Source organism: Prinia subflava, chromosome 3, assembly GCF_021018805.1.
Source record: "Prinia subflava isolate CZ2003 ecotype Zambia chromosome 3, Cam_Psub_1.2, whole genome shotgun sequence".
In the NCBI taxonomy this organism is placed as follows: Eukaryota; Metazoa; Chordata; class Aves; order Passeriformes; family Cisticolidae; genus Prinia; species Prinia subflava.
The window spans coordinates 101,048,105-101,192,283 of NC_086249.1; the positions used below are offsets into that span (position 1 = coordinate 101,048,105).

Below are 144,179 nucleotides of genomic sequence, written 5' to 3' on the forward strand. Positions count from 1 at the left end.
ATTTGTAGCAGTTAGAGCCATTCATTTTCAGGCTTACTTTAGACTTGACATCAGAACTTCTGCATGCACATGCAAAAGGGACCTCAAATCATCTGCAATACACCTATGAGCCAACACTGTCCAGCTTCACTTTTCCCCTTATCCACGCACATTTCTATTGAAATTAGTTTGGGGTTTGAAATACCACTGCAATTCAGCTGAACTCATCTCAAACTGTTAAACAGGGCCAGGTACAACGTGCCCCCTTCCCAGGCAAAGGCACGTCTCACTGCTGTGGGATTGGCAGGCGGCAAGTGAAACGAGAGAGATTGATTAAAATTGGCATTTCTGAAACTCCTGCAGCTCCCAGGCACCAGGCTGCTGCAGAGAAAGGGCAGCGTTTGTCAGAGATTATAGACCAGTTCCCATCCTGCTTTAATGCCCTTTCTGACAATCAGACCAATTTCCCTGTTTAAACATTAAACATTTAGTTTAAATATTAAACAGCCAGGCATTCTTCTTAAACCAATTTTGAAACAGAATGGGACCGAATTTATCACCACTGACAACTCCCCAAGCGAGCTGCTGCTGGTATTAAAGCCATGAGGATGAAGCACCAGGGAAACCCCTCTTTCTAAGCAGAGCCCTCACCAGGCTGGGGAGTGGGAAAGCCTTTGGACACCTTCCCTCAGCAGGGGTGCTCAGTGCCCCGGTTTTTGAAGGAAGAACTTTGCACTCCCTTGGCAGAAGTGAGAAATGTTCTGTCCTCTTTAAATACAGGGGGAGATGGGAGAGGCTGAGGTCCACACCAAGTGTGGGAACTTAATTGCATGACACGCCTGGGAAATGGGAAAACCTTAGGTGAAAGGGGTGCTGGAAGTAAAACAAGGACCAGAGCAAGCCCTGTGAGAAGGAGTAGCAGAGTAATACTCCATACTAGCAGTGAAATAAGAAGCACCACTGAGCACATAGATCAAGTGGTCCAAAATAAGCAAGCAGCGATGACACGTGTGAGAAGATCTGCCTCTTGTTAATCAAGTTGCTGTGTTTGCTTACAAATAGCTAGCAGCTTTTCCCAAGCCCTGAGGATGGAAAAACACTCCTGGGAGACTCTCCCTCCTCCTTTCTGGCCCACTCCTCTTGGCTGCAGCTCCTGCCTGCAAAGGGTGACACGGTTGTTCCCTCCTGGCTGCCATCAACCAGCCCACGGGGACAGGGACCCTGAAATAGGGTGGGCAGGAGATGCAGGAGAAGAGCCACTGGGTTGAACAAGCAGCTTGTTTTTGTCAGAGGCTAATTGGAATGAGATGGTCTTTAAGGGCCCTTCCAACCCAAAACATTCTATTACTATGTGAAAATCCATTCTGGGGAAGCAAGAGATTGCTGCCTTCACTTGGTCTCTTTGCTAGTCGTTCAGCAGCAGTACTCTTCAATTCACATTTCATGCAGCCCCCAGGTTTATACCTGATCTCTTTTCCCAGGATAGAACATACCCTCCCAACTACTGGCAAAATTAGCATTATATATTTGAACAAAAATACCACCCAGGGTGATGTGCAAACACAGTCTGAACACCTCAATATCCAGGTTTCTCACCAGTTGTTTCCCATGTCCCACTGACCAGGTTCTGATACCTTATAGCAAGGGCTTCCCTCAACCAGAAACTGTGGCTGGGGTCAAGCTGGGCACTGGTTTTACACTCTCTGCACAGAGTTCAGCCCAGCTCCAAAGATAGAAAAACAGACAAGACAGAGAGTCCTCTACTGTGGAAACATGGCTGTAGTCAGTTCTCTTCCTTGTGGGCTGTCTCTCCCCTGCAAGAGTTGCTTTTCACACACACATAGAGAAAGGAAATCTCATCTTGGTGAAAATCCAGGAGGGGAAATCAAATGTGCTCTTTGTGAGTGAACTGTAACTTTTTATTTTCCCACTCAGCTCCTGCACTTGGCAACAAATGCTTTGGGCTCCAGCTGCAATTCCTATTCTGCTCTTTATTTGTAGCTCTTGGCTCTCCAGGTTCTGTTCCCAGCTCCTTGCTCTCTTTGTTTTGGTTTTTTTGACTCATCTTACATATCAGAGACAGAATAACCCAAGACACATAGAAGGAGCAGGGAAAAAGCTTCCCAAGTGAGAGCCCATTACAGATGAGAGAGGGAAGCTTTAGCAGTGGTGCTGGCACCTTGCTGGCTGCCAGAGGAGGTCAGCAGTGCCTTCAAGCCACACATCTCTTCTTCCAGAGTCTCAGGGATGTGGTCTATAATGAACAGATCAGATAGGGACATGAATTTGCACTGCCTCTAACCTTACCAAGCACAAGAAAATATAAGGCAGCTGCCCTTTGCCATCTGTATCTTCCCACAGTTCTCCTTTATGAAATATGCCTGCCACTCACAGTGCAAGAGGACATCTGTCACTTGAGATGGGGTTGGAAATGAAGCAAAGGATGTAATTATTGCTTGTGTTGGCATTTGGACTTCCATGACCAGATCATTCACTTGAAAACTCCTGGGATTATAGCCTGAGCCCCATCATTTTCATCAAAACCTTGGTTAAATCCTGGACACTTGGCTGAATTCCAAAAGGCAGAGGCTGGCATTTGATGAGCATTTCTGTCAGCAGACACCAGCTGCAAGGCCAGCTCAGCAGCATGGCACAGCAGGGCTCAAGCCTGAAATAAAGGCTGCCATCTTCTGGACTACCCCATAGAAGTATTTATTTTATCATCTCACAAAAAAAAAAAAAAAAAAAAAAAAAAAAAAAAAAAAAAAAAAAAAAAAAAGTGGCAGGAGCTTCACACTTCTGTTTTCAGAAAGGTCTCTGTGGGCTTTTCTGCACTGGTGTTTACCCTTCCTGTCAAACTCTGGAAGAGAAGCTTCCACTAAAGGAAAATGATGCAAGTCCCCAGCTTTAAGCATAAGTTCTCATCCATTTCCAAGCTCATACATGCCACACTGGAGGAAGCAGAGAAAGGCAGGCTCCATCTCTGCAGCCTCTGCCTCCTGGCTCTGGCCAGACCCTGGCAGAAATCAGGGCAGTGAAACAGCTGAGGCACCACGGCCCTGTCAGCACTGCAAAAGTTCCTCCAAAGGGCAACTCGAGTCCTTTCCGCTGCTTGGCAGTAAAAGGAGCTGGAGGAGAAGTGTGAGCACAGATCCTGAATGCACCTGGACATTCTCCTTCTCAAAGATGAGAGTTTCTGTGGGGGCAATTTGCTTTTCAGGGACGGATAGAGGTGCTGGCTCAAATACGCATACCCTGAAAAACTGCTCTGGCCAAACTCCATCTCATAAGGAATTATTGGGAAATAATTTAGTTTCTAATTCAGTTAAATATTCTTGTTCCACTTTGGATGGAATTGGCAAGTGGAGGCTGGAGTAATGTCTTCCCTTGATCTTGATTATGTACAAGCATGCATTTCAATTGTTTAAGATAATGACTGCACAGCCCGATGGGACACCTCCCTGCCTCAGACCTGGAATAGAAGTTTCCACATCTGAAATTATAATGTAATTTCTGCTAAATGCAACACCGCTGTGCAAAGTGTCTTCTTACAGCTTGGAGCATATGCAAATTGGGCACAGCCTGAGGGCTGACAAGGATGCCTCAGTGCATTATTGATATGTTTCCTTTCCCCTGCTCCTTCCCAGCCAAGCACCAGAGCATATTCAAGTGCAGTGTTAAATCCCAGTAGGCGGAGGGGCAAACAGAGCCACTTGACAAACCAAATCATCCAAAGGCTGCAGTTTCTGCTGGGTACCACTTCTTCAAGTGCTTCTTGGGGTCTCTGCTGCTGCAGGGAAATGACACTCAGAGAAATTCCCCCTCTCAAAGATACTACTAAAGTTCAATGACATTATGCCCTTGAGCAGGTGAGGCTGGTCTGTGTTTGCTCAGCCCCTTTCTGCTGTAGGTCAGGTGAATGGATCACTTAGATTTGGATGAGGCTTTTTCTGCCCCACAAAGCTGGAGGGATGGTGGGAAGGACTCTACAGAGCCTGTAGATGTCAGAGTAAATGGAGCTGGATGGATATGGACTATTTTGTAGAGCCGTTCTACTAAGAAAGGATTAGAAACATTGCTATCAGAAAATTCACTGTGCACACAGCAAACACCAGCCCTGGAAGAAAGCTAATACCCTTTGCTTCTAAATTAAAAACAGCATCTCACCTTCTGTCAAAACAGAGTGGGGTGAGACCAGCTTGGACTCAAAGCAGCTTGGTTTGCCTGTTTCAGCAGTGCCAGGAAGAATGGAAAACTGGGATGAGCCAGCATGGCACTGGGCACAGTCCCAGTGGATGAAGCAGAGTGTGTTTCACAGGTATTTTGACATCAGGAAAGACATGGACCTGCTGGAGTGGGTCCAGGGAAGGGTCACTGAGATGATCACAGGACAGGACCACCTCCCCTGTAAGAAGAGAGAATTGGGGCTGTTCAGCCTGGGGAAGAGAAGGCTCTGGGGAGACCTCAGAGAACCTTCCAGTACATAAAAGGGCTGGAAAGAGACTTTTTAGCAGGGCTTGTTGTGATAGAAGAAAGGGGTTAAAACTAACAGAAAGTAGATTTAGATTGGATATAAGGTGAAACAGTGGAACTGGTTGCCCAGGAAGTTGTAGATGACCCATTCCTGGAAATGCTCAAGACCAGGCTGGGTGAGGCTCTGAGCACCCTGGTCGAGTTGAAGATATTCCTGCTCATGGCAGGGGGTTTGGACTAATGACCTAGAAAGATCCCCTTTCTACATCCCCTCCAACCCAAACTATTCTATGATTATTTTTTAAATTACTTTTGAGCTTTTTTCTAGCCTAGCTTCAGAATAGCTTATTGCTACTGACTGTACAAACCATGCACACTAAAATCAACTTCCAAAGCCTCTTACTCAGCTGTATTTTTTTACAGCTTATCTTGGCACTCAGCTGCTAACCGAAGGCTTTTCCACCAAACACTGTTAATACTATGACTAGAATATCATGGCTCTGTTCCCAATGACAAACAAATTCATCTATAACCTGCCAGGGTAAAGGACAGCTGTGTATTAACACATTATATGTGCAGCTACCTATTAACATGCAACACATTAACTTGCAAGGAACCCACATCACCCCTGGTGCATTTCTGCAAAGCTAAATGCCCCAAAAAGTATCTAATTGCCATCAGCAGTTGGTGGGAGGTAGAAGCTGCCTAGTTTGGTACCCAAAGGTCATCTGTGCCGCAGGGCAGGGCTGGTTTGGGACATGTTTCCCTTGGGCCTCTGGAAGAGCTGCCTCCTCTTGGGGCAGCAGCTGGAGGCTGAATAAGGTGCCCTTGAATGTCTGAGAGGCACAAGGCAGCTGAGTTTTAGCTCATGAATTGTCCTCTAGGTGGGTAAATATGTGCTCTTTGCAGAAAAAGTGAAGTGCAAGTAAATTCCATCCAATGACTGAATTTCAAAATCCCATCCATCCCTCCTACATGGACACAGAGAGAGGAGGACATGTCCACAGGAGTCCTACAGTACCTGCATGTGTTGAAACACCAGATAAGGAGCCCCCTTCCACACCCACACCACGGAGCATGACCAACCTGAAAGAAATTTTGTGTTTTTTCCAGCAGATACCAAACTGTACTTTGGTTCTACCATCTGAGGGCAGTTTTACCTATCATTCTTGGCTGTTTTCTTTTTGTTGTTTTGTTCTTGTTTTTGTTTTTGTTTTTGAGGCAGTTTCACAGGCTCAGGGAGAATTTATCCTGTCTTGAGCCAGAAGGCAAAACTCATCAGTCCCTCCAACATTTTGGGATTTGCTCCAGATGAGCAATTGGTGTAATTACACAAGACAAGAAGAAAAAATTATCCTCAGCTCTTGCAGCAGCACTGAGCTTTGCATGATTTAGCCAAATAATTTGCACACACATCCTATCCTCTTCTAAACAATGAGTGGGATTTCTAAGTGGTTTCTCATTAAATCATATTTGTATCTTTTATAGATGTTAAACAAAATGGATTTCTTCTGTATTAATCTGTCCACATTAATTTTCTGTACGCTGGACTGATGGAAATAATGAAGTACCCCTTGGCTGACACAGTCTCTTTGAAATGCACACTGAAAGCTTTGTAAATAACTAAATTAATAATAATACCATTTCAGGTATGTCCTCTGAGATGCTCCAGGATATGTCTGAACAACAGGTTAAAGATGTAGGTCAAATCTGACTCCACTTTCCACCCCTCACCTCTGTGAATTACATATTTAACTATTTAACAATTATCATTAAAATCCACATCTATCACACAACTTACACTCACATCAACAAAATCAACCAAAGCAAGACAAAAAATCCCCACAAAAAAAATCAAAATAACATCATCACAACACAAAACAAAAGTTGGCAATTCACACAAAACCCACCCCTTGTGCCCTCACCATGATTACAGCAAAAATTCACCATGAATATTCTACTCCCTAACATTGTTCAGTCCATGTTTTCCCCAAACTTTCACAATTGCCATCCTTATCTCAAAATCATCATGATCCCAGGTTTCAGCACCAAAAACACTGTGGTGGGTTGACCCTAGCTGGGTGCCAGACACCCACTGAAGTCACTCTGTCACTCCCCTCTTCAACTGGACAGGGGAGAGAAAATATAACAAAGGGTTCATGAGTGAAGATAAAGACAGAAAGAGATCACTCATCAAATACCATCATGGGCAAAACAGGCTGAACTTGGAGATATTGATTGAACTTATTAACAATGAAATCAGAGCAGGACAATGAGAAGCAAAAACAAATTGTAAAAAACACCTTCCTCCCACCCCTCCCTCCTGCCCAGCTCTCCTCCTCCCCGCAGTGGCACAGGGAGATGTGGAATGGGGTTTATGGTCAGTTCATCACACGCTGCTCCTGCCACTGCCCAGGGACAGGAGTCCTTCCCTGCCCAGGGTGGGATCCCTCCCACAGGAGACAGCTCTCCATGAATTTCTGCACTGAGTCCATCCCACAGGCAACAGTTCTCCATAAATTGCTTCACTATGGGTTATTCTTCCACGGGGTCAGTCCTTCAGGCACAGCCTGCTGCAGTGTGGGTCCCCCACAGGGTCACAACCTGCTCCAGGGTGGGCTCCTCTCTGCACAGGTCTGCAGGTCCCTGCCAGGACCCTGCTGCAGCACAGGCATCCCAGGGGTTCACAGCCCCCTCTCAGCATCCCCTGCTCCATTTTGGGTCTCCTCCAGGGGCTGCAGGTGATCTCTGCCCCCTGTGCCCTCCAGGGGCTGCAGGGCACAGCCACCCCCCCACGGCCTCACCACGGGCTGCAGGGGAATCTCAGCTCCAGCCCTGGAGCAGCTCCTGCCCTCCCTGGGCACTGACCTTGGTGTCTGCAGGAGAATCTCAGCTCAGCCCTGGAGCAGCTCCTGCCCTCCCTGGGCACTGACCTTGGTGTCTGCAGGGGAATCTCAGCCCTGGAGCAGCTCCTGCCCTCCCTGGGCACTGACCTTGGTGTCTGCAGGGGAATCTCAGCTCAGCCCTGGAGCAGCTCCTGCCCTCCCTGGGCACTCACCTTGGTGTCTGCAGGGCTGCTCCTCTCACATCTTCTCACCCTGCTCTTCTCTGGCTGCTGTTACATCTGCACAATAACTTTTTTTCCTTCTTGAATTTGTTATCCCAGAGGTGTTTCCACCTTTTGTAACTGGCCCAGCCCTGGCCAGCAGCAGGTCCATCCTGGAGCTGTCAGAAATCTGCTCTGCTGGACATAGGGGAAACTTCCAGAAGCTTCTCACAGAAACCACCCCTGTAGCTCCCCTGCTTCCAAAACCAGGCCATGCAACCCCAATACAGGAGCAATGTTTTAGAGTCATAACCACTTGCTGGCTGCTTTGAGGGCTGTGAAATGCATTGCTGGTTCTGACACGTTTCTTAGGGGACAGATGCTTTAGGGAGTGTGTGAAGGATTAGTTGAGGGTGTTTGCTTTCATTGTATTTGTGCTCCTTTATAACTTGTAATGCTGAAAGTTAAGCCTACATAAGGAGCACTGCACATTTTAGATGTTTTTCACATGGATGGTTACACTTTCTCCAGTATTCATGGCCAACAGTTTTTGCAACACAGATCCCTTCCTAGGAGAAAACTGGTTCTTCAATTCCATTATCTCTAGCACTGACACTGAGCTAGTGGGTGAAATGAAGTGATTTTGCTCTCCCTTTTCTTCTAGGGTTTTCATGTTTACATCACACAGTATTTGGCACAAGGTCTGTTTCTTTTTATGTTCAATTTGAGCCACCTGCCCTACAGTAGTAAAAACTAATTCTTGAGTGTAAGAGAGTTGGTCATGTATTCTACTACCAATTGGAGTTTGATTTTTTTTGTTATAATTGTGTATTTAAGGCGCTGAGTGGGATTTTTTGCATTTTTGTTTTGTGAGGTTGCTTGGGTGTTTTGTATTTTTTTCTTTTATACTCTCCACTTGTTTACAGAACTTTCTTCAAGAAAAGCTGAAGTTACAGGTTTCAGTATGAAATGCAAAATGCTGTGTTAGTAATACCATTACAACCAAGTCAAAAGGGGCTTCCACAAAAGAAAAGGCTCAAACAACACACGTGACATGACAATATTTATTGATTCTAATTAAGGTTAAAAAAATTTCACAGCTGTCAGATAAAAATATCTGCAGAGCCTATTGAAAAGGGAGCTGAAGAAGGAAACCAAGGGAGACAGTCACCACAGAGGCACTTTAGAAAATGCTACGGTTATAAAAGGCACAAATTCATCACACACACAGCATATATATTCCTGCAAAGTGAAGTCACTCTTTTTAATTTTTTTTTTCCAAAACACAGAGGCAGGGCACCACTGAGCACTGACCTGCACATGACCACAGCAGACACGCTATAAGCGGCAGTCCACGACAACGCCTAAAGGAATTCACTGGAGAGACACTTGGAAAGCACAGAGGCTGCTTTGGCCCTCTCATTTTTACAATCTGTTCTTTAACAGAAGGAAGATCAAGGTGATCTTAAGGTGGTGGAGACAGGAGAGGGAATGTTAGTTCATTTGAACACAGGTCAGGTTTATTAGTGAATATTTGTCACCTGTGATTTGAGGGGGTTTGCTTCTTGCCCAAGAGCAGTGGCAGGTCTAATATTTAATCTTGACTCCCTAGTACTTCCGGAGGTCATACAACTTCTTCTTCCTCAAAAATATGTCTCAAAAAGGGGGAAAAAATCCTAAAATTTCTGCACATCTGTAAAGCCTACTTCAGTGAAACAACAGGCCCACTGTGGACACAGAAAGATTTATTTAAGCCCCATAGTTTCTTGTCCAGGCCATGGGTTCCAGTGATGGACAATGGTCAGAGAGGTACCTAATTACTTGATTAATGTCTTTGTATTGAGGGCAGGTATTCTATTTGGAATCAAGGTCTGCACTGGGGAAAAAAATGCACAAATTAAAGGGAAGACAAAGGGGCTGCCTCAGATTGCTCACATCCTTGTTACTGTTGAGTAGTTTGTACAGTTAGATTTCAAGTACTTTGGTTAACACAGATTTCTATGTCATGACCTGTCATTCTTTGCAATGTACAGTGGCTATCAGAACAGTGTACAAGAAAGTAAATGTCTTTTTTTGTCTTTTTTCTTTTTTTTTTGTAAACTCTTAAGAGCATTACAAAATATGCATGGTAACACAGTTCAGTTTGTAAGAGACAAATACAATTATTTTCATGGTTGTTCCCATAGTACATTTTACAAAGCTGGTAAACTCTTGGAACTTTCATGATAGCAGTTGTCTCATCAAATCTGTTAATAAAATAATACAGCATGACTGGTTATCCATTAAAACAGACTTCATTCCTCTTTTCAAGGGGTTAGCATGAATTTTAATTTCAAAAATGTAAGCCAGTGCTAACAGCTCCCTCTACCCACAGGGAAGCAGCTTGATTCTCTACCTCCATTTGTCAAGTCCCTCACCACGCTGACATCCATGCACACGAGGTGCCACGTATTCCTTTTGTGTGGAAAATGTTGAGAAAACAGCAGCAAATCCTTTTTTTAATCCCAGAGTGGTGGTAAGGTCCACAGCACAATCACAGCAAGACACGGCTGTAAAGACAGAGAGAGCTTCCCTAAAGCTTTGGCAGTCTGCAAGGAAGAAGACAGAGACTTTAGTGTTGATACAGATGGCACAATTCAGACCTCCCAGCTCCAACAGGATTTAGTTAGAAATGAACCTACATCTCTTTTGAGATTCCCTGTCTCACCCACTTTATTTGTGGCAGGATAAGATGAGAAATGCTTTGTAGGATTGCTTTGTTTATTTTCCATCTTTCTTTCGCTTTGAAATGAAGGAAGGTTTATAAGTATACAAATTTTTCAATTTTTTTTAATTGGCTAATCTCATGAAAAGCTTAGGTCATAATTTTGTTCAGTTCTAACTACCCAATTTCTGGTTTTGATTGGAATTTCTTCCCCTGTGGCACACAACATGATCTTGTTAAACTGGGAAAAATTTCTGCCAGATTCAGGAGCAAAGAAGAGAGAAATGCATTTTAGATGTGAATAAAACTGATTTATCCTCATTAGTTTCATGAATTTGCTCCCCTTTAGAGAATGTGGAGTATTTCTAGGGCAGAAGCAGGACCTGAATTCCAAACAGTTATGGCAGAAAAATCATCTGCAAATACAGCAACTCTTTATATGCAATGTATGTATTCACCGTCTAGCACTTACAAATATTGGGGCCAAGACTTTAAAAATGTCTTCCCAAATTTAGGTCCCTGTGTTTATTTCTGGCCTGAAAATTGTGTGAGCTTCAAAAGCTCTGAACTTTCCATTCAGCTTTCAGTTCCTAATTCATTTAGTAAATAAATCACAGGGAGAGAAAGCCATGTAGAAGCTCTCTGCAGTAGGCAAACATCCCAGCAAATTAGAACTCGATGTGATACAACAAGAAGGCCATATGTACACTGCTGCACTCTTCCTCTGCCTTAAAGATCTTTATGCCTGAAAAGTTCCCCCATGCATTTTAAAAGGCTGTTATGAGGCTATTCATTTGTGATAAAATCCAAGCTGCTGCTACAAGATGATGTTTAACCAGCACATCAAGTTAAAAAGAACAAAACCTAAGGGGCAGCAAGCGAGGTGCTGCTCACAGATATTACAGCTTTCCAAGCAGTTCAGTAAATTTCCATGGGACTATTTGGAGAACGAAGTACTGCTCTACACAAGCAAGATCAGATGTTAGCCCAAAAAGTCTGCCTGAGACTGGTGATACAGCTCCTCCACCGTCTGCTCACACCAGTTGCTGAATTTATTATTATACTTCCCTCCATGGCTCTTTACTGCAATCCAATATTTTTACATATAAATTGCTGCTCGTTGGAGAGAGAAGTGTAGCAAACAGGCTCTGAAAAATTCCAGACATCTCCAACTTCATGTGCACTAGATCTTGTACTCATTCATACCTGTGTTTTCCAGTTTCATCTTGTACACAGGTAACACAGCAGAAATATCTAGAACAAGGTACCAACATGCTGGCAAGCAGGCACTGAGGTTTTGGTGGGTGGATTTTTTTTACTTTTCCCCCTCACTCCTGCATAGTGCCTTCTTTATATCTTCTCTTTTTATTTTTTCCCCATTGTTTGAACAGTACCAAGCTAAGGAGAGCAGAGGCACTTGCTTGTGACTCTTGAATCCACAGTTCTCTTTGATCTCACTATCATTTAGATCCCTGATTAATTACAAAAGTGCATAGTCAGTGCAACACAGCACAGCAGGCAGAAGTGGAAGTGCTAATCCCATCAATGTGGTTGTTAGGAAAGACAAAACTTTGAATATGTAAATCTGTGTTCAGCATGAAGCAAGAGTCTGGGGGCAGATAAGTTTGGGGTTTCTTTGTTTTGTTTTGTTTGTTTTTGTTTTATTTTGTTTGTTTAATGTTAACACTACATTTTCAAGGCCATTGTGCCCTAGCAGGCAAGAGACAGACTCAAGGTGCTTACAGGGACAGACTCCACTGGACAGGAGCTCTGCTGTGCCAGGCTGTTGTGAACACATCTGGGGAGCCTGAAATTCTGCCAAACCCAGCAGAACTATTGTCCTTTAGCTCACAGCAGGACATAAATGCCACTGGAAATGCCAGCATCCTGTGGTTGCACTTGCAAAGTTCACATGGATTGAAATTTAAATAATAATTGAATAAAAATTTGAAAATTAAACAATAATTGAAATAAATTTAACTTGGCTTGCCCCTTAGGTGCTCCCTGGGCTCTGGACATCTGAGTAATAAATGAAAACACTAAGTTTCTTACCAGTAACTGGCATGAACTAGCTGATTGTTCTGTAAGCTGTGGATTTCTTTTCTCAGTCTACCACACAGGGAGGCAGAAATCCTTTGTTTACAACTAGAGATTTTGTTGTACAGTACAAATAGGGCCTGTGGGGACTTGGAGTTCAGGGTCTGGTTCTGACATAAGAGTAAAACCAAGCAGAAATCTCATCAGAATAGGCTTTAAAGAGGTATTTTGTCACTTCTGTTCTGAGATCTGGATCAAAATCTCAAGGTGACAACATTTGGCACCCCAGAAATTCAACAACCAAAAGGTTGCTGCTAGAAGTAGGCCTGGGCTCTAGGGGTTCTTCTTCAATATGGATCCCTCTATTATATCCTTTCCCTCCAGTGTATTTTCTCTACTGTTTTCACCTCTTCCTCAGATTTTGGAGACAGAAAAGTCCATGACAAAATAAAAAAAAAAAGAAAATGCCTCAGTTGTGAGGCTTTGAGTTGGCACCTTTTTTCAGTTTCGAAGCAGCAGTCCCCTTTTGTAGGCAAATAACCCAGCTGCAGCCACAGAGGTGAAGAAAGTGGAAAATCCAAGCAGCTTCAGCAGTCCTGGCACAGATGGCAAGTTCCTCTCCCAGAAGGTTGTAGTGATGGGCAAAGCTGGCACATCCTGTGGGGAGAGCATCCATTACCCACATAACATCTTCTCTGTGAGAGAAGGGATATAAATTGAGAGATTCTTGCAGCAGGAACAGAACTGGGCTGAAGTGGTTATAGCTTATCAAAAAGCACTATATCCAGATTTTCTGCTCAGTTAAAGGGAAGAACATACACAGGGAAAGGATTCACAGCCCAGTTAGGAAATGCAGCTCTTTCCAATCCTGCCTTAGAGACTTGTCAGATGGGTTTCTATCCTCTTCCTTCTTTAGGGAAGGGCAATTTTGGTGAATAAGGGAAAGTTTATTGTGGTTTGGTTTAGTGAATTTACATAAAAACAGAGAAAAAAATTATCTCATCAGCAAAACAGGAGAAAAACCCCTCAGTCCATTTTATCTACATAAATACTTACGACTGATTCAGGTTCTGGCTTCCAAATTTCACTGTCTGGGATTTTCCTCATAGCAAACAGTATCTGAAAATAAATAACATTCTCAATAAGTACAATTCAAGACAGAAAAAAAAAGCTGGCTTCAATTGTTGTTTAAAAATGGCAGGATGACTGAGCACATGAATCACAGTGTATTCAAATTTTACAAGAAAACTCAACCTTTCACAACTTATTTCTGGGGAGGGCTGATATTTAATAACACACTCCTCCTCGTGGAACATAGAAACAGTAACAGAAAAATCTCTTTATGCTTAGTTAGTCCATACAAGGTATTGGAATTCAGCCAGTCCCAGGGGAACAGGATAATGTAATTATGACTAAGAGTTATGCAGACACTCATGGCAAAGTGAGGCATGAAGACACCAGCTACAAGGAACAGCTTGTTTTGTAAATTTTATCATGATGTAGGAAGAGGAACAGCATCCTGGGAGTGATGAGAGACCACTACTTTCAGATAGAGAAAAGCAACTTTAAATAAAAAACCTTAGCAATGGGAAAGTTACCATTCAAAGTATCAAAGACAGCAGAGATCAGTAGGATAGCAAAGACTATTTGAAATCATACTCAGGGAAGACAGCAAGATTAGCTTCTTCTACAGTGAAATAAAATGGAGATGGTGATAATAATGTTTTTTCTGTTCCAGGCACTTGTAGATTTAACATCTTTCACGAGGGGCTTTTAGTGTAGACAAGATTCATGGACCCTGTCAACTCTTCAATGCAGGAGAGTGAGAAGCACTGAATTTTTAACATATTTTCCTTTCATAAGTAAATAAGAAAAGGAAAACATCAAAAATGTTACCTCTCAAGTACACTTTTCTACTCCTCTGCTGAGGCCCATGGAGGCTCTGCTGTAATGTCCTTACTTTAGAGAGACCATGAGGCCTCTGGTGCTTTTCAGGAGCACCTTAGGTGTAACTTTCTCAAACGGGATAATTTATGAACAACTGATCTCTGTCCCTTAGGGCAGGGCTATGGGCTAGATGAACTCTTCATATTCCTTCCAGGAATTTGTGTTCCTTGACTAGTTTTTAGCCACAAGGTTCCCTTCATCTCATAAAACAAAGATTGAATTTCTTTTGCTGCTCCATAAACTGTAATGTTCCTGAAAATACTCTGGGAATTGGCATTTTCTCAGAAGAAAAATATCTAAGTCCTTGTTTAGTGACCCTGTGTTAAGGCTGTCTCAGTGGACCATCACTGTTGGAAATATTAAGAAAGGGCCTGGCTTGTTGTGCAGAGCTACAGGACTGAGCTGTTCCCATGCTCCAACAGCCAGGATCTCTCAGCAGGATGATTAACAGATTTGGGAGAGAAATGACTGGGGGAGAATTTGGGATTTCTGTAAAATAAGAGAGAATTTAATCCTAGAAACAAGGTGAGAGTTTGACAAAATAGCCAGAGCCCTTCCTAACATTCCAAATCCAAGTGCAAAACCTTCATCCTTTTTGAAGTCAATCCCCTTTGCAGGGATCTTCATCAAGATCCAGAACACCTGAAGCTGTCAACACTCAGTTTTCATTTCCACTCCAACCACAAGATCTTTCATTTTCCAGAGGACATTTTCCAGTGTCCCCTGAGCACCTGTACCTCTCTGGCTGCTCTTTCTCCAGCCTGGACAGCCCCCTCCATGTACCCACTCCACTCAGTGGCTGTCTCTGTGCCAGCAAAGTAGATCCTGCCCACAGGCTGCCGAATGATCCTGGAGGGGGACAAGCAAAAAGTCACATCAGCTGCATCTGGAAAGAACTGAAATAGCTGGGTTAATGTTGGAATGAAAGTGTTTTAAATGACAGCAAGCACCTGAAGATAGCAGTGGGTGAGTGGAGCTGGAGGACAAGTCTGGGTTGTATTTAATTTCTTACAGTGAACACGCTAGTGTTCACATTTTTTAAATGTTTACACTGTTCATAGGTGAAAATGACAACTATAAGTGAAAAGGACAACTATTTTGAGATGAGACTTACACTATCTCACAGTTTCAGCCCATGGTGTAAGTACCAGTGCCAGGTATTACTGGCACAGTGCAGCATTTTGAAATATATTCCCATGATATTTGAAGCAGTAAGTAAAAAACCAAAAAGCATTGTTTTAACTTTATTTTTGCCAGAATCTGCAATAATTACCATTTTAATTACTTCAAATACTAAGGCTTCCATAAGCTCTTTGTTACAACTGCTTTATTGCTCTAACTTACTTTCAAATTATATGATTAAACTTCAAAAGTATGGCTCTTTTACCACATTAAAACCTGTGTATCTAAATCAAATCACCAGTCTGAAGTAAGTCTTTTTCTTCTTGATAAATCTTATTTTCATGCCAAAAACTTAAGTGGGAGAGGACTGTGTACAACAGCACACAGATCATTATATTAAGCTTCCACTGCTAAAAAGAAAGGAATGGTCCAAAGAAATCACTCATTACCATCAGTGTCATCAAGAACTAACTCTCTGTCAGTATTTTTAAATCACCAGCTAAAGGCTGAAATGGTTACACTGATCTCAAATACCCAAAGCCATTTTTGTAAGCAGAATGTGGAAGATTCCCAACTCCCTTCCCAGACCCTCCTCAGCTGAACTCACCAAATAACAGGAGTGGATAAACCCCCCTAATGATCCTGTACTCATCCATCATAAAGCCCAACGGAGACAAGGGGAAGCTTATCCCATCTGTTTGAAACATCCCCCAGTGATCTTAAAGGTATAAAGCAAACAGTGACAGAGGATTTATGAGCCTTTCTGAGGATATTTATTAACTTGGTCTTATCTTACCACTCCAAAGCCCACTATAAATAGACACTGTACCTTCCATACTGAGTCATGATGCCTGGTGGGAAGTAGGCTGTGTAGCAGCCCCCAGAATACTGCTCTTCACACCAGTTCTTCTCTTCATAATGCACAGGCTGTAAAAGAGAGATTAATTCACTCAGGGAAAGGACAAAGTCTCGAGGAAGTTAATAACAGAACTGAGGAGAGAGCAGAGAAGAACAGCTTATCATTTGTTGCATGTCAACGTTTGACAAGATGAGCACATTTAACAAGTCTCTTAATGCAGCATGAATGCAACACAATAAGCCCTATTTTTTTAAAAATAGGAATACACTGTCTAAAAAACTAGTTAATCTGGCCATTGTAGAGCATAATCCTCTTAATCTGTCAATGTTAATTTACGCTTTGTGCACAAATTTAGGCTTTGAGCCATGCAAACCAAAATTAACCTCTGGTGTATACAGTTGTAATACTTGTAATTGGGTACAAATATATACTGTTAAAAATGCAAAGTGTGGCACTTGCATGGTTCTGTGTACAGCATTGTTGTGTTGAAAGTCATGTATTCTCCAGATTGGTGCCTACAACTCTTAACCCTGTAAATTTGTTCTTAAAAGTAGAAGCAGCATTAATCACGTAATCTAAGCGTGAGATCACACAAACCCCAACAGTCATTTATCTTTACAGGGAAGAGAAGGCAAGGGAAAGGCAAAAGAAAAACAACCCAGCACATGCAGCAGTGGATCTTAACAACTGGTAAGAGAGAAGACACAACACAGACAGAGAGGGAAAGCAAGCCTGTCACGTGTGACAGCAGCTGAGGTTTATGGTGGCAAGCACTGGGAATCCCACCCATGGAGCTGGACAAGAATATATCAACAAAAACATCTTGTAATGCTTCATTAATGTTCATAAAGCTCGTTCTTATCCTCACTGTCAAACCCAAGGCTTGCCAGGATCTTCTGTCCACTCCTCTAGTGAGGGCAGCAAGTGCTCCCACAGCACTTTTCCAAAAAGTACCTTTTCTCACAGTACCTCTTCCAAAGGTACCTTTTCCAGAGATTTTGTGCTTACGTGTAAAGCTTCCTCTGATCCCAGAACCTTTGCATAGAGCTCACACAGCCTCGTCTTCCTGCAAGAGAAAAGCAACAGAAGACTTCAGTGTGAGGAAAGAGAAAATAAATCACTTCCAATATACCCTGCTTCTAAGAGGACAAGTATGGTATCTGCTTGAATTTGAGGTTCCAGCTTTTTAGGATCCCTCCCAATTCATCAGCCTCTGGATCACTAGAAACAACCCAAGTTCCTGTGCTGAGTATGTGCTGACTTCCAGCAGTTTTGAAAGCTGTTCTCTTAAGATAACTCCAACAGCCCAAACCCCCAAATTATCCAAATAGTGTCCAGGCTGTCAGAAAAAAAAGTAGTAAGGCATTACACTTTTTTGTCTTGGCACATATTCTAACTTACAGTTTGTCCCTACAAAAATGCGGGTCTCGATATACTGTGGCTCTCAGGGAATCAGTACTTAATTTCTGCTTATATAAAATTTCCTCCTGTTTTAAGTTTATTAGTCTATAAATCATTGAATAGACTTCATTCTGTAGCAACCCCCAAGTGCAATTGAATTTGTTCCTACAAGCCCTTGGGTCTTACTTTTAGCCACGCTGCACCAATTCCCAAAAGCAAGAGGATCAGGATGAAATAACAATTATGGAAAACAAAGACAGCTCTGAAAAGACATTTACTTCTGGAAGAAAATCCAGTGCTCCTCAAAAAGCCATGCTGGGCACAGAAACACAGGAGTCCCAGCTCTGTGACTGTGAGGGCTGCCCTTTCAGCTACAAAAGCACACAAGGAAACCACACATAATTGCTGTAAGAAGCAACCCAGCTCTACAGGAGCCCAGCTATACCCAGCTGAACCCAAAGAATGCTATGGAAAGAGGATGAAGAGAAACAGGATGACTTGAAGGGGCTCAGAGGTGTCCTCACATGCAGGTTGGAGCTTGAGCAAGAAAGTGGAGGTTGCTGCAGTTGAGGAAGAGCCGTGGCCCTGGGGTGGTTTTGCTGTTGGCAGGTGTCAAGCCCAGCAGCAGCAGGGGAAGGAAACAGCCCCTTCCTTTTGCCCTGGGGCAGAGGACAAGGGTCATCCTGCTGCAGAAGCAGTGAGGGGCCAGGAAGGCTCAGAGAGCCCCAGGACCTGAAAATGAACATTCCTGTGCAGTCAGGGGTGACACAAAGCTACCAACAGCCCTAAGGAAAAGGATGACTTCTCAATTTCTCCATAAGTGAGGTGAGCACTGTGCCCTGCAGACAACCAGCACCTGCCCAGTGTCTGAACAGAACAAAGCCATTTTAACAGCAGGAGCCAGCCAAGCCTCTGCTGAGGTCTGCCCACCAGCTCCCACAAATGCCATCAATTCCTCCTTTCAGGGCAGGCCACAAACACCACAGGGCTCCACAGGAAAGTGAATTATCACATTGGGACTCATCTGCTTCTACTCCTCCCAGCACCATGGCAGGGATGAGAAAGACCCCTCTGGACCTGCCTGTGCCCTGTCCTTTCTCCACAATGACTGGCAGACCCTCCAGGGAGCCTGGAGATGGCAGACCAGTGACTGGTAGGTATTGTCACTTGTGGCCAAGTGCAGGGCTCCACAAAGGTGCAAGTTCACAGCTGTGTGCTAAGAACATTGCAAACACAGATTAGCTACTTTAAGAGAGCTGTGCAAAGAAAAATATTAAGCTTCAGGTCAAGGGCTTATTCAGACTCTTAAGAAATGTAGATATTGGAAGGAATTATTCATTAGTAATAGGATCTTTTTTGACAAGAAAAAAAAAAACCAAACACCAAACAAGCAGTTTCTAAAGGATTGAATTGTATCAACATAAATCAGTCATTGAGGACATTACCCCTAATAAGAGCAATCTTTGCATCTTGCTGGTGTCTCTGCAAGATCTGCACTTTGTGTCCTAGAGAAGTTTAAAGAAATTCTTATTAATGGACTTACGGTTAATACTAGCATGGAACATAACTGCACTACACGGAATATGCAGTGAGTAAAATCCTCATTTCTTGGCTTTGGGCTCAGCTGTGAAATTGCTCTAAGCACTAAATAAGAGGAATGTTATGCCTGGAGCTACCAAGGCAGGGTCCTGCTGAGAGTCACACTGTGCCCAGTGTGGAAGAAGTGCAATGCAGACACTCAGCTCTTCTCCTGTCTCTGACTCCACAGCAGTGTGTGATGCCAGGGCTTCACTGCACAGCTCTGAAAGGCAGGGCACAATCTCACCACTGGTCCCTGACCTGGGAAAACCAGATGGGAGGAAGCAGTGAAATTTACTGCCTTCAGTCTGGCTTAGCTGTAAGATTTCCATCCTCTCCCACAGCTTCCAAGGCATGATTTGGGATAGCTGCCACAGACTCTACCTTCTACTGGGAGAGCCCAGGTTGTGTTGGTAGGTGAGCACAGCATCTCAGCACGGTACACCCTCTGCAGGGTGTCAGAAGAAGCCTGTGCTCAGGAGAGACCCCTCCCTGCAGCACCACAGCCCTCATCTAAATTATACAAACTGGTTGCACCCTGGGTGTACACTGGGAGAAGGTCTGGGTTCATGTTCTGCCTTCTCCTGGACCCCAGATTCCACAGGAAGGAGAGCTGTGCTCTTGGGGAGGACAGGATCTGCAGTGCAGCCCAGCAGGTTCCTGCCTTCTCTGGCTGTGGCCAAACCTCCTGGAGCCAAGGGTACCCCTGCACCAGGGGACAGCCAGCATATTTCACAACCATTCTTTACCAAAGCAAAGTCCCTCCTAGTCTAAGGTTTATTTGGCAAAAGAGTTCAAAACTCATACAAAACTTGGCTGTTGGCAGCAGCAGAGTCAGATAATTGTGCCAGTGCTTTTAATGCCCAGGGAAAAGGATGGTGCCTTGCAAACAGCCAGGACAGACCCTAATTTCACAGAAAGAAAAGCTGTTCTCAAACACTGCAAACACCCAGTTGTATCGAGGGCACTCACACACAGTGTAAGACACCCTTTGGTGTTTGGGATGGCTCAAAATTCTGGGCACACTGGGTTTCACAATACCTATGTGACTTTTATCATCTGGCACCTGCTGAGCCTCAGGGATTGGCCATTCCTGCCAAAATTAAAAGGGCTCTGTGGTACCAGGCTGTCATTTGAAAAGACTGGGACATAAACAGCTCCACTTAGACCCATTATCCACAGGCAGCCAGACTGAGATGCATCTTCTCTAGTTAGACCAGCTATTACAGTAAAAATGTTTACTTGGGCACAGTGTTCCTTTATCATACTTTAAAATCAAATGTATTTTCTCCCTGTTAAACCAAGGCTCTCCTCACAATCCACAGTTTCTACTTGCAGCTTTCATTTGATCAGATACAGCGAGTCAGTGAGATGGAAAATAAAAAATCATCACTTTATAAATTCTATTTTAGTAATACACCAAAGAGCACTACTCTGTGCAGAGATTTGTTTCAAGAAGACAGTAAAATGACCTTTATCTGTGCCTGAAGGACATTTTTTTCCCCATACTAAGGGTGCAGAGACAGAGGCAGCCTTCTGACCCCTTTGTGATGCTGAAGCTTGCTCACAACAGCTACAGGTTCAAGTTGCACTAAGTTACAGACACTGAAAGGATCCTCCAGGGTGAGCAGAAAATGAAGATAAAATCAAACCCAGAGGCCAAAGCTTTCCCTTCTGACAAGCTTCCCAAGAGCTCAGGGCACCTGTAAGAAGCCAGGTGGGCAGCAGTGGGGGAAGGAGGCTGGTCCTGGACACTTTCCAGCAGAATATCTACACTGCTTTCATATTCAGCACCTTACAGCTGCTCCTTGGCAAGAGTCACATAAACTGAGAAGCCTCGTGGGAAAGTAAGAACCAGGACCAGAGAGTTTCCAAAGGGCAAGAGCTATGTGGGAATTCCATGGGTCCTTCATATAAAACCAAGCAAGGCATCTTTTTCCTTAATGTCTGCCTACTGGCACAAGGTTACAGACAACTTCCTTCAAATCAGGGCATTTTTTTTCCTGCTCTGGTCATTTATAACAAAATTTTCACTGGAATTCCACACAGATTTCCAGGGTTTTGTACTCACCTTTCTTCTTTCGTGAGACCTGTCAGTCTTCTGCACTTCCGAGCAAGAATGAAGCTGTAAGGAACACAAACAATTTACTCCCATTATGCTGCTGCATTTCCTGCATTATTTAAAATGCCAAGAACTTATGATGAGATGCTGTGATTCACAGTCATAGCTTTAGGGTCTCTAATAAAAACATCCATTTCACCTCTCTGATAATGCTCTACCTGCTGCTTGCAGGACTCATTTAGGAAGAAGCCACTCTGAAATTCATGTTAGAATATTTGCATGAGCTATTTCCCAATTACTTTAATTTTATACAGCCTTGGGTGCAGACATATAGCAATGACACAAAACCTGGGATTGAGCTGGAAATCACTTTTTAATAAAACTTTTAAGACTGATCATATTCTCTGGTTGCTAAAATAACCAGAACAAAATAAAATTTAATTCTAGAAAACAAATTTTCATTTAAAGAACTAAAGTACTTGGAGAAAATTTCACATTTTTGCAATCAGCCTCTTTTTTCTTTCCTTTCCTCTTCTCCAAGTTTGTACTTTGCCACACACAGAGAAAAAAGATAACAGTGATAAAAAGTAGAAAGAGAGAATTAAATTTTTTAAATTAGCAATGAAATCATAGAGGAAAAATTTGAAGTAAAACAATCATAGAACATCACCATGCACTGAGAAACTCAACTTTTAATTATTTTTTAAGTATTTTCTTTAAAATTACCAGGTTTTCCACTTCAATTGTTGCCTCTAGGACAAAATAAAAAGCATTAACACTTCCTTTGTCCCTTACCCTATTATGGCAGGAAAGCTGCCATCAGGCTTAGTGTCATCAAGTGTTAAACCAATTGGAGCATCCTCATCTTCAATGATCATGGTACCACAATACCCTGGCAAGAACAACGTGGAAAAGCAGTCACAATCCATGAATCAAAACACAGGAGCTTCCAAGAAGTTGTAAAATACTCAGGCACCTCCTGCTGATTGATCCCAAGACTAATAGCCAGAACATGACAGGATCCAGAACCCTCAAGTGCATTTACAAAGATGAGTGGTAGATGGTATTTGTAGGCAAACAGACGTGGGCTCACTCTAGCCAATAATGAGAAGTGGATGTTACTGCATTGCTGTTTGCTTTGGATTCAGTAAATTCCAGAAGAGGAGTCATGATGGAAGCATTCAGCATGTAAGAGGAGCCCAGAATGACCAGCCCAGCTGGGGATGTCTGTGTGAAGACACCTTCCATTATTGCTGACCAGCCCATCCAGAAAGCAGAATTTTTGCAGACCCTTCCATCACACATCACTTGTACATTGACATCCCTGTACAAGTGAGGGAGGCTCATCTCATACCCAGGTGTCACTCAAGGAGAGGACAACAGAACAACCAAGGCAATCAGAAACAAATTCTCCATTCATGACCACCTCCTTATTTATTCCCTCATCCACCCTCTCCTCCCACCCAATCCACCAGGTTTCTCTCACAGGGGAAGGCAAAAATGGCATAGAAGAATATGAAGTCTCCTTCTAATCCTTAGCATGCTCTGAACAAAGAGTCTGTTCTGCTGCCAGGTACTCTCTTCCCTCTCTGTCACCCCTATTCCTTTCAATTAAAATGCAGTACCCTTCTTCCTCCAGAAAGTTTCCTTGTAGTACACGATGCACTTGATGACTGAGCCCATGGGGATTCTGTTGATGAGCTGGTTCCTCAGCGGGGGCAAAGGTGGGTTGAAATGAATCTTCAAAGAAAGAGCTGGGGGAATGGCACTGATCACATATTTGCCCTGGAAAAGAAATTATCCATAAGCCAAATACGTTCTTCCCTACTTCAGCCCAAGTACACTGCTCTAATGGTCTCAGCAGACATCTGGGGAGGCTGCAGGGTGTATCTTGTGAAGCAATTTTGGCATTTAGCACAAGAATCGCACAACTAAACCCTCAAAAAGTCCTGCTCATTAAATAACAAACAATCATTACACAAACAGCCATCTGTTCAAATGATGGGCAGCTGCCCTTCCCCTGGTGTTGAAAAGAAAGCACTGTGCTCCAAGAGTCCACTTGTCTCTGTTACAACTTGGAAGCAAGGCTTGCAAGTGTTTTTCACTGGAAGTTTGTTGCTAAATTACATTTTACACCTTACAATTACCCTCTAATTCAGAAGGTAACTGAACACAAAGAGATGACAGGAAAGGAAAAGTCTGAATACACACTTTGCTTTTAGGCATCACTTTAAAGCTCCTACACCGCTTCAGGACACTGAGAACACGCGACTTTCTGTCACAGTCACTTAAACCTCTGCTGCATTTTTGTACGGGGCTTTGGAGAGCTCAAAAAGGAAAAGCTAGAGGTTTTGTAGCCACCACTAATGGTTTCTCACTGGCCATGCCATCACCTCGTAGAGCTCGTGGTCCAGGGTCTCCACGACGACGCTGTCCCCCGACTGGTCGATGCGCACCACCGGCTTCCTGAGCCTCACCCGCGTGCCCAGGCGCTCCATCATCCTCTCACTGATCTGCCCAGAGCCCCCAACAAACTTCCTCTCCTGGAACACAGGCATGACAGCCCAGCAGAGCAGGGCTTGTGGAGCATGCTCCATGACAAGCATTTCTCATCGCCTTCAAAGCAAACTTCCATCGTTATCAAAACATTTTTGGTGATTTTGGCAGTCTCACCTGGAAATGCACCCACTTGATTTTCCCTCAGCTTCTCAAATCCCGCCCACATCTGACCACCATTTGAACTCTAGTCAAAACTAAAAGTAATAGTAACCTCGTAAGAAAATCCTTTCTCCAAATGTGATCTCCAAAAAGATTCTACAGGCCTGTGAGAATAAGCAAGACTTCTGAGAAGTGCTTAAACCTTCAAACCCTTCTCTGAGTTCATCCCTGCAGAGCTCTGTGTGTCAGAAGCAGGAAACCTGACCTCCATAATAAATAACAAGGTGTAGGAAGTAACAGAGCTCACATCAAAAATGTCTGATGCAGTACGTAATTCAACCCAACTTAAACTCAAATCATCTCTAACACAGTACAGAATTCAAATACTATTTAATTAAACATATTTAACTCAAATTATCTACAATAATTGCTTATCTATGCATATTTATGCATTTTGAAATGGTTAATATATTTGCATTTTTATTTATGATTAAATAATTAGCATTTCTAAAAATACATCCATTTCTGATACAATTAGGGAAATTTTCACTTCTCAAGTAGAAAACTGTTTAACAGAGTCTTTACTTTCTTCAAATGCAGAAGGAGCTCTAATGTACCAGATTGCAAACATTTCAAAGCAACACCATATTTCAGCAAGGGTGTTCTTTTTCTTTAGATTGATTTTAAAATCTTAATGGTGTTAATGCTCAGGAATTTGCATCTTAGGAACCCAGCTCTGGGCTACATTTTCAGGATTAACTTGCAGCTGACATTGCCATCTCCATTAAGTGCTTCTGCAGTGGCAAGGATGGCTTCACCCTCATGACAGAAATAAGCATAAGTAAACTTCTCTCTTTTCAATGTGGATAATAAAAGCACATGTTTTAATCTGTACCCAAAAAAAAGCCAGATACAAATCTTCTGATCCCTGGGGCAATGCCTTCAGTAGCGTGCAATCTTCAACACCAATTTTGCAAGATCCAGAACAAAGAGTAAATTAATAAAACTAGTCATCAGTGTGCTACTGGCTCAAAAGTCATGGATGTGTCTGGACTAAAGTAAACCAGCAAAAGAATGGAGTTAAACCAGGGCCTGCCAAGAGCTGCAGGAGGTGGTGGCTGACAGTACCTGTCCCCCGTTGGTGGTTGAGAATATTCTTGCTGTGCCCCCACACTGCTTCACGTACCACAGAAACCAAAGGGCAGAGACCTCGTGGGGTTCAGAAGTGACATCCACATTCACAAACAGAGTTGCAAAACTCTTGGCAGCTCTGCAACAAAGACAAGAAAGTTAGTTAATTTAAAAACAGAACAATGCTGACAAGATTGTTCTTGAGTAGGCAGGAGTGTCTCTTTGGCAACCTTTTCTTTCACTGTGGGGGCAAAGGATTCCTTAATTCCAGCTAAAGTAAGGAATTGCCAATTCCTTTTATGCAATATTTTTCAAGCAATTCTGCAAAAAAAACCAAAAAAATTAATGAAACACTCCTGTATTCCAGACAAATTGGGGCATTGAGAGACACAAAACCCCTAGATTATATCACTTTATACTTCTAATGCAAAGTCAGCCTGTTATCCTAGCCTCAGGACTGAGCACAGCAAGCCCTCCTGTCTTCACTGGACTCCAAAACCACCCTGTCCTCAGTTCCTGGGTTACACTCCAGATCTGCATCTCTGTCTGCCCCTGCTGAATGCCTGTCCCCTCAAGAACACAGCACAGAGATCATTCAAAATCCCTCATTAAAAAAAAAATTAATTTTTAAAAATTAGGGGTCTTTTCTAAGCAAATTATCTATTGTCTGAAGATCTATGGATTAGTCAGCATCCATTCCCTGCCCAATCCTCTGCTGTGCTCAGGCAGAGTTTTGCAACACAACAAGGAAAGAAATGTAAGTAGGAAGCCATAGCAGAAGAGACAGCTTTCATGCCACAGTCTGGGAAGAAAAAAGAAAGGAAAGGATACTTCTGGCAGCTCAACTCAGTATTTTAAAGTGTCCTGGTGTCCAGTGGCAATGAACACAGAAGCAGAAAGTTGTCATGTGTCTGAAAAAGGATCACTGCTTTATGTCCTGTAACCTGTTCTTTCATAGCAGCTGTACTGTAAATTACTGTACAAGCCTGCACAAGATTTTGGGGTGCACTAAGACAGAGGCAATTAAGGCTCAGAGAAATATCCCTCCTGTTATAAATAAATGCCTCCCTCTGCCTTCACTCTGAGGAAGAGTTTAAAGAGACATGAACAGGACCAGAAGATGCTCAGTTTAACTGCATTGTAACTGATAGGGATGAAGATTCTATAGATACTTCACATGTAAGGCACCAAAGCCAGTGCAGAATTCACTTCTGGTCACTTCTTTTTTTTCTTCAGTCTTCAGACTTCCAAAAAAAAGTAACTCCAACATGAGTTGAGCTCTAGACCTATATAGAAAAAGGCATCTTCCTTCTTTCCTAAAAATGCAAAGTCCCACTGAAGTACAAAGCTGATCCATTTTCAGAAAAATGGGTTCATTCTGAATTCATTCTTGACGGCCAAAAATAATACAGAAATTTTTTGTAAGTTTTTGTTAGTTTTTTACCTGTATAAATACATACTGTAATATACACTCAACTCTATGAGATATTTTGCCTAATGTATATGTATTTTTTAATATTTTATAAGCAGATGCTGTTACATGGTGGTTACATTCTACCAGATTCTGCCACCTTCTCCTATTGCTTTTCAGTTCCTGATGTTTTATCTAGAAATGGCAGTATGATTTCAACCAAGAGCATTCAGGATATTTTCCTGCATGCAGCCCTAGCCAAAAGCAAACCTGTACAGTCTGTTGGATAAGAGGAAAGAGTAGAAGATTGCCCTTCTGGATCATTACCTTCCAGGGTGGGAAGTTTCTGCAGCATGTTACCTCAATCTCGAACAAACCAAGCAAATCAAGCCAAGATGCACATATAAAATCTGAAAAGCATCTTCAGCTTATGCCAATATTCAGGTAAAATGTCAAGTCTTATCCCATCAGAGCTGGAAAAAACATGACTGTAGCCACATGAGCTACTGGATGCTGAGTGAGCACCAGAGTGGGTGTTCTGCTCACGTGCACAGCTCCTCACCCTGTCTGAGGCTCAGGCAGCCAGCACAGCTGTCAGCACACATTCCCCTTTGGTTTTACTCAATATGGGCCATGGTACAAATGGGAAAGGTTTTCTGTGTACCTCTGTGCAATTGGCACTGTGGTGAAAGCAAAACTGTGAACCACAAGATTCCAAGTTTTTGGACAACAGCCTGCTGACCCTTAACAATCATTGAACTACAGAATGGTGAAAGAACTTAAAGTGTCCTTTATCCCTTCCAATCTCCCCGTCATGGCCATAGACCTTCCACTAGACCAGGGGGCTTCCAGCCTGCCCTTGGACACTTCCAGGGATGGGGCAGCCACAGCTTCTCTGGGCAACCTCTGCCAGGGCCTTATCACCCTCGTGGTAAAAAATTCTTCCAAATATCAAATTTAACCCTGCCTCTTTCAGTGTAAAGCCAGAACCCCTTGTCCTATTGCTAATGCTTTGCTCACAGTCCCTCTGCAGCTCTCTTGTAGCCCCTTTAGGCACTGGAAGGTGCTCTAAAGTCTCTCTGGAGTCTTTATCTTCTCCAGGCTGAGCAATCCTCTCAGCCTGGCCTCACAGCAGAGGTGCTCCAGCCCTCAGATCATCTCTGTGGCCTCATCTGGACTCACTCCAACAGGCCCAACACAAACAACAAAGGCCATGTTGCTCTCTAGAGGCTGCCTGAAGCCATAAAAATGCCCCATAAAAATATCAATGACAGCACCAGTGGGCACTAACAGGTTTCTTCACCAAGCTCCAGCTCTTGGCAGCCACGTGTCAGATACTCAGTAATTCTGAAGGGGTTGCTGTAGAAATCAATCTGCTCTACAGCAACCAGGATTAATGGGCTTTTTTTTTTTTCCCTTCACTGAGAAGAAAAACAAGCAAGCTGCTGTTGAATGGCAAGTAAAGAAAAATTGCTTTGGTGTATACATAAAAACAGGAATCAGTTTCTGTTTCCCTTAGTGGTATATAGTGCAACAATAGAATGATGAGTGCTGAAGTGATTTAGTGCTACTGGAAGACAAATGTTATCTTTATAGCACTCTGGTAAAATCAGCTGGTCCAGCACAGAATAAATGTGTATTGTTCCATCAAGAGTTTGATTCAAAAACCTGCTATAACCATAACATTTTTCTCTGGAAGTCTAAACACACAGTAAAGAGCAGGAAAGTGCACATAACAGATTAGTGTACTATCCATCTTTTCAGGAATACCTCTCCCCAAATTTATTTTATTTTTATTTTTATTTTTGTCTAAAAGTTAGGGAAATAAAATAGAATCTACTGAGTGTGCTGGCAGGTGTCGTGGTCCATTATTACAGGAGTTTGTCACCCTTTTTTTTAAAAAAGGGCTGTATTTTAGTGACAGCTATATCTGTTTGCAAAGCAGTAATGCCTATTTGGAGCTCTAAGGTATATAAATATAAGCCATTATATCTCATACTAAAAAGTTTCTTACTTCGTCCAGCATATTTTATCTATGAAATCTTGCATAGTCATTTTGTCCCATTCTTCTGCACGTGGAGCCTTCCATGGAGCCTCATTGGGAATCTAAAGAGACATAAAGAAAAGAATTTATCAGCAAGTGAATGAGTGACAAAGAAATACAAATAATCTCATCTTTAAATGCTAATTCAGCCTGCAAATTTCTGGCAGGTAACACAGTGAACTTAACAGAGAATGCTTTGAGGGGAGAGCGGTTGTTTGTTTGCTTGTTTTAATTTTTTTTTTTTAGATTGAAGAATAGAGAACAATTTTAGAGCTAAGAAATGTCTCTAAGTTATTCCATATTTCTCACATTTATCTAGACAAGTAGGAGAAACCTCTTCTCAAAATTTAGAGCTCAGTCAACGGAAAACTGGTAACAAACTAGAACAGAGAAGTTGAATTTCAAGGTAGAAAAGGGCAAATGTTTCAGTTCTGCAAGCTTCTTAAAATATTACTTAGCAGGAAAAGCAGTAAAAATCAATCTCAGGCATAAACCTTGACATTCCCATAACCAGAAAAACAAAGGGATGGGTGCAGACAGCCTCAGCAGCACAGGATTCACAAGAGCTGGCCAGGAGGCCACTCTCAGACGTGCTCTGGCCACCAAAACGTGTGGCTGCTCTTGCCAGCACTGGGTTTGCCCAAGGCAGAGCACCTCTGCCTGTGTGCACCCCAATCCCTCCCCTCTGCCCTCCCAGAGACAAGCTGGGCTGATTCAGCTGCAGTGCCTCTTGCCATACCTCCTTTCCCATTTCATCCATGGTCCTCCATAGGTTGTTGTAGTCCAGGTAGGCCAAGGGATTCCACATAGGAGGGAATGCGCCTTTAAAGGGGTAAGATTTACCCTACAAGACAAAAAACAAACAAAAACATCATTAAAAAGCCCCAAAAGATAACCATAATCATGGGTCCATGCGTGGGAGGTGGCACTAAAAGATTGAGTGTTCACAGAAAGCACAAATTTAATCAATCCACATGACAGCTTCTGATGGGTCACTGTGTGTGTGTGCAGGACACAGGACAAGAGACACCAAATGAAACACAGGAGGTTCCTCCTGAACACCAGGAAATGCTTTTTTACCATGAGGGGCCCTGAGCACTGGCACTGATTGCCCACAGAGGCTGTGGTGTCTTCCATGCTCAGAGATGCTCAATGGTTACCTGAACACTGTCCTGGGAAATCAGCTCTGGGTGGTTATTCTGTTATTCTGCATGTGCAATTTGCACAAAATACACACAGCTGAAATAGCAAGTCAGACTTCAGCAAGTCAGTGAAGAGCTGCTGCTTTACCTTCAAAGGACCTGGCACTTCTGGGCAACCAAACTAACACCCTGCAGCACAGTCACTGAGATCAGGCCCAAAAAATGAGATCAAAAAGCATTGTTTGAGTGAGTTGAAAAATTGGCAATTTGCTACTGAAAAGGATTTATACATATATTTTATTTATTTATTTATTTATTTATTTATTTATTTGAATTATTTTCCCCTACTATTTTTCCGTGAAACTGCTTAACTGTTAATTGCATTAGCTGTTTGGGTTTTTTTGGTTTTTTTTTTCAAAATCAGACAGAAATAGTTGTGGTAAGCTTTATTATACACTAAATCATAGCTCAGAGACCTTCCTGGGGAAAAAAGAAAAGGTCTCAGCTAACCTAAAAATTACCAATCCTGCAGAAAATGTAGCATTTACTAATTAGACTTACTCTTGCAGCCCGAGACCCCTAGCTGTAAATTAGAGTGGGACAGTGTGACCAATACCAATGTCCTAATTACATCATTACATATTTAATAATCAGGTTTTTTTGTATCTAAATCTCCATTACTAGATGTTCAGAAAGTCTTGCTTAATTAAGAGTGGAAGACAATGGGTAATTTGTAGAGCTGTTTTATTTACATGGGATTTCCCTGGCTGATGTTATGGATGGCAGCCTAATAGCTTTAAATACTCACAAAGAAAGACTCATTAGCAATATGTGAGTACTTGTTTTTTTCACAATGCATTCTAGAGTCCATAAGATAGGTAAATAATAATGGTCATATTGCCATTATTGCCTGCCACAGTTGATTTTTCAAAATTTATATGAAATTATGTATTTAAGTGTGCATTGCATGAGCATGGATGTCAAACAGTAGAAGTAACTTTTAACAGTTATTTGATGCAGTGCCACATCAATTCATCACTAAAAAACTATATACAGTGGCTTAACAAAATTGTACTGCACCAAGATTTAATATTTATAACCAGGTAACAACAACAACAACAGTGTCTTTTTGAAGAGAAGTATCCAAAGACCACTTACTCACAGAAATGTCAGGCCTGATTTGATTTAGCCTCTTTATTAATACTGTGAAAGAAGGGACAGAGAGCATATTATTCAAATCTGCAGTGTCTTCAAGTACCAGAAGATACAGTAAAAGGGCACAAAGGGATCCTGAAAGACTCAAAACTTAGTCTGGAAATAACAAAATGAGATGTAACTTTGAAAAATGCTGGCAAATAACTTTGAGGACTTTTAGTTCAAAGAGAAGGATGTTCAGAAATCAGTAAGAAGAAAATCAAACTTATGAATAAGAGAAAATTAGTTTACAAAACTCCCAAACAGGTCAGAGAAAGAAGAAGAAGAAGAAACTGGTGTCCACCTAGTCTTTATGGACAGAAGACTAATGGAATCCTTGTCAAAAACATCAAGGCAATGAAACTTAGGAAGAAAGCAAAATGGAGAGAAAAAACATTTAATTCTTTGGTAAATGGGTAAGAAGTAGCTACAAGGCAACAGTTTAATTCTGCAGTTCTTTGGAGGATAAAATATGGTTTTTACAATGCCAAAATCAAATTTTTGGAAGTTTTCAATCAGAAGTTCTGTCACAGCCAGAGTAGATCTCCAGTCACTTCATGTGCCAGAGGCACCAAGGTTGAAAACCTAGCACTCCCAATTTAAGGATGGACATTATGGCACAGGTTCACCCAGAAAATGGAGGGTTGTCTTTATTTTTTTTCATTCAATATGAAATAAAAATGCCTTTCTACTTCTTTTGTGCTCAACTGTATGAAACTATTGGAATCAGGAAAACAAAAACTGTAATCAGGAAAATATATCCCTGTAGATGGAGATGAACAGTAAATGTCTGCTTCATCAGGCATGAACATCTGGGTGTTATCATGGAATCTCTTCACATGGAATCAATTTACACTGGGCACACATCAATTCATACTTGGCTGCCAAAGGGCTGTGAGAGAGGAGCAAAACCTCTCACACCAAGGGCCTTCCTGTCCCAGGTGATAACATCTGAACCATGTTGGAAATTACCTTTCAGATATTTGGGGCACATTAAAATTCCACAACTGGCCCCATGGCCTCATGAAGTGAGTTTTATTGTGGCTTCTTTTGAACTCTGGAGCCTTCACTAGTGTCAGCATCCTGTAAATATTCCAAAATCCAGAGCTCATCAGTTTGGTTTCAAGTACCTGCTATTTCCCAAATTTAGGTTTATGAAACAATCCTACTGCCGTGCTCAAGAAAACCAGGACAGCATCAGAATGGGTTATTCTAATTATTGATTTTATTCTGAGCTTCCTGGTCTGCCAGAGGCAACCCTAACCCAGTTATCCTCTCTGAGTTAACTCAAGTCTTATGAATTCCCAGCGGTGCTTCCTCCTGAGTGCACGGCTGAGACACACAAACCATATTTCTGTTTTACTGCTCTCCTATCTCACTGCGTTTGAACTGCCAAAAGGAAAATCCTGGGTATGTCTCTTGTGTAGGAATCTGGGGTGGTAAGTCTCCTAAAGAACAGGAACAAACTTCTACCTGAAAAAAATAAAAACAGTCATCAAAGTTAGCGAGTTTCCTGTGAAAGTCACTTTCAAGGGCTCCTAAGGCATCTCTTAAGGCCTGATCCTTATTTCTTGCACAAACAAAACTCCAGGAGCTGTCAATCAGAATTCTGTTTGAGAAGAGACTGCCAGACTAGGCTGTACATAGAAACAAAAATAGCAGCAGCAAAGAAAGACTACAGATGGCTCTGAGTGGTTACCAACAAACCAAAACATTTCAGCTTCACTTGTGCTGAATTTGCATTTTTGCAAACACAAAAACCTTTTTGATATTTAGGCAAAATTTGGTTGTTTGCTGGGGATAGCACTCTCTGTGCCTCTTGGGGGTGTGTAATCTCTAGAAAATAACAAGGCACTTGCATGCCCCAAGATGCACAGAACATTTCCTTTTCAAACATTTTTTTATCTAAATCAGAGCTGTATAAAACCATCAACAGTAACCATCCCTTCCAATCATTTGACATGGTATTTCAACACCAGTTCTACAACGCTCAGAAGTATTTCTTACCCTTTTTTTATTTGTGTATAAAATTCTAGATATGGTTTTATGTTGCCACTTGCAATGCTTCAAACAAAAACACAACTGCAGCATCAGCACTTGCAGATCTACCTGCCATTGCATGGATCACTTGCTGCTCACAAAGGCTGTTGCTGCAGTGGGAGCTAAAGCTCACTGAAAAAGCTGAAACTAAGGGAGGAAACTCGTGCAACCTAGCTGTCCCAGGAATAATCCAGCAGGGAAATGAGAAACCCAGTGTTTGTCACAAACTTGACAATTCCCAGTAGATTTTTCTCAGCCATCTGCTTCACGTCAACCAACATTTGCCTGAGTTATGATGGACCCATGTAAGTCATGCAGAAATAAGATTTCTTTATACAGCAGGTCTGCTTCAGGTCAAATAGCTGACATAAGAAATGGGTTATTACAGGAGAAAAAAACCCCACAACATGACAACTGAATATCAGTAGCCCCTTGAATATCAGCCCCAGCACTCAGGGGGCACAGCAATCAGATCTCATGTGCCTTCTCCTGTGAAGGTGACAGTGAGCAAATGCTTAGCTGAGAAAGGGCTGCCAGGAAATATCAGTATCTCAAAGCAGAGTGGGATTCTCAGAAGAAAACCTGCTTTTGAAGGCCCAGGACAACCTCAGGCTCCCCTAAATGTTATGTACCCAGGCAGTGCCAGAGTGAGATGCAGCACTGTGAACTGAAGCCCCTCGTGACAACGATCCATGCATTTTTCATAGCATAGTACAAACATCTTATAAATCAAGTCAGCTCTCTCTGAGCACAGATATTCCCTCAGCTAAACCATCTAAACCTTGGACTAACTGATGCTCACTTCACCAAGACTGTCACCCTGCATGTTAATTCACAGCCACGCAGGTTTCTTGGCACGCAGTGCCCTCTGCTGATTCACAGCACTGGTACATCACACACACCCTGCCTGCTCAGCTCAACATCCCAGGAATGTCACTCATACAAAGCTCAGGAACCTAAGAACCCAAGCTTTGACAAGGAAAATCAGAAACAGAGAAGCATCACTTCGGGCTGTAACTCTGAACCTGTCTCAGATGCTTTTTTTCATCTGCTGCCTAATGGAAAAGTATAATTTTGGTTTGGTTTATTTGGGGAGTGCTTTTTGGGGTTTTGGGGGGTGGGTGTGTGTTTCTTTGTTGTTTTGTGTGTGTGCGTGTGTGTTTTGTTTATGGGATTTGTTGGTTGGGGTTTTTTTATTTTTAATTCACAACATCTAACAACACATTTTTGACACTAAGCCTCTTGTATAATCATAATTCTCAATTTAAAAATGGCAAGTAGCTGGACCAAAATGAGAGAGATTTTACAACCTACTTAAAACTGTAACACATCTGAGCTTCAATAAAGCTCCCTTCATTGCAAAACTGTTCAGGATCTCAAATGCCTGGCTGGTTACTATACTGACAGATATTCTATACTGACAGATATTCTAAAGGTAAGAAGATCTATAGGTTAGAAAATACAATTGCAGCAGCAAAAGAAAACATATAACTGATGGTGCAAAGCTAAAACAGCAAGACATGCCAAAATGTCCTCCAAATATCTTTCAATATTTAATTTGAGTTCATCAGCTGTGGATGCCAACATGTCTTGGGAATTTCATTAAGAAAACTAATTCCATTTTAAGTGTTGCAGAGCCAGACACAGTGGCTTAAAATATGCATTCTGATATGGAAAGGAGCTAATTGGAAACAAGTTGTTTCTGTTGTATTATGGAAATAAAGACCATCTTCACTCTGCCACAATGGTCATGCAATCTGTTAAATATTTCTCATACTTGCAAAAAAGCAGAATTAGAGAAACACCACCAAAGTGATATAGAAAGTGAAATTGAGGATCTTGAGGATCTGCTCTGAATTTAAATTCTATATATAACTATATATACATAACTATTTGTTCCAATCTGCCCTGAAAATAATTAACCAACCCTCCTTCCTGCTAGAATGAGATTTTTTTTTTTGTTTGCAGACACCAAAAAATGCCTTTAGGAAAATCATTAAGCTATCTTATGATGTAGAGATTTATAGGGAATCTATTTCTAAATATGCTTTGATACTTGGCTTGCATGTGGCTTTCAACACCTCGATTAAACCAGTCAACAAAATGGATAAAATCAGTTGAAAAATTTTCAGTGTTTCTAGAATTAGTCTTAAGAAAAACTTTTCTTCCCTTCTAAAAAGCAGATAAATAGGGCACAGATAAATAAATGAAAACAAAAGTGGAGCTTTCTTTGAAAGAAAGCCTTCAAAAGAGCATCTGCCCACAGTATAATGAGTGGACACACTGTCCCACAACTAGAAGACTGTGTTTATGTAGAACCTGATTTTGAGGTCACTAAAAATATGAAAACTTACATTAAATTTTACAGACATGTGAAGCCCACTATGCTCAGCCAGTTGTTCCAGTATTAAATATGCATTTCTCTAATTCTGTTTTCATGTAGACATTAATCAGCTTCTCAAAGGAAACAAAAATCAGTTCTACAATCAGATGCAATTGAAGCTTTTCTCCCAGCAGCCTCAATTAAATAATCTAGGTGGGAGCACAAGACCTTTTCCTTGTCTCCTCATGAACAGACCATGGAGTCTGGGAAAGCTAAGACTCGGCAAGATTTTTTCCCCTCAAATTCAATTAAGAAATGCATACTTTACTCACAGCTCATTTTTCTTACTGCTTTCATCCTCATGCTACCATTAGGTCACAGCTTCCAGCCTTGCATTCAGTCTTCCTGATCAATAAACACCCTTTGCAAGACCTTGCTTTACAGCCCCCCTTGACAGAGATCCCTTTGCAGATTTGCTGTCCATAATTGCTTCTTTTAAGCTGCTGTAATACAAATATTCATATTTTAATTTAAAAAGTCCTAATGAGGAAATATCTTCCTGCAAATACTACCAGCTGCTGGCATGGAGAAAAGAGAAGATGCCCCTCTATTTAGAGGGCAGGTCCAGTGAGACCAAACAAGTCCAGCTTTTCCTACTCCTTGCCAAAAGCTGTTCTTCATTCCCTGACTGGAGGATATCCCTTCTGGGGGTCTGGAAGATGCTTTCACCAGCTTGAGCCTGGTCAACCTCAGACTCACTTTTGAAGTGAGTGTGATATGGACACAGCATCCTGTGCTAGGACTGTCTGCATCCCCATCTCCAGTAAAGAGTTAAAATAACACAGATCTGCATTCCAGTAAACACACATGAAACTATCAAGGCCCTGAAGCAATTTCAGTGTCTTTGAATTTACTTGGCTTCCCTTTCAAGACACCAGGTGCCCAACTTCTCCAACATTTAGATGTCTTCTTTTCAGTTCCCCAAATTCTTGTTTACAAATTGTCAGCAAAAAGGGGAGAAAACAAAACACACGAGGCTGTTTCACCTCACCTAAACTGACAGCTACTGAGAGTCTCACAGTCTTTCCATTCTCTGACTGCACTCTAATTGAGAGGTACAAAGAACAATAAAAGCACTTTTATCTAATCATTCAAAAATCCATTTTAGAGGTTATGTTCTATACTACAGACTATGCCAGAAGATACTGCCCTTAGACTTGCAGACAAGGCAGGTGAAAAGCTTAAATAAATCATATTGCTTAGCTTCAGTGCATATATCACAGATATCCCAGAAGAAACACCACTAAATTCTGTAGCTTTAGACACAGCAGTCACTTATTCAGCTGCTAATTAAATCCCAACACAACAAGACCATCATATTTCTAATTCATGAACAAGACCACTGCAAACTGCATTTTAATAAGCACAATAGTGATGAAAATAAATGGCACCAAAGAGGGCTGTAAAATTTTGTTCTACAAGTCTGCTGTAGATCAGGAGGTAACCTGGCAAAATCAGTGCAGATTTGGGGTCCTGGTTAAAAGTAGGATCAGAGGATGTTCAGTTGGCACCATAGCTGGACAGAGTGGATCATCTTCACAGTTCATGAAGGAATCATGTGAAAATATTCATAGGGAAAACCATTCATACAAAGAAATGTTTCCTCACAGAGATTTAGGATAGCAGAGCTAACCATTTCCACAGTTATCTCAAAAAATGAACCTGCATTACAACTGAAAATATGGTAAATTTGTGTTTTGAAATCCAGAAAGTTGGCATGGCTAATGAGACTCCAGAGAAGTGAAGTACAGCTCGAATCAACAAGGAAAATTTGTTAATTAAACCCTCATAATAACTGGCATGTTCTCATATTTCAGTCTTTCCAGGGACTGTTACATGGTAGAAATTACCTGGACTGTATGCTCTTAGCTTTACTTTTTTTAAAAAAAAAAGTTGTCATTTTGGTGAGGAAAATAGACACAAATGCAAATTTGCATATCTAAGGTAGGACCCTGAATCGTCTCTGGGCAGCTAAGAAGTTATCTCATTTTAGGAAGCATTTTAACAGATTTTGCATCTGCCTACCAGTCCAGTGGAAAACTGTTAGGAGATGATGACTTCTTAGACAGTTCTGCTTTTGCTTCTTAAATTTGGATTTATGAACCTGATTTCAGTTAGGCTATTGAAAAATCAATGGTGTTCAGGCAGCAATTTGCCTACCAAATACTACTTGCAGAGCTATACTAATTTTCTCACTAAGGCTGATGAACCAGTATTTACAAAAATGAAAAGAACATACTAATCTCTTTTCAAAGACCATGAAAAAAGGCTGCTTAACAAGTGGAGGGAAAAGAAAAAAAAATGTAGGGCAAGAAACATAATTTTGAGTTTCTGTGAAGATATCACATGCAATATAAGCGAGACCAAAAATAATCTCACAATAGAACCTGGCATTAAAAAAGATTAAAGGAGAAAAGAACCATGCAACCCAATCGAGTTGGTAAAGCCTAATTAGCAGAGACCCACCCAGAGATCAACAAAATGCATTCTTTTCATTTTGTAGTACAAAGAAGCTGCATATATTACTTGTATTAAAAAGCCTCTAAAATGAATTTAATTAACTATGAAAGGCTTGATTTTGCCTTTGGGTATAAGTAAAAACAGCGGCTGATTTTACAAGATGCACTGTGATGCCTGATTTCTGCGTAGCAAAAGAAGAATTAAAACCTTTAGGTTTCATTGCCTCTCCGGGCTCGGATAATTTTGTGGTCCAGAATTTAATTACATTTGGCCACAGTCACAAAGCTTGGGTCAGAATGTGAATTCAAATTCACTCAGGGGACACAGTGTACTTTGTGTACTTTGTGTACTTTGAATCTACAACCTGGGAGCACTGCCTAGATTTCAAGGAGCACACGAGCATTGTTCATTTTCAGGGAAACCATGGACAAGCCACATGGCTCAGAAACCTGTGAGGAATGTGTTGAAGGTACATGAAATGCTGAAGATTTGGGCACAAGACCGTGCATATGTTTATTATACAGTGCTCATATGCCAATAATTTATCTGTCAGTAATTCTTCAACTATGTTAACATTTCCCCAGAGTTGTATAAACACAGAAGAAAAATGGGAATAAAGGATTTTAAATGAATGAAATCAGGAAACTCAAAGGATGTGCTACTGACTGTGGAATTATCTCTTCTCTTTACCTCTTGCTTGGATACCAGGGAGTTCTCACACAGCTCTCTCCTTCCTCTCTTCAGGAAGTCCTACAGGCAATTGAGCCTCCAAACCATTTCCATAGAACCTTTAGACTCTTAGCATGGCTTGGGAGTATCCAGCCAGCAGCTGGGATCTCTCTCCTTGGAGACTTTCAACACTTCACTGGGAACAACTCCAAGAAACAGTGATTTCTGGCAGTATTTTGGAATGTCACCATGCTAGGACAGCAGGCTGCCCTGGAAAGCTGGGCATCCTGACTGGCCATGTCGAGTGTTTCCCGTCATGGCATGACCTCCTATCGCTGTTGGGGAGATTGGAAGGTGCAATACTGTGAGCAAACAGAAAATTTGGCTTTGAAGAGGATGCCAGAGGCACACAAAACAGAGCAGTGTGGATGTATGCATTAGTTCTACCCAGAAATGGTAATTACAGTCACCATAGCAAATCACTTTGAAAACACTTTTCTTTTTTATTAACAATTGAGTGGAAAAAATAATGGAATACGTGAGTGGACAGATTTTCTCTGATGCTATTTTAAAAACTGTCAGTGTCTTCTTTAACCTTTGGTCAAACATCAGCTACAAATATTTTGCCAGTCATTGCACAATGGTTTTTCCTAAGCATAAAATGAAACCCAGAGTTATCTTCCTTGGGCCTCACAAGGAAAGTTTCCTTTCTGTGCAATGCTGGTCTATATGAGGAAAGGAGAAAGGATGCTCTTTTGGAGAATGACTGCTGAGAATACGTGGGCTTTTCAACAGCTTTGCCATAGCTGTTCTATTTCAGAGCATGAACAGATCCCTCACTGCCTCCACAAGACTGCCTGATTCCCAGAGCCTTTTGCAGTTACTATTTTGCCACTCTGCATGTGAAGTCTCCCCATCAGCAAAACCAGACACAACCTCTCACGTTTCTTTCCATCAGCATCATTGTCACTGGTTTAGAAAGCCCATCCTGAGAGACTTTCAGCCTGCTTGGAGATACATCCAGGACTTCTGAAAGGGATTTCCAGACACCTTGGGCAATGCATATCAGAGCTGACCCGCACAGAAGAGCCACAGCTGCACCATTCACAGACAAAGAAGTTTCTTGAGAGCTACCAACCAAGAGGTGAAATCTGAACCAAGGCATGAGGATGCACTCACAGGGCACACACATAAATATGTGTGCATGTCACAACTTGTACTAGTCTAGTAATTTGTTGGTGATTTCATTCTCAACACCCTTATTTTTTTAACCAACAAACTCAGGTGCTGCACACTCACACAGGTATTTTCCACTGCAGCAAGAGGGGAAAACAAGGAGGAAGAGGATCACTACAATGTTCATGTTTACAGCAGCAGCTCGAGAGTGTCTCTTACCTTGACATGGTGTATCAGGTGCTCCACTTCATTCACCTTGTATGTCTCTATTCCCAGCTCTTTGGAGAGCCGCAGCAGACGGTTCTGCGTTGGCCCCACGTAAGCCCCTCCAAGGTCCACGTATTTAACTTGTTTATTCTGGTTGATCACACACAACACACACAAAAGGGAAGGAAAAAAAATCAAAATCAAGAGATAAGCCCTTTGTAAATAGCACACAAGTTAAAAGGGCAATCCAGAGGAATGAAATGAAATTAAATACTCCCAGAGCATTTTGGCTAAGATTCTTCTCCCCATGGAAAACAAACTCCTTGGTAGAGTTCTGGTGTGGTGATCACTGAGTTCATAACCAGCATGTTCAATATAATCTGGAGTTCATAAGCAGAATGGCTGGCCTCATGGGTGTCTCTTCCACAGAGATTTCTGCACTGTCTTTCCCCAGAAAATGGTTTTGAAACTTAGCTCACCGTGTTCTCCTTCCCAGATGTGACTCCAGAGCCCCAAGATCACAGAAATATTCTGTCCCCACCATCATGCCAGTCTTTCCCTACTCTTATTGGTACAACATCAGGAAATTCTCCACCTGCTGGTACTCCAGAAATTTTCCCCCTTATGGCACACACTGTAAGTATGAATATGTGGTATATAAGTGGTATATAATGGCTCTGTGGTATATAAATGGCTCTGGGGATAATTACCCTCACGGTGAAAGTTCTTCCACCAACTCTGTCATTGGCTTCCAGCAACACCACATTCAAGCCTGACTCAGTCAGTAGCTTGGCTGCTGAGAGACCTAAAAGATAAAAAGAAAATCAATTAAAGAATACTTCTGCATATGCACCACACAGCTTTTGTGACTTGATATGTAAATACTCTCACAGCTGTCCATCCAAATTCTGAATTTTTCATTCAAACACTATGCCAGAGTAGTGAGGTGCTGGAATTAAAACCCTCAAAACCCAATAATCATTAAGTGGAACTGATGCCACCTAATTAAACAGTTTGTTGTTAATTTTGACATGTGCTGAGCAGGTTTTGCAGCACATGCTCAGGAATTCTGATGCATCAGCCAGCACTTGGTATGATGGTCACCCAGCCAGGCAGAGAACTTACAAACTTTACTGATTGTAAACAGAAAGCTATCCTCCCCAACATTTCATTTGTTATAACCCCAATAACAACAACAAAAAAGAAGCAGTATTATTAGGACTGTCCTAAATTTGTGAAGTTTTCCTGACACTTGTTCTATGTCTCTGCTTTCCAGTTCTGAATATTTTGAAGTACAGTAGCAAAGTTCCCACACAGTCAGGTCACAGGTTTCACCTTCAGAAGAACACGTTGTCTGATTAAGAAGAGATAGAATGTGCAGCTGTGTGTGGCAGCAAGAATTAAAAGTATGGGTAAGTCTACCCCAAAAAATTGTTTTGTTCCTCATCCATTTTTAATACATTTTAGTTCCATCTTGCAACTCTTGAAGCTGAGACACCCAAGTGAAGGAACAGTAAAAACAGAGGAGGTAATATCTCTTTTTAGTTGTGATGACCTAAATCCTCACAATATCAGTGGACAATATCAGTGTCAAGCCCTGCAGCAAGTGTCAAGCTGCTGTGGGAATGAAGGGAACTAGAAAGAGTGCACATGAAGGGAATCCAGGCCACAACCTCCCAATTTCTTAAGATCATCTCTGCCTTTTACTTCAGCACACAAACTGAGTGTTAATTAAACCGAGGTGCTTACTTGGGCCACATGTGAAATTCTAGTAGGACAAGAGTTACATTCTAGCAGGTTGTATCCTCCTTCTGAACCAACAGGATGTGCTGAATAAAGTTCAGGGAGAGGCCAGGCTGGAAGCCACACTCCTACATCACAATTCATCCATCCTTTCTGGCTCCCTGCCTCGTTACCATGAGAATGCAATCAGCTCCCTCTGTGTGTCCTAGTACATGCAGGGTTTGAGCTGTCATCCAAGCAGATTGTTCCAAGCAGAAAGCAGCCGTGGAAGAAATGGGAAAAAAAAGCACTGACAGCAAAAACAGATGGCCCAAGCTAACATGGCAGGGCTGAATGAAATCAAAATGAAGAAAATATAGCAGTCCTGGGGAGAGGCTACAGAACATTCTGGTCACAAACTCGTGGATTTGGTGTAGGGGAACCCAGTTCTCTCCTAGCCCTGTAGTGAAACTGCTGCAATGTGCTGCAGTTAAGCTATTTCTTTCCCCATATGGAAAAAAAAAAAAAAAAAGTTACAATAGTGTGGACCTATCTATCTAAAAAATTTGACATTTTCTGAAGAAAAGCTGCAGATGTTTCCATTAACACATCATACCTTCCTGCCTTTTTTCTTCATCCTTCATCTTCTTTTTTTTTTTTTTTTTTTTTTTTTTTTTTTTTTTTTTTTTTTTTTTTTTTTTTTTACTAGTTTCATGGGCTTATTTATCCTGGGTTTTCACATAAGCGTTGGTGAGAAAACCAGTAATGAAACTGATAAAGGTCTTTCTGTACTTCCTGCTGAGGAAATTATATTGCAAAAACATCTGGCTGGATCAGTGGCCTTGACTACACTCAAAAACATTTGAAGACACCAAGGAAGAACTTAACACAGAAAGAGCCATGGTATGTAAACTTGGACAACCCTTTCAAACAACTTGCAATGAGGGACTGGCTCCTGGAGCAAAAATAAGCAACAAAACTCCTAACTAAATCTGGCTTTTCTGTTTAAGAAAAAAAAAAAGAAAAAAAGAAAGAAGTTACTGCTCAAAAAAGACAAATATTTCATCAGTTGGGAGAGGATCAATAGTAGTTATTAATAATTTACAGAACGGTTGCATAAACTGAAGGCTGTTGTCACTGAAGGTCTCTGCTGGCTTTTCATGCTAACAGGTATTGAGTAATCAATTAATAGCATTCAGTTACCAGCACTGATTAAGGGAAATGAGATTTGACTTTCTTTATTAAAATCTAATGAATAAATATTTCAGTGCAGCTGGGAACACAGGCAGTTTATTCCCAGGTGCTGAACCAAGAGAGAAGTTTGCAAAAGGACAACTCCCTGGATTCCACAGAACTGCAGCTGATTCGCAGCCCAGGCACCACCTCCTTGTTTCCTCCTGCACCTTTCATCCTCCTGATTGCACCTATCATTTATTCCCCACTGTTTGTTTTGGGCCATGTGCCACCTTTCCCCCACCCCCTGCCACATTCACACGTGGACCTGTTAAAGGTGAGCAAGAGTTTACTCTTTCCTGAAGCAAAACCAAAAAAAAACAGAACAGTGCTGAGGGAAGGATCAGGCTCACTGATCTCATTGATATCTCACTGCCCCATCCTCCAGCAGATCTGATCTCTGCAGGGGGAGGGAGGGATGCATCCTTGGGGCTTGGAAGATGCAGGCTCCAGGGTTCCCAAACTAAGCAGCACCTGAGCGGTTCAGGGCTGATCCCCCTTCCTCTCACCCACATCACTGCTCTGCTCCCAAGGTGGCTGCAGAAATCCTCACAAACAGGAAAAAGATGTGGAAACCAGGGCAGAGGCTCCGGAGGGTCAGAGGGCACAGCAAAGGACCAGAGCAGGTCTCAGCATACACAGAACAGGATAACTCAGGGCTGCTGGTGACAGATACCACAGGACAGGGCAATGGCCAGGTGGGAATGCTGCTGGTTTTGTATCTCACACACTGGGAATCACAGCACTGCCACATCACTCCACACCTGCTCCTGGAGCTGCCAAGGCCCCAAACAGGCTCTTGGACTGTCACTGTAATAACAGTGAGGGGACTGGGTGTTGTGGAGGGAGAGCTGTGAGCCAAAGTGGTACAAGGGCAGGTAAGGCACCAGGAACAGCAACAAAAGTGTATTAAAATGGAAATGAACACTAGAATGTGAATATTGGGGCAGGAGGTTGGGGTTTGCTTTTCACAAACTAACAACTGCTGCAAAAAAACCCAAAAACCATGACCTGTTTTCTGGGCAAGAGTCAGAGTGGTCTCTCTGTGCCCCAATTGCTGCAAACAAAGTACACAAGATACCTGTGAAGCAAAGCCTGGAAAAATCAGTCACACATGATACATGGTCTTCTCTTGAGAAGTTTAACCTGCCTCTCTAACACATCACTAACAAAAGGCAGATCTTTGATACTGCCCCCATTCCTCACAAGGAAGGCAAAAAGCCACATTCAAATGCAAAAGCCATCCAAAACTGTGAGTGATGCTATTATTGCTCCTATTTTGTGCAGTGTTTTGCTACCCAGAGGCAGCTTTCCCTCCTCCCCAGGGGCATTTCAGTAGAATCAGATCTGAATTGCAATAGAAGGGCTCAGCCCCTTTTGCCACCATTTCCCAGAAGACAGAAATTGGGTCCAATTTCCAGTGCAGGTCAGCCTTCTCCAAGGGACCACAGAGAGCCATATATAAATATATACAGAGAGAGAGATACAGCAGAAATCAAAGTTAAGCAGCCTCACCCGCAGTTCTGCTCAAAGAACCAACAGGCAGGTAATTAATGCAAACAACAAAGAAGCAAAGATGATTATTTGAAGCCCCAGAGTGAAAATACCACCGTGTTTAGAGGATGCTTAACCGGGCAAGGCTCCATCTGTTACCACAGCAACCCGGAGATCCTGGTGGGAGATTGCCTCCCCCAGAATCTCATAACACGAGTTCAAGTCATGAAAATCATTTCTTTCCCCACCGTGCAGCACTCTGCATTCACCCAGAATGGACTCAAATTTAATCACCACAGTAATTATTTCATCTTCAGCTCCGACTTCTTTCTTTCTTGTTTGATGTCTCTGTACCTACTAAACACCTTAAATTGAACCATTTGTCTAAAAAGCTTCATTACAACCTCACTTCCTAACATCAACAGTTTTCTTACCCTGAGAGAATTACTAACTCAGATTTTTAATTCTTTTTTAATAGAAAATCTTAAATATTTATGCCAGGGTAAAATTCCAACTGCTATTTCACAGAATCATTAAATCATTAAGCTTGGAAACATCTCCAAGATCATAGAGTCCAACCTTTATTATATATGTTTATTTTTAATATAGATATGTATATTTGGATTACATATACTTGTATTATATACAATATAAATATTATAACATATTTATTATATTTATATTTGAACTGAAAAATGTGAGAAGAGTCTCATTTTTCATCTGACTCCCACGTGCAATACAATGTAGCCATATGATCAAATATATTTGACTATCTAAAGAGTATTTTAAAGTATATTTTCTAAAAAAAAAAAATGATTGAAATGTAATAACACTATTCTATTCTTCCTGGAATCAGCAATTTTACTGAAATATCCTGTAATCTTAGCATTTCAACAACAAAAAAAAGCACTAGAAAGGACATGACTGGAAGTTGCATATCTGAAAAGCTGTAAAATTCTGAAGGTGTTCCTGTTGTGCTTTCTCTGTATTACTCACTACTTTATCAAATTCCTCTACATTTATTATCTCCTTTCCAGGAAAAAATTGCTTCTCACATTTATATAATTATAAAAATTATCTACAAATTCTAAATTTTAATTCATGGAGGGAGCAAAGAAAGTTCGAAGCCACAGGCATTCAACTAATAGCTTCTAAAATGGCTGGCACAAAAGAAAATTGTTCACCTAATAAGCATAAAAATTCCTCCTTTTGACTAAAATTGTACATTGAGCAGAAGAAATGCTGCTCTTGCACTTGTGCTGTATTAGCTTGCAGGCTTTAATGCAGAACTTCCTCCAGCTCATGGAATTCGCCAACATTTTCCTCCCTGTATTTATTTTGACACAAAAGATATGTTTGCAAAGGATTTTTTTCCCCCTGGTTGTCAACCTGTTCAGCCACATCTAAATCTCTGAGTCTGCAGAGATGTCAGGGAGCAGATGCTGCTTTACACAGAGCCAGAGGGCAGAGCAGCCTCGGTGCAGTCCAGAGCAGCAAACAAACACTGCAGCAGGCTCAGCAGGAGCATGTGCCCAAAAATGCACCTTGGAAATGGGATAGAACAGGCACGGGACTCTGCCCTGGGGTTCATGGGGAAATTGTGGGATGCAAAAATGTTTCACAAGCCAAAAAAAAGGAAACGCGTGGTAATTGATTGTATACAGACAAGTAAGACTTCAGTTCAGGGTCTAAGGCAGATGAACTCAAGTATTTTTAACAGAATTAGTCAATTATTAAACAGATGGATGTCCATGGGTATTTAACACATTGAAGCTGTTATTTTAGCAATCTTTGTATTCTTCTTCTTGATCTTTAATACAAGCCTCATCTTGACCAGAGAGGCCATGAATTTAATGTCTTTTCTTAATTTAAGTAATGAGCCTCAAATTTAAAAAAAAACAAAAAAAAACCAACAAAAAAAACCCAACCCCAAACCCAAATGAACAGACGTAAAAATCTCCACCTGAGTATCTAAAATGTTAAGAAAAAAGCCCAGGAAATCTGTCAAAACCTACAAGAAGTTATAGAAGCTGATATTGCTGTGGGATGACATGGGAAATACCTTTCCTCACTACTAGATGTCTTTGTACAGTCTCCCTGACCTACCACCTTTGATGCTCAGGAATACTTGCAAAATACTTGCAAAATACATAGAGCAAATAAATCAATTTGGCCAAAACTGCTGCCCTGTACCCAAAGAAACAAAATCCATCTGTTAATGCTGCAGAAGGACATTTGGGGAGATCACCATCATTAGTGATCAACACAGTTGTTGTGAATGAGATCAGTAAGATTAAACTCAGAGGAATATGCCCCAAGCAGGTCAGGTAATTGTGGGGAAAAGAGAGAGAAAAAAACCCCACTCCCTCAATCAGGAATTCAGTTTCTAGCATATAAAAATTAGATCAGTTAGCAAAAGAATTTGGTTTGCTGCTGTTTAGACCAAATTACTCAAAAATTCAACTAAAACCCCTCCTTGTTTATACTCAGGGCTCTCTGACCTCCTTCTAAGAAGTGTCCCCAAACATCCTGTAATTCAGCACCATCAGCACCAGTTACAGATTCCATGTCACTGTGACCCCAGAGGGATGGAGGGCAGGACCTGGGAAAAGACCTCACCCACAGACATTTTGCACCAGTGGGATTTCTCCTTCATGCTCCACAGCTTCTTTATTGCATTGCTGTGCTAGAAACTGCAATTTAATAGCACTGGTCTTGTCTGTGCCCTAATGAGCACAATCTGATTACTGCTCCAGCACTGAGAGATTGAACCTGGCGCTGGTCACCTCTGCCTCTGTCACTCATCATCAGCCAGCTAAAATGTTTTAATTGAAATAATGGCTTGAGACAGTAAGGCCTGCAAGGCATCACAGATAAGGGATTGTAAATAAAACAAAAAACCAAGGCAACAGCAGCAATGAAAAAGCAAAACCAGCGTTGACCCAGGGTCTGGGTTAAGGTAGGACAGGGTTGTTCTGTAATGTTCCTCATGTCATTGAAAGGTCAAGGAATTTTGCTCTTGTGAAGAATACTGTGCCCTAATTTGGCCCATCTTAACAATGGTAATTTAGATACCTGAGTCACTCTCACCAAAGAAAATTCAAAAATTATAGTCCAGAACCTAAAATTGTGGTAGGGCCAATGTAAACTGTCACCCTCAGTCATGCCTTACCTTCATGTCTAAACAGTACAGTGAAAACTAGCAAAGCAACCCTTTTTTTTTGTCCCAATTATTTTGGCCATGCGGGGAGATACTCTGTTTTCCTAAAGTGATCACCACACTGCAATTAATGCCATTCAAATGAATGTCACTCACCTAGAACATTAAGGAGCTTAGGAAAACAACAAAATTACAGTTTCAGAAACCCCAAGGAGCAAAAGGAGACATTATCAACCTATCTGCTTAAAATGTACATTTACTTAAAATATTTGTACAAAGGACCTAACATTTCTGCCTCAGATACAGCACTCTATGAGCAAACATAATTTATTTCTGTTGGCATTTCATTGTCTAGCCAAGGCAATAAGTTTTTCTGTCTGAGCTCTAATTCTGTAATTTTGTCACAGTATCTGCATCCCCACGAGTTAATTGGACTTCATGGGAGGATAAACTCTAGTCCCAGCTTTCTGTGATCTCCCTGCAAGAGCTCCTGGGTGATCCATCCAGGTGCAGGGAGCACCACTTATTAAGCATTTATTAAGTTCTCAAATCCAGAATTACAAACATTCAGCCTACACTTGTCCCAGGCACTGCAGCTGGTTAAGTGATCCAGAGCCTGGGCAGATATGAGTGAGATGGCCAAAGCTGTGGGGTGTTAAGCTCAAGCAGTGCCAAGCATGGGATGAAGACAATTTGTGGCTTTTGGGTGGAAATCCAAAACCTTTGGTACAGTGGTACCCAGGCTTAAGCACTGAGGGCACAGCTGTTCTGCCCAAGGCTTCCCTCGTTTCCACTTCACTCCTAATCTGAAATTCCCCTTGAAACTTTATATTGACAAAACTGGGCACTCCAGTTTTCCAAAGGCTGAGTATTTCTAGTCTCAGTCATTTACTGTGTTCTCTTCATTTAACAGACTTGCCATGAACAGCCATGCCCACCTCACGCTTTCAAAGCGTGTCAGTAGTCTTCTTCTAGGCTTCAGTCAGGTAAAAAAACCAAACCCAAACACATTCTGCATGTCCTTGGTTATGGCTCCAGGATATACTGAAAAGTAGATATTAATAACAGTATTAATAATGTAATTATCATTTATACTCTGATATTATCACATGCCCTCAATCCCAGGGTCTCCTTCAGCTTAGGACATCCCTTTCTGCTAGTTTACAATCTGGGCTGCCTCAAAGCACAATAGAGAGGGAAAAAAGGGCAGAACTGAAAATGCTACAACAAACAGATCATAGCACTGGATCAAATAAAGCTGAGCACAGTGAACTGAGGGTCTACACTGGCAGTTTCCTAAAAGCATCCTTTTAGGCATTACAATTATGAAGAGATCTACAAGCAAACAAAATGCCAGACAGATTTACTCAAGAGAATAGTTTTGCCTTCCATACACAGCAATGTGGGGAAAAAAAAAGGTTAAGTTGCATCTGGAAAATTCTGCAAAATTATGCAACAATTGCCTCAGAAGAGAAACGCTTATCTGTTTTGCCAAGTCTTGCTTGTCCTCAAGTCAAGAATTCATTTTTTTAGACGTCTAAGAAAAGTAAATGCTCAAAAACCACAATCAACTGGAAGAAGTGAACTTAAAAGATAAACAGAATATCATTCTCATATCTTGACATTAAAGATTAACGTGTAATTTCCCAGATTTCTCAGTATCTAATGATTCACAGGTGTTCACCTAGGCCAGGCTGGGCAACAGCAAAGTCCACCAGACCCATCATGTCCTCATTCCATGGTTATCCAGATTGTTTCACGTCTCAATTGATCTTCAGCTAAGGATTTTCACACAAATAGCACATAAAAATTACAGATTTATATTGAGCATCTCTTAATGTCACTTCCAAACAGCCACACCCCAGAGACCCTTTGGAAATTCCTGTCATCATCACAGTCCACATATACAAGTAGGCATGTACACACACACACAGAGGCTAAACTGTAAAGCCTACAAGGATTTGTGAACATTTTATTCATTTGAACAACTGAAAAATTAGGATGGACCCCACTGAAAACCCAAACCATTCCCCAGCTGAGATGCCAAAGGCTGAGAACATACATGTCATCCAGAGAAGCCCAAAAGAGAACCACTAAATAAGATAACTTGTGACTTCCACCCATCCATCTCTAAGTGCAGGCAGGAGGACATTTGGGTGAAACAGTTCATAAAAACATCACTGCTCTGAAAGAAAAAAATGCCACTACTAGAATTGTACCATTCTGATAGAATGTGTAGGGACAAAAATGGTGAAGGAAGCATAGAAGAAAAGACAAATGTCTAAAGTGGAAAATAAAAGCATTTACACCCTTTCCTTTCCTCATTTGTGATCATTATTTAGCACAACTCACTGATTCAGCCTCTGACCAAGCTACCTCATAAAAAATTAATTCATATTGGAACAAAAGAGGTGTCTTGCTCCAACATTTAATACATTCAAACACAGATTTACCATTCAAGCAAAAATGAGCCCAGTTTATACTCAAGCTCTCCTAGTAATCCAGGTAATCATGGTGCAGAGTATGAACCTGCTGTTTGATCAGCTGTTGCTGTGTGCAGTCAGCTGAACAGACTCAGTTCAATGTTTTATTTATCAATTATACCATCAAGATAAAGACCAGCTGCCTGGGAGGCAGGAGGCTACAGGGGCATCTTTCCTCCCCACCCTCCTCACTTCCAGCTGGGTGGAAACTAAAAAGTGTGGAAAAGTTGGATAGTACAAAGTAATATCTGTAAGATGAGCAGGTTTTAAATTAATCAAAACCTCAGGGGACTTTGTAACCCCCTGAAAAATGAAGAGCCAACAGAAGCCAGGTCACCACCATAACTTAATCTCTGCAAGATGCCCAAGCCTCTAATGAGCCACAGCCAGACTCTTCAGTGGCAAAGATCAGTGCATCTGTGATTTATTCTGCCAGATGTGCCAGCTGTTAGAACCCACAAGATTTCAGACTTTCTGGACTAGACCACCACTCTTCCAGGGATGGTTTTCACTTTGCATTCCCCCATCCTGTCCCTTGCCCTCCTTTCCACTGACTTCTTTTCCTCTACACAATCACACACAGACCCCCCACAAAATCCCCATGCCCATCATTTCCTTGGGCAGTTCCCTGCTCTCCATCACTGCTGCTGTTCCTGATGCTGTTAAGAGCCCACAGAACTCACAGAGTTGACTCCTGTGGGGCTGGGTGGCATAGGAGCAGAACCCTGCTCTTCCCATAAATAATATATTCCCATAAATAATGTTATCACTGTTTCTTGACTAGGTCACTGCAACTCCTCCCTGGCTTGACAGGCACCTTTCAGCACCTCTTTTATTACTAACTTATGCAGAACTCAAGGTCTCCCCAGATGAGACCCTGATAACCATTCTTCTTTCTCTTTCCTTCCACCCCTAAACCAAATAATTGTTTGTGGAGAAAATACAGTTTTCCAAGTGACTTTATACTAATTTTTCTTTTAAGCAAGCTGTTTGAACAGAAAACTGGCAGGACAGAGAAAGTTGTGCAAAATACAAGTGTTTGTGGGTTATTCAGAAGAATAGTTATTCATGGTTTAAATACCAATAGCCTGTAGGGCAGCCTCACTGACCACTGAAATCAGCAAAAAAATTAAACAAGAACAATGCAGCATGACAAAATTATAAACCTTAGACATGAATCAGTCCATAAGGAAAAAAAAAAAAAAAACCCAGTGGATTAGATGAATGATCACATTTTCACCCTCCTTCAAGGCATCAATAATAATAATATCTGACATAAGTTTACAAGGATGAAATAGGTTATCAGCCCAGAAGGAAAATCACGTTAAGTTCAAAAATGGCTGTATAAAAATTAAATGATTGAAACTTTAATGAGATGAATGAAATTTCCTCAAGAAACCAAGGCCTGGCTGAAGCCCTGGAGTCCTGACCACAAAAAAGACAAGGACCTATTGCAGCAGGTCCAGAGGAGGCCCACAAGGGTGATCCAAGGGACAGAGCACCTTTTCTATGAGGAAAGGCTGAGACAACTTGAGTTGTTCAGCCTGGAAAAGAGAGAGCTCTGGGAAGATCTTAGAACAGCTTCCAGTGCCCAAAGAGGCTTATCAGAAAGATGAGGATGAAATTCTTATTAAGGCCTGTTGCAATAAGACGAGGGATAATGATTTTGGACTAAAAGAAGGTAGATTCAGTTTAGGTGTGAAGAAAGCAATTTCTTACAATGAGGACAGTGAAGTACTGGCACAGGTTGGACAGGAGAGGTGGTGGAAACATTCAAGGACAGGGCTCTGAGCAACCTGATGTAGCTGAAGATGTCCCTGCTCACTGCAGGGCAGTTGGAATAAATGACCTTTAGAGGTCTCTCCCAGTCCAAACTGCTCATGACTACAATTTCTGAGGAATGGTAACTGATTTTAGAATCATCTCTGAGCGCTTTGTAAGTACATCAAGACACATTCTTGGCAAAGGAAGGTCTTCAATAATCTAGGGCCCTGCTCAGTAAACTTTTATAATCATGATAAACTCCACTGCTGTGTCAGTTCACTCTGTGAAACAACTGCTACAGAACAGAGAGCACAAAGGCAAACAACTCCTGCTTTGGGAAAGGGCAGCAAGACAACCCGGCTTTTTATCATGAAATAACATAACTATTTAATTACAGTTGTCAGCTGTGCTATGGAGAAGGAAACTGTGGCAGTGGGAAATGTGCCAAAATCCCCCAGATTGTTTACATACAGAATAATAACTTCTGAGGAAGAAAAGCCTTCTGAATTGATTAAATTAAGCGTAAGGCCTAATTCAGTGTCATTAGCTGCTGTGTAAGATATGTAAATAAAGAGCAAACTCTCTGCTAGTTTATAATAATACAAGCAGCACTGGAAGTTTACCTCTGGGACTATCAGGGCTGTGTAAGCTCACATTGCTCAGGCTGCCTACTTAGGCAGTGCAAACAGGAATACACAGCTTTTTGGCACATCTCTCCAGCTTTGGATAAGACTACACTACACACGCCACTTGATAAGAGAACCTCCAGTAGTCAACACTATCCCTGTCAACACACTCCTGAGATCATCTCAGCCAGCCTGAGGGCTCCAGGATGGAGCCAGAGCAGTGGGCTGCTCATCACAGTCACTGGACCACAGGCATCAGTGTTTAACACAGACCTGTGTCACTGCAGTGTCTGACATCATCCAGGCTTCTTCCTGGAGATTGGCACTGATCACTCATCACACCAGGGGAAGCACAGTGAGCTGCATTTCTCTAAAGCAACTCCTGAACTTGATGGTGCCAAGGAGTAAAATTAGCAAATCATGATTCATAAGTATGCAGAACGGGATCTTTTGGCAACCTCTTGATGCTACAAGAAAATGAAAGAAAGAAGTAGGCAAGGAGAAAACACAGAGGATGGGCACAGAGGATGCAGGTGCACATCTGTGGTCAAGATGACCAAGTAAATAACTTTTAACTGTGTCTTCATGGAAGGAAGAAGAGCACAAAATTGAAATACTCACTCTTTCCATGTCACTACCTTTGATCAGGGAAACTAAGTTTCCCAAGACCACAAGCTGGCAGTGTCTGTGTAAAAAACCAGTGCAGGACAGCACACACTCGATCTGAACCAACTCCCTAATGCAGACAAACACCAATCCCCACCTCCAGTGTGAATAGGTTCTCATGAAGTGCTGGACTAAACTGACAAATCTCCCCAACTAAAAGCAGCCTGCAGGTGGTTATCCAAGCAAACAATGCAAAGAACTTGCTTACAAAGAGCTTTCAGTCTCTCCTGTTTCAAATCTTGTTTGTCCAAAAAGAAAAGAAAAAAAAGAAAAAAAAGAAAAAAAAGAAAAAAAAAAAAAAAAAGAAAAAAAGAAGGAAAAAAAAAAATCAATTCAGCACTAACAGATAAGAAAATCCTGTGGACATTCCAGTTTGTAACTTTAACACCAACTGCTGCACATAAACTTTGGTTCCCTACCAGTTATTTCCCATATGGATATAAAAGCAATTTCTTTCCCAAAGTTTTGCTGTTATCTTTTTCCCCCTTCCATCGTAGTTTTCACATTTTGCTGAACAGACTGAATGAACTTTCCCTAACAACACCCTTTCATAATTGCTAAATAAGCTAATGGAAAACCTTTCCTTAATGATGCCTCACCCTGAGCCTTGTGAGATGAGATGGCTCCTGCAGATAGACTGGAAAGCTTCTTATCAAATCAACTCTCAGACCAATTAGGAGGTCTCAGACAGTGAATTACAAGAGCTGTCCCTGCTGCCTAGGCTACCAAACTATTTCACAACATTATGCATCTGCTTTCTGTCCTGTTTACTGTGCATTGCCAAGAGTTTTTTAATCTGAAATGTCTAGAAGTCAAATGCAAGTTCCATCTAACTGATCATACTGGTTTATCCATGAGAATGGTTGGGTACAAAAGGAATAACTTCCCCCTGTCAGACAGAGACAGGTGACTGAAAATGTGAACCAAGAGCTTCATCATGACAGCTGACAGAAAATGTCCTGGATTCCCTTTGCCACAGTGCCTCCCAGAGAAGGTGACATTTCCTGGAGAGGGTCAGAGTCCTCCCACTGACCAATCCATTCTGGTTCATCGTGAGCAGCTATTTCATCCACGCCCTCATTTTGGTTTTGTGGGTTTTTTTCCTTCTCCAAATGGACATCCAGCATAGGACTCCCAGACTAGCAACGTTCTCCAAAAACAAAGTTGTGTTTGGTAAATCATCTTCCAGAGGAGGAGTAGTGAGACATTGTAATTTACTACCAGAGGCCAAAAAGCAACAAGTATCCACTGAATATTATGCATTTCATCTACAGTTTTCTTACATGTCCCAGGTTTGTTTTAAAAAACAAATTTGCCCTCTGCATCAGTCTGTTTTTAAACAGATGGAATACCATCATATAAAGCCCTCATGGGCTTTGTTGTTGATGTTTTGGGTTCATTTTTATTTTTAAAGTAACTTGACAGTGGTTCAGAGATTCAGTGAGAGCTACTGTAATTGTACAGAACATTAAATTGTCACACAAATTAAAAGTGAGGCTTAAGAAGTGTAGAGAGCACAGTGGCATCTCAATAATGCAAGAATAGATATGGAGATATCTTTAAAACCCAACATAACAATAGAATTACTTCATCTTACAGTATGTTTTGGTTCTAAACTTACAGGAACATGACAGGTTGCTTGTGAACAGCAAAACACCAAGCATACTTCAAATAACACTATAATTAAGGAAAGACTTCACCTTTCAGGGTAATAAGTCAATTAACCTCACTTTGATTGTAAAATCTGTGCACTAGAGATTTAAGAGCAGCATTTTCTTAAGTAGGAGTGGCATAAGATTAGGATAAAATCTGGTAATTTACTTGAAAACAAAACAAGGAAAGCAGTTCCCGAGGCAAAAGCAGGGACAGGAAGACACTTTTGAAAACAAAAGGAGAAAGTCTAAACAAAATCTCTGAACAGATTTCAAGATTTTATTTGAAGTCATTGGTGTCTCAATTAAGAAGATAAACAAGTTTGATGACGTAACTTAATAGTTTTCTCATAGTTGTTTTGACCCTCATGCTAGAGGAGCTCTTCAAAGTAAAAAACAGGACTCTAAGCAAAGAGAAGAACCTGTCAAGATGCCAATTCCAGCTCTAAGAGGGTCTGTTCTGTTTCTGATCTAAATATTGTTTAGTACCAGGCATACTGCATGCAATGTGTGGCTAAGCATTTTCATATATGCTTTTTGACTCTGGGAAATTTTCTTTTAAAATAGTTCTTTTTAATCTGCACCATTTGCAAAAAAAGTCTAAGACTTTTGCTGAGGTTTTACCCATAAAGCAGAATCTACCCTTAATAAACCCTCCTGTTCCTCAAAGATCTTCATTATCATCAGTACTATTGAGATTATCTGACATCCTCAGAAAAGCCACAGACCATCACTTTGACTTGAAAGAAAGGAGCAGATTTTGATGACATAGGGTTTATATTGGCCAGTTCCTTAGTTTTATTCTTCCCTTTTATCAAACTTGCAATAAAGGACACAAAAAATGATTCAGCAAAGAAAGCGGCACCTTCAGATAAACAAACAGAGTCCACCAGGGTTGTGAAGGCCTCTGCACTGTTATTTCATTATCAGGTTCTCACTCTTTAAATTCTAGACCCTACTAATTTACATCTGGATAAAAAGATGGGCAGAGCTGCTGCCACAGAGGCAAGTGTGAATCACAGGTGAAGCAGGAGCTGTACATGACAGCTGAAGGAAAGGGACTGAAAGGGGGTACTTAGTCAACAGCGATTTTTGTGCCTGGATATTTTTCCAACCTTTGTGGGAAGGCAGGAGAAAAGTTGTTACAGCACGACACAGGAGCATTTTGGTGGGTATTCAGTGTAAAGAGAAGTAAATAGAAAATTGGTTCCCCCTAGCCACTTGCTGCTGTCTACAGGTGGCAAAGAGAGAAGAAAGCACAGGATTTGCCACAGCTTAGCACTGCTGCTCTGTTCTGATGCTCTTCCAGAAAACACAAGTGGGCTGTGCAGGCCTGCCACGAAAATATTCCCATGGCAACCGTGAATAACAAGGAGGTAGTTTAAAAGCTGTTACACTGACTTTTCCACTCCAACTCATTCAACAGAGGGAATGCAGCACCATGCCACTGGAAATGTTTTTGTTTACGAGGCATGAACAGACATTTACCACGGGCTAATTACTTCAACTGAGTTTCACTGTAAAAATTAGCCATAACTCTGTGTTCAGAATTCACTCTGCTTTATAGAAAAGCACTGGTTAATTTTTGCTGTTTGTATAAACATACTTGAAACGTTCAAACATTATTCAGCAGTTTGTTATCAGAGAATCGTCCTTAGGAAAGAATGCCTATGATTTTGTCTCTGCATTTTGTATATGATTCCAACTGCATGCTGCACACCTTAACATGATGGTTAAACAGACATCTAGAATTGTATGTAAGTAAATAGTGTAAATTAAAAGCCATGTGAAAAATGGATGGACAAAATCACATTTTGTTGCTGACCTCCAGTAATTGTTTGTGGTTTGGCAGGAGATACTGCTTGGATTTGTGTGTGCACACTCATGGTGCTCTGAGATCACCACACGGGACAGGAGCTATCACTCCGCACCTCCCAATGCTGAGGAGCCAAAAAAAGCAACTGTTTGATATGCCAAAGGACAGGGGAAAAAAATCTGCTGCCCATGCACTATTTATTTGGCACATGTATCCCAGAACAAAATGTGCAGGGGAGAGATTCTTTCCCTGTGGGCAGGCACAGAGCTCTTCCAGCCCAGGATGGATTAAAAACAGTGGATTTTCACTCAAGTGCAAGAAGGCTCCGGGCCCCCGGTGCTGCCTGTCCACCCTGCCAGGCTGCTCAGGCTCTCAAACCCACACCTGTGCTGAAGGGAGCTAGAAAATTCCTGTTCATCCAGGTGATTTCAGGCATTTTTCCTTTATGCCTCTACCTGTGCTGAACAAAAGGCAGCCAAGGATTTAAATTAATCACATGGCTGAGGGCCCCTGCCTAACACCCCTGGCCTGGGTGCAGGGGATGAGCCCAAGAGATCCAGGGGTACTGGAAGAACTGCACAGGTTCAGGGGATGCCAGGACTGGGGAGTGGAAGAACCAGAACAACAAAATGTAAATCTACAAAATAAAACCGAATTTAACAAAAGAAATAGTAAAATGAAATATGGTAGTCAAAATGAACAATAATGGATACAAACGATAATGAAAATAAATAATTAAGGAAATAAATGACAGTAAAAGTAACTAATAATGGAAATAAACAATAATGGAAATAAATAAGAATAAAAATAAAGAATGATAGAAATAAAGAATGATAAAAATAAACAAAAAAGAAAATAAAGAAAAAAGAATAATAAAAATAAAGAATAATAAAAATAAAGAATAATAAAAATAAAGAATGAAAGTAAAGAATGAGAAAAATCAAGAATAGTAAAAATAAAGAATGATAAAAATAAAGAATGAAAATAAAGAATAATTAAAATAAATAATAATAGAAATAAAGAATAAAAATAAAGAATGATAAAAATAAAGAATGATAAAAATAAGGAATAATAAAAATAAATACTAATAATAAAACCAGTGATTAAGTAAACTATAAAATAAAAATAAGACAAAAACAACTAAAATAACACTACAATCGAAACCATTAATAGCTCATAATAACGAAATACTGCCTTCACCACAGGGCGCTCCGCCCGAACGATGGGGCTGTGCTCAGCCGGCTTTCCCGAGCCCCCGGGGATGCTCTCGCCGCGCTCGGGGGTCGCGCCCCCCGCACCCACCTGAGATGCCGCCCCCGACCACCACCACGTCGCATCTCTCGGCCATGGCGCTGCGGAGCTCCGGGCTCGCTGCTGCCGCCGCTCCGGCCGGGCTGCGCCCCGCCCCGGCACCGCCCCCGCTGCGGGCCCGGCGGGACGGGCCGGGCTGGCCCTGCCCAGGGCTGGCCCTGCCCCACGGCGGCCACGGCCGCGGGGATGGGTCTGTCCCGGCCGCGGGGGTGGCTCTGTCCCGGCCGCGGGCATGCGGCTGTCCCGGCCGCGGGGATGGGTCTGTCCCGGCCGCGGGGATGGGTCTGTCCCGGCCGCGGGGATGGGGCTGTCCCGGCCGCGGGGATGGGGCTGTCCCGGCCGCGGGGATGGGGCTGTCCCGGCCGCGGGGATGGGGCTGTCCCGGCCGCGGGGATGGGGCTGTCCCGGCCGCGGGGATGGGACTGTGCCGCCTCCCGCACGCTCTGCCCAGGGAGTTCGGCCCTGGCCGAGCAGCGCAGCTCCCGGGGCGCGGCAGTCGGGGGCTCTCTGCTTGGTCAGGCTGGAATCGGCTGCTGCTCCCTCTGCAGCCACACCGGAGACTCTGGAAGGGACTCTGGAAGAGCAGCTGGTGTTTTCCGTGTGAGAGCCCCCCCAAATAAGGGTTGGCGCCTGGTGCCAGCTGCAGTTTGCGCTGTGTGACAGTGACATGTGTCAGTGCTCCTCCGGACCGGGCTCCAAACGCAGAGCTGTGTGTGAGACCCCCAGGACACCCACCCGCCAAAGACCGGCTCATCCAGCAGAGACAGTGTCATCAAATCCACCGGGATGCTTTAGGCTGGTCCCCTACACACCCAGCAGGGTCTTCCATTGCTCGGGTTTCTGCTTTACTATTGGGTTATGTAACCAAAAAACATGTCTATTCTATTTGATCTGTTGAAACCAGTTGGGGAGATGGGTTTGGTTTTTTTTTTCTTTATCTCTTGTAACTCCACGGGGGTGGATGCCTCCTTATAACAGCCCAGCTGTTAAACCAGGTGGGGCAGTGTTTCTTATCTCTAACCACTGTCCATTCTCTGGGGGATATCTGCTGTTACTGGGCCATTAAGGCTCACCAGTGACATGACACATTCCATCATCCATGGGGAGATGCTCCACCCAGTGGGGAGGAGCCAACCATTCCTACCCAGATAAAAATGGGGACACAGGAACACCAAGCAGCCGGTTTTCCACTGAATCCTTGGAGGAAGACCAGACCCATCTCACCAGGACTGGACCCTTTGTTCTACAGGATCATCTCTACTCCACAGAACAACATCTGTTACTCCAGGAAGACTTATCTGGACTGCTTCCAACACCCTGACAACAGGGTGTCAGGTCATATCTCTGACTCCATCAGGGTTTCTAGGACTTTTGTTCGTTTGCTTACTTGTTTGGGTTTTTTGGTACTACTGCATTTGTATTTTTAATATTCCAAGTAAAGAACTATTATTCTTATTCCCATATTTTTGCCTGAAAGCCCGTAATTTCAAAATTACAATTATTTGGAGGGTTTACACTCTCTACTCCAAGGAGAGCTCCAGCTTTCCCTGACAGACACCTGTCTTTCCAAACCAAGACAACTGTGAGGGTGGCACCAGGAGAGGCGGCTTTGGGGGTGATCAAAGCACAGAAATATGTTTGGTTTGGGGTATCTGTAGGGACCCCATCCAGCAGTCCTGTCAGGCATATCTGACCTCCCACACTCAGCAGGCTCAAGGCAGAAGGTTCCCAGCTCCAAGACATCCTCTGAGCCCGAGACACTGGTTCAGTCTCTGTCATTCTCCATTTTCTGGAGCTGTACATTGGGAGAAGCAGGCCATGACAGTCTGGAGAGGGTTCCCCGTCCCTCTTTCAAAATACCTCAAGTGAGAGTTTATGGGGTTCAGAGACAGGGGAATCTCTGATGGAAGTCACAAATATTGACTACAATGGGTACAGTCCTGCATTTTTAGGTAAAATGGGAGGAAGAAAATTAAAGGGACTGGAAATGGAATAAAAATAGAAATACATATTCTTACTCTGATTAAAAGAATCTGTCTGATTAAATTAAACTCCAGGACCTCTTTATCCTGAGAGAGACACGATTATCAAATTATCAGAAATAATGGTTGCAGAGATATTTCAAATGCCATATGAAACACTGAGAATTGGGGGAGGCTATTCCAAAAACAGAAGTGGATAATTTTATGGATGCTTGTCAAAGGTAGCTATGGTTATATTTATGTATTTAATGCCAGTTGCCACAGCCTCCTAATGTTCCAAATATATAACACTTTTTTCTGGGGTTCTTCTGGTTCCTGTATTTCTTTTGTGGCTCTAAGAATTAATATAAATTTTATTTATTTTTTTTAATGTGAGTGTTTGAAACAGGAGACTGTGTTGCCTACATTTCAGGGTATGTGCTGCATGTCCTAGGGTCACATGAAGGTCCATGGGGTGTTGGAGGGCACAAAGCCCTAAAAGAGCTCCTGTTAAGAGACAACAGAGCAAACATCTATGTCATTAAGTCTGTTTCTGTATGTTCATGAACACATTATATAATCTTGCTAGTAATAAATCTAGAATAAATCTAGAATAAATCTAGAATAAATCTAGTGCTAGAATAAATCTAGCACTAAAGCAGGCCAAACCTCTCCCAAAGCCAGGTTGGCAGTTTTTCCCTCCTCTCTCCTGCAGTAATTCTGGTTCAAATGTTCATTTTTTCATCTCAGTAGCTTCTACTTTTGAAATGTTTACATCATGTGTGATGGTAACGCCAGCCAGTTAAAAAACTAGCACACCATGGCACATTTAAAGAGGTACTGTAATCCCCTCCTTGCTCTTCTTTTTGCAATGTTGTAATGATTGTCTCTTAGAGTCCTAGAAACTTATAATTTCAAGTTTTGGTGTATAGTAATACATATAAGTCAAAATAGAAAGCTTTAAGTGTTGTTTAAATCCTTCTTCTTCACCTTCTTCTTCCTTCTTCTTAATGAGCTTGAGTACTTTTCTGTAATTAAGTAAAAAAGGTTCTCATTGTAGACCTCAAATAGTCATTTTAAAGTCAAAAACATAAATAATATGTGTCACGTTGTTATTACAAGTTTATCACTTAAATAACCTTAAAAAATTAAAAACCTCAGTTTTACCTTTGTTTTCTAAAAACTCACAGTACGGGTATCTATAAATACTATAAATAAATAAAAAATAATAAACATTCCAAGTCCATACTCAGATTTAACATTTCTCATATGTTACTCACCCCAACCTTAAAAAAAAAAAAAAAAAAAAAAAAGCAGTACAAGCAACAACAACAAAATAAACAAAAACAAACAAAACAAACCCAAAAACAAACAAACAACCAACAACAACAAAAAACCCCCAAAAAACCAAAAACATAACCTTTACAATTGTCAAGTACTTTGGGATCCTCAAATATTGGGATACACTTTTGCCAATCCCAGTCCAAAAGTATCTGTCTTCAACAGGTATGAGCAGAATGGTGTACATAATTCTAATGAAGCCTCTTTGATGGCATAAAGATTTTTTATTATTACTATTTTTATTTTTGGTCTGGAACCCTCACATCTAATCACATTTGGATTCAGTTTCTGGTTTTTTATGGTCCCATTACTTCTCTCATCCCATGTGGTTCTAACTAATTAAACAGATAAAGTGTGTTCTGCCTGGATTTTGGAACGTTATCCTTTGAATGCATGATGTTAAAAGCAGAGCAAACTTCCTGTGAAAACACAGCAACTGAGAGCCTCCACATTTTCTCACCTCAGACCAGAGCTTGTCTGAGATAAAATACATTGTTTTCATAAATTTTCTTAGGCTCTCTGACACTGTGGCAATGAAATGGCATAATAGCTATGCTATCTGGTAGAAAATGCACTCAGAACCATGAACTAAATTTTGAGGACAAAGGAAAGTTGATAGAGTAGGGGTCAAAGCCAAAGATCTCCACATTTACAAAGTGTAAGAGATAGAATTTAGGCACATGATTCATCACTGTCTGATCAGTGGCTGGTAAAACCGCTGTGCAGCTTTTTAAATTACATATCATCTTAATTTCTACTCCTTAAATAGTAGTGCATTTTAAAAAACCCAGTTTTTCCTTGTTTGTTGTGTTACAGTTTTTCTTCAACATGTTCAGAGGGAAAGTCTTTTCTTCAGGACAAGCTGGTTCACACCTCTGAAATTTCCTGCTGGCAAGTAAATGGTTGTTAACATCACCTTTAGTCAAAGCATCAGAATGGATTCCTGTGTTACCTGCAGACTTTATCAGCACCTGCTTCAGGTGCAGGGTGTGATTGAAGCCAGGAACTCTTCTAAATTCCAGATCTGAATGCAAACTCCCACTGTTCCAGGCCCCTGTCAGTGATCCCTGGGTGTTCATCCTCCCCCCCACCCTTTTCCACCACTGTCCTGACATGCCCTGGGATTTGGTGCTTTCAGGCACCCAGGGAATCTGCTGCTTGCACTTCACCCCTGGTGGAGAATCCCTCAAAGGAGGGGTGAACATGGCTTGACAGCTCCCTAATCTGTGGCCAGGCCATGCTGCTCTCCTGCTTAGTGCCTTTGTGCTTGCTGAATACTGATGCTGCAAATTTAAATACGTTTCTAAACATATATTTTACACAGTTTCAAATTTCCCTCATGCAATCAGTGCAGAAATTGTGAAAACACGTCAGTGCTTTTGAAATACTGCACAATTAAATGAGCATAGGCTGCATGCCAGGCTTTCCACCAGGGGAAAACTGCTGCAAATTGTCTCAGCTGGTTGTCTAGGCTGTCCCTGCACTCTACAGGGGCATCAGTCGTGACTGAAATGTATCTTGATTAGCAGTGAATGTTAACTGGAGAGGTAAATGTTAATAGCCAAGAGTTTTAATCCAACATACACAGTCTGACATTCATCTAGAGCTAATAAGCAAAAACTGAATATTTTATCAATCAGATTGCGTTCAAAGTAGGACTGATCATTAAATGTAAAACCTACAAGATTAAGGCTGTTACCAGAAGCAATGAGTGAATGCAAACATTCACATTCTGAGCACACACAGAGCCACAGCACAGGAACAGAACAAGGGTCTGAGTGCCACGGTGCAGCCAGGCCTGCAGCTGCCTGGGGATCATGGGGATGCCCCAAGGGAGGGTGTCTGTGTTTGGAAAGACAGGTATCTGTCAGGGGAAACTGGATCTTCCCTTGGAATGGAGAATGTAAAAACCCCTCCGTCCAAATTATTATAATTTTGCAATTAGGGGCTTTCAGGGAAACATATGGGAATAGGAATAACAGTTCTTTACTAGGAATATTAAAAATACAAATGCAGTAGTACAGAACAAGCAAACAAACAAAAAACAAACAAACAACAAACAAACAACAAACAAACAAACAAATAAAAACACTGCACAAACAAACAAAAGTCCTAGAAAATCCTGACAGAGTCAGAGATATGACCTGACAGCCTGTTGTCAGGGTGTTGGAAGCAGTCCAGATAAGTCTTCCTGGTGTAACAGATGTTGTTCTGTGAAATAGAGATGATCCTGTAGACAGGTTCAGTGGTGGTGAGATGAGTCTGGTCTTCCTCTGAGAATTCAGTGGAAAAGAGGCTGCTTGGCGTTCCTGGGTCTCGGTTTTTATCCTGGTGGGAATGGTTGGCTCCTCCCACTGGGTGGAGCATCTCACCATGGGATGATGGAATGTGTGATGTCACTGGTGAGCCTTAATGGCCCATTAACAGAAGATATCCCCTGGAGGGTGGACAGTGGTGAAAGAGATAAGAAACACTGCCCTACCTGGTTTTAACAGCTGGCCTTTTATCAGAGGGCACCTGCCCCTTCCCTGATGGAGTTACAGGAGATAAAGAAAAAAACAAACAAAAAAAATCTCCCCAACTGATTTAAACAGATGAAATAGAATACACTTTTTTTTTTGGTTACATAATCCAAGACAGAGGGTGACAGCTCAGGCCTGTCCCACCCCCAGGCTGGAGCAGCATCCAAATTTAAGTCCCCACTGATGCCATAATTATTTAATACAAGTGCATATGTTTTTAGAACTAAATAATTTTAGCTTTCTTATTATTATCATCTATGTGGACTTAAGGACCTTCCTGGTGAAAAGGGTACAGAGGCTGCCTCCCATTCAGTGGAGGGAGGCCATGTAGGCTCTATCACAACAAGAGCCAGTCACATGTCCCCTCATTAGATCTCACAGAGAGACCATTTATCAAGATTGCTCATGTAATGAAACCCCAAGAAGAAGTGGAAGAAAACTGATGTGATGTCTCAAAGCATTCCAGATATCCTACTTCATAGTCTCTGGTTTCCTTTCCATCTGTTTCTCCTAATGAGCCCATTTTTACAAATCTGTGACTGGTGTAACCACCATTCTGATGGGAGGATTAAAAACAGTAATGGTAATCATGCAAATATATACATACTTACTAATATGACCAACAAAGAAAAAGTAGGAGAAGACCCTTAGACAAACATAAATTAATTCCCCAATGTCAAGCTCATCCTTGCACTATGCTAATCGCTTCCTGACTATTAGCTGCAGTTCAGGCTGATCCAATTTCCTATTTCTTCTCCTTTTTGCAAAATTTTCCTCCAAAAGAAATCCATTTTCAGGTTTGTGGTGGTGTTCACTATTGCTATTACCATGAATACCTGCATCCAGAGGTGCTTGGCACTGCCGTGGCATCTGTGGTGTGGACTTGTGCCAATTTCTAAAGGCACTTTGCATTTGTTCATTTGCCATGTCAGTTCCTGCCATGCAGAATTCCTTGGGGATGTGTCCACAGGGCACCCATACAGGCAAGGATAGTGACAGAATGGAAAACAAGGTTTTATGTAGATGTAAAGGAGATAGAAAAGTTTAAGTGCCTTAGAAGGTATCATATTGCTGCTTCAGACAGAGACAGACTTAAGGACAGACTTAATCAAAGGGTATTTCTCAAAAATAATCAATGTTTTTAAAGTAGTGACCAGATGACATGTTCTGAAATGAAAACCAACAGTCTTTGCTATGTAATGCCTATTTTTTTACTGATCCTTGTTTAGAATCTATTTGAGCTCAGTTTTTTTTTCTCTTGAACTAGACCAGCAAAAGCTGATGATGCAAAGCAGATGAGAACATGAAATTCCATCTCCTACCTCAAAACTGTGTCCTGTGCAAGTGCACCAGCATAGCTCAGAACACGAGGAAATCAAACATTTTCAATCCTTTAACAAAAAAATCTACCATGTTCTTCACCAATAACTTAATCTGAAGAGTTCCTGAAGAAACAAGTTATGCCTCTCACTCATGCCAAAAGTTTTCTTGTGAATAATGGCTGGTGACATTTTATTTTATCTTGATCATGATGATCCTGCTGCTTTGCATCTATGGAACTCACAGCACACTGTTTCCATCTGTCACTTGAAAGATAGCCCCCTTCCAGTCTGTCCACTACCAGCCTTCATTATTAATTCATTGCTGATTTATTTCACCTTAATGGGAGTCAAAAGCAGCTCCTAGGTTTGCATTCCTCTGGTTGCTCATTATCTTTCCCCCCATATTTCTTCTGCCTCACTCCCTAATTTTTAGCTATGGTGAAATAGCCCATTATCAGTAGCAAACCTCATGTTATCCTGAAGAAAAAAAAACATACAGGAAGATATTCTAGAAGCTCCTACAGCTTCTACAAACTTGGGAAAAATTAAAGTAATGAACAGCAGGACACAGGCTATCAGGTATTGTTAAGGAGGATATTGTGCATGTATTAGGTATTACAATGTGTGTACATGGCAATGCTGCTGTGACTAATGGGGGGATGTTGTTCCCTGCACATTTCCACAGTCCGAGATGGCCCTGTATAAATTGGAATGGCTTCAGTGAAGAGCCCTGAAAATAATTAACAGATTAGGAAATATGCTTGCTAGTGAAAAATCTAAATTTAAAGAGGAGAAGGTTAAGAGATTATTGTTTCTACAGGTAGGATTCATTTAACCTTTTCCTGCTTATCTGCACAGGCTCTCAAGATCCCTTCTCTGGGCCATGGGAGGGACAGGTAGATCTAGAGAAGGATTTATACTGTACTAGAGTAGTAAATCAAGTTTCCTCCTGAGATTCCTGGCTCTCTCAAAGGACACTTAATTGACTTGGGCTAAATAAACTTCCAGATGATTAGAACCAGTGAACTCAGTCCCTCCCCAGGTATGTGCTTGGGGAGCAAAGAGCTACTCATGCAGTTCTCCAGTGATAACCAATACTCCTAGCCCAGGAGAAAGGGAGAAATCAACACAAAGCTTCCCTGGAAACTTACCATTGGGTTTATTTTGTACAGGATCTTTGCTCCTGAGAGGCAGCAGGAGGCTGTGATGAGCTCCTTGCTCCTCCAGGAAGGCTGGGAATGCCTTGCAAAGGTCTGTGCTGTCCTGCTCATCCTCAGTGCCCCTCAGTGCCCTGGGACAAAGCTGAAACCCCTCCCCTTTAGCATGGGAAGGCTGGGGCCTGGCACATTTTTAGTGTCATTGCACACATTTTATGCACCCACACAAGCAAGCAACATGGGCTGTGTGCTGGACCAGAATCAAGTTTTTTTATCTTGTAACTGCCATTTGCACTCTGTGTTTTCTAAATACTCAAAATCTCAGCATTGCCAAGTGCTGATTTTAATCCAAATCTTTCTGTGCTAAATCTTCTGAGGTCAGAGCTTGATCCCATTCTCTGAGGCTTGGTTTAGATTTTCCATGCACATGTTACTTTTTTTTTATTCTATATACAGTTTTCCTTCTTTTCAGGCCTAAACTTCTTCCAAAATCTTTAATTACCCTATAAATTCTGAAGTCCAGCCCCCTCATCCCCTTTCCTTGTATACCTTTTCCTTTAACTCACTTCCATAAGCACAAACTTTCTCTAAACAATTTGAAAATTGCATATGTATACTCTTACTAGATGTACAATAGTTTTAAATCCATAGAATCTGGATCTGACAATAAGCAGGGCTTTTCATATCCATGCTGTTCTTAGACTTTCAAAGTATTTAGGGCTATCTTTGCTAATTGTCTTCCATGTTACAGGTGTCTCCTTTTCAAGTGCTTGGTTACTTTGATGAGCCTAACTTGCAAAGGTGCTTTGTTTATATCAGCCCTTCTGTATTGGGCAGCTAGGATCACACATAAGTCTCTTTGTTTTCTGCAAAATGAGAAAACTGTATTCATTTTATGTTTACACATCTGTTGAAGCCAACCTTCTAGTTTCAATATAATAAAAATTTGTTTCAATACTACTGTCCCATACAGACACTGGGTAATAGTTTTCAAGTTGAAATATTATTTAGTCTTCTCTCACATTTCTCATGATCAATATTTTGGTTTCATGTGGTAGCCAGCATGTAGTTACTGTTACTGTGGCTTCTATTTTACAAATAGCAGATTTTGGAGGATATATAAAATACCCCAAACAGGTGCTACTTTACAGATGTGATCAAGCAGCCAGACAACATCAGGGCCCCTTGTTTTTGTCCCATTCCTCAGCTCAAGGATATAGAGTTTCTTGTTGCTCCTGACTGCATTGAATGGAATTACCAGGGCTGAGGGCAACTTCTGACTGTTTTATCTGAAGACCTCACCTGGTCCTGACTCCATCTTCATGAACTAGATCCTTCAACCAAAATATCACCTCAAATCTAGAACATCACCTAAAATCTAGAATATCAACCCTCTAGGTTGCAATGTGAAAACAGAAACTTGTCATGTTCAAATACCTGACCCTACAGTCTGTAGGCTTGGGAGAAGGATTGCAGTGATCCTCCATTTTCTGGCAATTGTCATTTCATGGGAGATGGAGGGAAAAAAAAAAAAAGAAACCAAGGTGAGCCTTCTGCAATTACACTTTTGGGATTAAAATCTTGGTCCTGAGGCACTGTGTGGATTTTCTGATTGACTCCTTTTTGCATGCAGTGGCCATTGCTTTCCCTCATGCCTGTCTGGGGAATGGTTAATACCTGGTGGGATGTGTCAGATGTTTGTAAATCTTTGCGTGCAGGCACTTGGCAGTAGGGTACTCTGCAGTGCTATTTCCATCCACTTTCCTAGCTCAGACACTGTTTTATGTTAAATCTTAGAATTGTAGAATGTCCTGAGGTGCAAGAGACCCACAAGGATCATCAAAGTCCAAGTCCTGGCCCTGCAAAAAACACCGCCAAGAATCCCAACCATGTGCCTGAGAGAGTTGTCTAATGTTCCACCAAAACTCCAGATGATGCCCTGGGATCAGACCATGCCTGATTTGGGTCTGTACTCTTTTTGAGGTCTTGCCTGCTTCCCTAACCTCCTTTTGGTCTGTCTTGGTTTGCATTATTTACTTCTGGTTCCACATTATTTGCGTTCTCTCCTTTTGTTGTGTGAGCCTGAACTCCTTCAGTCTTTACTCCCATTCCCTGTATGGATCTGCAACACAGGCACAGAGGTTGGGAAAACTGCCATGGCATTTTTCTGGGAACTGTGACCCTCCTTACTGCTCTTGTACTTGTGGTTTGTTCAGCTGAGGGGTGATTCATCCACGTTTCCACCAGTTTGGAGATAGGTCACAAAAAAACTTCCATTGTTTGGATGTCTTTATCCTTGCAGACTGTGGTGGGAGGGGCTGGTTTGTCTGCAGCTTCTGCCACTTATTTTTGCTTGGCATGTTGCTGATCACTGATGCATTTTGCAGTCTTGTTCTGGTGACTGTCAAGAGCCAGTGGAGCGATTCCTGCTGGTGTCAGGGACTGCCTTCTGAAAGACTCTGTTACAGTTTTTGTTGCTTTTCTAAAACAAATAGGGTGTGAAAAAAAACCTGTTTTGCTTTTCAGGTATGATTTTAAATGAAAAGAACCTTAACGTGTGCAAGCAGACAGACATTTGTCTAAGCCACAGTGCTTTCTGGAGCTGGTACCTGTTCAGAAATACCTGGACAAAGGTACAGGAAGTATCTCATCTGGTAATTCTTTTGACAAATAAATATGACTTTTAATCTATGTCAGTCAAGTGAAGCAATTGAAGCAGTTCTGTCAGTCAAGCCTTCTGAATTCCCAGTCACAAGTGCCTGAGCACTGAGGTAAGATTTTAATAACCAAGTGTATTTGCATACTTTCATACTTGAAGAATGTGTACAGACAACACCACAAAGAACTGGCCTTTTGAATATTGGTTAGTGATTTCAAATTCCTTGAGTTGATTAGAAAAGTCAGCATTTCACCTGGGATTGACTGACCAATGAAAATAGTAGACATAAGCAAAGTAAACACACTATGATTAATTAGCAAATATATGTGGTATTTTGTATTTCTGAAAAACAAATCCTGACATTTTCATACGAGATTCTGGGACTGTACATTATATAACCACGAGGCTTGCTTAATGAAGGAATGTATTCTGAAATGAGACACTTTGATGTGCCTATACCTTTTAAACTAAAATAGCCACATCCCCATGAACACTGCTTTTGCTCCACTATAAAATATCATTCCCTTGGGAAGCAGGTATAGCTTTCCCCCTGAACCAGGTGTTGCACAGCAGGGAATAGCACAGCTCCTGGAGGTCACTATGCATAAAACCCTCTTCTAGGTTCAGCACCTCTGCAAACTGTGTTGGCCAGAGCTGGGCTGGCCACTAGTGCCTGTATTTACTCAGGCTGATCAAAAGGTCAGAGAAAAATTGACCTTTAAACCCATGCAGGCTTCATATGAGCTCTGTGTTGGTGGAGGGCCATGCCTTAAACCACAACAGATTCCTTCCAGGGAACTCTGTTTTGCCTAAAAGTTTGACTTTTCTCTCCCAAGTCATTGTCTGGAATTTTTCGCAGCTGGTTTCCCTTGGTGCAATTCTTTGTGAATTGTGACCATGCCTTCTAAACTGGACTGTGAAATTTTGTAGTCTAGTTGTCATCTAGTGGTGATGGGGCAGTGCTGCTGAGCCTACACCCACGGTGGTTTGCTGTTCCTGGGGAAGAGCTGGCAGATGTTCAAGGCCTTGGCAGTGAACAGCACACAGGGTGAGGTGGGTAAAGCTGACATGAAAGACTTTATGGTGGCAGGAGCACAAATAAACAGGCACTGTGGAGGAGTGCTGGTAGAAACATTTAATTGATCCAGATGTGGAATATTGTCATGACAGCTGTTCAGTGTTGATTGATTTCTTCATTAGGAATAGCTGTAATTTGTCCTCCCTCCCCTCTGGAATGTATTGATGAAAACAGATTATGCAAGATGTCCTGGGCTCCAGATGAGAGGTGACCAACAACTGCAGAAACAGGCATGGCACCTGGGAATAGGACATGCTCTATAAATGCCAAGCACAGGGAAAGGGAAATTTGAGGTCCCTTCCAACCCAAACCATTCTATGATTCCACAGACCTAGGGCACTGTTCCTCTGTGGATAATCTTGCAGGCAAGCAGTAAATCTTATGTGGCCAGAGCACTCACTTTTGGATTTGAGGACCTTCTTAAACTTGGAGAAACCTCTTTCTGAGGTTAATATTTTAAGATTATGCATTTGTGATAATTCTTCCCCAAATGACAAAGGCTAGATAATCATGGAATCATTTAAGTTGAAAAAGACTTCTTAAGATCATCAAGTCCAGTTGTTTATATGCTGTGATGGGCAGAAACTATATAACTTCTAAAAAACAGTTTCTGACATTCATAGCCTGCCTTCATCATTTCACCAAAAGTAAAGTGCATCCTGAACATGGACCTGAAAATGGTGTTGCTTATAAAAGCAATAAATAATCTCATTCTGAATTTTGAAGGCTCCAGCCCTGGCCAGGGGAAATCTCCACTCCTGCCCCTGGCACAGGGAGCACTGCCCACAGGTCAGGGGAGGTGATCCCCCAGGAGAGGTGCCTGAGCTCTGGAGGAAAGTCACCATCACTCCTGTCTCAAAAAACAGGACAGCAAGGAGGACCCAGGAAACCACAAGCTCATCAGCTTCCCCCTCATCCCCAGGAAGGTGACAGAACAACTCACCCTGGATGTCATCTCTAAGCCTGGGGGATCATCACAGGTCAGTAAAAGGTGATTGTGCAATACCAGGAGTCAGGGAAGCTGCCCAGCAGCCTCCTGAATTGGATCTCAGGGCTACAGTGCAGGGCCATACGCAGCAAGGTTCTCCCAGGAAAAGACTGGGATTCACTCAACATCTTCACTTCACCTTGGCTCTTTGCCTTTAGCAGAGACTCCAGTCACCCCACAGGCTGCCCTGGGAGTGTGGCTCCATGTGTCTGTTCTCTATGGAACCAGCTTTTGTCTTTTTTTTTGTTTTGGTTTGGTTTTTTTCCTCTATGATCACCACTACATTCTCCCCCTTTTTTTTTTTTTTCCTTCCTTTGGACTGTTTTGTGAGGTTTCAAAACACCTTTTCCCCTGCTTTTTTACCAACCCCTTTCCTACAGAGCTTCACAGCTGTAAAGTCTAAGCCTCTTATGGTCTGGACACTGTACTTCAGACTAGTGGCATAGCTGTTTAGGATCATCACTCCTGAAAAAAAAAGTGTGGGGGAAAAGGAGTAAAAGCACAAATAGAGAGGTATCTTCAACACTCTGGGTTCAATCTTTCTCAGATCTACAGGCTCCTGCAGCAGGCACTGAGAGTTCATGCTCACAGCTGCAAGTTAAAGCTCGATTTTCTCTGGCCAAAGAACAGTCAGAAAAAATAGGGTACCTACACTTTAACATGCCAAATGTTGCCAAGCCTTTGCAGGCTGCCCTGCTGTGTGAAACAAATTCACAGTATTTACTTTTTCTAAGTATTGCAACTCTGCTGTCTTTTTAGCTCAGTTTTGGTGGCAGCTCGCAAGTGATTCTCCTTTTCTGCTTCCCAATCAGATCCTTTTGATGTAATTTTTCTGCAGCAGCCCCTCCACCAGGGACACAAGCCTTGATCTCCTCTGCTTAGTTTAGTGGCACAATTGTTTTAACCCTCTCCTTGGAGGTGCATCAAGAGTTTACCCAAGAGAAAGATATGGTGACAAAATGGTCTTGATGCAGTGTTACACACCAGGCATGGAAAGAAACCTGAGGAGGTTATTTAATTACCTGCACCATCTGGAGGCAGGATTGGTTATACCTAAACATCAATCTAAAGTTTTTAAAGGTGCCTAAGGATGTGTCTTAACAGCCACCTACTGAATTTCCATGTTTTCTGAGCAAGAATGTTTCTTTCATTATGGATACTGTGACTTCGATCCCTGCAGCTACTTTTGTTAATATTTTCAACAGATTTTCCCTTGTCCTTCTCCTCTCTAGACTGTACAGCCAAATTCCTTCAATTCTTTCTTACAGGCAATTTTCATGCCCTCTGATTATTTGAATTTCTCTCCTCTTTACTTTCCCCAGCTAGTGAACAGCTTTCCTGAGCTCAGAAGAAGTGATCCCACTATTCTGGCTGAAGCATCACTAACACTGAATAAAGTGAAAGGGTTGCTTCAGGTACTTCATGATGCTGCCTGGTACTGCATTTAGCTTTCTCATAACAACACAATGTTGACTCCTGCTCTGCTGTGACCCACCATAATCCCCATATCTCCTCCTGGAGAAGGTTTATATTTGTACTGCTGATTATTTTTTCCTGTCTCGCTGCATCTTTCAGGTCTCCTTTCTGTTTGCTTGAGGCAGTGCCTTCCATTTGTCAGGATTGCTTTGAATACTAATTTGTATTTGCAGCCCCTCCTGCTTAATGCCACATGCAAATACAACAGGCTTTATCTCTATTCCATCATCTCAGTCATCAGTGGGAATGTGAAGGGCCTGAGCTGCTGCAGGCTCGCTCTTGGACAGTGTTTGTTGGTAGCTACTCTTGGTAGGTGCTCTAGGTGTTACTCACCTCCCAGAAGATCCATCTAGACCATGTTTCCTCAACTTATTTGTGAGGATATCAACAGAGAGACTACATTAACAGCATCTCTGTGATTCCTATTGATCTCCACAGCAGCTGTGTGGCTGTACATGGATCTGGGTCCTTTGAGTTAAAATTCTCCTCTTCCTTTCTGTATTGTATGTGATCTGCATCTGTGACTTTCTGCTGTAAGAATTATAGTAAAATAATAAATTAGAATGATGGAATTATTACTTTTTTTTTTTTTTTTTTTTTTTTTTTTTTTTTTTTTTTTTTTTTTTAAGAAAGAAATATGTTGATTCAGCTTGAAGATTAAAACTGGAGAGCATATGTCTACCTCTGCAATAGGTGTCTAATTTTCTGCTATAGACCTCAAGCATCTAGTCAGGATAATTGCTGTAGGAGGCTACTCAGCTCACCCAGAGATAAACTCTGAATGTCTGCTCAGGTGAGTGGACTTTAGGTTCAGTTGTCTCACCTGGATCTTCTCCACCTGCAGTAGGAAGACAAACACAGGTCTGATTCTGGGCCCATTAATTCAAGAGCCAAATCCTGTCTGCTAAATTCTGTGTAAAACACAGGATGCTGTCTTCAGGATGTTCTAGTCAAGTTTTGCTGAACATTTTTAGAGTGTAGAAGAAAACCAGAGAAAGGATAATATTTACAGTGTAAGCTGGAGTAATGCTGCACCACTGGAATTTGTTATTGCTGATCTCAATAGCTGCTTACAGTGGTGGGTAATGTGAAAATTACAGTGACCTGTAATGTCAAAGGGGTAGTGAATCTTCCTAGCTGACCTATGAGCTCATCTTAAATTACTAATGTTGCTTACAGGTACAGTAATTAGGCATTATCCCGTAAAAAACCCGAGGGGCTGGGGAGGAAAGTAAAGCAGTAACATAATGAAAAGCAGCACAGTTAAAATTTGTTTCTCTTGTAACTGGATTTTCTTTCAAAACATCTGCTGTTACACACATGAGAAGGAGGTTGGGATACTGGTTGTGTCATCACAAAATAGTGAAGAACTTTTGGGACAGATGTAGTTTCAGCTGATGAAGTTTTTTTCTGGGAAACCTGTCACTAAACAATTTGCTTTTTCACAGATCTTCACAACCATGTCGGGCGGAGGGGATATTTCTTGCACAAGTAGAGAAAAAGATGAGAAACTTATGAGAATCCAATTGAAACAAGCAATTGAGCTTGAAGGCACTAGAAAGCAAGAAAGAAAAGCAGCATCTCCTGATCACTCTTTGATATCCATCCTCACTATCCCACAGCTGGCAGCAGGATGCCCTCGGTGTAAAGCTGCTTCTGTAAAAGTTTGCTGTCCCAAACATCCGTTTACCTCAAGAAACCTCTGAGTGTAAAAACATGGGAGGTAAAATTTGAGGTCATGTCATGATCTTCTATGAGTAAGGTGGGATGTTGCTGGCAGCTTCATGTGTAAGAAAAGTGGAATGAAATTATTTGGCCTTTTTGTGTTCTGCAGATTGGGGACCTTTCCTGTCCCCTGCTGCAGTCTAGAGCCTTCTCCTGATGCTACCAAGGGCACTCTCATTCTCATCCTCCTGAGCTGACCCTGCCTGTGGTGCCTGGTAGCACTTTTAGAGTGAAACAAATGGGCCTTTCCAAGCCTGGCTTTGTCAGACAAAATGTGACTGATTGCAGTCCCCAGCTGATTTGGGGTTTGCTGCCAGCATAGAGCTTTCTCCCACTTATTCCTGCTACTGCTCTCCAGCATGCCAGATCTCACAGAAAGGATGAGGAGTTAGGAACCACACACTTTGCCCCATACTGATCACAAATCCTGCCCTCCTGTCCCGATCACACAGTCTGCCCCCCTGTCCCACAGCCCAGGGCAGCCTTCTCCAGCCATCCAGTGCACTGTGCTGGGTGCATCCACTGCCCCGTGCTCCCATGCACACAACACCCCCAAGCTCATTTTTCAGCTTGTGAAGTGCCTGGCTATTCACCCGAGCTGTGAAAATCAGATTGTTTCTGTTCTCTCTCCTTGCAGGGCTGGCCAGGCCAGCTGTTCCAGCAGGAAAAACAGCGGTAAGTGAGCTCCACCTAAAGGCTTATCCTCAGCTCTCTCCCAGAAAGGCAGTAGGGATTCACAGGGATTTCATCATGCCTGAGCCTCATGCCTCCAGGGAACAGTGTAGGTTACTCAGCAAAATCTAGGAGCAGTCAGAAATGCCTTTTGCCTCCATTGCAGCCAGCTGTGCTGCTGACCTAACCTCATTCTGCATTTATCAGCTTTTATTTTATTGTTTTCAAGGTCATTCATGCAGTTATTTTGTCTGACAGCCATGGCACTATCGAGGCTTAAATGCATAAAAATATATTCATGAAAATGTAGAAGTAGGGTATCCATGTCTCTGTGTGTTTCCCTTTTATAGCTCATCGAAAGACTTAATATAAATAATTTTCAAAAAAAGCTATGATTATCCAAGGCCAGAAACTACAGCTTTTCACATGCCAGAACAAACACTGTCTCATCTTCCCCATGTGTGTGTGCATCATATTGTGTAGCTATCATTAAAGTTTAAGCAGAAAATATCCCAATGTTGTGTTCATGGTGCCTGCAGATGAAAAGCCACAATTAAGACATATATTTCCCCTTTGAGGCTGTTTCCAAGCTGGAGAACACAGATGAAGAGTGTTGACCACCTGCTCCTCATTGTTCAAGGCTTTGGACAGATGTAGTCAGATGGACAGATCTGTGGATGGACAGATGGACATATAAAGGAGGAATCAAATATAAATAAACAGCACAGGAATGGGTTCCCCCCGTGTAGGGACTCTCTTGTGCATCAAAGGGAATGGAATATGTGAGGCACCAGCAACTCTAGTCCCTGGAGTGGTAATATTTGAACATAAGTAGCTCATATGAGATTGGAATAGCTTTAAAGTTTGCACAGTCCTGCTGCAGCAGGTCACACTTCCAGTTACTGGGAGTGTTCGGACAGTGTGGAGAAGTGTCTGACAGTAGCAGGGTGATTGTTTCCACATGTTAAGAGGTGCAGGGTAGGTGAGGAGGAGCAAGGCAGGTGAGAGGGATGAAGAAAACAAATATAACTGTGTTTTCCTCATCTGACTTGTGAATATCTGAGGACTGCCAATATCCTGAGCAGGTTCTTTGCAGGAATGGATTCTTCCCTCCTTGCCTCCTCCATCAGCCTTAGGCAGGAGGCTTTGCTGGCCAGGCTCTGCTCTCACTGAAGTTGCTGATTGCTCTTCTTCTGTGTGACTGAAAGCAGAGTTAAGTCAGTATTGAGCACCCTTGAAAAATCCCTCTCAGAATTCATTTAGTGTTTATTCAATTGAGTATTAGTGGTGGGATTTCTTTGGCTAAAGAAAATCCTTTACTGTCTTTTCATCAAAGTCTACAATATGGTGTTGCAGTTCCCCCAAGTGTCCTCTGCTGTGTTTCATCTTCTGATGTATTTTTCCCCACAGTCACAGTCTGTAGAAGAAAACTACCTTTTAAAATATTGCTCCAGATTTGAGAAATGGCACAATTTCTAAACACCATGAAACAATTTTGTTGAAGTTCCCACAATCTCTTTGTCAATGCTCCAAAGCGAAACAAAACAAGAGTTGGGAAAATCTGCATTTAAAAAAAATAAAGCCAATAGAAAGCCCATATGAAAGGAGTAAACACAGACATGCAGTTTCACATGGGATCATCCTGATCCATTTTCTACAAAACATTATGTCTGGAATATTTATTTATTATATTATTATTTTTTAATATTTTATTTTATTTTACTTTATTTTATTTTATTTTATTTTGCTTTTATTATATTATTATAATTTTATTTATTATATTTTTATCTAACAAGTGACCCCCTGATGGCCACAGGGAGCTGTGTTTGAGCAGTCAGCTGAAGTACTCAGGAGAGTTTGGGCACCAAGTGATGTTTCACTTCAGGAGAATGATGAGTAATTCAGGCCACCTCCTTGTTAAATTTTGTCCATCTTGCAAATAGTGGTGAAACATAGCTGCTTTCTAAGAGTAGTGGAGAAGGTGTAGTAGAGGTCTTTGCTCTTCTTCAGGCTTTCAGAAATGGTAGAGGGCTGTGAGGCTGAAAAGAGATGTCTGTGAAATAGAGCCTTGTTTTGTGCAGATATGTACATATACATATACACAGGAATAGGGCACAAAGATCAAGAGTTGTTACTTCTAATGGTACCAAACTGCATCTTGTGTGAGTGTTTGAGTTCTGCAAAAGCATTTTTAAGTCCTTTTCAAAGAACAAAGCAGACAGTAATGTAATTTCAACACAGAAGAAACAAAGAGCAAATCAGAGTGTGTAATTTCAATGCTTCAATACTATTAGTGTAAGTTCTTCAAATGTAATTTCTAATTCACTCAGACACCTACCTGGGACATTTTCAGCCTCACAGTTTTAGACATAAGTCTCTCTGACCAGCTGAGGTTGTCTCTTCCTTTCCTACAGGGACTACCTGGGAATGTGCATCTGCAGAAAACTCAGCACACTCAAGTGCAAAGAGCAGCTTAATATTTCTGCCAATGCTGAGAGCCTGCTTAGCTCCTTCAGACTGCACTGCATTTACTGACAGCTGCTCTGGGGATTTTACCTCCTCACTTATGCACAGCTCCTGTGGGAAAACAAGGTCACCCGAGGAAGTGGAGACTCATCACAGACCCTCTTCCACTCACATGAGGGGTTTTGATCCCCACCTGTTACAGAGTTGGTGACTGAAGATGTCAGGGCAGAGGATTCAGCTCCAAAATTATTTCGGAGGCAGAACTAGATCCAACAATTCAGAGGTTCTAGTGCTTAGGGGTAATTAATCCTGGGACACAATTTACTGCAGCTCCCCAGATTAATCTTTTTTACACAGTGATTGACTACAGTACAAAATATCAGTGGAAATCTCCATTATTTTTTATGTCTGAAAAGCCTCAAAAGAATGGAAAATTATCAAGTCTTGATATCCATGTAGAGCTTGGAATACCAATTGTACATCTGAATGAAAACAGCTGTAACTCAGGATTTGCTCTTTAATTCTTTCAAGAATAAAAGATCACGTTAATATATGTAGATTAGCTGGGAATATGATTAACTTCTTTTAATATTTCATGAGATGCACTGATGGTTAACATCTAAAGGAAGTATTAATTCTGACTCAGACAAATGATAGATGTCCTTTTGTATTTTCATACATTGTTTTTGATTCCTTGACCTTTTCTGAATAGTCTATTAGGAAAAAAAAAAAAAGGCAGAACAAAACACTTTGATATATCATTCTTGGTGCAAGCCAAGCAAGATTACTTATTCTCCTTAATGAACTGTAAATTTTCTTATCTTGATACAGAAAGCTTTTTTCTGTACAGAACCACCAGGAACCATTTTCGATGCATTAGGCTACTTACTAACATAATTTGCAGTTTACTCTTGATTGTCCTCTCTCTTTTAAACAATAAATAGAATTTCCCTTTCCTTGAAAAATACAATGAATGTACTCACAATTTGGATTTCCAATTAGCTTATTTATACACAGGTTTGCAACACACCAAACTTAACTGGGCTGCTCACTTCCATCAGTCTGCTGCACTTTAGTAAGAGTATCAGTCTCACTACCTGTTAGCCATAATGCAATCTATCTTAGAAGGATGTCAGGTCCTTGTCTTTCAAATAATTCCAGTCAGAGAAAGCAAGACATACTCTCCCTCCTCCTCCTTACACCAGCTTTTTTAATGGCATGTGAATTTTTCAAAAATATTGATGGCTCAAGTCACAGGAAAAATGCTCTGCTAAGCAGAACTGTGTTTTGTAGAGGGTTTAATCCTATTTCAGGCAATTTCTGTACAAAGCTACTGTCTCTAAACAAGTAGAACCAGACACTGAAAAAACACTCACCCACAGGAGGGAGCTCAGGGGCTTCTCTTTTTCTCACATCAGGGACTAAGAACTGAGTTTAGACACTCAGAGCAGCAGACTGTTCCTATGGGAGTTATTTCCCTCCTCTTTCACAAAAACGTTCTGCCTGCAAGTCACCATCCTGCCTGAGCTTCAGGACTTTGTGGCAGGTCTGTGAGGATTTGGTGACCAGGTTTAAACATGACAGCCCACCACAGGCTGTGGTGTACCATGGATGGGCCATGTGAGTTTTATCTCTGCTGCATGAGCCCTGTGACAGGGACTTACAAAAGCTCTGATAAAGGCCACCAGGACACAGCCAGGCTCAGGGACTCGTGGCAAAAGTTCTTCAAGGTCAGCAGGCAAGGTGAGGTGTTGTCAGGGGGGATATCTCCAAGAAAGCAGTGATTTATTCCATTTAATGATTCTTATAAAGTTTGAACCAGTATAGTGGCTTTGAAACTGGGAGCAAAATAATTAAAATTTGCTGTGTCATGGGCTCTTTTATTCTGGCAAATCACAGATTATTTCTGACAGGCACAAACTGTGGGGGCAAAGGACACCACCGAAGCTCTGGTGTTTGCCTCTTGTCTCCATGTGTGGGAAAATGAGTGGGGGTAAAAAGATAATGGTTTATTTTCACATTATAAGTGAAAATAAAGCTCCTTCTCCCTGGACAGAACGTGGTCAGCATCCCCAAATTCCCACAGAATCTGGGGGGAACTAAACAGAGGGTGGAGTGGAGTGGAGTGGAGTGGAGTGGAGTGGAGTGGAGTGGAGTGGAGTGGAGTGGAGTGGAGTGGAGTGGAGTGGAGTGGAGTGGAGTGGAGTGGAGTGGAGTGGAGTGGAGTGGAGTGGAGTGGAGATGCTATAGCTGGGCTCTGTTGAAACCCTTGCAGATGAGGTAACTTGGTGGTACTCTCTGATAAGCCACACAGCATCTGAAAACTGAGGGAGATGAAGACGTCCTACTGTTGAATCAGTAAACCCCTCTCCTTGGGTGAGTACTGTACTCTGTGCGTGTTGAATGATCTTGAACGGTTTTTTTGGGGGACTAGAGCTTGTTAGGGTCATGTTTTGAATTAATACGTTGTTTGAACAATCTTTGCAGTCAGATATGATCACCTGCAATCATTGAACCTTAACTTGTCACTGTTTTATTAATAGATGTTATTCCACAAACTGTTGATGTGCGTCCTTCAAGGGTGCAGGCAGTGGGTGAATGTGTGGAGACCTAGAAGGAGGTTTAATGTTTGGTGTGACCCTAAATAAGCCAGCCAAACCATCCTCTGGCACAGCAGGACTGTTTTGAGAAGAGTCTAACAGGACACTGACAGACTGGCTGGGCCCAAGGGTCCTGGCTTTCCTGGGGCACTGACAGACTTTCACAAAAACTTAATCAAAGACAGGAGGGCATAGAGAGGTGACAGTCAGAAATCTACATCACCTCCTCCTGAGCAAACCACAGGGTGATCACAGCTTAACCAATCTTCTGTGGGGGAAGAGGTGCCTGAAGGGTCAGGTGCAGTGAGGGGAATAAAGGGACAAATCCTTCTCATTCAAATCCCAGCAAGAGGATTCTTCAGCAAGGAACAAGCTGCACATTATCTGGGAAGCTGGGTATTGTCCTCTCTGTTGTTCAATTTAAGAACATTTACACTACTTACACAGTACTCTGACTTGAAAGACAGAGCTTTAGTATCCAGAGTGGTGCCTGACTAATATATCAGGAAGCCAGCTCATCTCCAAGCACCATTTAGACTCTCACCACGAGCTAGATGCTGTAGTTTTTACCTGAAACCTCTTTTTTTTTTTGCTTCAATACACCATCTGAATTTAACATAGGTAGTAGCACTTGTGTGCTTCATCCAGAACTGAGTTTCCTAAAATACTGACCAAAAAAGTATCAAAATATGAATTTATAACTGACTTTGGGGAATTTGGTTAGGAAGAATAGCTTCTCCTTTTCTTAAATGTTAGTGTGAAGATTTTCTGACAAAGCCAAAAGAATTTGGAAGTTTGATTCATTGTTTAATATCAAGTTGTAGATATTTACAACTGTTTTGTTTTGCCATTTATACTTTCTGTTATAGTCCTTCCATGCATTTATTCAACTCAACAGTTCAATTAGGTAATGTTGAATTCACCTCGACATTTATGCCTGGCAAGAGCCTTTAAGGTCACAAGGTGATGATTTCATCAGAGGAACTGAGCAAAATGGAAGGAATTGAAGGAATTGGGGGTGGGGGGAGGGAGGGTGGAGAGGGGGAAAAAAGCTTTTCTTGAAACACAAATTTCTTTTGTGAGGCTGATGTGAGCTGTTACAGTTCTGGGTCTGTGTTAGTGGGGTGGGTGTGGGTATAAATACCAGCCAAGCTCTCCTCTCACTATAGATATTCCCTTTCTTGCTAAATTGGCTCAGGTGTGGTCTCTGCTGAACCCTGCTGTCTCCTGTCACCTGAGGACCACCATCAGTGCCACGTTGTTCTGCCACATCCCATCCAACACTTCCAGCCCCTTGCAGCACCCAGATTTTGTGTCACAGCCCCTCTCTTTTGCACTGGCAAAGGAGATCAGTGGCAGCACAGCCCGGGTGATGCTGGATATAGCAATTATCCCTGAAACATTCCCATTCCTCAGATAGCAGCACAGCACTGCTGCTGTGCAGCAGTGCCTGTACCCATGCTTAGAGGTCATGCATATTTTGCAGTGTAGTTATTTGGCTATCAAAGGTATTGCTGACATTTTGAATAAGGGCTGGAATTTGCTATATATAATTAACAGTAGGGGGTGGTGCTTTTTTGGATAATGAGATCTTTAGATGCTGGAGGTTGAAAGAGAGTGGGAAAGGGATGCACATATGATCTTTCATATAAAGTGGTCTGGTGATAATGCCCAGCTCACGCTCCCTGGACTGGCCCTTTGATGTTCAGACCATGCATCAGATGTGAGAGGAATGACTGACACTCCTGGGACAACACATGGTGTCTAATGAGCTCACTGGGGCTCATCACTCCCACTTCTGACATTTCAACCTGAGCCCCTCAGCTTCTGGGGGCTGGGCTCACCCTTTAGTTTGCCCACAGCTCTCTGTCTTTGAAAGCTGACCATCTCCAAGCCCCCTCCAGAGGACAGAGTTCTTCCCACGTATCACAAACCCCTCTGAATGGTGTCTGTGGTCATACCTGTCCCCCGTGTCTTTGCACTGCTGACTGCCACCTTCCTCCAGGGTTTGGCTTGCAAGGTGTCTGTCACCTCCACATTCTCACCCCACACACATTCACCGTGTGTGGCAGAGGCAAAGGAGCTGGGCTTTGCCTGAGCAGCCACAGCTACTCCTGTTCCTGAGCTCTCTGTCAGACCCCGGGGATCTCCTGTCACACACAGCCAGGTGTGTCCTGGAGCTGCTGCTCGTGGCATCTGCTGCAAACAGACTGGGTGGAGCTGACAGATGGGCTGAGCTCTGTCCTTGGAAAAGACTTCCCCTCCTTACCCTGCCAGACATTGCTGTGTGTGGAGCCAACCCAGTCCATCCCAGACAATCACTGCAGGACTGTGCTCACGGGTGCCACTTGTTGGAGACTGGAGCATCCCTCTGGCCAGCCTGGAGGGTTTGGAGACTGGGCAGGGGGGTCTGGGGTCTGTCCAAGGGGGTCAACCAGCCTCACACAGAGCCCAGGAGGACACTGCCTCTGATCCCTGTCCATGGGAGTGAATGCACACATTGTATGAAGAATCACAAGCTGAGAAAATTCAAAATAAGTAGTATTTAGTTTATCATAGAATGTGAATGTAAATGTAGAATCTAGGATTCTTAGTATATGGGGTTGAAGAGACAAGATGGAGGAATTGGGGAGTGGTCCTGTGCTCCTTGTTCTTGCTCTCGTCCCCCATTTTCTGCTGAGTTGGATCTCAAGGATTGGTTTAGAGTAGAAACAACATGTTAACATAGGTAGTAGGCATTGGTAAAATTTTGTAAATAAAAAATACGTCTTGGACAGTGGTTGGGTCAGGGGTACTGTACATAAGGTGCGGGGCTCTCTGATCCGCCCAGTCCAGCCGCGTGTCCTGCTCTGCTGGGGATGCCTTGCAGAGCTGAGAAAGAACTGAGATAATGAAGAATAAACAGCCTTGGAAACATGCACTGGTGGGCTCAGCTTGTGGCCTCTGCCTCCAGTGTGAAACACTTAGGGCAAAGAGAAGACGAAAAACCTTATTACCTCAGGGAACAGCAACCCCGAGGAGAATCTCAGGGAACAGCAACCCTGAGACCACTGACCCTGAGTCCTTACACAGCAAAGATTCTCTCGACACCCTCATGACGTCTACCAAAACAATGGCTCAGCCTGGTTTATGTGAACAGCACAACTACATATGCTGCCATTTAAGAACATAGAAATTTTAATATGAGATAAGAACAGTTATGTTCTTCCCTTGAAGTCACAATAGATTGTGACTGAACCTTCCTAAAACCTTGTATTAGTGGAGGAGGAGCAGAGTTTCTCAGCAAATACCAAAAAACCATTCCCAAACTTTGGATCCCCTGCTGTTTTGAGATGGATTTAGGGATTGCCTGTCTTTAAAAGGCAAAACAGTATTTGTTCAATGGCCTAAGAATTATAGATGAAAATAAGTTCTAGGTTTAGTCATAATTTTGGTGGCTCTGGTTCTGTACATGAACAGGTCTACTCAAATTAAGAAATTACTCCATTTAGTACATGGCATTTTAATATTTGATTAGTTTTCAGATTTTGAATAATGGCTTTTGTGACAGATGTGATGTGTCACATTTCTGGGCTTTTGGAAGGGAATAGTGAGTCTCATGACCTTTCCCTTCCCAAGAGCTGCTCGGCCACTGAATTCTGATGACACATGGTGCAAATAATTGTTTCAGCTAGGCTGGGTATTCCAAGCATGGCATTTCATATCCAGTTCACTTTTCAATGGTTTATTTGTAATTTAAACCACAGTTAAAGTTATCCAGCATTTGGCCACTAGGTCAGTAACAGATGACCCTTGCCAACAGCACAGTTTGCTTTGAAGGCCAGTATAAGTAGAAAACTGAGAATAAATTGGTGGGTTAAGAGGTTGTCTGCGGGAACTGATGCCCATCCTCTGTCCAAATGTCAGTTTTCAGACCGCAGTGCTGACCTTCCTCCCTGCTGCCCATGGCCTAAAGCAAAAGCACCTCGCTGTAGTCAGAGCTGAGTCCAAAAAAGAAGAAACTCTCAAAAAAAAAATCCTTTCAGCAAAAAAGAAAGGCTTCTTTGAAACAAGTCCTGATGCTCTCGCCTTCACCGCGGCCCCCAGCGCTGCACCAGCACCATCCAGCACACTTTGTGCTTCTGCTCTCAGATTCCATCCAGCCTGCTTTGTCCTGTCCGTGCTGGGAGCACCGGCCTGACCCGGGGCTGTCCCTCGGAGCCTTTCCCAGGGCAGCGCTCCCTAGGAGCTGCACTCCTCGCAGTGGCAGGAGAGGATGTAGCGGTAGGTGGCCGTGAGCCGCATGCCCCCGGAGCAGCGCAGCCTCATGGCCTTCAGCTTGGAGCTCTGCGGGCGGCAGCAGTGGCACGAGGAGCGGAAGGGCTGCTTCAGCACCGCGCTGAACGACACCAGCGGCTCCGAGCGCGACGTCTGGCTGCAGCGGCCCTCGCAGCGCGCCAGCAGCACCATCTGCCAAGGAGAGACAGCGTTAGGGGTGCTGGGGTGTGTGTTCAGCTGTGCTGAGCTCTGTGTCTCAGTGGTTCTTCTCTGTGTCCCCCAGCTCGATGGGTTAGGTGCAGTCCAGGCATGTCCCCTGTGGGACATGTTACATTCCCCTGTGGGAATTGTTTCTCCCCCCTCAGGAACCCCTAGAGCTTGGACCATGACCCTTCCTTCCCTTTCTGACCCCATTGGCTGACCCAAACTGCCCCTCCCTGGCAGGAGCTGAGAAAAGACCCTGTTCCTCTGTGCACGTGCTCTTTCCCTCTGGAGACCACCTGGAATAAACATCTTGATCTGCAGCTGAGGATCAGAGCCTCTTTTGGGTCCTTTTTCCTGTCTATGAAATATTCCTCCAAAGCCTTAAAAGGCCTGAGCTGGCTTGGAACTTTGGAAGGGTTAAAAAGGAGGATTTATTTCATCCCCGTTTTTTGTCTCTTTGTCTACCCCTCCTACCCCTGCCCTGTCCCTAGAAGCTTCTATCAGCTGTCCATGTTTCCCCTGACCCTGCCCAATGTTATGGGAAAAGCCCTGTCCGTCTGTCCTGGGGCCATTCCCCTGCTTGTTCCACACCCCGCACCCCTCGGGTTTAAGAGCGAGTGCGGGATTTGTTCCTTGCTCCTTTTCATCCCCCCATCGTGGGGAATAAAGGTCTCTGAGAAATCGTACAGAAAAGAGCCTTCTCTAGGCCTTGCTTGGAAGCCTAGACACCACGACACCCACTGCTGTAGAAGAACAGCCCTGTTCTGCTCCATTACCTGAACCTGCTGGCAGGTTTGGGATCGGCCCCTGGCACAGCCAGGAGTCAGAGCCAGCTGGGGTTGCACTGTGTCAGTGAGGAGACGTGTCCCCAACACAGAGCTGGCACTGCCGGTGGGTGCCAGCCTCCTTCCAGCCCTGCTGGGCTTCTGTCACTGAGGAAATGTGTCCCCAGCACAGAGCTGGCACCAGCCATGGGTGCCAGCCTCCTTCCAGCCCCGCTGGGCTTCTGTCACTGAGGAAATGTGTCCCCAGCACAGAGCTGGCACTGCTGGTGGGTGCCAGCCTCCTTCCAGCCCCACTGGGCTTCTGTCACTGAGGAAATGTGTCCCCAGCACAGAGCTGGCACTGCCGGTGGGTGCCAGCCTCCTTCCAGCCCCACTGGGCTTCTGTCACTGAGGAAATGTGTCCCCAGCACAGAGCTGGCACTGCCGGTGGGTGCAGCCTCCTTCCAGCCCCGGTGAGCTTCTGTAGCTGCACCCCAGCCCTGCGCCCTGCTTTGCCCCTGGGCTGTGTCTGAGAAAGTGGAGGGGAGAACATGGGCAGGAGGAAAAGCAAAGCTCCCCCTGAGACCCCTGGCACTGCCACCAGCAAGGACTGCAGGGGTGACCTTAGGGCTCCAGATGATCACAGCCAGCTTTGCTTTCCACACACCATGGCTGCACCTGAGGCTTGCTGGCCCCAGATCCGTGCCAGTCAAGCCCTTAAATCATCAGGCTGATTCTTTGGGTGGGTATTCACCAGTGTTTTGAGTATACTCACCAGTGATCAGCAGAACTGGTTCTCACCTCCCAAGTTTTGATATGTGAACACATAAAATAGAAATATAAAGAAGATGCCCCATTTAAAGAAGTGTGTTTCTACCTCACTCCTTTGACAAAGATCACCTTGAACACGTATTTGCAATTATACATCATTGCATCAGTTGTTGTATATATTTAAAATGCACTGCATAGCATAGGAGAGTGAAAATGTAAAAGAAGTTGAACTGGTTGCCAAACATGAGGATTCCCTAGTGAGATTTTCAAAAAAACAGTGTGGCTCCAGGTTTCTTCTTCTAAATTCAAATGTGAGCTATGACCAGAACAAGGTTACTTGCACAACAGGAGTCCCTAAGGAAGGAAAGTCCATGAGCAGTCACCTACTGACCAACAACCTCCTGAGCAGAGGAGATACAGCACTAAGCACTACATAAATCTTGGAAAGGACCCTCTAAAGCTCAGCAAATGATGTGCTAGAAACAGCTGTTACCACCTTGATAACGGGTGTTGTACAAGCCTGCACAGACTCCTTTACTTTCATAGGAACGGAAATATTAAATCCATGTCAGCTAATTTTGCTTAACCAACATAAACTTCAATATCAGCTTGTTATATAATCTAAAATAGGCAGTAAAACCATTGTAAGTCTTACTTGTAACCAAAAGAGAACATTGCATTTTAACCATGCTACAGAGCTCTTATGTTTTTTTTCCAGAAAATCTGAAAGAACAACTACAAGTGTGACAGCAAATACTTTAGTGTTAAACTAAAGCCCTTTTTGGGGTTACTTTCATTACACAAGCTCACCTGGCTGCAAATCTCTAAGTTTTGCAAGCACGTATATAGAATATTTAATTTTCTCTTTAGTCAGAGTTGTAAGGAAAGATGAGTCAAAAGAGAGAGAATATTCCTGAAATCAAGTAGGCAATGCTAGCACTGTCTGTGTCCATGGGAAAGGTTCTGATCATCCATTGTACAGTGCTTTAAAAATTTCTCTTCCAAGAGTACTTGCATGCTAAACGTTTTTCTTGAAAATTCATAAATGTATATTAACAACTGCACTTCCAGTCAACACAGGTGGCAAAGAAGATGTCTTCATGAGCTGGTGATCTGTGCTTGGCAGCATTTTGCTTCTTAGTTAGAGATGGACTTTTGTTGCTTTCTGACAAATCTGTCCTCCTTTAAGATTTGTAGCATAAATTTATGGTCTCCTTCCTGTGGTACTGCAACTTCATACATAAATTGAACTTCAGCTGTTTGTACTAATTAGGTGGGAGGGAAATTCCAGTGTATTGTTGAGTCACACCTATGCTCCTTAAGAGCAGAGTCTTTAGTGTAGAGAGAACATGAAAGGGACAATCAGTGCAGTGCTGCCACCCCATTACTCACAGATAAAGATTCACTTTTCTCCCCTTTGGTAAACAAACCTCACTTCCCAAGCAGGCAGCTAGTGGAGGTATCTATTTAAATACCAGCTATGCAGGTGTCTAATCCTGCCTGTACTGCAAAGGAAAGGAGCAGGTTGGGACATTTAACCCAATAATTTCCTTCCCAGCATCCTGACAGCTCCTGTTAGGTCCTCTGCTTTGACCAGTTCACCAAACTCTGCACTCTCTGTCACAGGCTGTTCCCAAATGTTTGGCTGAATCACAGAATTTACTGTGTTGGAACAGACTTTGGAGATCATCAATAAATTTTGGGGGTGAAGAGCAATCCAACAGTGCCCGACAACAGTTTGAAGGCTTCAAAGACAACAGGGTAGAACTCTCCTCAGGAGTGGTACAGGGGGGTGTACAACAGCCAGAAATTGCTTTTTGGGATGTCCAGAGTATCCCTAGAGTCTCTTCCAAGCAATCATTTCTATGATTTCAGCCCAAATGTGACAGCACACACTGTGCTGTAAGGTGGGGCTGACTTCTGATGGTTGAAGTCAGAGCTGGAAAAGTCAGTGACTTTAGTACTGTTACCCTAAGAATTTTTATGGCACACCTGTTCCTGTATCTGCAGGTACTTTCAGAAATGCCAATAAAAATAAAACATGCCCTCAAGAAGCTGGCAGGACTCGAGAAGACTTGTCCAGAGTAATTATAGGGTAGAATTATCTGATGTGCCAATATCTCTGTCTCAGTATATTTCTCATAAACAGCTGGCTCCCTAATGCAAACCCAGACAATATTTAGTCAATGTGCCATTGCAGTTATAATTTATAATTATAATTTATAATTCATAGTTTCTAAGTCTTGTCTTTAGAAACTTGTTTTAATCTGTGGAAGCTCTAATTTTAACCTGCAATTTTGCTGGCTGCTTAGTTTTTCATAAGATTAAGGTCAGTATTTATATAATGTAGAATCACACGATGTTGGGTTTATGCCTTGTTTTTAGATGACAGTGTAAACTCTTACCAATGGCACAAACCCAAGGTTATCAAGTTGAACTTTCAGGCTAAAAAAAAAAAAAAATCAAATTTCCCATTTTCATAGCTTTTGACCCTTCTGGGCTACTTAAAGTCATAACCAAAATTTACCTTCCTCTTCACAAATATAGAGCAGCACCAATGGATGTAGGCAGGTGTGCAAAAGAGTTGGAAATAGCAGTTCTTTGAAAGCTCTGCTTTGCCTTTTAATCAATTCACCAGCTGCTTATTGCTTCATGTACTATAGTGCAATAGAGATTATCACCTAAATAATTAGTAATGATATGATGGCATAGCACAAAGATACGGTGGGAGTGTATATATAGTAAAAACATGTGGGTATTTTATAACCTGACACCTCTTGGCTCCCCTCGGCCCCTGCACTGTGAGTTTGTGCAAGTCACCTTGCAAGGCTGGATGCAGAAGCACAGTGTCCTACAACAAGGGAAGCACGTGGGTCTGTGAGCAGCTAGGAAAGAATATCATTATTATCATTATCATTATCATTATCATTACCATTACCATTACCATTAGCATTACCATTACCATTACCATTATCAATCATTTTCATTATTATTTAAAATCAGTGGTCTCATAGGTACAAGAGAGCAACCTGAATGTGAGGCAATATTTGACTCTGATTGTTTGAGCTGTATTCTGGAAATCCAGAAGCTGTGAACTGGTTTGTTATTAATGGTGTTTGTAGTCCTCTTTTCTGCACCTTCAGCAGCAAGCTGAAGTCCAAAGCAGATGGGCTGAGATGCCTGAGAACAGATTTTCACACAGTTCCCTTGGCCTGGCTGCAAGCATTACTGAAAATCTCCTGAGCTACCTCAGGAGTAAATGTCTTCAAACATCTGTTAAATCTTTCTTCATCTGCTCTGTGTCTCCCTGGGCTGGATTCTTCAGTGTGAGGCTGTCAGTGGTAGCACACTTCTGGCACATCTGGACAAAGCACTTGTGACAGCCAAAACTGGAATTTAGGAGGCTCTGGGAGCAGTGAGAGAACCCAGCACAGTGATGGAGACCAGTGGGTCTCCCTGACAGAGGTCAGGGTAAATACAATATAGTCTGGAAAGGTAACACCTCATGAGTTGATACAAACATTTCCATGAAGACAAAGGAAAACGCTGCTTTTCTGGAACAAATGGCCCTCTTCCTTCCCTCTACTGTGTCTCTTTTGTACTTTTTGTTACTATAACAGACTGTGTTTCTAAAGGATTTGTAAAACTGTTTTCATCGCCTGCCTGAGGCCATGAGCAAAAGGGATTTTAATGATTAAATTATATTGGCTGGATGTTTAACAAAACTACTTCCCATGTGGGTACAATTGGCAGCTTCCACAGAGAACCACAGTGGACATAATCCTTTTTCAACCAGGACAGACAGCAAACATAATATGTCTTGAAATTTCTGAAGCCACTTTTAACTTCTATAACTCTACACTGCAACAAAAGGGAAAACATATGGAGAGAGTAAGGATATCTCAGTGAAACCAGTCTATCACCCCAAAAAAGGGCAAAGTCTCTGCTTGACTCTGTGAGTCCAAGCTTCCACAATGGAAACTTGGTGAAAACAAGAGGTACCACAATTCCCACAGCTACTCCCACAGAACTTTCCTTTTTTGTCTTGGTTACATTTTATCACTATATATATATAAACAGACTTTGCATCTAGTTTTAATTAGCATGTCTAATATTCCCCTGTGTTTATATGGTACTAGATCCAGAACAGAAGCTGTATGTCTACCAGAATGATCCAGATACCCAAGACCTTAAAACAAAAAAAAAAACCAACCTCAAACAAACAAAATGCCAAACAAACAAGCAAAATCCAATACAAAAACCCCAAACCAAACCAAAAGTGAAATAAATCTCCCAGTTGGGACTAAGGCCTTTTGAGAAGGATCAAGGGACTGTGAAGAAGCAGCTGATGGAGATATTCTCCCAAAAAAAAAAAAAAAACCAACCAAAACCAAAATAAACCCCAAACAAAAACAAAACAAAAAAAGAGCTTGAATTAAGAGAGTTTTCTAGGAAAATATCTCACTTTGTATGGAAACTTTTTTTAGTTTCCACTTCATGAGAAAGTCCATACAATTCACAGTATTGTTATAGAACAGTTCTTGAAACTGTTGTGGAATTTGGGAAGCCAAAACGTGTGATAATATTTTCAAAGATGATTTCCATTAAGGGCTTGATGTGAATATAATCACTGACTTTTGCAGCCAGAATTGCGAATGTTTATGTCAACAACTTTTTTTCCTCAAAGATCAGTTTTGAAATTATATGGTTTTCATTACAAGTCATTCTGTGTTCCTGTTTATATCAGCCACACTCCTAAAGGCCTGATTGCTTTTTTGCTTTTCTCTGTCATTGGGGATGCCCAAAAAAGTGAATTGTCAATGGATTCTCCCTTCCTTCCTTCCTTCCTTCCTTCCTTCCTGCCTTCCTTCCTTCCTGCCTTCCTGCCTTCCTGCCTTCCTGCCTTCCTGCCTTCCTGCCTTCCTGCCTTCCTGCCTTCCTGCCTTCCTTCCGCGCCTTCCTTCCGCGCCTTCCTTCCGCGCCTTCCTTCCTTCCGTGCCTTCCTTCCGCGCCTTCCTTCCCTCCTTCCCTCCTTCCTTCCTTCTCTCTTTCCTCTTCTTAAGTCTAACAGGTGATCAGGGAAGTGCAGAGAGGGGAGGACTGGTGGCACACAGACATCTGTAAATTAAAACCACCCACACACCTACACTTTGTCACTTTTGTCTCTTGCTGAAGTCAACTGCAATAAAATCAGTATTGCACAAAGAGATGCACCTCTGCAGTTCTCTGTGTTAATGCCACGTGTCTCCCAGGTGGTAGGGAGTTGTAGTCTAGCCTAGCCTAAAAGCAAATCAAAGGACCTCTCCTGAATCTCAAGTAGTGCATTATTTTACTGTTTGGATTCAGAAGAAGTAGGGCAAAAGTCTCTGGGCTCCCACTGCTGTGACTCAGGCATGGTTATGCAAAGCCAGGCAGACAGCACTGCTGAGGGAACAGTGTAAGGCAGCCCAGAGCAGAGCAGGCTCCCTGTGCCCAGTTTTGAGGCTGTCAGCCCCTCTCTGCTGAGCAGGCACAGGATGAGCCTGGCCGCAGAGGCTTGGCCAGGGCAGCAGCTCAGAGCCCCCAAGAAGGTGTTATTTTCTGTGGACACTTCTCTCTATGCATTTTTTTAGTTTTTATGATCTGCATCTGCCTGTGGCATTCCCTCACTCCTGCACTGATTATGGGAAGCAGGGAGCTCCTTCTGCACATCTGGGGGTGTCTGCAGCCAGCCCTGCATCCTCCCAGCTCTGCATCCTCTCTCGTTTAAATTCTCCCCAGATCCCTGCTGCTGGGGCTTGCCACCAGGCAGGCACCCCTCTTGTGACAAACCCTGTCACACACTGGCCTGCCATCCCTCTCTTACCCAGCACAGGGCTGGCACAAGCACTGGGGCTGGCAGTCCTTCCCTTTCCCTCATCCTGGGATGTGAGTGCCTGAGGCAAAGCCCCTTCCCATGGGACAGAGGAATGGCCCAGCCATCTGAACGTACAGACTGTGTTAACTCAGACAGAATAAATTAGGACAAGACAAAAGGGACCAGCAAGGATTTTCCCATTGTTCCTCCCAATTCTTTTTCTCCACAAAATGAAATAAATGGCTGTAGGCTACATGCACAGGCTGCTAAACCATTTTGACACAAAACTTTTCAGACTTGAAATCCCAAATGAATGTTGGTCTTGTGTTTCTGTCTGCTCTTAAGCCCTGCAGTTATCATCCAAGTGTCATTCTCAATGAAAACAAAGGCTTTGAAAAGGGCGTGGACAGTGAGAAATTAAGCAATGCCCTTCACAACCTTTTTTATTTACCATTTTACGGTTTGGTTCTTCATCTCAGTACTTCACCTGTAGTATCTATGAACTTGCTCCACATTAAACATTCACTTGGAGGATGGGGTGACCAGGGTGATCTAGACTTCCAAACTAGCCCCTCTCCTTGGGGCCATCAAGATGCCAAATGTGCTCCTTGAATCTTGTAATTTACTGCACGTGGGCTTTACTATCATGGTGAATTTCTCCTTTTGAAAAGGTGAAAATCGAGCCGAGAGCCTTTCTCTCCAGTCCCAATTCCTGTGTGCACAACACGGTGTCCTCACACCCGCGTGTCTCTGCTGCCGGATTCTGCCGGACGGGAATTTCCGTAGGGAAAATCACCCGGAATGGCTCGTTTGAACAACCCTTCCCGTGCTGGGAAGAGGCGAGGGGATGAGGGGAGGCCTTACCTTGGAGCTGCACTTGTAGAGGGGGTGGCTGATGGAGTCCACGTAGTGGTGCCTCATGCAGCGGCTGGGGTCCGAGTCCATCAGGAAGGCGCCGTCCGATTTACTGTCCGTGTCCCCCATCATCACCAGCAGCGACAGCATGGAAATCGAAGCCGCCAGTACATGATTTCCCATTGTCGAGGAACTTCTCGCTGGTAACAGCAGAGGGAGGTAGAGCATCAAAAACCCTCCGAATTCTGGGAGCCAGTTCCTTTCCAGGACGGTGAAAAGTCTGGTTTGAGTGTCTGAGCTGTCATTCTTCTTCTCAAGTTGGAGTCCGATGAGATTTTAATCCATCAAATAATCTCCTGCACAGGTGGAATAAAAGCAACATGAATAACAATCCTGAGCAAAAAGACCTCTGGAGAAAATAGACATAAATGATATTAAGGCACTCGGGACCTTTGCTAGCCAAAATACCTGCTCAGAGAGAGCATCGTTTGCAGTAGGTAAGTAGGTAGGGAATATGGCCTTAAGGAAGATGTCATGGTCTTGTTACTTTTAGCATTGTTCTATCATTTCAGGCAGAACCTTTTGACTTCTAACATCACAAGAGGTGCAATGCCATCCTTTTCCACTTGGTGATGACCCTATCGTGTCCCCCTCAAACCTGGTGATTAGTTACATCAGAATTTTCTGCAAATCAAGAAGACTCCCTGTCCACTCAAAGTGTCAAAGAGGGGCAAAGCTCGGCTGCCTTCTGCATTGCAGGTGGGAATGCCTGGCCCAGGCAGCTCATGGGAAGGCTGCAGGCAGCTCATGGGAAGGCTGCAGGCAGGCTGAGCTGTGGCTCTGGAGGCTGCCTGGCATCACCCTGTGCTGCAGAGACAAGGGACACCCCCAGCATGGGGGGATGCTGAAGGTCCAGGCCAAGGCAGGGGCAAAGTGATCCCCCAGAGGATTGCTGAGCCCTGACCTGCATGAGCAACCAGCCAGGGCTCTGGCTGAGCTGTCCTGCCTTCTGAGCACCAAACTCCCCTGCCCTCACATGGACAGGCTTTGCTTGCTTGCTTGTCAGGCAGCACTTGCTCGGCGTCAGTCTCTTCCCAGCTAATTAAAGAGCAGCACCTGAAAAATACATTTATTATTCCATAATGTCCAAGTAGTATTGCAGCTATCAATTGGGAAGACATACTTTCAGGTGGAGACATGTGGCTATCTACCCAGGCATCTGGGTTTCTGGTTCATGTTGGAGATCAGGAGGTTCCCCAGGAAACAGGTACAGGACAGCCTCTGAAACACTGCCCAGAGCTTTGTGCCAGCAGGGGAAGGAGAATATCTCCATCAGCTGCTTCTTCACAGTCCCTTGATCCTTCTCACAAAGCCCTTAGTCCCAACTGGGAGATTAATTTCACTTTTACTACAAGCAGACATAACTTGAAAGAGCTGTGAATTATCCATCTAAACAGAGCCCGAGGAAGGAGAGTCAAAGGATACTCATCAGTACAGTAAAAAGTGCAAAGACTTTCTGAAGAAACTTAAGATAAATCAGTTCCCTACTCACAAAGAAATGCTCCAGCAGAGCCCCTTGAGTATTTTAAGAGCTGATGTGTGCCTTTATTGCCTTATACAAGCCTCTTTCAAAACTGTTTTTTGTTTGCTGGCAGTCCTCTAAGCCGGCTGATACTCATCTCCCAAACAGCCTCCCCACCAGAGTGCTTGATGATTTGTATATTGCTTTACAGCCTCCTCCAGCACTTCTGTGAGGGGAGTGCCTAGCAGTGACAAACACTTCCAGAGTTCATCCAAGTTGGGATGGCGCTGATGTGACATCCAAAGTCTCCTGCTGGGAAGAAATATTATTAGGGATGCTCTGTGTGTCAGAGAGACAAAGATGCTCTGTGTATTGGACATTTTTGTTGTTGTTGTTTCAGGCTATTATCCATGTGCTTAAGTAGGAAAGGAAAAATTATGTGACTGTGGATTTAAATGAAAATATATATTTTTTCCCAGAGTCTGACACACAACCTGATATATTTTCCTCAGCAAATGGGGCATTAAAAACTTATTATGTCTTTGCAGTATAAAGAACTTAAACAAACAACGCTAAACACTTAGGATCTCAGATACATTTATGCACAGCCTCATTCATGTCAATAAATATCCCTCCAAACATTTCAGCAGCGTAGGAGAGAAATCTCTTGGTCATGGGAGCTGGGACAGACTCCCTCCCTGAAGTGAACTGTGCTACTCCAGTTCATGCAGATGATGCCCAAGGATTAGCTAACAGGAGGAGGGATGCACTATTTTTTTTCTCCATGTTTAACCTTTTACCTACATTCCTATTATTTTATAAAGAGGCTGACCAAAACATGCTGCTTGGCAAGGTCTCCCTCCAACATAGTTAATCATTATTACACACCCAGTAATTCCCTCTCTGTCCAAATAAATTTACTTGATATTAGACGGTCTCATTTCATGTGATATTACACCCAGGGATCCCCATTTCCCATTCTCTTCATCCCACTGTTAATTCTGTGCTTCTCTATCTCTCCATGGTTTTGATCAGTATGATTTAATACAGTGAGAGAAATCTGAAGTCCTGGCTCAGTTTTCAAAGGCTTATCTCCCTAGTTTTCTTCAGGAAATAATTGGATGACACAGAGTCTGCCTCATGAAAACTCTCTGAGAAAGACACAGGGAAAAGTGTGAGAAAAGGAACATGGCTGTACCTTCTTCAGGACAAGCACAGTACAAAAAGTATTAACACTTCCACAACCTTTTAAAATTGCCCTGATACTTCACTAACAAAGAAATGTAGCAGGTTTTGGTAACAAGACTTTGAAAGAAGTAAAAAGTATCACATATTTATAAGAAAAAAGAGAGAAAACCATTGTAAATATGATCCATCTCTTGTGAAGTAAGTGGTTACAGTTGTTTATAGATACACTGGTAAAATGTGTAGATATATTTCCTGACATACCTATGGGAAGCATGCACATAAATTTTTCAAGCACATATTCTATATATAACATACATGGAAGAAAAAGCCTTGGAGGGACATTTAAACACATTTGATTCTGTAAAAAAAAAAGTCAAAATATTTTCACTTAGATACATCACCATGATGAAGAATGCTGGCACGATATTTTCCATTCCCAGCTGATGTTGTGCAATTGCATTTCATTTGAACTTAGCATTATTATTATTATTAAGTTAAAAATCACATTCCTTTTAAAATGCTGTCTGAAATTGTAAAATCCTAGATAGCGCATGCTATCAGGATTGGCATAAGTAATTTCCAGTCTATATTTCTATCCAAAAAAACAGAAGCAAGTACAATTGTGATAATCAATCATCATTACAATGACATTCTGTTTCATTTGGAAAATACGCTTTTTTACTAAAATCAGCAATTCCACAGAGAACTTTTTTTTCTTCCATTTCAGCTGGTTTATTTTCTCACTTTCTTTTCATGCAAAAACTGTGGTAGATAGCTCATCTGCCAAGCTAAGAAAAAGGAAGACTAAACCCTCCCTCTTTAGAGCATCCTATAAAGGAAAAGATGCAAACATGACTTCATATGCTCAGGCTGAAATTTTGCACAAAAATATATGGCCTAACAGTGGATGAAAATCACTACTTCACTATTTTTTTAGAATTTACTGAGATATGATAAGTACATTTTGTTAGCAATGGCTTGGTTTCCTTTCCATTTAACTAGTTTTCAGGATTTCATAGAGACATAACATACTAAAGCTTGTTACAGCTGTTACCTAAAGCTGCTACAGCTGTTAACCTAAAAACTTCAGTGAAGAATAGAAGACATCCCAAAGAAAAAAAACATATTAACATACAGTTTAAGACTGTATTGCACATGACAAAGGTGCAAAGTTAGGGTTATTTTTCCAGCTCCACGTTCATATTAACTGCTTTCTGAATAATAAAGATTTCTTATCATAGTTTTAATACCATTTAGAGAGTGGTGAAGGCTAAGGTTTTGTTTTGCTTTAAGGACAGAAGAACATTCCATCATCTGGAATTATTTAGCCAGTCACTTTGTGAGAACGTAAACAGAAATTCCCTTTTTGCTATGTATCTTGGAAAAAATAAAGAGCTTAGCAAATTCTCCAAAGGTCCATTGGATCTGCACAGCTTTTACCCTGGGAGGCAGGAAGGGAGCAGAGGAAAAGCTTTTTCATGGGGTGCTTCTAGTAAGTTGTTCCCTGAGCCCCCCATGTTAGGCATGCATGTAGGTTCAGCTTGGCTTTCATGTGCTGGGCATTTTCTGTGTTTGAGACTCCTGCTTGAAGTTGAGGGCACAGTTTAAGTCACTCAATGCTTTTTGTGTTTTGGGGGCTGGCAAAATCCCCTTGAAGCAGTGGTGTGTGTATATAACTTAAGCCTAGCCTTGCATGCTGTGCCTATTTAGTAAACACAATTACTTGGATCCTACCATGTGGTTCCCTCAATCTGAATTTGTTATGTAAACAGAAGAGTTGCAAGAACACTCAGTTTCTCCAAACTCCAGACCTAAAAAAGTGTCACTAACCATGTATGTGTATATATACATGCCTGTGTGTCAATTCACTGCTGCTGTTCTGACAAAAAAAAAAAAAATAAAAAAGCCACAAAGTTCTTCATGAGTCGAAAATTAATTTCTCAAGAACTTTATGGAATTTAGAAAAGTTTTGATTTTCCAGGAAGATAAGAATTTGGAGGCTTCACTCTCCAAGATCCAAATTTGAGTGGAAACAACTGTGCTGGGCAAATTACTGTGTCAGGTTCCACAAGGGTTTGTTCTGCAGGGTTAAATTCTCCACTGCCATGACAAAGGCAGCATGGTCAGTTCCCAAAAATCCTGCAGCACCCACAGCACTCTGGTGGCTTCCAGCCCACTCAGACATCCCCACCACGCCTGGGGACAGCTTGGGAAGCACTGGGAGCTGTGGGACTGAATGGCACCCGTGACAATCTGAGCCATTCCAGAGAACAGCTCATGGAGTAGGAGAGGAAACCTCGAATTGGAGGCTGTGTCTGACCCTGCTTTCTGTAGAACCACCTCAGAGTCTTTGTCAGTTCCAGCATATCTTTTAGCTCTGTAGATAAATGCAATCATCTTCTTATATAGCTATTTTTATAGCATTTCTGTGCCAGCAGTGAAGGAGCTGGACTCTGGTGCATGCTATCAAAAATCCTCACTTCACTGAGTGGCCACATGGCAGCTGGGCAGCAGCAGGTGAACACAGGCAACCCCAGTTATCTGAGAAATGCCTCCACACAACGTTTGAACAGGTTGCTTCCCATCCTGAGGCAGGGCAAATACCAAACCAAGTATTTTGAGTGAGACCCTTGCAGGTCTAAATAAGTGAATGTTGCTCCAAGGTCTGGGTGTGCTAAAGAGGGTTTGCTCGACTGACATCCAGCTGTGCTGGAGATTGTGCCCTTCCATGCCAAGGGGAATGTCTTCATCCATGGAACAGGAGCTCCATCCACCCTTTACACAGCAGGGCAGTGTGTGCCTGCATGGAGGGTACACAAAAAACAAACACTCCTGCCAGAGCTGGCAGCAGCTGGTGGGCAAGAGGAGAGGGGAAGGGAAAAGGCAGTAAGAAGAAAAACAAGCTCAAAAGAAGGAAATTTAAGCCTCTTTGTCTGGTTGTCCACGGTAGAGAAGTCCATCTTCTGGTCCTACTAAGGCTGTGCTAAGAGAAACTCCTGGAAACCATTTTTTACTGTGAGACTTCCCTAAGTGTTGTCACATTTCAGGAGATGCATACCTGTGACTGTAAGCAGACTGAAAAAGAAAGAATAGGGAGACCACGGCATGTGAAGCACAAGAAGCAACATGGCAATTGCAGCAAACATAATGGAAGCACCCTGGGAGCCTCAGCACCCGTGGGATGAGCATAAATGGGATTGATTCCTGAGGCCCCAAAAGTGTTCCCGCTGCTGGGGACCCGGTGCATGAGGTGGAACAAATCCAGCTGAATGGCACTTGAGCTGTCTGAACTTCCCTCTGCTTTTGAAGTGCCCAAGAATATTTCCAGCCCTTCAGGTAGCAGCAGAGGGGGAGCAGGAGGTGCCTTCCTGCTCTGTGGTTGAAATAACAAACTCCAGTGGGTACTGCGGGCTGGCGCCCAGCCAGCAGACAGGCACAGGCCAGCATGGAGAAAAGGGTTTAATACACTCACAAAGAATAACTGCTGGGGGACAAAAGAGTGCTTGTATTTTTATTCTTTCCTTTTCCTGCTTCCAGGAAGCTTTAAATAGATTGATTAGGGGCATGCATGGGATATCTCTCTAATGAGGGAGTAGAGCCTTTTAATGGTGATGCCAGCCTGGGATTCTTTCTTTATTCTTGTGTCTCGCTGAATATCAGAGCAGTCATGGTCTCGAGTCTCAGACAGCAGAGGAATACAATTTTCCACTCAGTCATCCATCCAGAGGGTGCTGGATGGGATTACTCATCGGTGAAGCACCAGGTGCAGAGCTGAGCAGTCTAGGGCTGCCCATCCCTCTCAGGAGGCAAACCAGCAAGGGTGGCTGCTGGCTGCAGTGCAAGTGTTCCCAGCCAAGCATTAGCTATAGGATTTGCTTCAGTAATTACCTCTACTTCAGTCTTATGACCCAACATGAGGCAAAATTACTCTTGGCCAAATTACAAGTTGCTGAGAGGTCTAGGGCATTCAGGCATGCGTCCTCTACCTGTTGGAGGGTGTTACAAGCAGGTGAGCAGTTTTTCTTCTCTGTCTTTTGGATATTTTCCAGCGAACTCAAAGGCCTGTAGTTATCAATAGATGCAGGAGTAGGAATGGGTCTTTTTATTCTTTAACACTAAGCAAACACATCCCTGCCACTGGGACCAGCAGAGAGCGTTATGCATGCCGGAGACAGCACATGATTGAAGGGGATGTTCCCTCTCTTCTGACCCCAGGGGCAAAATCCTTTCCTCTTTTACACACAGGCAACATTCAGACCACCATCCATATACCTCATCCTCTGATAATTAGGGAACCTAAATATTTGGCTCATGGTAACAATTCTGTGTCTTCTAACAAGGGGAGCAGCGCTGCCCTAGGTCCCGCTCCCTTTGAGCTGTGCTGCTATGACAGCAATGTGATTGTCACTGCCATGGTATGCTTAACCTTTGCCAAACCAGAGCTGAGGCATTAACTCAGATCCTCAACCCACATGTCTTAAAGGGCAACATAACCTGTGCTGCCTCGGCCCGACACAGTCTGCAGCTCAGTAATAACAAGCACGAAAATGTGACAAGCATGAGCCGTAAAAATGATTGATGCAACTAGAAAAATAACAAAGAGAAGCTGAAAAATAGCAATGAGGAGGAGGAATTCCTGGGACCGGTATCTCCATGGCACCAGCAGCCCCCTACCCTCACACCAGAAGAGAGGCTACACTCTCCTGTAGTAGAAAGGATCTCCATGCCACACAATGAAATTCCAGCAAACAGGACAAGGACTGATGGTGTCTGGAAGAGGCAGTGCCACTGCTACCCAGCTAATAGTTTGAATTAGATTATGTGAGAAAAGGAGGAATATATAGACGACCAGCTGCTCAAAGGCTTATTACAACCTTGCTTTTATTGTTCTGCTAAGTTAGAGGTGGGGCATCAGAGGGATTCCTAACATACCACTACTGAGAAATTTTAATATGTTCCACACTGACACATATAAAAAGGAAATAACAGCTGATCATAGCCAGCAGAGACTGCAATATCTCTTCATATGCATGCACAGAAGTGTGCTCAAAGTGGGGTGCTCTTGGCTCAGACACCTGAGCTAACCTGACCCAACTAAACCATTCTCCTGCCACTGAGTTGAGTTTCAGCAAAAGGACGGTCAAGTGTGAAGTCAGGCAGCAGAAAAAAAGGTGATCTGGACATGGCTATCCACCCCATCCCAACATGGAGAAGGGCAAGGGAGCTGAGAGGCAGAACACTTAACACTGATGAAAAGAAACACGTGTTTACACAAGCGACAATGATCCGGGGGAACAAGATATCACCGAGGGCAAAAGTTTAGCTGGGCTCAGCGAAAGGACCTGTTGTGTTTGGGGGGGTTACAGTCACAGGGGCTTCACTTCTGAAGAGTTTTTGGAAGGGTTGTAAACCCTCAGGACTCTGGGTTCAGTGGATGGTGTTAGGGAAAAAATCCTTCGCCCCAGCAAGTTACCCCGGAGCTGCTGCCACAGGATCTTTGTGTCTTCCTTTGATGTGGCCGCTTCCAGAGGTGGATTGCTCAAATAACAGGAGGCTACAGTCTCACATAGCAAAACCTTCCTAAAACTCCGAGGGAAAAGCCTCTCCTCATACTCAGAAGGAGTATGAGACAGAGAAATTTGTAATACTTATAAGACAACTATCAAATGTTTATAATTGTAATTACAATAGTGATTAGGCGGTGGGGAGGGGGAAAGAGAGGATTTTGTTTTCTTTCAGTTAAACAAATAATCCACCAGACAAGCTGCAAAAATGAATGTCTCAGTGGTTTCATGCAAGTTTTGCCATAGTCAATTCACTCCAAGTTCCAAGGACAACCTTGAGAACTTCCTAGTGCATCTGAGAACAGAGAAGCCAGGACAGGAGCAAAGCCCCAGGAGAAATGGAGAATGGAGCCAATCGTGGGAGGACTCCCTGTCAAATGAGTCACAGCAGGCATCAGTGTGGGCTGCCAAGGAGGAGGCTTCTTTCCCTCCCACCTGGGCAAGAGAGACTGCAGTCCTGGCCAGGCAAGAATATGCAGGTGCTACCACAAACCTCAGTGGTGTGCAAGGGATGGTTCCAGTGGGGCAGGTGGCTTTTGTGGAAATCAGCCATGCCCAAGGAGCTACCTGGGGTACTGCTGCTGCAAACTGTACCCAAGGATGTCCATAACAAAGATCCTGCTCTGCAAAGGCCAGCACACATCAATCTGATCCAAACCAGGCACTGCACAGACCCAGGAAGCCTACATGGGACACCTTCAGCTAGAGAAATGAGCCTGTAACTAATCATCAGCAGCCCCTAATTACACCCTGTCCCTAAATCAAATTATATTTTACTTTGTGAGCTTGAAATATCTATTTCTTCCCCATTTGTTTTTAACTGGAAAGTCTTAAAGCATTGTTTTATAATACAAAATAAGATTTCATTAGCATCAAGAGCATATCAGTGTATATATAAGTCACACTGGGAATCCCTGATTCAAGATGATAAGTAGTTACTCACAAATAGTGCTATTAAGGTCCAGGAAATTATTCATGTGTATAACTACTCATAAATATGAGTAAGGTCCCACAGCAAGAGCAAAAGTGAGCATTATTAGTAATTCAAAAGGAAGGGAAAAATAATAGGTACAGGTCCTAAAATGTAGATATTCTTATATTTTTTGAGGAGGAACAAATAACAGCACAGTGATTATTACAGCCACACATTGCCACACCAGGCAGCTGGGTTGCTTCTATTAGAAAACAACTTTGCAATAAAGTACTGATTTCAAGGGAGATTGTCCCCACCATTGGTTTTACATAATCATTTGCCTTCAAGTGAGTTTGTCCTATTACTGCTTTTGAAAGACTTTTTCCCAGTCCTTTTTCAACAGGCAGAGTTCTTCCCTCTCAGCCACGTCTATAAAGCTTTAGGAGCTGTAAGCAACATGTAGCATATAGGAAATATATTTTTAATCTCTAAAGAGCTGCAGGAACGTTAAGGAGTTACTTTTCTCTCCCAGACAGAAAAAAATAAGGGGAGACTATAGGAGAAATTTTAATGAAATTGCAGCGTAGGATAAGAAATCTGCCTGGCAGTCCCACGAGTCAGTGAACACACACATACATATATATATATATATACACACACCACCCCATCTTGGAAATCCAGATCTGTCTCAAGAAAATCCCCCCCTCCCAGCACACACTGTGACACTGCAGCAGCAGCTAACCCCGTCCTGAGACTGGTCTCCTTCCTAACTCTGCTCTTTGCTGCCGGACCCATCCACTTGACCTTCCAGGGGAGGAATTCACTCACCTGAACCCCGGCAGGGAGCGGGGGCAGTGTCCGTGCCCGAGCCCCGCAGTGACACTAGGCTGGCACTCGGTCACCGCGCTCACCAAACCCTTCTGCGGTCCCGGAGAAGCAGAGAGCAGTCGTGCTGGTGCCTCTGGCGCTGACACACGGGGGAATGATGTGCCGGGAAGGGAGGAGAGCCTCCCTCCCCGCTCGGGCGGGCGGGCCGGGGTCGCGCAGCATCCTCCGTGTCAGCAGAGCCGCTCCGCGGGGCAGCCCCGAGCACAGCCCCCAGCACAGCCCGGCCCAGGGGCTTCCCCCACGGCTCCCAGCCAATACAAGAGGGCGTGTTAGATCTGTCCTGAGCCACCACCAGCGCTGTCCGCTCCGTCGGAAAGCCCCGCGGAAGTTTGGATAAACATTAATGCGCGAATTCGGAGCGCTCCCGCGAAGAGTGAGACGCGAAGCTGGAAATAAAAGTTGCCTGTTGTTTCAGGTTATTCTGAGCGCTCCGGCAGATGACTGGCAAGAGAACAGCAGGCGTAAGTGGTGATAGAAGTAAACAGCCCAACTTTAAAGTGGCGGGCTTGCCCGTGCCCACAGAGCCCTGTTGTGGTGGGACAAAGAGGTGCTGGCCACGCCAGCGCTCCGGTGAATTCAGGGCACAGCCCGGCGTGTCCATTCTCTCCAGACACACAGCCCTGGCCAGCACAGAGCTGCAGACTGCAGCTCAGCATGCTCACAGGAATAGGTGTTCAGCCAAGTTGCTCAGAATCACCCCGGGCTACCTATTTGACCACATGCAGGCAACCTTCAGACAGGAGATAAGGACACAAGGATAAGGAGACACAAGGACTAGAGCTGTGTTGATTCCATTTAAACGCAGTTTAATTTAAAAAACGGTACAAGGACAACATGTCTTTGTCAGATAAAGAGATTAAGCACTCAGTTTAAGTCCATGTAATACTCAAAATCTGCAGGAATCTCTTATTTGCATGCTTACCTTTGGAAAATGCACCACTCCGTCCTTCCCTCGAACTCTTCGGAGAGCTAAAAGAGGTCCTGTTGCTTCCAAATGCCTTTGTTCTTCTGTCCCTCCATCACATGGCTTGCCTTTTATATTTGCAACACACAAAAGTTAGGGCTGTTGTTTAAGAGAGAGAGGGAGAGAGGGGGAATGTCAAATGGAAAAGTGCCATTGCAGCCATATATCAATCAGGGCGGCAGCAGCAGCAGCTCCCTGGCAAATGGGAATTCCACAGAAATGTGAAGCCCTTGTTATCTGAGAAATCACAAAACACCACCAGCCAAGCTCCCCTCTGCAGGCACTTCTTATTATTGGCAAGCCAGGAAATAGAAGGAAACGTAGGCGCTTTTTTAATTGCTGTTATTGTGTCAGATCTGGAGATAAGGACGCTGTGGCATGTGTAAGCCAGTGGAATAGAAATCCTGAATCAAATTCCTCCCTAAACAAATGCACTGTGTGCAAGATAAAGCAAACCACTGGGAAGCAAGGTAATGGAGCTAAGTGAAGAACCTGACAGTAATGATTTCAAGAATTTGATAACTGTTTGCACTTGGAAAATATCCATAGAAAAGCTACCTGCTCCCTGGATTACTCATTAATCCCTCTTTTTATTCTGACCAGTTTTTCTTAGGCTTTTTTAAACTGTGATTGATCTCAGATAGCCTTAATTCAAGCTGTGCTGCTTCACTACAATTGGTCAACTAAATCATCTGACATTCCCTGGCTCTCCAGATGGGTAAGCAGGCAAGCATTTTCTGTATAAATGCTTTTCTCCAAATCTGCAATTCCCTTGCTTCAGGCAACCTGCCCTGAAATTCTGAACTTTCTGTTAAATAAACTCAGAAGTTTGCTCAGAGGAAAAAAAACCCATTGTCTTTCTACTTTACACATCTTTCTCTGAAGAATGCCAAGTTTGAAAGAAGCTCTTCTTAAAATATTTTATCAAATATTATGGGTGTATGCAAAAATAAAAATAAAATAAATAAAATAAATAAAAGGAAAAAGAAAAAAATGCCCTGAGAGGCTGAAGGCAGGCTCCATCCACTGGAAAACCCCACTTACAACAAGCACATCACAGCTCTGGATGAACCAAACCCTCTTCACCACAGAGGAGGGTGTTTCCCTTCCCTGTGAAGTGCCCCCTGGTCATCCTGCATCCAGCACAGACCTAAGCTGGTTAATTAAAAAATAGGCAACATAGCTGGCCATTCACAAGCTGGATCTGTTCAGAGGCACTGGCCAGCAGATGGACAGGGTTCTGTGTCGATTGTGTTTGAACTCTAAAGGAAAGTTGGTATTTGATGGATGATGTTATTAGCTAAATGTCTTATGTGGTATAAGATCAAAGAACAGATGGGAATTATGCCTTAAAAATAGAATAATCTATAAGGGGAATGGCTTTTAGATGAGTAAGCATCATGGAAACAATAAAGGAGACTTTCTCTGGCTTGCTTTGCTGCTCAGCCAGGTTTGACTGGTGGGATAAACAAACAACTTAGGTCCGGAATTCTTAAGATGTGAGTTTTGCTGCACATTTTCCCCTTCATATTCAGTGTTTACATTGTTTTGCCTCTTGAGTCAATCTTGTGTTTCTCTTCCTGACCAAATGTGTCCCAGCTCTCTGTTCCCTCTGAGGTCACCCAGGGTGGGCGGTGGCAAAGCTCATCAGTGCCTTCACCTCGCTGTGACCACAGAGTGAGACTGCTGCTGTGGCACAGCACTCACCTCAGACAGAGAGCACACCTCTTAAATTTAGCCAACACCCTCCTTTAAAATGAAGGCTATTTGCCCTGTGGTCATTGCACTGCTGTGTCGTCTGTCTTTTTCCACTGGCAAGAAAGTTATTTAAATACTCTGGTTACTTTCACTAAGAACCTCCCACATGCAAGACAAAGCAGCTTCTGGATGAAATCCTCCAGGACACAGTGGATATCCTACTCATGGTCCTCCCTGAAAATGGTGCTTTAGGGTTTTGTTACTGGCACCACTCAGGCTTCTTGTCTTTGTGTCATCTGCAGATGACAATATCTGTATTATTTTTTTTGGTTGGGTGCTAAGCATACTCATCAATAATTCCTCAAACAGTGGTATTTTTGAGATGTAGTGCTCAGCAGTTTGCTACCACAACATAAATACTTAGTACAGGAAAATCAGCAAAAGTGGCTTTCAATTTTTTTTTTATCTTCAGCTTCCAGACTCTGTTTGGCAGCCAGTAGAAGTTAATCAGCAATTAATTGACTGCACAGCCTGGTGACTTATAAACTGACGCTCTCATTTGTGGCCTTCTGAATGAACTTGCACATGATCACAAGCACAAAAGTAGAAACATCTAATATAGCCTCCCCCCAACTCAAGAACACTGTGGCCCATAACTTTTTCATAGCTGTTCATAAATCTTTAGCCTCTCTCAAATGCTTTGACTTAATCTCACCCATAAAACCAGACATTTCGAAGAAACAAATAAAAGCAGAAAGAACAGGAGCTCAGAGCTCAGTTTTCAAAGACCACTAGACATCTGAGATGACCCCAGATATGAGATAATATTTCCAGAAGATTTAAGGTATTCTGCTCCCATCAGTTATGATCTGAGTTCCCTTCAAAAGAGGCTTATCTCACTTAGAAGTATTGGCCTGAAAACTAAATTTAGGCACTTCCAGAAGCAAATGTAGTTTCCATTCCAAATTACTTTCAGTATAGGCCCAATTCAGATTGACATCAGTGGCAGTTTTTCCCTCAGTGACCAACCATAGACATTCTGCTGATTCAGTTGAACTAAATATATGTATATATATTTTTTAAATAGAGAATCAGGTGAGATAAATCTCTCCCTTTGTAATCTCAGGATGTAATTTCTGAGAGATGGAGAGCCACTATTTCATGGAGTTCTACCAGCCTCCCTAGTTCAGTCCCCATAAAATGTATTGGAGGACCTGTACCCTATTCTTTATTCCACCATCACCATATGAGCTACAAGGCTCATGCTTGTCCTTAGAAAAACATTGGATTACCATTAGCTGCAGTTCAGTGGGACCCAAATGTTTGCCCTGTTGGCATCATCAACCCCCGTGTTCCTTCTTCAAAGGAGCAGGATTTCACCTCTCCATCATGCAATTCATTCAGACTTGTGCAGAAAACTCAATATTTCATTTTCACCTTAGGGGTTTCCCAGTGCTGCCTCTCTGTAGTGTCCCCCAGGCAATTTTGACATTCTGAGACAGCAGGTAACAGACCTCCAGATCATCAAAGGTGCTGTCAGAACAGGCATTGCTTGGTGTCTGTGCTGGTAGTGTCTGCAAGGACCAGGAGAGGAGTACAAACCCAAGGACAACCTTTAAATGTGGATACACACTCATGCACAGACATAAACATTGCACCCTTTTGCTGGCAGCAGTTGGAGGGAGTGGGAAGCACAGGAATGCAGTTCAGGGAAAGGCCATGCTTTGTTCCATTATTGAATTGATGAAGGAGGGTTTATATTTGGGGATTGGCCATCAGTATTCCTCTCATAACTGTGAATGTAGGAGGAACTGAAAGCATTGTAATGGCAATCTACAGCAACAAAAAATTGTAATACTTATATAATTAACTCATACTTTGTAGATGTAAGAGGTACTCAGAATTCTTAGGGGAAGTTTTCTATCATTTTATTAATAAAAATAAACATTAGGCAAATAATTTTCCCAATAAATGAAACTACATAACCAGATACAGGAATGAAGGAGCAGGTGGCACAAAAGTCTGTTTAGACACTCAGTGCTTTTCATCTTTCTCCCCATGGTGCTTTATCTCGGATTTGTTATGCAAGGATATTTAAATACCTAAACACACATAATCTTCTGTAAACTAAATGGGTCTCTTCTTTCAGTGTTTACGTGTATTAATGAATGTGTGTTGTTAAGAGACAGTAAATGGAAATGTTTATTCAGTGATTTACACAAATGCCGTTATTACAGCCAGGCTCCCATCATCTGGGGATAAGGCTGCTAGGGAGAAGTCTGTGAAAATTAGGTCTAAATTATATGCTGATTAATTTTAAGACAGAAAGGCATATTGCTTAGCCTTTAAGCTGACTTGAAAATGCAGCTGCAGAAGGACCAGGAGTTGGTGTCCTCCTCCTGCAGGACGCCTGGTGGGATCACTTCCTCTGAGGTGTGCTGCACACAAGGCACAAACTACTGTGGACTATCAGTGCTTAAAACAGACAAGCTGAGGAGCCTGGCAATGTAAACAATGTGCCAAGGGGAGATCCTGGATGAGGAATGTCTTGACCGTGTCTGGGGGAGAGGGGGGCAATGCAGAGGTGTGGGAAGGTTTTTGGGAGTGATGCAGGCACACAGTGTCACTGCCCTGCCCTCGAGTCACAGCCAGGCTGACCTGAACTCACCAAGGGCCCCAATGGATGGTTTGTAAAGGACAAGTGAAGAAACCTGGCTTCCTACATGTTTTTACCTATGCCCCTCATGGTTACCCACTCAGGTTTCTCCCCTACATAACCATCAGCTCCTTGAGCCCCACATCTGTTGACCGTCTGTAGTTAAACTCTTTGTCCTTTGCTCCCTCCCACAATTTTTTCAGCTCTTTTTGAAAGCCCCTACAAGACTGCTGGCTGAGCAAGGGGCAGCACACCCTCACTGAACAGCAAACACATCCTGTGGCTTCTCACCTCCTCAGGCAGCAAACTCTGGGTGCTTTGGTCTCCCTCTGCAGGACAGATGCAACATTCCTGCCCAAGCACCACACCTTCTCACACGCCCAAGAAATTGTCCAGAGACTTAGTTTTCTCTGTGAGATCTCAGCCTTGCTGTTAAAATTGTTTTAATTTGAGCAGCTGGATGAAAATCTGCAGGGAGACAATTAACATCAGGGGCAAGAGACAAAAGGCAACCCAATTCTACAAGAAACTTGTAAATAAGAGAGTAAAAATATCTGTTCTAGCTTCAGGATGCTGAAAGGTGGAGTGCCTTAGAAGAGATTGTTGTCACCCTGATCCCTGTCCCCATCCCCTTTGGAGTGACTGGCTGCACCCCTCTGCTGTCCTTTACCACTACTTTACACCTATGGGAGAAAGAGAAAATCTACTGTGTCTCCCTGAATTTCAACATCATGGATCAACAGTTCTGTGGATACTTGTGAGGTTTATCCACCCTCTCTGCAGGCAGCTGTCTCAGCTGGGCTCCTCTCCCTGTCAGTGGAAACCACAAGCAGGCACTGTCTGAAGGGCTGCCCATTTTCTCGTGGTGGGATGAGATGGAACCAATAGTCAACCTGATCTGCTCATCCAGCTGTTGAACACCTTGGATAGGGCAGATGAATTCCACCTTCAAGGTTGTTTGAAATGATCCTACAAGCATGTGCAGTATTAGCTTAACATACCAGCAACAATCTGCAGTTGCACGTAGGTCAGTGTTAAATATCACACTTTTGCGAGGCTGCAGGGAAAGTTTTGCATCAGACCCCGTGGGATAATGACACTTGATGTGCAGTGTGCAATTTGCAGCATATGTTTTTCAAGTGAGAGAGAAAGGATCTCTCTGTGAAAACTTATGTCAGATGTTTATCTGAGTGCCAAAGGATGTGGAAGCTTCCATGTGGAAATTTCTCCAGCATTTGTATCTCCACATCCCCAGTGGGTGAAGCTGGGTGCACCTTGGGCATCCACACTGGCCTCTCTACCCCCTTATCCCAAACCACAAACAATAGCATTTCTGCTGATTCCTCTTCTCAAGAGGTCGGCGTTTGTCAGAAAGTCCTAAAGAGCACCCAGTGGCACAGCTGGAGATTTTGGATTAATACAGACTGGGGGTTAAGGATTCTAAATGTGGGTTGAAGTAGCTTCCCTCGCAAGGGTCAGATTCCGAGGGCTCCCTTGAAGCTTGCAGGCCATTGAGCAGCAAACTGCAGCTTCATTTCTAGGATGGCTTGCAAAAGATGGAGAAAACTCTAAGGTAGTAGGAATATCTCCACTCAGCTGAGAAAAGCATCATTGCCTTCCTCAGGATGATATCAAGTTATGATTGTGGTTTGAACAATATTTCCATAATGACAAAAAATACCCATAAATTTGCTTAGAGGTGTAAAACTGACATGGCAAGATCCAGACAGCTACTAACAATAGCAACCTTATTTTATTGCAGTCTCCTGCCAATACCACACAATATAATTTTCTTGTAGTAGAAAAACAATAGGCAAAGTGGAGAGGATGTTTTTCTATGCCATTTATTATGAAAAATTAAACTGAAACCATTTGTCTATGACTCAGGTTTGTGTGGCCACTCCCTGTGCAACACCTCATGTTTTAAAATGAAGCACTAAATGAAATTCAGTCTCAGCTAGGCAGTTTGGGTTAAATCTTCAGGGCAGCTCATCGTATGGGAAGCTGCTGAGAAGAAATGCTATTTAGAGCAGGAAATTGGTGATTCATAATTGACATTAACTCCAGTTACCCTCCAATGTTCATGCTGTACTTCATGTGAAATTATTATAAGGAAAGAAAGGCCATTCCCTTGAGCAAGTTCAAGTTAATGTTTAGGAAACCATTTAAGTTATTATTAGGACAAAAGTCATTACAGTGGAATGGTCAGATGCTCAGACTGCTCCCTTAGCTGCAAAGCCTGTGCATTTCAACACCTCTTTGCAGGTAGCTCTTTGGACATTTGGTCATTTTGGCCAATCCAACGAAATTCCAGCTTCACCAGTGTCCCAGACAAATCTCCCACCTACTGGACAGAGGCAGAAACAAATCCTTTTTCAGCACTCAGATTTGCACTTAAATCCATGCTAGTGTGCAGATTTACACACACAGGTCCCTGTGATCCTGGAGGGACTCCTGGAGGAGGTGGGAGCAGAGCCAAGGATGTGCTCACACACAGCTGGATGAGGACCTGGCCTCAAGGCAATCTTGGGCCTGTCCTGGCAGATACCAAATTGCACCTTGCTGCCATTCAGACAATGGAACGAGACAGCCCAGGGGCTGGGTCCTCACTTAGCGAAAACCAGCAAAGCTCTGTGGCTTTTGCTGTAAGCTGTGACCTTGCACCAGGGGCAGATGTGGTGCCACCACTGCCTGGTCCTTGTCAGCTGGATGCTTTTCCTCTTGGTGCCCACTGCAGAGGTGAAGCCCACTCAGAGTAAAGTGAAGTTCCTCAGAGTAATGCCATTTATTCAGCCCAAAAGGACATATGAACTTAATTATTCCACCATAACATTAGCCTAGAATAAGGAATTAAATAGATTTTGGTGTGACTAAATCTTTGGCCTCTTATGCATTTTTTAATGTTTTTATTTTTTTTCTGCATAGAAGCAGAAATATCTTTCTAATATAGCATATACCTTGAACTGTAAATCAGAGGCCGGCTTCAGGTAAAGAAGGAGATTAAAGACTCATACAGTTATAAATTTAAGTACCTCTGAGCTTGAGAAAAGCACTTTAAACCACTGCCTCATTATTACCTTTAGAAAAGAGGGATTTGGATTCCTCTCTACAGGGAGTGGTGCTCTGCAGCCCCAGTGCAGTGCACGACCAAGGATCCCAGGAGAAAAGGCAGTCACTCCCCACAGCTGGTCAAGTTCCTGGGGCTGCAGTGGATGCTTGGGGCACAGAGAGGTGACAGGTCATGGAAAGACAAAGAATTCACCATCCTTTTGAGGATCCTGCTACTTGGGCTGTGATAACTGAGACAACAGAGGGGTTTTTTGGGGGGAGTAACAAGAGCATCCGCACCCAGCTTCAGGAGCAAAACAAACTGAGAAAACATTATTTGTGTGAGATCAGAGGTGCAAAAAGTCCTGGTGGAGCTGAAGCATGCTAGAGTTGGAAAGAATATCAGAAAAGGGTATTTACTGTGGTGTACTGAGAGTGATCTTGGTAAAGGGAGTTTGCAAGACAAAGGAAGAAGAGACGGGAGAAAGAGCCGTTCATTGGTAGTTCCAAATAATCTTCAGTTCTGCTGGGTAAAGGAATCATTGTAGAAATGTGAGTCCTGTGCTTCATCTGAAAGCTAAAAAGATAAATAAGAGGTTATCAAACAGAGGCTAGAAAAAGGAAAGTTTGCCCTCACTTAGCAGAGCCAAAGCTACAGCACAGCTCCAGGAGCTTCAGGAACACACCCCTGGCAAGAGCCTTTCTTGGAATTGCTGCCTGGGTTAGAACTTGGAGGCTACTGCAAGAAGCAGAATTGACTCTGGAGCAAGGAACAATGATTTCCCAAGCAAAGGAAATCACAGAACAGGCTGAGGCTGATGCAAGGATGCAGAGAGACTGAAAAGAGCCCTGAAATGGAAGGCACAGCCCAGTCTGCTGCAGTGGGAGACAATGAAACCCAAATATCCTGTACATACCTTGGCAAGCCACAGCTGAGCTCAGCATTTGGGAAAAGAGTAACAACAGATTACCTTTCCTTGGAAAGAATCAGCATGAACCCGTGGTGCACAGCATGGGAGAGGAGGATGGTGACAGCACCATTAGAGGCAAGGGGCTTACAGGAGCCATGAAAAATGCTGTGGGGCAAGATAAAAGGACAACCAGCCCATAGGCAAATGGCAATAATCAATTTTCAGCTGGACAGAGCTGCACAAGCTGATAAGGGTCTGACAGGGTTACGAGCACTGAGAGAAAAGCTACAGGCAGCATAAGGAGAGAGAAGAAAGGGCTCAGAAGGACTGCTCCTCACTGAAGGAGATAAAGGCATGCGCAAATGAAAGAGAGAGTTCATAGCAAAGTCAGGGATTTTTAAAATGTCACATCCTTGATCTCATCCCTAGGGTGAGCACACTGGAGCCAGAACAACAGCAGAAATGTCTGGGGGACTCCTTAAACTGTGGAAGAAAACACAAAACCACCTCACTGTCCCCCTCTCCACAGGAGGGACTCCCAGCCCAGGGTGAGGTTTGAAGCACACTGCTGTGAGCATCAGTGGTCCAGGGAGAAATTCAGCCCTGGAGACACTCCACATCCATCCACAGGAAGAAAACTTGCTTCCTTAGCAAATAAGGAAAATTAAGTCATTATGTGAACAGGGCAAGTTTTCCTCTCTGCCCAGCTTCTAGGAGACAGCTGACAGCACATACAACACCTGACACACCAAGTGCTCTGTATTGGGAGTCCAGAGGAGGCACATGAAGGTCAGAGGGATAGAGCACCTCTCACAGGAGAAAAGGCTGAGAGAATTGGGATTGTTCAGCCTGGAGAAGAGAAGGCTTCAAGGCAACCTAATTGCAGCCTTTAAGTGCCTGAAAAGAGATTTAAACTGGAAAGGAACTTTCAAAAGGACATATAAGGACAGAACAAGGGGTCATGGCTTTAAACTAAAAGAGAGTAGGCTTAAATTACACATTAGGAAGAAATTCTTTGGAGTGAGGGTGATGAGGCATTGGAATATATTGCCCAAAGAAGTTGTGGATGCTTTATCCCCTCCTCAGCTGTACCTTCCCTTGGCTGCACTGAGGCTCTGGGTATCTCCAGCTTCTGTAAGACTTGGCCGAGGTCACAATCTCCTGCCAGGCTGGAACATCTCCTTGGAATGACTGCAGTGATGCTTGGAACTGGATGGACTCACCCAGCTAAGCTCACCCCGTCCATTTCAAAGAGCCAGTCTGGAAAGTAAAGCAGCCAGGCTGCCTCCCTCGTCTGCAAAACAGGAGGCCTAGCATGAATTCCATCAGTGAGCCTCCTAAATTCACACCAGCACTAAATTTCCACTTTCAGCCATGCAGTCATAGTACCTATTTTGATATTTTCAACATTTATTGTTCTAATAAACCCAGTTAATAGGATGGTGCAATTGTATTTTTTCAATGCTTGAAACGGTACTGTAGGATCATGATTTCTCATGGTAATTTTGGGAAGGAATCATGGCTGTGCTCTGAGCCGCCTAAAACCCTCTGGAGGCTGGAAATATGGAACCTACATGTACCTTTACTGTCCTGTTGTTGAACACAGAAAAGGGGTGATCAATCTGTAGGAATTGTTATTTTTTTTCTTTCATTGTTGATGTTCTCACTTAAAAAATGAGAGGTCTTCAAAACTAGTTGTCAAACAGAGGTACACTCATAACCAACAAGACCAATCATTTTAATGCCACAGAGCAGGCTGTGGTGCAATGCAAGCTCTGGGAATTGTGCACACAATTAGTGCACCTTGGTCCCTGCTATCACAGCTTCAGGCTTTGTGTGCCTGAGCTGCCTATCTTCAGACCTGCCACCTGTAAATAGCCATGCAAACTCACCTTTCTGGTGTTTCTAAAGTGAGAGTTAAGGCTGTAGGGCCACACTGGAAGTAGATCAATCCCATTCAACTATGGAGCACAAGGAGCTGCAGTGTAGATAGAACACCAAGTATCTCTGGAACTGTGTCTTCTAGAGCTGCTTACAGGAAGGAGAAATCTCTGTCCCCTGTGAATTGGGGGTGAATTCCAGCTTCCAGATCCAGACTGCAGTGAAAAGTCACAGTGCCAAGCCCTCAGAAAACGCTGGGGGTGGGAGGGCTTTGCCAGCACAGCAGGGCAGCACAAACACCAACCCCAGGGCAGCACAAACACCAACCCTGACCGCAGCTTGCAGAGGGCTCCAAACCCTGAGGCTGCTCCCAGAATCTGCCCTGCCCCAGGCTGGGCTGCTCCTCACCACCAGCATCCCCAGCTGGAGCAGGATTCTGGCTGGCTGGACATTTGCTGGTGCTGCACAGCCACACTCAGGGCTCTGTGACACAGGCAGTGAGATGTGTTGTGTTATGGCACAATAGTTTACTAAATTAAGAGAATCGAATAGTGAAGTCCAAAGAGATGGTTTTGCTTCTTCAGAACAGGAATTCTCAAAAGAATTAAAATCAAGCCTTCTGATGCAGAAATGCTGTATCATGGTTTGATGACTGTTTTTCTAAGGATTTGGGTTGTGGTTTTTTTCCGTGATTATTACATTTTCACGGAACATTTCATTCACATTTATGCTGTACTTTCCTGTAGAAAATGATGTCATTAGAAAACATAATTTATCTCTTCTGGACTTTTGCTATAGTAAAACTGCAATTCAGATTGTCTGCAGTTGTAAATCAAACACACTTATTTTAATGGCCTGGTCTGCAGAGCTGGAGAGGCCAGGTCCATCCACCCAGTTTGTAATGAACTGATGAACATCCCTGTTCCCCACAGCAGTCTCAGACTGGTCATAACACTCCAGCATTGATATCTCTATATGAATAGTTTCTTTAATTACCATTGCCAATTCTGATTTTCCACGTGAAGGCAGCCACCTTGCTCAAATGTTGAAATCATTTATCACCTGTCAAAAAAAAGAGAGTCTCTTGGCATCCTCCTGTGCAGTAAGATATGCTTTGATCTCATCTACGGTGTAGTAAGACAAAGCACCACCTGTTATGAGGCTTGACAGACTATATAAAATATAATTTATGTACATTACCATCTTGTCTGACATAAAAGAATCACATAAGAGAACAAGAAGCAAAAAACATTTTGTAACTGTAATCGCAGGCACAAATATCTTTAATTTATGACAGACTTAATAAAATGGGTTTTCTCCCAAATATATGACTCTTTCCAGGAGCTGCACAGTGACTTCATTTATATGGTCTTAAATGAAAAGGATGCCTGTAGTCAATACAGTGCTACCAAATGAAAAATAAAAAGACACAAAAGATCTGGTAAACCTGTCTGGTCAGTCTTATGTGCAGAAAGGACCAGAAGTCTAAAGATAAGAGCTAAACCCACCAGTCAACGTGTAATTTATTTTCAGATCTTCAGCTGGTAGAACTCCATTGGCAGCAATACCCAGCACCCTCCCAGATGCACAGGAATGAGCAGGAACATTGTCTGGAAAGATGAGTTCCATTTCCCACTAGCAGACATCACCTTGTCCAGGTGCCTCAGATGATCCAGAGGTGCCATCCAACTCCCAAAGGGAAACCAAAATCCCTCTGTTCATTTGCAGATCCTTGGTGGACAGTGTCTGCCTTGGAAAATGGGCAGAGGAAACACAAGTGTTTGCTGCCAGAGGAATCTGGTGGAATGGGCTTGGGGGCTGCAGTGACACGGATGGGGCAATCCCAGCAGCAGTTTGCAGTCACTGCACTGGGAGGGTCCAGGCACATCCCCTCGTGGCATGCAGGGCATCAAGATCTGCATTTCCATTCCTTTATAGACAAACATGGCCCGTTTCTGGGGCACTCTCTTTCAGGGAGGCCAAAGAGATATTACTGCAACAATTTAGGGTATTTCATTGTCGTCCCTGCTGTGTCCCTTAAGGTATTCAGCTTTATATCCAGGATGAGAGGGTGAAGGTCCTTGATAGACAACAAATCCCTATTTGCCATGTTGCATGCTGCAACACTCAGAAGTAAGAACACAACAGGGGCTTGTGAACCTCATCTGGAAGTTTTCGTTCTGGTCTTCAGCTCACACTAAGGCTGGGGAGAATGAATAGCCCCTTTGGCCCTCATACAGAAAAGTCTGGCTGAAACAAGGCCTGGCAGCCTGCTTTACCCTTACAGAGGGTTGTCAGGGTCAGTTGAGAGCATTTCTCCCCCAAAACTTCCCAACTTTGATCTTTGCATCCAGTGCCCTCATCAGAAATATGCTGTGGAGAACTGCCACCCACTAAGTGATGGGGAAATTTGAGCATCTGGAAACTGAAACCCTTTGTGAGAAAGCAAAACTCAAAGAGGATGGTTGGAGCAGCTCTGACTCCCATTAGGCAGCAATGGGCTTTCTCAGGAGGGCATTTGTCCCACAGCCCAGGGAAGGAGGTGAGAAAAAGGGCTTGTGCAACCTCTCAACACATCCACGGGATGCCTGCACTGTCCAGCCACCCTGCAGGCACCAAACACCCAGGGCCAGGGAGTGACTGCCTTTGGGATCTGTGGGCTCTTCTGAAACAGAACATCATTTTTACACATATAGGTCTGGAAAGGAGCATGCAGGCTCCTTTGGGAAATTCCTTTGGAATTTTTCAGGAATCATTGCATGATTTTTTTTTTTAACTTGGTCCATCTGTACTACTCTGTCACTCCTTTTCTCAAAACAAGCCAGAGCTTTTAGATCAAATACAGAGATGGCACAATTTTGTTCTCCCCTTTGCTGTGCAGTTGCAGAGGGTGAACACACAGACCAATGCAATGCTCACTTCTCATTTACATTCAAGTACAGTGCCAGAAATTGGTAGCAAGGGTTACTTAACCCAGCAAAGAGCTTTTTCTTGTTTGCTTTCCAAATGAAAAATGTTTTTATGTTGAGTTTTTGATGGGGAAAACCAACATATCTATCACCCTTTCCACATTTTTTTATTCCCTCAGTAGTAAACCTCTGTTTTAATGCAAGAACTTCAAAGAAAGCCCAAGTCATTTTTTCATGTCATGAATTTGCCCAGACACTAAACATGTTTAAATGTCATGTTCCATTTTCTATTATGTCTTTATAATTTAGATTATCCTGCTACTGTTCTGCAAATTTATTCTCAGGAAAAAAAATCCCAAACCCCATTTCTTGCTTTCTACTAAGGTTTGAAGTTCATTCTTAAAATTCCTGGAACAGAACAAAAATGGATCAAATTGTCAGAGTTGGAAAGAGAAGTGCTTGGTGGGAAAAGAGCAGGGAGCTACTAAGAGCAAACAAGGCTGAAAAAATAATCTTGTATTTACTGAATCTCTAACTTTCAAGTGTCCAACCTACAACTGCTACTGCCAGCCAAGCCTAATGTTTATACATTTTCTTTTGACATTTGAAGATTAAGTAAATCATATTTATATGAGATAGTACCAGCACACACTCGACTCCAGTCTTTCCCCACCTCTGCAGGACCTGTCACCAAAGGGATGCCATGGAAACAGCATCAGGTGGAGATGGCCAGGAACACACACCCATGCAGGAGACCAGCACAACTAATTTATCTCCTGATTCAAGGGAGCATTGACAGAATCTCCAGCTCTGCTTCCCTTCTGTGCTGAGCAGTTGCTATAGGTCTGTGTTCATGTGCAAATCTACCTGATAGGCATGTGCTTGTTATCTCTGGATTTGTGTTTATTTACCTCTTCAATTTTTAGTAAGGATACCATTAAGGATACCAGTTCTTGGCTGCTGTTAGTTTTATAAAGTAAACATGAAGCAATTGACTGTAAGTATGGAGTCTCCAGTGTTTTACTGAGATTTCTGATTAGAAAAGCACTAAAATCTCCTAAAAGGCATTCCACTTTCTAAAGGTTTCTGAAAGGTATCTGAGATTGGCTTGCAGAAGCAGAGAATTGAGCTTGCCCTTATTGTAATTTACTTCTGATCCCGCCTCATGTGTTTACAAGCTCATTTCAGCAACTTTTGCTGATGGTGAGAACAGACTGGAGATCTTTTTCCTGAGGATTCCCATTCCCAATGAAAACAGTTGAGTCAGACATGGATGAAGAGAGGAATGGGGAAGGAAGGAAGGAGGGAAGGAGGGAAGGAGGAAAGGAGGGAAGGAGGGAAGGAGGGAAGGCGCGGAAGGAAGGCGCGGAAGGAAGGCGCGGAAGGAAGGAAGGCGCGGAAGGAAGGAAGGCGCGGAAGGAAGGAAGGAAGGCGCGGAAGGAAGGAAGGCGCGGAAGGAAGGCGCGGAAGGAAGGCGCGGAAGGAAGGCGCGGAAGGAAGGCGCGGAAGGAAGGAAGGAAGGAAGGAAGGAAGGAAGGAAGGAAGGAAGGAAGGAAGGAAGGAAGGAAGGAAGGAAGGAAGGAAGGAAGGAAGGAAGGAAGGAAGGAAGGAAGGAAGGAAGGAAGGAAGGAAGGAAGGAAGGAAGGAAGGAAGGAAGGAAGGAAGGAAGGAAGGAAGGAAGGAAGGAAGGAAGGAAGGAAGGAAGGAAGGAAGGAAGGCGCGGAAGGAAGGAAGGAAGGAAGGCGCGGAAGGAAGGAAGGCGCGGAAGGAAGGAAGGCGCGGAAGGAAGGAAGGCGCGGAAGGCGCGGAAGGAAGGAAGGCGCGGAAGGAAGGAAGGAAGGAAGGAAGGAAGGAAGGAAGGAAGGAAGGAAGGAAGGAAGGAAGGAAGGAAGGAAGGAAGGAAGGAAGGAAGGAAGGAAGGAAGGAAGGAAGGAAGGAAGGAAGGAAGGAAGGGAGGGAGGAAGGAAGGAAGGAAGGAAGGAAGGAAGGAAGGAAGGAAGGAAGGAAGGAAGGAAGGAAGGAAGGAAGGAAGGAAGGAAGGAAGGAAGGAAGGAAGGAAGGAAGGAAGGAAGGAAGGAAGGAAGGAAGGAAGGAAGGAAGGAAGGAAGGAAGGAAGGAAGGAAGGAAGGAAGGAAGGAAGGAAGGAAGGAAGGAAGGAAGGAAGGAAGGAAGGAAGGAAGGAAGGAAGGAAGGAAGGAAGGAAGGAAGGAAGGAAGGAAGGCGCGGAAGGAAGGAAGGAAGGAAGGAAGGAAGGAAGGAAGGAAGGGAGGAAGGAAGGAAGGAAGGCGCGGAAGGAAGGAAGGAAGGAAGGAAGGAAGGAAGGCGCGGAAGGAAGGCGCGGAAGGAAGGCGCGGAAGGAAGGCGCGGAAGGAAGGAAGGAAGGAAGGAAGGAAGGAAGGAAGGAAGGAAGGAAGGAAGGAAGGAAGGAAGGAAGGAAGGAAGGAAGGAAGGAAGGAAGGAAGGAAGGAAGGAAGGAAGGAAGGAAGGAAGGAAGGAAGGAAGGAAGGAAGGAAGGAAGGAAGGAAGGAAGGAAGGAAGGAAGGAAGGAAGGAAGGAAGGAAGGAAGGAAGGAAGGAAGGAAGGAAGGAAGGAAGGAATACAAAGAAGAGAAATACAGAAAAGAAAGTGCAAACTATTTTAAAACCTTGATTTAAAACCCAGTCTGAGCCAGTCCTGTTACAGAGAATATGTTTCCTTGGGGGTTTATAATGCAACCACTACAGAGAAACCAGCATGACCTGACACAGCATGAACTATTCAGCAGCCTAGTAAAAATATGAATAGCTCATAATGACAGGATAATCAAATGTTACTGTCTGGAATGTGAGATTATAAAACGTGAGATGATAAAATGCCATGATCCAGATTGAAAATCAATATATTTGTTCAAGTTACCAGCAAAGGAACACAGACTATTGGAAAACAGTCAGTGCATTCCCTACAGTTGCTACCAGCATTCTTTGGATAAGGCACGAAGTTGCAAGTTTAAAGTAAAAATAAATTAAAGGTTTCTTATTTCAATCCAGAATATGCAAAAATAGAAAATTTAATGGGAAGCATAAAGTGAAAATCCAGAGTGGAGGGGTGAACAAGGGCAAGTGCAGCACTGATATCTCAAAAACAACAGGCACATTACCTTACCTGGAGGGGTTTTCAGAAGGAGCCCTGCTGTAAGGCAATGCCCTTGCAATATTTAAAGGGATTTGTTGTTAGAAACTCTTGGATTAAGGAATTTTACATGCACCAAGTGAAATATCAAGGAGAGAACTAGCCAGCCTGCCAGGTTAGTCCTGGGGTTGGTGCAGGTCAGTAATAGCAGTGAAGTATCCCTCCTCAGGTAAGAACTTAAACAAATGTTTAGACTGTGCATAGTGCTTAAGTGTTTATTTAAGTAATTTAATACCCCCAGGCCAGACTAATGAAATTCAACTGCCATTCATCCCACCACACAAGAGTGTCCTCCATACCACAGATATGAAAGCAAATAAGATAAAAGGAAAGGTGAAACAAGAGGTGCTACTTACCTGTGCTATGCGTTTTGTCTTTTTAATTTTGTTTTTCTTATGGAACTATTTTTAACCAATCCTGAGCATGGTTTGTATTAAGTCTGGATCACAAATGACACCCACCATGCAGCTGTTTACATCTGGCTCACAGGTAAGTGACTGATGTTTGCCAGGGGCAGAGGGATGTCTTAGAGGGACCTTGCACTGCAGAGACAGAGAGGAGGAAAGGGTGAGGGTCTTTATTATTCCCTCCCTATTACACCTCCTGTTATGAAATACAGGTCAGTTTGCATGGAAACACTGATTGCAAAAGGCTCCAGATTTTCCTTTAAGGTAGTGAAAAGTGTGGAAGTGAATATATGAAGGAGTACAGGGCACGTTACTAGAAAAAAAATATTGCTTAGAAATCCAGGTAAAGTTTCCACTATCAGAATCTCAGGGTACAAGCTGCTGGGATTGCAGAGTCCATTGTCCTGACTGTGTCCTGCCCCAGGGGACAGAAATGGGTGCATTAGGTTAAAAAATCTTTCAGGTGCTCCCAGGTATCTGGCACTGTGGTTTGTACACACACTCCAAGGATCCCTCCACATTAAAAACCCCTGTATGAGGCAGAGCTCAGTGCTCCTGTTCTCTACAGGCTGAGGGACCAGCCCTGGTTCTGAAAACCCCTTTACCATCCTCTGCTCAGAAACCAGGTGCTGGGTCTGACAGAGGGCAAACCTGCAGGCTGAGGGGAGACCTTAATGCGCTCTACTGCTACCTGAAAGGAGGCTCAGGTCGCATTGGGGGAGGTTTTTGTAAGATATTATGAAAAATTTCTCCACAGAAAGCATTATCAGGCAATGGAAAGGCTGCCCAAGGAAAGAGGTAAAATCACTGGCAGTATTCCAACATGTGTGGGTCTGGCACTTGAGGACAGGGTTTAGTGGTGAATATGGTGGTGGTTCCAGGTAGACAGCTGGGTTTGATGACCCTAGAGGTCTTTTCCCACCTTAATGATGCCATGGTTCTATGTAAACCTGACTGGAGAGCAGGACTTTTGCACCCCTGACAGTGTGGGGCCTGTGTAACACATGGGCAGCAAGGAGGATAAACCAGCATGCCTTGGCTGTATTCTCTCCCCATCATAGCCTGAGAAAGTTGAAAGCTGCAGGGCAGAAGGATGCAGGAAGCAGGATGGGGTGAATGAGCAGGAATCCACCCCTTGCACTGCCAGCCTGGCACTTCGAGAGCCAAGAGCATCAGGGCTTTGGCAGGGGAGTCTTGCTGGAGAGGAACAATGCCACAGACACGGGGGTAACAAAGAGATCTTTGTGAACACCATTGGCCTGCAGCACAGGACTAGGGCTGCTTTTCAGGCTGGCTGCCTGGAGCACTGAAAGAGGACAAACAGCTCCCCAAGTCAGGATAACATGACTGAAAATCCCAGGACATCCCCTGAGCTCCCTGCCTGAGCAACTCCTCAGCCGTGCAGCAACTTCTTCCTCGGGGGGAGGATTTGAATGGAAAAGAGGGGGAGACGTGGGGGTTCAGGCAGTGGGCAGAGCAGGAGCTCTTTGCATGCCTGCACACGTAGCTCTGGCTGTCAGGAGCCTGGCTGCAGAGTTTGGGAAGCCCTGCAGCACACAAAGGTTGCACTGAGACAACAATCCTAAATTCAGCGCTTTTGCTCTCCTGAGCCAACAAAAAAATCCCGCCCTCCCTCCCCCACCTTTGGCAGATGAACTGCTTCCAGATTTCCTGATGAATTATCACTAGGAAGAGAAATCATCCTCAGCCCTTCCTCACTCAGAAAACTGAGGATTTTTCCCATGGTCTGCGTGAAATGATTTTTTTTACCCCATATTAGCACCATTCATGCTGCCACAGCCAAGAACTGCCTGTGCAATTGTATCTCCAGTAAGGGTGTTGCAACCTCTCTTAAGAGCCTACAAAATAAAATGCACCCACAGATTCTGACATCAAACTCACCACTAGACTCACCCACTGCATCTCTGACTCCAATTTTTTGTTTTTCAATAAATTTAGGCCACAGGAACCCAGTTTACCCCAAAAGATTCCAGCTTCTTTATAAACAAACTTCACAGAAGATTTTTCTTTTTGAATAACTATGTCACCAAGCCTATGCTTTAACCAACATTCACAAATCAGATGCTCATCATCTGGATTCGAAGCCTGTATTTTATTTTCAGTTCTCATCACAAATTCAGTCATCAACAATGCCATCAAGCTGAAATCTTCTGACACCTCTGTCAACTTCAGGGGCACTACCATTAGTGAAGTGAGACCCTAAATCTTCCATGCACAGGCATGCCTGCAGATCAACACACATACTGCCACTGAACTTGCAGCCAAATATATTCAAAAGATATCACACTGCTGTGCCTCAAAGGAGACTCTCAGGACCACCAGTGACTTGGAGGAGAACAATTATGGCATTTGCTCTGCTGGTGTAAGACTGGGCTTTGCCTTATCAAAAGATCTGCCCTTCCCTTACAGGGACTTCACAGTGTCTTCAGCATCCTCAGGGGAAGCAGAGGGGCAGGACTGATCTCTCTGTGGTAACAGGGCTCGAGGAATGGCATGGGTCTGAGTCAGGGGAGGTTAAGGTTGGATATCAGGAAAAATCTTTTCACCCTGAGGAGGGCTGAGCACTGGAACAGGCTCCTCAGGGCAGTGGTCACAGCACCAAGCCTGAGAGAGCTCAGGAAGTGTTTGGACAATACTCTCAGGTACATGGTGTGACTCCTGGGGTGTCCTGTGCTGGGCCAGGAGCTGGACTCAGTGATTCTGATGGGTCTCTTCCAACTGAGCTTATTCTGTGTGGAACCAGAATCTTGCTTCAGTGCAGAAATCCAAGCCAACAGACTGTCTCTGTCCCTCAGGTTTCACATACTAAACCCTAATGGGATCCAAATGGAAAATCATCAAATGACTAAAACCAGCAATTGAATGCCATGTGTTTTGAAAGAAATTTCCCCTAGCATCTAACTTTTAAATAACTACCACCCTCAACTCATAACCAGAAGTAAAACAAACCAAACCCACCCATGAAAAAATGAACATCCAGAAGCAGGAAACAAATAGTCTGTAAACCCATTTCTGCAGCCACTGCCCTCCAAGCAGCCCCACTGCAGCCCAGGGAGCCTTCACATGCTCCCCATGAAACCTGACACACACCACACCTGTGCAGTACAGGACTGATGGGAACTGTGCAGTTGGACAACATGTTTGTGCTGGAGTGAAGTCTGCTGGACAATCAATAAAGGAGCAGAGCACACAGTTACCATTTAGAGGATATTTTTCACTATCTGTTCCCACTGAGGTCTCAAAGGACCATCCTGAAAAGTGGCTTCTGATATAACTCCAAAAGGCAGCTCTGGAAAGGAAAATGCTCAAATCTACTAGAGTAAAAAAGAGAAAGAAATTATGGACTCAACAAAGTCCATGTACTTAAATCCTACTTTGATCTTCCTTCTCCCTGGCTGAATGAAGCTTGTTCCACATGGGCTGCCTGACAAGGTATTTCCCCCTGCTTTTCTCTCAAGAAATGAACATGTTATCAACTTCCTCTTGCTAAAACCTCATCTGCTCACAGACTGCAACCACCCTTTTCTCTCAAGTTGACTGGTCATCTGGCACAACTGTGTTGAACAAAGAGTCATCTCTCACCTGTGTTTTGGCTTCCTGTTAGGGAGATGCTGCTACTGGTTTCTGAGTCATGAGGTGAGAGCTACATCTCCACCAACACAACTGTCAGTTTTGGGTTGGCGGGTTTTTTTGGGTTTTTTTTGTATTTCAGCTGGTCTAATGAAAGATTTCACAACGCTCTTGAGCCCTTCACCCCATGATGAGGTGTCCAGGGAATACTGCTGGGGAAAGACATGTCACACGAGTGCCACACACCTTCTTCCTTAGGCCACAAGGAACAGCATTCAGGTGCTTCCTGTGCCCACCCGCCTGCCCTGAGTGAGAAATGAAACACTCAAATCAAGTAGAAGTTGATAGACATCTTAACAAAGTTCAGGATGGAAAGCCAATTGTGGCTCTGAGCTGGGGCAAACTCCCTGCTCCAAGCCCTTGTACAGGGAATCTCATCCCTCCCCCAGGAGCCTGGCTGCACTGGCTGTGCCCTGTGGCACCCATGGCAGTGGCTGCTCTTCCCACCGTGCCCATTCCCATGCTCATGCTTCCCATGCAGTGACAGACCAGCTGTAATCCCCAGGCTGTGTGCCTCTTTGGCACAAACAGCTTTCCTGAAATGCACGTGAGCCCTGGTGCTCCAGTTACTTTCAGGAATGTGCCCCTACCAAGGATTGAGCAAAATAAATATTCTCCATTTCCATATCTGTTTTCATGTTTGCTTATGCATACCTGCCTCCAGCCCTGTGCAGTGCTTAGACCTGCCAACATCTCCTCCTTGTTAGAGAGCATCTCTACTTCACAGGATCACTTTTCACTTCCAAGAGCCTTTTCTCTAGAGGACAATCACAGCTGCCTGCTGCTGCTCCCTCCCCAAACCCACAGATATCACATGCAGAGTTACAGTTCCTCACAGAGGCACTGCATGGAGTAACCCTGCATTACAAGGAATTTGTGCTAAAAACCAACAAAAAAAATTCATATCTGAAGAATACTAACACCTGCATCTCTTCTTTGGGTATGCTAGTGAGCTATGGGTGTCCAAACATTTTTTTGTTTCCTGTGGGACTTAGGTGAACTGTCCTCTTAGTTACTTAATTCATACTTTTGTTTTGGGAGCACTTTTTTTGAAGTGTATTTTCCTCTCGTTCATAAAGCACAGCTTCATTAAGTGTTGCTTTTCTTGTTCCATATTCAAACTACTGCCTCACAAAGAGGCCCAGATTTTTCCTCTAATTCTCACTGATGCTGCCAGTGGCATCTGCAAAGTGCTGCCCCAGAGCTCTACTCGCCCAACACTGCTGATTTTTAGTGGACAGTCTTCTTCCTCTTCCTGCACCCAAAATTTGCAGCTGTGACAGCCTCTGAGATGAGCAAACTGTTGGGCTTAAGGGAAAAGACCAACTCATTCACTTGGAGAGATAAGGACCTGCAATGTCTCTCTTTGCCAGCTTTAGAAAGCTGCAAAGGAAGCACAGGGATTGTGGCTCCAAAATGAGGGGTCTTACACTTGAATTTTGTCAGGAACAAACACTGAGCGAGTTGTTTCACCCCCAACATATTCCTCCTTACAGCCAAGAGTGATGACACTTGAAGCTTTAATCTTCAAGGGGACAACAGCATCCTGCAGAGCAAAGCAGACCTGAACTCTGTCCAGCTCATGCTAAGTGAGAGAAAAACCACAACTGTCCTCAGTGGTCTAATTCCTTTGATGTGCACAACTAGTTTTGGTTAACCAGGTCCTCAACGCTCTCTTGTTTCATACCAACAGAGAGTTTGGCCCATAGAGTTCACATTGTCACAAAAATCACAGGCAGCTCTTAAAAATGACTGTGGATAGGTTATGTACCTTGGATATTTCTGTGGAGGGTTCAGAGACAGCTCCTCTGCACCACGGAGAGCTTCAGGGTGCTGTGTGGTGCAGGCAAGTGGATAAATTTGCACATCACCACCTGCAGCTACAGGAAAACTCCCTGGATCTGTTTTGCAGAAGAGGCAGTCAAGAGCAGTGGGGCTGGATGTTGTAGGTGATGCTGAATGGAATTGTTGGCTCTTTCTTCCTGTGGAAAAAGGAGGCAGAGAGACACAAATTACCTCAGTTCTAGGCTGGAGTAATACCTACTACTGCCCAGACAACTTGCTTATGCAAAAAAACCCTAGATTGTCAACTTCTGAACATTTATAAACTGTGCCAGGATCCAGATGAGTGCTCTGTGTGTGTGAATTTATGAAAGCTAATGAGTGTACAAGAGCATTTTTTGGCCCTGTCACAGAGCCAGTGATTTTGCCAGCAGCCCAAGCAGTGCTGCAGGGCAGATCATTTAGAAAACTGGTCCTGAACCTTTCAGCTGCACCTGAAACGTGGCACTTTACAAATGAGTTGCAGATGCAAATAAGATCATTTGAGCTCTCTTTACCCCTTTTGCATGAAATTCAGCTTTGTGGAGAAGACCTCAGGGGTCTTCATCACCAGTCTTCAGGTTGAGAGCAGAGTGTTTGCTCCCCTTTCCTTCCACTCCCTCATTTCTGGGTGATGCATGTCAAGACCAGTGCACAGGAGGGGACAAAACCCGTCCTTGGAAAAAATCAAGTTTAATGAGACATGAGTAGGTTTGTAACTGCCAAGAGGCCTGCAAGGAAGAAAAAAGAAAAGAAAATGAATAAAAAAGTCATCCAGTGGCTCTCCAGAGCTGTCACCAGGCAGCAGTGAGCCCCCAGAGCCGTGAGAACCTCGCTGCAGCCCAGCCAGGCCGGGCAGTGCCAGGCCGGGCTCACTCAGCACCCCTGGGCCAAGCCCTCAGCAAAGAAAGGACCCCCTTTTCTGACAAACAAGCTGTGGGCAGGGTGCCAGCTGCCTTTTTCTGAACGGGGAAATGCTGCTCCTTGGAGAAAGGCTGGAGCCAGGCACTGGAAAGATTTAACCTTTCCAGGGTTGGTTGATTTTGCACAATGTCATGGGAGTAGCTGGTGGGCCCAGTGTACCAAAACTCACCAGTGACAAATCCTGTCTAGCACAAGCTGATGAAGCTCACTTTTACAAGTGCTGGGCATCAAAAGCCCTTATGCAACACCTCCAGAGCAGACAGACATCTATTTAATAATTTGCAGCTTGGTGCCAAATCAGACACGACAACAATTGCACTATCCCCAGACATTTGGGCACTTACCATATTTCACATGGTGGTGTTGCAGTCTCCATAACTCTGTGCAGCTGTGTGCCCCACACTGCTCAACAGTGCTGCTCAGCATTCCTCATTCCAAAAATGTGCACCATCTTGCAAAAAAGAAGGCAAGGATAGCTTGTGTAGTGCTGCCAGTTTGCTTTTCCTCTGCAGCCAAATGCAGCTGATCTTCGGTGCTGAATCTGTTTCCCCTGCACCCCCACCCAGTTTATTTGTTTGTCAGATGTGTGAGGGCATGCTTTGACTTTCTTACTTTTTTCATCCATCCACAGACCACCCATCTGCCTCACACACCAGCACAATGTGTTGAGTACCACAGACTGCAAAGCATTTTCCTTTCCCTTCCAGAGCCTTGGCATGACAAAATGCTGAGATAAACTACAGCTTTGTGTTAAGAATGAGCAACTACAAAATCCTTAGAAACAACCCAGCAGGACACCTCTAACCTGTTACAAAGGTAGCAGATAAAATACAGAAGGGCTAAAGAATATTGCCCACTTCAGAGAAAACGCAGAAGAAGGTTGTTCTCAAATTACACACACTTTGTGGTAACTTGTGTAAGCAGGAGGGGACTGAAGCAGTCTCGGAAGATTCCACTGTGATTTACAATGGGTTTGGAAGGAAATGCATAAGTTTAAAATATTACTGGTCAGCTTGTCAGGTCCTGCTAAGGGACATGAGCATCACACAGTTGCTACAGCTATGAAGAAGTAACTTGGATAAGAGCCACTTGATCCCATGTCACATCCTACGACTGATCTGGTCCCTTCAGGCTTGCCCTGGTTCCTGACCTTTGTCTCTGCTGCTCCCTGATGCCCCCACAGCATCTTTTCACACCACAGAGAGCCTGCTCAGGGGCACTCCATGCATTATGGATGACACATGCCTTCCTGCACTGTGCCTGGGTGCCTCAGCACTCCTGCTCAGGAAAGCTCACTACACAACCCCTTGCCCTTCTGTGACTACCCAATAAAGCACTTATCCTTCACATGAAATTATAAACTCATGTGGCTCCAAAAATAGGCAGTGTCACCTGGTTTGGAGTTGTGAACCTTAAATCATTGGCTTAAAGAGCAGGGAAAAGCCTGTTCTTCTCCATTAATATGAATAAATAATTTCCAGGATGAAAGCCTACACAGAGCGATTTGGCCTAGAAATGCCCACATCCCACTTTTCTTTCAAATGCAGGTGTTTCTGGTTTGAGTGGTACCAGTGTAGCAAATTTGGGAATAATTAAATACTAATGTGTTGTTTCATCCCCTTTTTTATATGGCTCATAGAACAAAATTTTAAATCACTATAACAACAGGCTGAAACAATGCTCTGGAACCTGTCGATATTTATCCCATGATCTAATAGGGGTTTGTTGACTGTGCTACTCTGCAAAGCAAGGGCATTAACTCAGAGCTTTATTCTTTTACCATATGGTCCTCAGGAAAGAAATTCTCTCTTACACTTTGTACTCTGCACTGCACTGAAGTGCAGCAACAATAAGATTCATAAAGAAAGCCATTAGTTACCTGTGATTAAATCCCACGGCCCAGGTATGGATTTAAAATTAATGGAAATAAAATTATGGACATAAAACTGAGGTTGCATAGATCCAGATGAGTGTTAACGAGTTGAAGGGCTGTGAGAATAATGTGTTATTTTACTATAATTGTAACATATGTTTATCTTTAAAGAAGGTGCCTGTGAAAGGTATTGCACAGGGATTTAAGTCATGTGGGTAGGTGCAAGTAGCACAGGATTAGGTGGCTGGGGGACCAGGTTAAGATTAAGGAAGTTACGTCATTCCCAAATTCAGAAAATGCAGGAGTGAATCTCAAAGGAATGGGGAGAACTCCAACAGAAAATTCTTCAAGACAGAAGTGAAAGAGAGGATGTTGCACTTTTTTGGTTAGTGGGGTTTTTGTTGTTGTTTTGTGGGGGCTTTTTAAGCTGTCTTCCTATGAGTCTTTCAGAAAATACAGCTAGACAGACAGTAATTCTGTTGGTCAGCTCAGGGATCACTCCCAGACCCGTACACAGAGACCCACCTCTTGTGGGACAGATTCAGTTCACAGAATTACACAGAAGTTTTTGACTTGACCAATTTGCAGTAGCATTTATTCCTTTGACATCATTTTTGCAGTATTTTGGGAAGCAGCAAACTGCTTTTTAGGAGCACACAGCTCATTCAAAGCTGGTTAATAAGGGCATGTTGATCTATCTACAGGACTGGCCATGTAACCCTTGAGTATTGCCAGCACTCCTGGCTATCCCAGGAAGAGTGCTTCCAAAAAAGTCAGGTATGAATGAGTTTTGAGATGTGGGATTCACTAACCAAGAGGAAAAGCACTGTTCCTGGCTTTGGAAAGGAAGAGAAAGTCCACACGGACAATGGTAAAGCAGTCAGTGGAAGCTCAACACCATGATACGTTCAGCTGAATTATTGACAATCAGTCAGGGACTCTGAGAGCATAAAGGGAAGGAACAGTGTGAATTTGTGAAGGGCAAATTGTGTCAAATAACTGAATTTCCTTCTCTGGCAGAGTCACAGGGCTGGTGGGTAGGGGTGTGCTGTGGATGTGGGATATCTTGGCTTCAGAAAGATTTCCAACAGCATGAGGCTGGGGAGGTCTGAGCAGCACTTTCAGAGATAAAACTGGAATTCAAAGCAGGCCAGATAAAACAAAATAAAACAGATCTAAAATCAGCAGGGTGAAACTCAGTGAGAGGGCAGCATTCAGGAAGGAAAATTCAGGTGCCCAGAAGAAGGCCAAGATGGGCAGATGGGCTGGGCTGCTGCACAAACCAGTCTGGGCGCCAGAGAAAAGCAGGGATCGAGCATAAATGGACAATGTGATATTGTTGGAAAAAAGGCAAATGTCATTCTGGGACATGCCAGCAAGTGCTGTAAACAATTACTCCACTCTGTTCTGCTTTGAAGAGCCCTGAGGTGCAGCCCTGTGCCCAGACCTTGGCACCAGGCTCTGCAGAGAACTTAGGCTGACGGCAACATATAGGGGGAGAGGAGCTGTGAGGGACTGAAATACATTATTTATGGGGAAAGGATGAAGGAGCAATTTGTTTAGGCTAGAAAAAGGGTTCTGCCATAAATAATACAGAGAACAATATTAAGTGAGGAAATTCATGGGGTTGCTGGCATGGGGCAGCTACGTTGGTGATCTGTGAGAGACATCAGGCACAGAAGTGGGGAACTGGTCCAAACTGCTTGGGAATAAACAGGCTGCCAGGGACAAGAAAGATACACTGGGGCTTGCTGACCTCCCAGGACACTGCTTCATTGTCCCATCCTCTTCCTGAGCAAGATCCAAACCCACCAGAGCCACCGCCTTCTGTGAAACCCTGGCCTGAGGTGATACCTCTGGGGGAAGGAGCAAAGGGGACCGAGTCCCATGCAGTACATTTCAATTTATGATAGCTGAGCCCCTGAGGATGCCATGGTGGGCTTTGGGCATGCAGGGTGGGAAGGACAGGACCCTCCTGTCAGTCTGTCTTCTGCCACATGGCACCCTGGGGTGGCTGGGCTGGAGTGCAGCAAGAGTATTCTCCCCCCAGAAAAACCCCAAAACAAACAAAAAAACAAACCAACCAACCAATCAATTAGAAAAAAATCATCAAATCTAGAAACAACAACAACAAAACCCCAACCAACCAAATGAAAAAAACAAACAAAAAAATCCCCCAAACCCCCAGAAAGCTGAACCAAACCACGACCACTGAAACACTAAGAAGACAACAGCAAATAATTTCTGAATGTGAATGAAAGCAAAGGACATCTGCAGGTGGGTTAGCTCCATGAGAAGAGGGAACCAGTCAGCTGAGAGAGGTTGATCTGGAGGTTCCTGCTCCTGTGCAGGGCTGTCTTCCTATGAACAGACATCAGCCTGGAGGGTGAGGGCAGGGTATCTCCCTCCCAGCAACACAGGCTGGGGGTATCTCTCATTTTGGGGTGGGAGGCTGAGGGCCAGATCACATGGGTCTCTGGCAGTTGCCAAAATCAGGCTTGCTTGTCTTTGGAAAACCAAAATATCACTCACATTTCCTGTGAGTGACAGCCCTCTCTGCCTGGGTCTTTTTTGAACAATCACAAGGTGACCATGAACTTTGTTTGCTTTGCAGATCATGACAATAAGAGCTTGGTGTTGCTATTTGGCTGGCACTGAAGTGTACAAACCAGGGCTTTTCTTACTCTCAAGCTGCACCTTGGCTGCTTTTACACTTCAGTCTTCCCTCACCCATAAACCTCTTCTGGTGAAAGCAACTTTGTGATAAATGATTCAAGACCGATTCTGGAACTGAAGAGGTATTTTTTTTATTGATTTCTGGATTTTTCATCAACTTGCTGTTTTCAGACTAATTTTCTGAGTAGCTCTCAGCTGTAGCCTGGGATTGGATCACATTAGAGAGTTCCACTAGCCTGTGACAGTGGTGCAGCCCTAGGCAGGTGTAAACCTTCCCCACCTCCTCAGCACAGCTCATACCAGAATACTCAGGGCTTTCCACGAGCCTGCCCCAACCCAGCAGTAAATCTGCAGCACTGGGATCTTACCCAGGGTAGAAATGTCTTTCCCATCAAAGGACATGATTTAATGCATGTCTGCTAAGCCGTGCAAAGCCTTGTATTTTACTGCTAGCACACCTTCTGGGACTGTGCATCCCTTTGGATTCTCTTGAGGGGTCCCATTCCAACTTGGAGAAGGGCAGGGGGAAGTTTTTTCCCCAGGGAACTGAAAGATACCCTCCCTGCCCTCACCCCATGACTTCTTCCTCATAGGGAGCAAGGAGTGTTTACAACCAGACTTTCTAAGAACAGAAGAGAAGCATATGACAGTGCTTTTAATGTCTGCTGCTTTTCCTAGCCCTCTTCTCAGTTTGTTTCCTGGGGTTGTACACAGTCTCCAGCAAAGAAAAGATTTTTGAGCAACCCTTTGAATATCCTCCTCCACTGTGTCCAGGGAGATAGTTCAGTGAGACAATACCAAGAAACAACAAGCATGGTGGGCTTCCTAGTCTGAGGAATACTCTTCAGCTGGAGCACATGTATCCATGGAAGGCAGAGATCAAATGAAGAAAACAGGGAAGCATCTCAGTTATTCTAATTAATGACTGAGCAAATGCTGACTCTCACAAAGTCCACATTTCCACTGACTGAGGTGCAGCCTTTAACTCACCAGGAACTGGGAGTCTGCACAACTGCTTTGACAGTCCTGGCAGCATCCCACTGTGTTCATGTTCTGGGTTATGAAACTCTGCAGTTGCTCCAGGCTCAGTGGGTTTGTTTTGCTGTATTACATTTTGGACTTCACAGTATGCTGTACAGAAGAAACACAGAATAAAAAATTGCTCAATACTGGGGCCCAATATTCAGAAACTGAGGTTCTGCCCTCCTGATGTGTGTTAATATGTCATAAAGAGTTATGAAGTTGGTAGACATCTCCATTCTCCATTATATGAGCCTCCTGTTCCCATACTGGCTCTCAAATGCAAGGCCGCTGTCACAGATTGGGGAGCTCTGGCTCTTTGACAGCCATAGACATTGTCTAAGGTAATGTGCTGAAGTCAAAACCAGGGCTTTGCACAGAAAATAACTTGGAATATGTGCTGCATGTGAAACATTAGTGTGCAAAATAACAGGCATAAGGCATTTTCAAAAGCTTTCTGCGTAACCTCAGGACTGGATGGTAAAATCTGCCAAATACAGAATTCTACATAAGAAACCCATTGTGAGATGGAAGATTTCCCAGCATTTAAAAATGTGGTTGATTACAACATTCAAGAACTTGTTCACTTGAGGTATATAAAATAAATCATGCTGGGCACCCATGATTCATGTAACTGCAAGGGAGATGGAGTTCAGGGAAAAACCCTCTCCCAAGGAGGTAGCAGAGACCAGTGTCATCTATCTTCTCTTCAGCACAATGTTACTGTAGGAGGATGAAAACCAGAGATCTGCTGTAAGGCTGAGAATTTATGATCATTTCCAAACAGTTGCATGTCATTGGTGAATCACACGTGTCATACAAATTAGCAGCAGGTAACATCATGGTTTCTGTCTGGACAGAGGAATGTTGTTTACAGCTATAGTTTATTTATTTATTTATTTGTTTGTTTGTTTGTTTGTTTTATTTTATTTATTTTTATTTTATTTATAGTTTTTTTATTTTAGAAAATGCTGGCACAGATTGACAAAAATAAGTTCTAATTTATGCCCGATGTTGCCTTGGACTGGTCAGATAAATAAGACCCTAAAAACCCCGACAAAGTGAAAAAATAATTAAATGTTCATATTTAAGGATGAAATGCTATGCTTTCACGTTTGAAAACACAGTTCCATTTTCAGTCAAGTACTTGTAATGTCTGATTTCAGGCATAAAAAGTCACTTTTTCCAGTCACTTTTTTGGTTTTTTCACTCTTTGGTTCACCTAAAACACTTTGAGTATTCTCATTTTGGGGCAACCTGAAACAAATGGTGGCTTAATTCTTTCAGTGCTGTCAATTAATTGAAAATTATCCTAATTGAAAATTATCCCTAATTATCCAGTCTTTAGTTGCGGGTCTCATGCTCTGTTTTAATCCTTCAAAGCCTCTCTGTTTTCTAGCAGTTGTGGGTATTTCAGACAGAGCATGTGTGTACATTTATCTGTAAAATGAATTCTGGCACAAAACTTTACTAAGATGGGAAAAGTTTTTGGATTTATGAGCTGCTTTGCTTTGTTTTGCTTCTTCGATACCTGACTGAAAAGTAAGAGTAACTTAAACAGCACTTGAGAATGATATTTTATTTTAACCTAGGATTATATTTGCTTTCACTAATGATGTATAAGATCAAAGTCTAAAGTTGTGCTTTCTGTCTCTGTCTGAAAAAAAAACACATCTCATCTTTGTTCTAGAAGTTTTGATGACATTATGGATTTTTTAATCTGTCATTTTGCCTGTGAAGTGCCAGATGGTTTGAGTCTTTAATGGTTATTTCCATAAAGAAGTAGTCACTGACTTATGTGACCACTGACAGAAAACAAAATCAAAACTGTCACTAGAACAGGAGACAGACTGAATTGACACTGGGCTATCTCTTCAGCAGGGGAGCATTTCTGGCCCAGTGAAGAGCAAACCATCTGACTGAACATCTCTTCCCTTAGGGCTGCCCTGTGGTCACTCTGGTTTTTGTACTGCCACCCTTTCCCAGCTGTCCCACGAATGCAGCACCTTCCAGAATGCAAGATGTGGGAGATTTTTTGATTTGTCAGCTCCAGAAACCACATAAGAACTGAGACAGTGCCAAGGCTTTGGGCCCCAAGAAGATAAAAGCGTCAGGCCAGGGCTTTGCTCTCCCAAGGGTCACACACAGACAAGCTAAAACTTGTCCTTGTATCTATGGCTGAGTGAAGCAGCAGCCCCTGTGTGTCCTGTGCTTCCCTGTTGTCTTGGGTTATTTAACCAAAAAATGAGTATTCTATTTCATCTGTAGAAAGCAGTTGGGAAGATATTTTTTCTTTATCTCTTGTAACTCTGGGGGGGGTGGATGCCTTCTGATAATAGGCCAGGTGTTAAAACCAGGTGGGGCAGTGTTTCTGATCTCTTTCACTGCTGTCCACCCTCCAGGGGATATCTTCTGTTACTGGGCCATTGAGGCTCATCAGTGACTGACACATTACACCATCCCATTGGGAGATGCTCCACCCAGTGAGGGGGGAGTCAACAATTCCCTAACCAGATAAAAACTGAGACCAGGAACACCAGGTATTCTGGTTTCCTGCTGGATTCCCAGAGGAAGACCAGACCCATCTCACCATCACTGGACCCTTTCTACAGGATCATCCCTACTCCACATAACCACATCTGTTACTCCAGGAGGATTTATTTGAACTGCTTCCAACACCCTGACCAACAGGGTGTCAGGTCATATTTCTAGCTCTGTCAGGGTTTTCTAGGATTTTTGTTTGTTTGCTTGCTTGGTTCTTTTATACTACTACATTTGTATATTTAATACTCCTAGTAAAGAACTGTTATTCCTATTCCCATATCTTTGCCTGAAAAGCTCCTAACTGCAAAATTATAGTAATTTGGAAGGAAGGGGTTTACATTCTCCATTCCAAGGGCAGCTCCAGCTTTCCCTGGAGGACGCCTGTCTTTCCAAATCAAGACAAGTGCCCACAGCAGTGGCACCCCAGCTTTGCCCTCTTGGCCACTCATGTCCAAGCTGATGGTCCCAGGAGCAGAGAAGGAATTGCCCAACATCAGTGCAGGTGCTGTAAAACCTGGCCATGCAGAAAAAATAAGCTATTTATAAACCAGAGCAAGGCTGATGTTAAAAGCTGAGACTTGGAGGGTGGTGTCTCTAAGAGGGGAAGGGTTCAAGAGTAATCAGATATGGCTGTGTCTCACCCAACCCTCCATCTGTCCAGAACATGCACTTTTTGCACGGTACTTTGTAGGCAAAAAAAGGTGAAAGATAAGCAGTTTTAAAGTGCTGGTGTGTGAACAGGATGTCCATCCCACCCAGGCAGCTCTGCTGGAAACATAGATTCATCCACTCATCTCTTTCACTTACAGATAAAAATGAATGCACAACAAAATAACTATATCTCCTACTGGTGATTCTGACATGAAAAATATGTGATGTGTGTGTCAGGTATTCCCAAACATCTCACATTCCTGGAAATAGCCAGTGGAAGTAGAGAAGCAGATTAAAATGTGATGGCTGAAAAAAAAAAATCTTTTCCTTATCTTTTTGCAAAACTGTTCTCATAGAATTTATTTCCCCTAACACCCTGCAAATTCATGTTGGTATTAACACATATTGTGGACAGGCATTTTCCTTTCTCTCCATCATGATTTCAATGACTGTATGGGACACAAGAGTGTATTTTCCTTTAATCCAGTTCTTCCTCCAATTTAATTCCAAGGTTTACAGAGCTAAAACTGCATTTGTCTTCCACATACTTCTGCCTTGGCAACGTCAGCTGTGGTATGAGAGCGCTGGCTCCCCAGTGGAATATATTTGTAGCTCTAAGTTTATTATCTCTCAGACCAAATATCCCACTTGGGCTACTAGTAAATTCAATGAGAAATGTGTCAGATGTGTCAGATGCAAAATTTGCTGTATTAATGTTAAAAATAGGTGAGTTTAATCCTGGTTTTATGAAGGTCTGTAGCAAAGCTCTTTCTGTCTTCTTAAGGGCCAAGCTTTCACTCACTGTGGTTTTTCTAATTAGCAGATAGACAGTGCCACTCAAATAGGAATCTTCCTGTCCTTACTCCTCTCCTAGGATAAGTCCTACATTCCCAAAATGCCACCCAGCTAGCCAGAGATAGAAAATTTATGTTCTATTTCTTTGGACAAGGCAAAAAATAAAAACTAATTTATGTTATTGCCTCAGAATTGTGCCAGCTGCCCCAGGGTGGCAGAAGAAAAAGCCATATTGTTACCCAGCTCAGCATGCCCTGCTTTGACACGATACAGCAAGACATAGTGACTTCTTGGAGCAGAGAAGCACATTCTCATTTAGCTGGATGAATGCATGACACAGGAAAGTTGTTCTTGATTAAAAACAAATATCCAGCATGGCAAGAAAATGAGTAAGGATAAACAGTGATTAAGTGTGATATGTCTGAAGGCTTCCCACAGTATAAAAGCCATATGTGGGAGGCAAGAACCTAAAATTAAACTCCTAACAGTGTGAGTTAAGGTTTTTGAAAGAGGCACCTGACACAATCCAAGGGGGAAAGTTTGAGCAATTGGCTCATTGAGGGTGGTTCTCACCACTTTCCCATGATCTGCACCTTGTTTCTCCCTCTGTGCTCATCCAAGGAGGGAAACACCATCCAGGGGTCAGCCCAGAGAAGCTGACTTACTCATCCCTCCAGCCCTGCTCATCCAGAGGAGTTCCTGTGTGCAGCTGAAGCAGAGAAATCACAGTGGGCAGCCCTGGCCAAGGCATTCAGGGCTAACCCAAGCCCTGGGCAGGTGAAGGTGGAACAAATGCTAAAGTCAAGCCATCCTATTGCAGCCCAACTAGCTAAAGCCCTGCACCACATGCCCCAGTAAGAGAGAATGAGCCACAGACTGTTGCAGCAAGAAATTGCTTGGGACAGTAAGTAGTTAATACAGGCCCTTCCTTGCCTGTATTAATGAGCTGGTGGGTGTCTCTTTGGTGGTGCTGTAGCCTCAACGCCCTTGGAAGCAGAAAGGCAGAGAGGCCTGTTTTCACTCGAGGCTGTCACTTTTTTATTCCCTTGGTGGTGCTGCAGTCTTGGATTCCACAAAGAGCCTGTGATCCCAACAGGATTCTCATCTGGCTTTCCTGATTCCTGGTGGTCTCAAGGACAGGCGGAATTCCCAGTGGCATCACTTGCCACCCTCTGCCATGGGACTGGATCCCTTCCAGAGGCTCCCTCCCTAACAGTAGACAAGAGGGAGCCTCTGATTTTTGGGAATGCAGTGTCTCTCAAGGCTCCATGACAAACTGTTTGCCCTGGCACTCACACCATGTTTTGAGGCAGCAGCACAATCCAGGGCTCATTCACCCAGACCAAACTCAGTAACTGCAAGTTGCTTTAGCTTGTTAGACACAATATTCCAGTGTCTTCCCCATTAGAGTTCATTGTAGACCAAACCAACATCTTCTTCTTTCTCCACTGAGGGAGAAAGAAGCCAGATACAGTCAGGTTACATTTGTTAGCAGCTGGGAAATCCTAGAGTTTCAGGTTCTCCCTGTAGTGCAGAAAGCCTGATTCCTGCTGCCCAACACCTTGTCCCAAGGCCTTTGCAGAGGGAAGCCTGGAAGCTTTTCCCCTTCCTCTGGACATGTTCAAGGAGTGAGACTGAAATCACTTCCATAACCACCCTTGCCTGCACAAAGACCTGCTGTGACCACAGAAGGAATTCCAGCTCAGACAGAGCATAAGGAGCCTGCACATAACACATGCTGCAAAATAAAGCTCTAAATTTACTCTGCTGAGAGAAACAACGGAGACACAAACCCTGAGGGGGCCACTGCAACTCCCAGAACATGAGCAAAATTCCCAGGTTTTGTTACTGACCCCTTTATCAGTCCAATTGCTTTCCTCTCTTTGGGTGGAGAGGCTGTACCTAGCCAGGGTGCGGCACACTCAGCACACCCTTGGCTCTCTTTTGGCAGCCCCAGGGCCCAAGCTGTGGTGCCTGGAAGGATCCTGCACAGCCCTGGGAAAGGCAGGCAGCTCCCTGGTCCACACCCTGCTGCAGATCAGCAGCTGCACTCTGCTCCCATAAGGAAATGCAGTGAGTGGATTTGTTATTTGAAGCTATCACCCATCCCGAGTCAGGTGTGAAATTAATAAACTATTGGGAAGGAGAGCCTTCCCTCTTCCTTGCCCATGGAGGAGCTGCCTTCATCCAACTCTACACTGCTCCAAGATGAAGTAATTTTGGCTTCCTGGGTTTTAGCTATTTGAGATAACAAACTCAAATTCCTTAGTCATCCTAAGGCCAAACTGTCTTTATGTAATGGCTTCATTTTCACTCTGAACTGTGTTCTCGGATTAGCAGGGCACAGAAGCTGCTCCCACACCAGGCAACTTTCCTGAATGAGATGTTGAGGAAGGGCAAGAGGTGAAATTCAAGCATTATCAGTAAAATTTCCATGCAGTGCCCATACAACTGTTAACAGGAGAACTTAATTATTGTAAAGTACAACCAAGTAAACAGATAGAAAAGTGTGCTGGGGTTTGCACTGTTGTTCACAGGCTGCCCTATCTTAGTCATATCTGTTTATTGAGTCTGGGCACAGCAAAGGGATTAAGGGAAAGAGCTTCCAAAGACTTAACTGTTACTAGAATTGCTGGGCCCCATCAGGCTCCAAAATCCAAAAGCAGCATGTCTTTTTTACCATCTATTTGCACATACTATTTTTTTAGACAGGTGAGTGCACTTTTCCCTGTGTTACATCACAGATACAGCTGGGTAAGAGATAGGGTCACTGGAAACCTGTTTTTTTGAGCTGCACTTCCTTAGGCAGAAAGCAGAAATGTGAAACACAATGAAACACACAACCAAGGCACTGCAAGAATCTGCTACTCAATGTGGCCTGCTCTAGGCCAAGAGAGGAAGAAATATTTTTGAAAAGTCATCCAGAAAATATTGTTCATTAATGAATGTTTGCAAAACAATGAGCTCTCAAGGAAATATATGAAAAAGGGGCAAAAAATATATTAAATTTATCAGATTATTTTAAACAAAAAATATTTTAAAAATTAACACAGCTTTTTCAAGTAGCAACAAAGGACTGCATGAGCTGCTTTCCTTTAATTGTCTTGCAATTGCTTCTTGGTTTCCCAGTTGCAGAGAGAACTTTTTCTCTTTGTTTGAGCTTAAAAGAATCTTTCATCAAAAAGAAAAAAAATGGATTTGAGTTGGCTAGCCTGAGTATGATTAATTTCCATCTATTTCACAATGGTCAGCCAAAATTTGGGATCCAGAAGGCTGTCTAATTAAATAGATAAGCCCAGTTGACTTACTGAAGGCATCTGTATATCTAACAAATTAGGCATGAAGAAAAAACCACCAAAACTATAAAGACCTGTTCTCCTGAAGGAAGGAAAAATCAACATCAGGAGTGGAGCTCTTCTTGGGTACCCTTCACAACATTTCTGGACAGCAGCTGTTCACAAAGTGCCTGGTCAGAGCTGTGTTACCTTTCCATCATCATCAATCATCATCATCATCATCATCATCATCAATCATCATCATCATCATCATCAATCATCATCATCATCTCCTTCCATAGTGGTCTCTCTTTCACATGTCAGTTCTCCCCAAAAAGGTCACCTATCCATAAGGTGATCAAATTCTTGAGCCAGTAGTGACTCCTCTGAGTGTCATAATTGATACTGCTCTCTCCTAAAGAAATTATACCACCCAAAAGGTGCTTTCTGTTCCTCAGAAAAAGTTGCCAGGATTAGCTTTATGGAGATGTAGTAAAGGTTTAACTCAGACCAATTGAATTTGCTTTGGTTTGTGTTGGCCATACAAACATGTGCCAAACTCTTTGTGTATGTGTGCACATGTGTATTTATATATATATATATGTAAATATACACACAAAACTAATACACTACATATTTGTATGGTCACCCAGGACATATTTCCATCCAGCTGCACCCATATACCCCAAACAGTTGAGTCTGTCGCTGTTTTATCCATTACTTTGCCACCAGACAGAAGTTTGCAGGTGTTAAGAATCTTCCATCCCTAGAAGAGAAGAGACTGATGAGTTCTAGGCAGAGGAGGACACTCACAGCTGGTGAGGAAGGTGAAGGTTTGTGGGGTTACTGCTGCACACTCAGTGTGTTTGGCAAGACAAGGGGGAGAGGTCATGCCCAGAGGTGCTCCAAAACAGGAACATTAACAAAGCCTGAGAGAGAAAACTCTGCTTCTTCTTCAGGGTGAGACCATCTCTTATCACTCTGTTTTTAATCAAAACCATCCTCCGGGGATGATCCTTCTATTTCCCAGTCTCCTGCTATGAGCTAGCACTAAGATTTTATGACCAGCTAATGTAGTCTAAGATGGTAAATGCCCATATTCCTCACTTTCCCAGCATTTCTTTTTCTGTCCTAAGGAATCAAAGCGTGGCCAAATCCTCACTGACACAAAGGCTGTGGTGTAGGAAGGGTGTTTGCCACCAGGCCATGCTTTGGAATGACAAATATGCAAGAATTAGCATCTATAACTCTCCATAAACATTGGGGTTAATCTCCAGGGTTTACAAGGCTCTTTAAATGTGTTTTAATAGGACAATATGTTTTAGAAAGGACCCATCCAACACTTCACATATCAGCAAAGTTTACAAGAAGGTAAACTGAGCTGGGGTAATAGATCAGATGTTCAGCCAGAGCCCTAATGAGAATGCCAAAGTCAAAGTAATAAATTGATTTGCAAGTCTAATACCCTCCCAAACTGCTGAAGAGCATTCCAAGTCTGGCAGGACTGTTGGAAGGGAAGAGCTGTGGGAATTCCACCGTGTTCTCTTAAACTACAAAATGCAAGAGGATCAAATCACATTTTCAGCACACAAGGATGAATTGGCTTAGACCTGTTCTCTGCCCACCTCACCCAGCTTGGGCAGGACTCTGCTCCTGGGACAGTCCTGCTGAGGGGACCAGCACTGCCCCACAGAGTTTGGGGCTGTTGAGAATAAACAACAAAGACTAATTAAAACTGAAGACTCTGCGGACCTGTGTGGGCACCTGTTACAGGAAAGGAGAACTGAGGCCCCTAACACACCTGCCATTCTCCACTGATGACATAAAATTTTCTTCCAGGTTCCTAAAATGTGGTGAGATGAATCCTGCCCTGGTTTATTTGAGCCTTGAGTGCCTACCTGCTTCAGGCAGATTCCACCTGAATCTGAATTCCACCTGACCAGCCCATGAACCCCAAGTGGATTTATTTTAGAAAATTATTCTTAAGATGACTGGGCTCAGCCTCACCACTACCATCGAACTCTTGTACATACAAAATGCAGAATAAGCATTTGCTAATAGATGACCAGTTTGTTTCAAGTTGTATTATTCTTTCTGTGTTTTTCACCCAACACTGAATATCAACAAGAAAATACAGAAAATAAAGTTGAGAATTTTAAGAAGTTATACATTCCTATTAAATCAACATGAAAACCAGCCAGATAATCCTAATAAATAAGATGAATACGACACTCAAAGAAGAATGACTTCATGTTTCCCTTTTTTATCCTAATTATTGCCTAACATTGGCCAAACCTAGTCTATTTTTCAACATCTCTGTAAAAGACCTGACGGGACTTTTTGGAGGGAGCCGGCCAATATTTTAGCTGTATTTGCTATTGTTTCTGTTTATCACTTGGGTAGACTCGCAGTAAAAGGATGATTGCTTCATTGTAATAATTCACTCTGCACTGAGACAGGCTGCCTCCTTTGTTACGTGAGAAGCAGCTAGAAACTTCATTTCATCAGCAAAACCACCACTGGCCATTTTAAAATGGCAAGAGCAGCTGTCATGACATTGTGGTTTGGCTGGTTCTGTTCTCTGGTGCAGGGATGGGGAGCCTTTCTCAGGAAGGGACCAACCTCCCTGGTTCACTGGAGCAGAGGGGGGACAAGCAAGAGAAGATCCAACCATTCATTCAGCATCAAATCAGAAAGTCTGGTAAAAAAAATAATCTGTAACTGCTCATAGAGTGAATTGGGAATGATTTTTACTCCGTTAGAAACGCAAGTTTGACCTGATCACCGTGGCTGAAATCTGGCAGGAGGATTCCCATGGCTGGAATGTTTCAATAATCTTTGTTGGGTATTTCAGGAGGATCAGCTGAGCATCATCTGAGGAGGACTTGCACTGTTGGTGAGAAGGGTTTGGGCCTGCTTCCAGATTTCTACCAACTTGGGAACAAACATTCTGGAGTGGGTTCTCTGATGTCTACTCAGTTGAGAACCTGTACTAAAGACCTGTCCAGAGAAGTCACTAATCAAAAAAAATTGAGTATACTGTGGTAATGACTATTCATTACAGGCCATGAATTATAGCATCATGGTAAGAGAAGGACAAATGTAGACATCTATGGTCAGCAGGAGTTTTAAAAGTATGTTAGCTACAAAAGGGATCAGTAGAAAGGTACAAGATTGCTTCTAAATGAGCAAAGCCTATTGTCTAAAACTGCCAATAATAAACCCAAAGCAGTAAAAATGATGAGTAAATGTTTCCCGCTTCTGTTTGGGAAAAAGCCAGATAATGCACTGCATCTTATGTGAGAAAAACAAGCCTTTCTTTTGTAACAATGCTTTCTAAACTTGGAAATTTTTAATTGGCAGTTCCTGAATAATTTGCATCCAAATGGGAAAGATATTCACTGAACCCCTGCTGCTGATTTTGAATAAGTCTTGGAACACTAGAGAAGTTACAGATGTGAAGAAAAGATAAAGTTGTGCCAGCACTTAAACACAGTAACTAGGATGATGTGAATAAATATAGACTTGTCAGCTTGACACCAATCTGAACAAAATAATAGAATGGTTATTTGGGAACTCTCTTAAGAATTACTGGGAGAAAATAGAATTACACTGAAATTATCATGAGCTTATCAAAAACAGACCCTATCAAAATAATTTTATAATGCTGGAATATGAACATGTTTAATCAGTAAAGGTGACAGAGCTGATATAAATGATACTGTTGGACTGTTTCACCAGCTGGACTATTTTACCTCAGATAAAACAGTCTTTGGGGAATTGTCCAATTTCATGAGTGGGGTTCTTGGCTCATCACTGTTTAACTGTTCCCTGCTGATGGCAAAGAGAGACTGAGGGACTGGTGAATGGCAGAGCCTGTTTGCTCCTTAGCTGTGGCAGAGCAGAATCAGGGAGAGCAAGGCAGGCCAGACCTTCCAAGTGAGTGGACTGGTGATTCTGCAGAGATCTCCAGATCCTGGTAGAAAGTCAAGACAAAGCTCAGGGTCTGAAGGGGCCAAGACAGCTTGTGGCTGTGAAAGCAGGGCCCACCATGGAGCAGGTACCCACTGTGTTTCACAAGTGGTGTGATGGCTCCCACAGTTGTTCTTGTGTTCAGAAAAAAAAATGGAGGGGATTCAGACAAAAAACACACCAACTTGATTAAGGATAGGAAAACATGCCTTATTCTGAGAGGTTCAAGAGCTCAGTTTATGTGATATGTCCAAAGGAAGGCTCAGGGATGACATGATGCTAATGAGTTATGGCTGCAGAACTTGTCCAAAGACAAAGTCCTTCACTTCTTGGACGAGGATTTAACAGATCTCATGGTCTGATGATGGATAGATTCATTCTGATAAAAATAACACATTGTTCTTCAGAGGGAAAAATAATTAACTGCCAGAAGAACTTACTAGTACTTGTTGTTAATCAGTTTCTAATAAAGCCTGGAGTATTCCCTAAATAACAAACAAACAAACAAACCCCTCCCAAAAACCAATAACCAATAAAAAAAGTACTCTAAAACATTGACACTGGGAATTTAAAGCTAACTTTGAAGAAACTGATCTAGGTCCCATGGGCTGTATTACAATGAAGATCATTCAAGAAGGCCCTAAGGTCTATTCTAACCCCCCAAAAATCTGAGAAAATAGAGTGGCAATGGTGACACATACTTTCTTTCAGTGAGTTTTTCAACCATCAGACTGTCTCACCACTGAGACAACTGGGAAGATCTTGTTCTACACCTTAGAGTGCTCAAAAATTCCCAAAGTGACTCTTTCTTTTATCAGATAGATGCTCTTACAAACAAAATAAGATGTCTTAGCTAGTGCAACCACCATGCTTTGTCAATGTTAAGCTTTTCAGCAGTTGCTCTTTTAATTTTGTCTTGACCACACAGAAGTTTCCTCAAGGCAGAGCACTTAACA

The 144,179-nt window shown here is 43.1% G+C and overlaps 2 protein-coding genes across 6 annotated transcripts; both read right to left on the reverse strand.

Annotated features, from left to right (window-relative positions):
• Nucleotides 1-8,548: 8,548 nt before the first annotated feature.
• On the reverse strand, nt 8,549-57,812 carry LOC134548350 (amine oxidase [flavin-containing] B-like). 2 transcript variants are annotated; one of them, XM_063393049.1, is made up of 16 exons: nt 57,642-57,812; nt 40,434-40,528; nt 39,736-39,873; nt 29,192-29,296; nt 28,423-28,514; nt 24,995-25,136; nt 23,602-23,751; nt 22,834-22,993; nt 22,004-22,100; nt 21,218-21,271; nt 17,176-17,233; nt 16,138-16,235; nt 14,924-15,035; nt 13,296-13,358; nt 12,735-12,896; nt 8,549-10,047 (listed from the first exon to the last, which is right to left on the reverse strand). In XM_063393049.1, the coding sequence occupies exons 1-15, from the start codon at nt 57,685-57,687 to the stop codon at nt 12,741-12,743; spliced, it is 1,566 nt and encodes a 521-aa protein (XP_063249119.1). In that variant the 5' UTR covers nt 57,688-57,812; the 3' UTR covers nt 8,549-10,047; nt 12,735-12,740. The 2 variants fall into 2 exon arrangements, with proteins under 2 accessions (XP_063249119.1, XP_063249118.1); XM_063393048.1 differs by having other exon boundaries at nt 8,549-10,086; nt 57,642-57,808.
• A 24,441-nt stretch (nt 57,813-82,253) lies between these two features.
• Nucleotides 82,254-103,597, reverse strand: NDP (norrin cystine knot growth factor NDP). Of its 4 annotated transcripts, XM_063393053.1 has the most exons (5): nt 103,302-103,597; nt 102,320-102,820; nt 93,341-93,420; nt 92,314-92,660; nt 82,254-84,066 (listed from the first exon to the last, which is right to left on the reverse strand). In XM_063393053.1, exons 4-5 carry the CDS (start codon nt 92,530-92,532, stop codon nt 83,839-83,841), a joined length of 447 nt encoding a protein of 148 aa, XP_063249123.1. In that variant the 5' UTR covers nt 92,533-92,660; nt 93,341-93,420; nt 102,320-102,820; nt 103,302-103,597; the 3' UTR covers nt 82,254-83,838. The 4 variants fall into 4 exon arrangements, with proteins under 4 accessions (XP_063249123.1, XP_063249122.1, XP_063249121.1 ...); XM_063393052.1 differs by lacking the exon at nt 93,341-93,420 and having other exon boundaries at nt 102,320-102,765; XM_063393051.1 differs by lacking the exon at nt 93,341-93,420.
• Nucleotides 103,598-144,179: the final 40,582 nt, after the last annotated feature.

Coding starts and splice junctions, on each gene's coding strand:
- NDP (XM_063393054.1), bottom strand. CDS start 92,532: ATGCTCTACCTCCCTCTGCTGTTACCAGCGAGAAGTTCCTCGACAATG. Junction 84,067..92,313: donor TCTACAAGTGCAGCTCCAAG/GTAAGGCCTCCC, acceptor TCTCCTTGGCAG/ATGGTGCTGCTGGCGCGCTG.
- LOC134548350 (XM_063393049.1), bottom strand. CDS start 57,687: ATGGCCGAGAGATGCGACGTGGTGGTGGTCGGGGGCGGCATCTCAG. Junction 39,874..40,433: donor GAAGAACTTTCACCGTGAGG/GTAATTATCCCC, acceptor GTGATCAACCAG/AATAAACAAGTTAAATACGT. Junction 25,137..28,422: donor GATAAAATATGCTGGACGAA/GTAAGAAACTTT, acceptor TCTTTGTTGCAG/AGCTGCCAAGAGTTTTGCAA.